At 38.2% G+C, this 144,179-nt stretch overlaps 2 protein-coding genes across 5 annotated transcripts; one reads left to right on the plus strand and one right to left on the minus strand.

The window, feature by feature from the left end:
• The first annotated feature begins 20,072 nt into the window (after positions 1-20,072).
• On the plus strand, positions 20,073-99,479 carry ABCI13 (non-intrinsic ABC protein 11). 3 transcript variants are annotated; one of them, XM_089999510.1, is made up of 10 exons: positions 20,073-20,437; positions 20,775-20,909; positions 68,336-68,431; positions 69,518-69,595; positions 69,935-69,996; positions 70,105-70,180; positions 83,625-83,732; positions 98,399-98,574; positions 98,754-98,838; positions 98,936-99,479. In XM_089999510.1, exons 1-10 carry the CDS (start codon positions 20,207-20,209, stop codon positions 98,972-98,974), a joined length of 1,086 nt encoding a protein of 361 aa, XP_089855636.1. In that variant the 5' UTR covers positions 20,073-20,206; the 3' UTR covers positions 98,975-99,479. The 3 variants fall into 3 exon arrangements, with proteins under 3 accessions (XP_089855636.1, XP_089855637.1, XP_089855638.1); XM_089999511.1 differs by having other exon boundaries at positions 20,074-20,437; positions 20,778-20,909; XM_089999512.1 differs by having other exon boundaries at positions 20,075-20,437; positions 98,740-98,838.
• A 4,187-nt stretch (positions 99,480-103,666) lies between these two features.
• On the minus strand, positions 103,667-110,508 carry CLV2 (Leucine-rich repeat (LRR) family protein). Of its 2 annotated transcripts, none has more exons than XM_089999514.1 (3): positions 109,134-110,508; positions 107,618-107,693; positions 103,667-104,119 (listed from the first exon to the last, which is right to left on the minus strand). In XM_089999514.1, the coding sequence occupies exons 1-2, from the start codon at positions 110,470-110,472 to the stop codon at positions 107,626-107,628; spliced, it is 1,407 nt and encodes a 468-aa protein (XP_089855640.1). In that variant the 5' UTR covers positions 110,473-110,508; the 3' UTR covers positions 103,667-104,119; positions 107,618-107,625. The 2 variants fall into 2 exon arrangements, with proteins under 2 accessions (XP_089855640.1, XP_089855639.1); XM_089999513.1 differs by having other exon boundaries at positions 108,396-110,508.
• Between the last annotated feature and the right edge of the window lie 33,671 nt (positions 110,509-144,179).

Consider the following 144,179-nt stretch of genomic DNA (forward strand, 5'->3'; position numbering starts at 1 on the left):
AAGGTCTATGGTTTGGGAATGGCTTTAAGTGGCAGATCGGGTGTCCAAGTCCCTACACTTGCACACTCTATCCAACCCTATCACGTAACCCTCACGAGTTACATGACGACATCCAGGGTTGACTCACCCCATAGACGTTATTCTCTTTCCTTCTTTTTTTTTTTACCACAAGGTCTCGATCCACACCAGACGTGCAGCGTAGGACGTTGTTTGTCGAACAGGGTAACAACCCCCTTATACCAGGGTGATTCTAGTCGATTGTATGTGCTCGCATACAATCGAATGGTGTTGCAACATCTTGTGCTACAAGGCACCGAACCCAACACATAAATAAATATACTCCTTACCTTTTTTGGAGTTTTGAGACGGCAACGGCTGCACCTTCTTTCCTTCGTTGGAGCAGCACACCACTTCGAAAATGGAGGTCCACATGGTCCAGCAATGGAGGTCGACCACCACGGTGGGAGAGAGAGAGAGTTTGACGTCCAAAGTGGGCTGTAGCTTCCCACTTAAATCCCTATTTTAACTCCCCTTACTTAGAGGAGTTTCCAATTTTCAAAACTCACATGTCCACCCTATTCCCACAACTTTTTGGTGGGTGGTTATGTTTCCAAAAATGCCCTCTTTCTCTCTTTGCAAAAATCTCTCTAACCTCTTTTTTTTTAATGGTACCCTCAATCCCATTTTGGTGGGATTCCCCTATCTTTTTGGAAAACGGGAAACCAAAGTAGCCAACTCCCACACGTTTTTCGTGGGAGATGAGCTAAAATTTAGAGATTTACAAGCTCCACGATTTTACCCCTTTCACCAAGGTAAAAAAAATCGTTGTCTTTTTGTGCAAAAAGATGTTTCGTGCATATGGGGTTTTGAACCATGGTCTTCCACCAAAGGGGCAACAAACCCCACCACTTATGCTATCTTTGTTTTTCATTGCAAAGTGTATGGATTTTATTGTATTTAACCCTTTTGGTTCCATTCTGGATTTTATGTAAAAAAAAAGGAAACATTTTTTCTTTCTTCGTAGGCGCATCGTGGGTTTTGAAATAGGGTTGTAATTCCACACAACTGTGTGTCCTACCATAACACCACTTCACCACTTGTTGTTTACTTTTGTAAAGAGATTCCCTTTATGTCTTCTTGGAACGTTTCCCTAGTAGGTGGATTTTTTCATTTCCACGTGGGATTTCTCGATTCTTCATGTCTTCGCATTAGCTTTCATTTAATATATACTTTGGATCTCACACCAGAGTCTTGAAGTATTCAAATTTCTCAAGATAACTTCATGAATTGGGTCGGATCTTTGGATCTCGCTGAAGTCCGGATCTAAGTTTCATTTCTAGTATTCATCATCGGGTTCACTCTAATAACCCGCAAGCATCCAACTCGCACTGAATATTACAAAAATCATATTATTTCACACAAATGCACATTTTTATTTCATTGATAATTCCTTAAAATTAATGGGTTTTACATCCTTCCCCCCTAAAAATAGAATTTCGTCTGTGAAATTCGTGATACATATCACTCAAATAACTAAGGGTACTTGTCCTTCATTGTTGCCTCTGGTTCCCACGTGTATTCGTCTAAGCCATGATGTCTCCATCTCACTTTGATTAATGGGACGATCTTGTTTCGCATTGTTTGTTCCTGACAATCTACGATCTCGATTGGTCTCTCTTCTACTGTCAGATCCTCTTGCACACTTATATCCTCAAACTAAATCACAAGCGATGGATCCTGAATGTATTTCCTCAACATCGATACATGAAATACATTATGTATCCTGGCAAGCTGAGATGGTAGCTCTACTCGGTATGTTGTCTTGCCGATCCGCTCCAATATCGGAAAAGGTTCGACATATCTTGGACTCAACTTCTCCTTTTTGTCGAACCTGAAGACGCTCTTGGTCGGTGATACCTTAACAAGCACTGCATCCCCCACTTTGAAATTAAGCTCTCTGCATCGCTGATCCGCATAGCTTTTCTGTCGGCTCTGTGCAGCTCAAAGCCGATCTCAAATTCTCTATATCTGCTCCGTGTAATGTTGAAGTACTATTGGCGGCTCAACCCCTCTTTCACCAACTTCATCCCAGTGTACTGGTGATTTTCAAGGTCGCCCATATAATGCTTCAAAAGGCGCCATGCTGATGCTTGCGTGGTAACTATTATTATAGGTGAATTCTACTAGTATCACATGAGCATCTCATTCTCATTTCTAATCTAGCATACAGGCACGTAGCATGCCCTTTAGTGTTTGTATGGTTCTCTCTGACTGTCCGTCGGTCTGAGGATGAAAGGCAGTGCTAAACTTCATCTTAGTGCCTAATGTCGTCTGTAACTGCCCCCACAATCGTGAGGTGAACCGAGGGTCTCTGTCGGAAATGATTGAGACTGGTACTCCGTGCAGTCATACTCTCTTTTGGATGTACAATTTGGTCAAGCTCTCTAATGATTGACCCTTCCTCATCGATAGAAAGTGTGCAGACTTAGTGAGTCGTTCGACCACAACCCAAATAGTGTCGTGATTCTTGTGGGTTTGCGGTAACCCCATCACGAAATCCATCGTGATATGTTCCCATTTCCATTGAGGAATTTCCATCAATTGTATTGTTCATCCTGGTCTCTGATGCTCAATCTTGATTTGTTGACACGTCAAGCACTTTGCGACGTATCTAGAATTATATCAAGATTAGCATAATGCTAATTGTGATTGATAGAAAAGCAACCTAATTAAAACACAAAAAAAAAATTACTCGCGATTTGTTTACCTTGCAACATCGTGCTTTATTCCATTCCACCAGTACCCGTGTTGTAGATCTTTGAACATCTTGGTACTACCCGGGTGAATGGTGTACTTTCTCTTATGTGCCTCTGTCAATAATTCCTCTTTGAGTTTTGGATCGCTCAACACCCATAGTCGATCCTTAAACCATATGCTACCATCCCCCTTGCGCTAGAATGTTGTGTCCTCCTGCAGTGCTAATGCCTCCATCCTTCCATACTACGAGTCTTCTTTTTGCTTAACCATGATCTGCTCTCGCAGTTTCGATCGTACCGTCACGCTAGACATCCTGAGTATGCCTTGATCGTTGGAGAAAGGCCTCCATTCTATGAACTCAGAAATCATCTTCCAACCTATGTTTACCAAACTAGCCAAATTTTTCCCAGCCTTGTGACTAAAGGCATCTGCAACCATGTTTGCTTTCCTGGGATGGTAAGAGATCATAAATTCACAGTCTTTTATGAATTTAAGCCACTTTCTTTGTCGCATGTTGAGCTACTTCTGAGAGAACATGTACTTTAAACTTTTATGATTAGTAAAAACTTCAAACTGTTTCCCATACAGATAATGTCTTGTAAACACCCCAAATTTTCACTCACCTCCCGACATTTCCACCAACCATTGTGAACCATCCCTTAAGATCACTGGAGGGCAAAATGGTCATTTTCTGAGCTTGGATCCTACAGGACTCTAGATTTCACCCCCGATTCTCAAAAAAATTCTATTTTTGCTCAGAATTCACCTCCAGTCGTGAACTTCCAAAGTCTTATCCATATCCGGAGATTGAAATCTCTAATGCTCCATTCAACATAGAATTCCCTGAGACATGTCATTGCACGTCATCACATGAGCATTTCATATCACTTCATGGCACAGCATGTCATTTCGAGGTCCAGAACTCTTGATTTTCAAAACTGTCAATCCATATTCGAATTTTAACTCTTTCAAAATTGATTTCAAATCCCTGGGTTTTCATAATTGCCAATTTCTCTCATTTTAACCCCCAAGGCCCCAGATTGCAAAAGGTTTTCTCAGGAAAACAATCTGGATAGTTTTTAACATTGATTTTAAAATTTTGTCAGCTAGATCAGCTTTGCCTAAAGGAGGAGACGAAGCTTTAGATTTTACAAAACCTCTTTACTTTATCAGTGATTTCAATATCATTTTACAAAATTGCCTTGAAATCCACCTTTCTTTCAAAATTTTTGTAACTAGGCTGAGTTTTATTTCTTATTTGCCAATTAGTTTAGGCTTTTATAAAAATAAAAAAAAGAAAAAGTGTTATTTAATAAGAAATGATGTGAGACCCACCCTGAGGTGGCGTCACACCTGAATTCCCTTTTGTTTTCCCATATTTAATTTTAATTTCATGCAGGGTCCACCCTGAAATGGTGCCACATCCGAGCCCACAGAGAAGGAATTACTAGCCGTAGTTTTTGCTCCTGAGAAATTTCAATCATATTTGTTGGGCTCCAAGGTCATCATTTACTCAGATCATGCAGCATTGAGATATTTGACGATAACATGTCTCTAAACCTTTAAGGCGAAGACTACGACCGCCAGTTCTAGATCATGAGTGAGATAGTTTCTCTCATGAGTCTTTAATTGTCATAATGCGTAGGCAATGACTTTTTCATGTTGCATCAGCACACAACCCAACCCAGTACCGGAAGCATTAGTATATACTACAAATCTGCCACTTCCTGATGGCAAAGACTCGGTTGGCCATTTGGCACTCAACTTCATTAATGTTTTACATCCAAATATCCTTTCAAGTGATGTTCTTCGCCCCCACAACCACATCAGTATTCGCTTTTTGTTCTAATGTACCTTCATAAAGGCACCCATTTACCTATATTCCCTTTATGATTAGGCTTACAGATATGCATTTATTTAAAAAATATATGAGATATCAATAATAATACTTATGTTTACCCTAATCAGCATGTGAAGTGATGCAACACAGTAGGCACGTGACATGCGAGGACACACCAATTTTCTATCATGACCCTCTTTGTTGCATGACTGACTCCATATTGTGGCACATAAAAATTTATGAGCAACATCACGCATCTAGGGCCTTTCAATGGATATGTGCTCCTATATCCAAACCTGCATAAAAATGATTAACATGAATCAATATACAGTACATATCAAAATAAAGTACGTAAATATAGGAATAACTATAAATCAAAAGTTTAGGTATAATGAAAGAATAAATACCTTCAATAATACCAACATCCTAGCCAGGTTTTTTCTTCTGCTCTTTGTGTTACTCAAACTTACATATAGGTGTACAAGTGTAGTTGCTCCTCATGCGTATTAATTGACACGATTCAGGTCTTTCAATAGTTCGATATACGATGTATGGATTGACTTTCCACCAATATCGATGAATAAATATGAGCCAAAGAAGTATAGCAAGAATGCTCTTACTGTCTTGTCCACCCTACTACCGCTTTTCCCTTAAACACACAGTAGTTTTGCCTTCATCCACCTCGCCTTACTGAGGTCATAAGTGCTCCTAAGCTATGAAAACTTGATCTTATCTATTTTGAATGCATCATCATCTGCTTGCAAATAAATATCACACACAACTGCTTTAAATTTCTCCACCGTTGTCCACTAACTGGCTCCCTATGGCACTTCAGTCCGGTTATTCATGTCACGTCCTCCAACGTGATGGTCATCTCAAGATTTCTGAACTAAAATGTATTGGTTGCCGAATTCTAAAATGACACAATGACCTCTAAGAGGGGGTGATTGATGTTCCATGGTGTGATCTCGAAGAATTTACGAAAATACATTCAATCCAATAACTCATTCACTTTCTCTGTTAGTTTTAAAAACTACTAGTGTGCTTGGTTCCAGTAGAACTAGTGCAAGCAGGATGGCTATTCTGAATCAATTGACTGAGAATCCTGCAATCCAAATTAATTTTTGCACACATACATGACAAACTAATCAATTACATTTATGTATAGTAGCAATATATATTAATTTAATCAATAAAATTGGTCAATTACAATTGGTCAATTATAATGATTTTTTATATTTTGCACATGTACATGGTAAACTAATCAATTACATTTATGTATAGTAGCAATATATATATATATATATATATATATATATATATATATCAATTTAATCAATAAAATGTGTCAATTACAATGAATTTTTATATTTTGCACACTTACATGATAAACTAATCAATTGCATTCATCTACAATAGCAATATATATATATATATATATATATATATATATATATATATATATATATATATATATTAATTTAATCAATAAAATCAATCAATTATAATCAATTTCTACATTTTTGCACACATACATGACAAACTAATCAATTGCATTCATGTATAGTAGCATTATGTGTATCTCAATTTAGTCAATAAAATCAGTCAATTACAATAAATTTCTACATTTTGCACATATATATGACAAACTAATCAATTGCATTAATGTATAATAGCAATATATATATATATATATATATATATATATATATATATTAATTTAATCAATAAATATAGTTTATTTCAATAAATTTTTACATGTCTGCGAGCACCATACCTTCTTTCCTTTTGTGACATCTTCATCGGAGCATGCACTTTCTCTTGTTCATAGAGAGCAGCATCAGACTTCTTTGCGGTGTTCGCATCTGACCCAACCACATTGTGATATCCAAAACTTTTGTAGAATATTATAATGAAATCTGAAGAATTTTACCCACTTAAATTCTGGTCCACACTAGTGAATTTTGAATATTTAAGGCGATTGATTATTAATTAACAAGTTTAATTAAGAACTCTCGAGGTTCAATATGGGGTATTTGGATATGGACCTTAGTAGAGATCCAAGATGATCAACCTATAAAAAATGTGAGTTCGAACTGCGTGAATAAGCACATTCGATCTACTGAATATTAAGTTATCCAAATATGGATCTTTGAAAGATTTGGGTCAAACCAAATGAATGTGGGTAGGGTTTAGACCCATATTGAGGTTTAAACTAGATATGGAGGAGTTCTGAATCTACTTGAGACCCAAATAGGTCTCGCTAAAGAGTCGGATCCAGTTGAGATCCAAAGAGATCTCACTAATGTTGCATAGGGATTTGGATTCATTTGAGACCCAAATGGATCTCAATAAGGTAAAAATAATTTGGGTCCATTTAGGACCCAATTAGATCATATGAAATATAATATCATATACATATTATATTAAATCTCTCTCTCTCTCTATATATATATATATATATATGTATATATATATATATATTGTGATAATGGGTTGGATTTGATGTGACCCAAATAAGGTCTCACCAAATCCAAAACCAAACCCAAGGCCTAAACCCCTTCCCTCTCAAATTTCAAGAAATTCAAACCTTTGAATTTTCCAAAACATTTTTCCTCTTTTTACTTTTCACTTCTCCCCCCCCCCCACCCCCACCCCCAAAAGACACCCTCTCAACCCTATAAATACCCCACTCCCTCTCTCTTTTTGCCATTCATAACTCTCTCTCTCTCTCTCTCTGGCCAACCTCACCCTGCTCTGTTCGGTGAGCAGACATCACCCTTCCCATTTCCCTTCTCTTTCTTTGATGACCAGGGCCACCATAGGCAACAACACTCACCACAGCCACCGCCGACGATAGCTCAGGGTAGCCACCCTCACTAGTTTTTTCAGTGAGCAGAAGTCATCCTCTACCTGTTGTCCTTCCTGCACTAACTGCAGCCACCGACCTCTCCCCTTTGTGATTTCATGTGAGCAGACCCACCTCCTTCTCCCTATGCACCCAACACACCTCCCTCTTTTTGCTTCTTCTTCTTTTGTTGGATGGCCGCCCCTCTCTGTTGCAACCTATGGGTGGTGCAGAACCGCACCACCCTCCTTTTCATTCTCTATTAGGCAATGCTGGCAACAACCACCACTTGTTCTGATGTCTTCTCCTTCCTTTGTTTTTATTATTTTGATGATCGGCTGCAACCATTATGGTCGCTGCCACCTGCTCGGCTTCCTCCCTGCCGCTGCAAGACCTGGCATCACCATCTACATTGGCGTTGCCTGAGCTGGCAACAACCACACCTCCATCCCAACTCCCGGGCAACTGGACGTCACCATCTTGTGAACACCCCAAATTTTTCAAAAAAAATACAAAAAAAATCTCTTTTTGCCCCTGCCCCCCATTTCTGAATAATTGAGACAGTTTTAATCAAAATTCCAGTTTATTTCTCAGATTTTACTGGAATCAAATCCATTTTCTATATCTGACTCAATTTCGGATCCGATATCAAAATCCAATTCTGAGCCTCGTTATCCAATTTTCAAATCAAAATTATAAAATAAAAAAATAATCTTTGAATGGCTCAAACAGTCCATCCGGTATCCATTTGGATCCACCACTCTGTATTCCTCGATCCGAGATCCAAAACTTGAATATTTTCTCAAAAGTTCCGGATCCAGACCCATTTTCTGAAGAAATTCCCAAAGTTTAACCTTGAATTCTCAGAAAGCCCCTCTTTTGTAAATATTTTCAAATTTTACAAAAATAGTTTAAAATTTTTTTCATAGTTTTAGAGTTTTTTTATTTCAAAAACACAAAAAAATATAGAAAATATAAAGAAAAGAACAAAAAAATAAAAATGAAAAAAGAAAATACAAAAAAATGGTTAAAAAACCTCTTTTTGAAGGCATTTTTTTAGTTGAAACCACCGTTTTGAAAAACTTATTTTTCAAAAAAACCCTTTTGAAATTCCTTGAAAGAAGAAGGATTGGATTTAAAAAAGGGCCTAACGGCCACTTCTTATAAAATCGACCCTCAGTGGGGGTCGATTCTTGATCCGCCATTCACCCCTCCACATTCGATCATCGGTTTCTTCCTTTCCTCTTTCTTCCCCCTTGCTTCTCTAATTGCACTTCTCTTCTTCCCCTGGTGCTCCACTCTAAGCAATCGAAGAAGATCCCTTGCAGCTACAGGTAAGCATTCATCTCCTTCCTCCTTCGATTCTCTGTTTTACCATATTGCTTAATTTTAATGGAGTTCTGTTTCATTTCTTTTATTTTCTTTTCCTTTCTTTATCGAAATGCATTAGAGATAGGGTCGACCTACATATAGCAGGATCGACCCACTCATTGCAAATATTAACAGAATAATCAGATTCCTACACTTTTTTTTATGTTCTTTGAAATTTCTTTAGGCTTGTGTACTTTGAATATCAGTTCGTATAATACTCTCCTGCATTTGTATCTTGTTCATTTTTTATTTCCCTGGCTTACATCTGATTGCTTGTTTGCTTTGGATCTTCAGTCCTGATAACGTTGATTGCGTTTTGTTCATCTCAGTCGGTATATTCCCCTTGCTAATCGCATTTTTTGGTATTTTATGAATCACGGTATCCTATCTCATGCACAGAAGATATCTCTGTGTGATGTGGACTTTACCCCTGTTCATCAGCACATCACTGTCACCCATCGTTCAACATTCCATTTCTTATATTTGATTACAAATTTGACTGTTTATATTTAGCACTAGGATTGCTGCATCTTGTAAATATAATTTCCATCGCCCCTCTCTTATATGTCTCCTTAAAAGGATAGGACCTGCAATGCGTTGAGTCTTCCATTAGATACCCTCGATCTGTGAATATCAGGGGCTGCCTCTGTGATTCTGAATGATCTCATTGCTATTAGAACCTATAATCATCCTTCGTATATGTTCATAAATCCTGGATATGATATCATTAGATCAGATTTTGGGTATGGGTTCTTGATTGATTCAATCTCGGAATAAATCACATTCACCACAAGGTGATTTTTGTAAGGTGCTAGGTACAATCCGAGATACAGATATTATGTATTATTGCCTCATTTGATGATTTTTAATCAAGCTTATCACATATCAGAAACATGATTTTGCATCTTTCGATATTTCTGGGTTCACGTTTTGAATATTAGGTTGGTAATCTGGTTAGACACGTTTTACTGGTGCATGTAAATGCAAATAAAACACCGGTTCAGCTTTGGTTTTATGCTGAAGGTCACTCCCAGCAGTAATCCAGTCAGGGTCCCACTATCTTGGAACTGATTTCAAACCACTTTTGTGTTATATGTGAGCTTTGAAAGCCTCTTGCTCTTCCCTATCCTGGTAGCTTTAATGATTGAGGTCAAGGACCAGAATGATATCTAAGATAATTTCCACCACGGTAGATGGATGGCAAGAAAATCACAAGTTGGCGGGCTGTGGATCGTTTCTCCTTGCTCAATTTGTTCACTTGTTGTATTTTGTACATGAATGGAATGACAGATGGGATAAGAAAGATAAGCAATTCTGATGTGTAGCACTGTTTTGTTACGTAGTAATATTCTCTGGTGCGGGGCTCCTCCTCCATTGGTTCACACCATCTGGACATGATTATAGTCCCAACACCTTCTTTATTGTTATGATTTTGATCCTCAAATTTTTTTTTTGCTATTGCTGTAAAGGCCACTGGTAGCTTTCTTTTTATTTCACTGTATTGCATATATCCACCATCCAGCACTACTCGACATCTCCTCCACAACTTTGACCTGTTATATAATCACATTACATGATCCACCATTTCATTATTGTTGTAACATCACCTGTAGCATCACTGGCTGCCGCATCATCATATCCACCATGCTTATCATTTTCCTATGAAATTCCACTAAAAGGGGGGTGAATATTGAAATTCGTTGTAGATCGATAATATAAAAAATAAGACAATTAGGCACAACACAATAAACACAAGATTTATACTGGTTCGGCCAAGTTACTGACCTACATTCAGTCCCCAAGTAAAACACTTGAGCCTTTCACTATAAAATCCGTGTTACAGGATAAATAGTACAACACTCTCTTTCTCAGAGGTCTACTTCTCTCAACAGAGAAGGGAAACACCCTCTTCCTCAGAGGTCTACTTCTCTCAACAGAGAAGGGAAATAGCAGAAAACAAAAAGTTACAACACTTTCCTATAGAACCTTCAGAATGATATGCAGAGTATGAATGCACGTATGAAGATTCTCTCAGAATGTTCTCTCTTTTGAAAATAGGCAGAATAATCTTTCAGGAGAACAAAATGTTCTTTTTCTCTTTTTCTTCATACACACACTTGATGCTTTTGTCAGAGAGCTTTTCTTGTCTTTTTCTCTTTCTTTTTCTTTTTCTTTTTCTAAGCTCTTTTTCAGTGTGTCGAGTAAGAATATTTCTCTTTGAAAGCTCACATGTATATGTTGCTTTGAAATATTATTTTGTTTGTATATATAGATCTTCAAAAATAGTCGTTGCTTTTTGAAATGCATTGAAATAATTGTCCTTTTGAGATGTGAGATGTCAGGTCATCTCAAAAACAACTTTTTATGATAAAAAGGTGTGTGTATTATATATTGCTTTTTAAAAAATCAACATTCCATAAATTAAATAATTGTTAAGTAATAAATGTTTGGTGTATTTAAATAATGATGGTTTCTTCAAGTCGTCATTTCTAAATTAAATATTTTGAGGTACAATATACGTTGGTGTATTTAAAAATGAGATTTAATTTGTAATGTGTCTTTTCTCAAATAAATATTTTGTAGTACATTAAACATTGAAGTATTTAGAAATGTAATTTATATTGTAATTTATCATTACTCAAATAAATGATTTGTAGTACATTAATTGTTTGAGTTTATTTCTATTACAAATTGTCACTTCTTTGTTTAAATATATGGAAGTACAATAAATGATTGTGTTTAGTACTTTATTTTACAAATGGTTATTTCTTGAGTAAATGCTTTTGAAGTACCATTTAATGCTTACTAATAGAATGATGACTTCAAATATAAGTCGTCACTTTTTGAGTGAGTGTTTTTGAAATTATATTTAATGCTTAAAGAAATAAATGGTCATTTCTTAAGCTAATTGTTTTGTTCAACAATAAATGTTTGTGTATAAAAATAATATTTATTTTCTCAAATTGTCATTTTTAAAATGAATAATTTGAAGTACAATAAATGCTTGAGTAATACTTATATTACAAATAGTCATTTCTCAAATAAATGCTTGTGTATTATGAACCAATACATCTTTTCACAATTTGTCTTTTCTTATATAAATGTTTATGTATTATGAACCAAAATTTCTTACGTAAATGTTTGTGTATTATGAACCAATGCATTTCGTCTTTTCTTACATAAATGCTTTTGAAATCATGAGCTTTTATATCTTGTCAAATTATGTTTTTCATAAATGCTTGTACGAAGTACAATTAATGCTTTTGAAATCATGAGCCTTTTATATCTTGTCAATTTATCTTTTTCATAAATGCTTGTAGGAAGTACAATGATTTGTTTCAAAAAGGTGTTTTTGAAATACTAAAATATACATAACGTATATTTTTATGAAAGCTTGTCTTTTTGTAAATGAATGTCTTGTATGATTTTAAAGCATATAGTTTAATATGAAATATGCATGCTTCTGAAGGTTCTGTTACATATGACTAAAGAAAAAAACTTCATCTTAAAGTAGTTGATCTTCTTGGATAGTCTTTAATGCATCTCTTTGGCTCATCAAGCTTTTTCTTCAGAACAGTATGATTGCATCAAATTGTTGCACTTGATCAAGTTGTCTTCACTCTTCTTAAGTGAAATAACTTTGCATCAAATACACGTTAAATTCATAGCACATCATATCCAGTCATAAAATAACATATCCAGTTTCAAATATGAAAGCATATCATATATTTATCATGTATCATATATATGCATCATGAAAGCATATCATATTTATCATGTATCATCAAAACATAGTTTCTCAACATTCTCCCCCTTTTTGATGATGACAATATATGCTCCCCCTGTCAATAAGCCATATATATTATGATGATTTAAATATGATATCAAATACAAAAGATGTATTTTATGAAAAAAATAGCAGTCATAAATAAATGAAAACACAATAATAAACAATATATTTTTCTCCTACATTAGAGAGGTGGTAGGTTTGTTTTCTCTCCCCCTTTGTCATTGACAAAAAGGAGGGATCAGAGTAGGTAAGTTTAATATTACAGACCAAAAAAAATAAATCACTCTGAATTGGACGAGGAATGCAGTTGTTGAAGGAGAGCATCTTGGCCAATATTTAGATATTGAAATGCTGACATAAGTGAGGCTTGATTCTGCATTAGAAGATCCTATGTAGCTTGGACATCTACCAGAATAGAGAACAGGTCGGTCTGAGATGTGCTATCAACATCTTCATTAAATTCTTGATCGTCCGCTGGTTGTTGGGAATTGTAAACAAGAGAAATGGTGGAGGCATTGATGACTTGAGTGGAGAAGGCCACGTGCTCATTTTGTAGAGGAACGTTGAAATATGTAAAAATACGTGATATGTAATAGCCAAAAGGAAGAATGCGGAAGACTCTAAAATTTATTAAATTTTCAAAAATAATTGATGACCAATTTATAGGAAGAGTATAAAAGATGACATACAAGAGGAGAGATCTCATTTGCCACGAAGCCCCTTGAGTTTTGTTTGGGAAAAACGTTGTGGGAGAGGATCTTTGCGAGAAGTCTCGCATGTGTTTTGAGATTGTTTGAGTGTCATGAAAATTTGGTCGTACGAGTGGAGTTCAGAGTTCAAAATTTTTGAAAGAATTGTTCGGTCTATAGGTACTATATTGGAAAGTTCTAGGTCATAAGAGGGTAGATTAAGAATAAGCCCTAGAGTGTGATAGTCGAACGAGATGTGATGGCCACAGATCATGGTAGAGATGTTCTGACGATTGTCATCTATTGAAAGATTAATATAGAATAGTCGGATAAGATTTGGATGGTTGGATGCTTGGTTTGATGATCCTAGAATATGGGTGAAGTCAGAAAGAGAGGTCTCGAGGTCGAACAGGGTGAAGTCCTCGAAGTACACTAACCGACCTGGTTGGATGGGAAGTGAACTTACGTAGTTGTAGTTGTGAATTAGATCTGAATATCGCAGATCTGAAAAAGCAATCATGTCGGAGTCATCAGAGTAGGATTTAGAAGAGGAGGCCATTTGAGAGTTGAAGAAGTGGATAACGAAGAACAAACGTGATACCAAGAGAGAGGGAATGCAAGAAATAAAAACTTGCGAATGTATGATGGATTTTTCAAGTGATAGAGCTACAAATGCAAGAGTTCATTAAATAGAGAAGGTTGGGTTATTTCTTTAATGAAAAGAAATAAAGCTAGTGAATATATGGTCAGATCAAGTTTTGGAAGGTAGTTTAATGTGATATTGAGTATATGTGGGGTGATCCACAAGATAGAGGCAAACAAGAAGATACAAGAGTGGTTTGAATTCTCGTGTGAGAATATAATGTAAAAAAAACATAGTTTCAAATATAAAGGAAATTCGATATGGGAGAGTCCATTGTTTTAGAGATAAAATAGAGAGAGAGACATGGTTTTGAGATAAAGTGACAACAACAATACCTTTTACGTGTGAGAATAAGGACATAAGGTCCAATTTAGGACAAGCTCTTTATGAATGATTGATAAGCATAGACAAGACATAAAGGAAGGATGAATAGCGAAAAATGAACAACGGGTTTTTAAAGAATCCGATCATAGGAGTGATGAGACATAATAATTTTTGAGAAGAGGAAGGGCCAAAAAAAATGGCGTGAAAAGGTGTTATGAAATAAAGTATTATTTGAATGTATGAATGATATAGAGTGAGTGACATGGGTGATGTGATAGTGTGAATAAAAGATGATATTCAATAATGGCCTAATAAAACAAGTTGGAATTTTAAAATACAAGACATGGGTGATATATTTGATTTGAGGCAACATAAAGGAGATAGGCTCAATTCACGTAAGGGAGGTTTTGAGAAAAAGACAAAAGTAATTAAAGAGAGTTATGAGATGAATGACATGAAGGAATGTCATGATAGCTTATTTAATTTAAATAGTTTTTATGGATAGGCGTGAAAGGAGATAGGACATAGGGTAATCATGTGATGTGTACTTGAAAGAGATGACATATTTGAAAGATATGAATGACATAAAGAATTTGCCATGATTAATGTGTTTTAATATTTATATCTTTTATACTCATACGTGAATATGAGAAAGACATATTTTGACTTTGAATAGTGTTAAGAGAGAGATAAAAAATGGCGTGTAAAGATGATGAGACATAAAAGAGAAAAACGTATTTGAGATATTATAATAAAAATAGTAAGAAAAGATAAAGTAAACTTTGGTAAATATCTTTGAAAATTTGTAATATGCATGAGTGATAAACTATATTATAGTACAAACTAGTGATGTGTAAAAAATGTCATATGATATTACAAAGTTTTATCTGTAAAAATACAATTAAGTGTGATAAGTTGATTATATGTCACTTAGTTTACAGATTCCTAATTCTCTTCTAATTCGTATAAAGTCTTCATGTTTTAAAGGTTTAGTGAAAATGACTATTAATTGTTGATTAGTGGGTATAAATTCAAGTTTAATTATGTTTTTTAAAACTTGTTCTCTTAAAAAGTGGTGTCAAATTTGTATGTGCTTTGTACGTGAGTGAAGAATAGGATTTTTAGATAAATTAATTGCACTTGTATTATCACATAAAATAGTTGTATTTTCAAATTTTAAACCAAAATCTTTTAGAGTTTATTTCATCCAGATTACTTGAGTACATGCCAGGCTTGCAACAATATATTCAGCTTCAGTAGTTGATAAAGATACACAATTTTGCTTCTTACTGGACCATGAAACTAGTGAGTGCCCTAGCATATGACATGTTTCACTTGTGCTTTTTCTATCAGATTTACTACCAGCAAAATCAGCATCACTGTATGAGATTAAATAAAATATAGATGATTTTGAATAAAATAACCCAAAATCAACAGTTCTTTTTAGATATCTCATTATTCTTTTTACAACTTTAAGATGTGATTCTTTTGGATTTGATTGAAATCTATTACACAAGTAAACACTAAACATGATATCTGGACGGCTAGCAGTTAAATATAGCAGTGATCCTATCATACCTCTGAATAATTTTGTATCAACAGTCTTATCATCTTCATCTTTGTCCAATGTAGTGGTTGTGCTCAAAGGTGTATTCTTTGAAGCAGTTGAGTTCATGTTGAACCTCTTTAGAAGTTCATGAGCATATTTTGACCGATTGATAAAGACTTTATCCTTGGTTTGCTTAATATGCAGTCCAAGAAAGTAGGTGAGTTCTCCCATCATACTCATTTCAAATTCTTTCTGCATAGACTTAGAAAAATCTTGACAAAGACTGTTATTAGTAGATCCAAAGATGATATCGTCCACATATATTTGAACGATTAAGGTATGAGCATCCACTATTTTTACAAAGTGTTGAGTCTGCTTTGCCTACAGAAAATCCAATTTTTAACAAAAAAGTTTTAAGTCTATCGTACCAAGCACGAGGTGCTTGTTTTAATCTATATAAAACATGTTTTAGTTTGAAAACATGATCAGGAAATTGTTCATTTTCAAAACCTGAAGGTTGTTTTACATATACTTCTTCATTTATAAAACCATTTAGAAAAGCACTTTTAACATCCATTTGATATAGTTTAAAATCCATATAGCTTGCATATGCCAAAAATATTCTTATGAATTCAAGTCTAGCAAAATGAGCAAATGTTTCATCAAAGTCAATACCTTCCTCCTGATTGTATCATTGTGTCACTAGCCTTGCCTTGTTTCTTACAACATTACCTGATTCATCCAGCTTGTTTTTGAAGATCCATCTTGTCCCAATGATTTGATGATCTTTTGGTTTTGGTATAAGATCCCACACATCATTTCTTTGGAACTGGTTAAGTTCTTCAGTCATTGCCAGCATCCAGAACTCGTCTATGATGGCTTCATCAATCTTTTTAGGTTCAAGTTGAGAAATAAAAGCTATATTTGCAATACGTTCCTCAACCTAAGAAGATGTATAACTTCTATAGTTGATCTTCCAGGCATAAAACCAAATTGATTCTCTGATATCATGGCAACCTTCCTCAACCTATACTCAATCACCCTCTCCTAAAGTTTCATAGTATGACTTATGAGTTTTATATCATGATAGTTTGTGCAATCTTGTATATCACCCTTATTCTTATAGAGATGCACCAAAGTACTTGTCCTCCACTCATTAGGCATCTTATTTGTCCGCCAAATCTTGTTAAAAAGATTTGCCAACCATACTAAATCTTTCTCACCCAAGCATTTCCAAGCCTCGATAGGTATATCATTCGGGCCAACTGCCTTTTTGGATTGCATTTTCTTCAAGGCCTCTGCAATTTCTTTCTTTTGAATCTTACGCATGAAGTCACGATTCATCTAATGAAAAGGAATGAAGAAGTCTCCAAGATCCTAGGCATGCCTTTCATTAAATAGCTTATCAAAATAATCTTTTCATCTCTCCTTAATCTCCTCATCTTTAACTAAAACCCTTTGCGTTTCATCTTTGATACATCTAACCATACCCAGATCCCTCAATTTCATATCTCTCATCTTTGCAAGCCTATAAATATCCTTTTCGCCCTCCTTGGTATCCAACTTATCATATACCTCCTTATATACCTTATCCCTCGCGTTTCGAACTACTTTTTTAGCTTCCTTCTTTGCTACCATATACTTCTCTAAATTCTCATTATCACGACTTTTATTTAGATTTCTATAACACTCTCTTTCAACCTTAATAGCTAATTTGACATCTTCGTTCCACCATGATGTATCCTTACCTAGCGGTGCACCGCCTTTAGACTCACCCAAAACCTCCTTCGCCACCTTTCACATGCAACCCGCTATCTTATTCAACATTGATTCTGCATCCTCCTCGAGACACCAATTAGCTTCCTTAACTACCTGTTCTACAAACATTTCTTGTTTAGCTCCTTTCAGTGCCCACCACTTAATTCTCGGATCTATCCTATGTCTATCCCTTTTGTGTCATTTTCTAATTTTAAGATATAAAATTAAGACTCTATGTTGTGTAGCTACACTTTCTCCAAGTATAACCTTACAATCGATGCAACAACCCCTATCTCTCTTTCTAAGTAGGAAAAGATCTATCTGACTCTTATTAACCCCACTTTTAAATGTTACTAGGTGAGACACCCTCTTCCTAAACTACGTGTTGGCTAAGATCAAATCATAGGACAAACAAAAATCTAAAATCCTTTCTCCACTTTCGTTTTTTTCTCCTATACCATAGCCTTCATGGATACTCTCAAATCCATCCCTACTAATGCCTACATGCCCATTAAGGTCACCGCCGATGAAAAGCCTTTCTCCATAAGATATCCCTTGTACTACTCCATCTAAATCTTCCCAAAATTGATGCTTAATGGAATCATCTAAACCTACTTGAGGTGCATAAACACTAATAATATTAATAATCTTCGAACCTAATACTAATTTAATAAGAGAGAGAGAGAGTAGTTGAGGGTTTCAGATTGCGTCCCTACTCTTGTTCATGCAACCTCAAAAAGAGAGAGAGAGAGAGTATCCGGTAGTCGAGGGTTTCAGATTGCGCCCTGCTCTGGTTCAGGCGACCCCTTGATTTACACCAAAAAATTGAATGAGAATCCCTGAACCTTTCAGAAATCCACTAAATCCACTATGCCTACGAATGCCCCGATTCACAAAAATCTCAACCCCTCCTGAGACGAGGATGGAGCCGAATGGACCTGAAACGAGTTCGGATACGAATGCAGACGGGCTGCAGGAGGTTTGGCGCTCCACTGGTGCAGGGCGCTCAGGAAGGGATGGGGGCAATGACAGCAGCGGTGGTTGTGCCTCGATGATGAGGAAAGCTGCAAAGATGGAGAGGTGTGGGAGGCTGCAACAGGGGATCAATGAGACAGAGAGAAATCCCTCACGATGGGGGCAATGACCGGGGTGCAGCGTAACGGCGCAGCAGAAGACCAGACCTCAAGTAAAAACCCTAATGGTGGATTCGTGCAGATCTTCCCCAGTCTCCTTGGTTTTCAAACGTAAGGAAGGGGATGAAGAAGGCGAGGGAGGGGGCAGAAATAACCTCCCGATAATGGTGGATTCGTGCAGATTTTCGTTCGTTCTCTTGGGTGGGGAGTGGTGTAGATGATGGTGGATGGTATTCACGGTAGAGTGGGGAGGGAGTTCACGGTTGAGAGAAGGTCTGATTAAAAGGAAGGTCCAAAATCTACCACCGTTTAAGGTGTTAATGTGACACCAAAATCACCCATTTGTGGGAAAATAGCTCTGGGAGATGGACCTCATTGCCAAAAGACTCATCTAGGAAAGCAAGCGTCACCTGGCTCAAGGCTAGCAAGGTGAATGGAATCACAAAATGTGTCCCTCGTCACACTGGTCGAGGAAGACATACCATTTTTTTAATTGCTCAAAAACCTTAGAACCCCTTTACCAACTATAATTAGTCATCAGATTTGATTTGAGTCCGGATCGAGTGCAATATAATTGCACAAAAATTTGTGCATGAAGCACCCATCACCCTCCATCCGGTCTTGAGTCCCACAGCTGACAGGCTCTGTGCCTCAAATAAAGGGTGATCAGGTGCTTAATCCACAAATATTTGTGCAATGATATTGCACCTGATCTTTTCAAGATTTCAGGTCAGCCCCTACAACCTTATACTTTTCCGTAATTTTGGTGCAGCCAGGGGACACCCCTTGAAACCCTATACTTTTTCATAATTTCGGTGCAGCCACGGGATTTCAGTCTATCTTTTGTGAAAAGATTAGGTGCAGCATGATTGCACAAATATTTATGCATTAAGCACCTGATCACCCTTCATCTTGACGACAGACCTGTCACTTGCTGGGCCCAAGGCCTGATAATGCACAAATATTTGTGCAATCATATCGCGAGGCCAATGACTCATTTCTTATCCCCGACCTGCCACGGTCCTTGGGCCTTGTTACATGGTCCCAAAATACGAGACTTATTCCACAGGAAGGTTCTCGTCGTCTTGTTCAATTTACGGATCTTTAACTTTAAATTGTGCATTATAAAAGAGAACCGGGCACGAGCTGTCTTGTGGGCCTGATCCGACCCGAGATCTGGTCAGGTCGGTTCGAGCTTACGTACAAAAAAAAGACTAGGCCTAAGCCTAAGCCCGACCAATTCGGCCACGGGCCAACCGATCCGATGTCCAGCCAGAGAGAGACAGCCCGCCCCAAATCCGAGGGATGCGACGCGAAGCTAACCCCATTACCGACCATCTGCTTCTTTTCCCCTCCTTTTCAACGTGGGGGGCGGGGGTCTCTCTTTGCTTTCCCATCACCGCTTTCCCATCACCCCACCTTGCCTTCATCCGTCAATTGGGTGTCGCCTTTATATTCTCTGACTCTCTCTCCGATCCCCAACCAGCCAAATACCCAGAGAAAAATGTCGAGAAACTGGACTCCGACGATGCCCCTTCTTGCCGCTTCTCGGTTCTCCTCCTCTCGTCCCTCCCCCGATCCTTTGGCGTCCTGGTGGTGGCGGGGGACCGAGAATTGCGTGGGTACGAGGAGGATTAGGACGCTGAGCTCCAATGTTGGTCGTAAGCAGATCGTATGTGCCTGCTCCGCTCCCCCCAGAAGTTGGGGTGACGGCCCTCCCCTTCTCAAGACCAATGTGAGTTAAGTCCTGTACTGTCAATTTGATTTTTCCGTTGGAGTTTCGTGGTTTCGTTTCAGATTCATGGTTTCATGGATCAATCATATTCATCTCCTCCCTGTTGGTTTTGTGGGTATGCGTTTATCCTGGCATTGAACAGATGTGGGATCTTTCTTTTTTTGTTGTAGTGATTCTGTTTCGGTTTCTGTGTGTATTTATGAAGTTGGTAATTGAAATGGACCAATTGCTTCTTTATTGGACTCTGAATGGTGGATGAAGCTTTGTGGTTTTTTGGGCGTCAGTCGTTTCTGAATTGTAGAAGGTAATCCTTAATGGTCATCTTTATTTTTGCTAGCAGGATTCGTGGAATGTGGTGGAGGGTGCTTCTGTGAGTGGGGAGTCTGACGACGAGTCGGATGTTTTGATCGAATGTAGAGACATTCACAAGTCTTTTGGCGATAAACACGTCTTGAGAGGACTGAGCTTCAAGGTCCTTTTGCTCTTTTGAATTGTCAATTCTCTTTTACATTGATCATTAAATTTTTGAACAATTAGGCGCTTGTTTTTGTCCTTGACATTTATTACCAGTTTTGTGGTATCGTAACAGCAGTACAGGCAAGGTTCTCGGAAATATTTGTGTGTATTTGGAGAGTTTTTATATTTAGATTTGCAGTGTCTGAAGATATTATAATGATTTTATACATCAAATAGGAGTGTCTTTGGCTGTGTTTGAACTTCATTGTGATGTATCTTAAGCTTTGAGAGATTTATAATGGTTAACATTTTACAGAATGCACTTTGCTCTCAATGTGTCTGGAGAAACAACTGACCAACAAGCACTAGCTGTTTGTTTGTGTTGTGCAAGCGATTGCAACAAATAAGAACTGGTACCCCGAGTATATGAAACATAAGCCACCTTCCATAGCTCTGAGGCTGTCATATAGTCTGAGTAGGAAAAAGTTTTCTTGGGAGAGTGTTCTTACATTCTAAGATAATGAAATTTGGTACTGCACTATCAACTGGTGAATGCAGGATTTCAGGCCATCGTGGTACTGCTATCTTCTCTTTTGCTCTTAAAAAAAAAGAAAGCCTGATCCATCTATTAAACATGAAATAGCCATTTGATGTGTCTAAATGAGGAAATCAAAGGATGAAGTTTCTGTAAAGTTTAGAAAATCAGAATTCAACATGAATAGGTTTAGAAACTAAAGAGTACAAATATAAAATCTTTCAAGGTTTAGATTTTAGGTGATCAAAAAGCTATACATTTATTTGATTGGGTCTTGATCATTGATGCATTGATAAAAATGTTCCCACTTTGATAAAACAATATAATATAGGTAGCAGTTAATTGGAAAAACATTCTGTCTTGTATATACTTTTTCCAATATATAAAGTATAAAATTGGCAGATATGTATGATAATTTACGGAGGTGCCCTTACATCTGCCAAGTTGATACATGGGCCAGTTTTTATTTGCAGCTACAGGAGTACTCATGGCATTCATTTTGGCCACGGGAATGAAGGTTTCATTGTAATTGGTTCCTTCTACTTGAGTGTAGCCTTTGGCGATGAGTCTGGCTTTATATTTCTCTATCGATCTATCACTCTTGTATTGATATGAATGCTTTGAACCTCACCGAGGACATGGCATTGGATAGAAATGATTGGAGGAGGAGGATTCATGTGGAAGACCCAGAATGATTTTCTTTGTTGGTTCATATCGCCGACCCCAATTGTTTGGGGATGAAGGCGTAGTTGTTGTTGTTTGTTGTTGTTGGGTAATTTGAAAATTTCCCAAGTTTGTTTTTTTCTTAATGCGCCCAGTTCCTTTTTCATGGCATTTTTCAAACATTTTGAGAATTGGCCTCTTGAAAGCTAGTCGGCTCTTTGTTGATGTAAACATTGTAAAGGAAACATGCATAGGCTTGTGAAAAGACATCGAAAAAGACGTGATTCTCTATGGGGTGCGATGTGGAATCGAAAGTAAAGAAGGTGTAAAAGTCTCTCATCTTTCTTGGGGGGCGACTGATTCTGGTCTATCTCTGCAGTTGTGTGCCATCACCTGTTCCAGTTGATGAGTTGTTGAGCCTGATTTAGAGTTTTTTTCCCTTGCAGGAAGGGGGGTCTAGGGGCTCCCCCCCCGGCGCGGGTCCCAGTTTCTTATGGATCAGACCCGACTTGTTTAGGTTTAGGGTTGTCGCCCTTGCCTTGTATAAATTTTTTCTTTTCTTTCTCTCTTGTATCTGTCGAAAAAGAGCAATAAAGTTTTTCCTTTGGGTGGCCGTGGTTTTTTATTCTCTCTCGGATTCGAGGCAAGGTTTTTCCACGTAAATCTGTGTCCTTGTTGTGTTTGGTTTGATCGTTCTTGTTTATTGTTTCCTTTGGTTGTTTCTTGCTTACGGTTTTCCTAACACCAGTATTAGGTTCCTGATGAGTGCTCATTTGCTTTGGTTGATCATGATTCTCCCCGGTAATTTGATCAAAATTTTCTTCATTGGGAGTAATACTCATTGCCTATGTTGGAATGAATGTCATCACTAGCATCGAGGGCTGGAAGGACAAGGACTTGCAGTATTCCTCCCTATTTTTCATCAAAGAGCAATGAGTCTTTTTCATGAAAGTAAGGTTGTTTTTCAAAAAAATTGTCACGGGAATACAAATTTTTTTATTTTCGGGATCATAATGTTTGTATCCCTTTTTCACAATGGAGTATCCCAAAAATATACATTTCATGGCTTTTTTTTCAAGTTTGTATCTTTGTTGCTCCGGTATGTGCACAAAACATTTGTACTTGAACACCCTTAAGTGAGATGTGGATGATTGTCTCCCCATGAGCAGCTTAGTAGGAATGTTGTAATCAAGTGATTTTCTTGGGAGCCGATTAATGATGTAGCAAGTTGTGGTGACAACATCATATCAATAACTTTTGGGGACATTCATGTGGAACATGAAGGCCCGAGCAACATTTAGAAGATGCATGTTTTTGTATTCTACGACCTCATTCTGTTGTGGGGTTTCGATGCATGTGGTTTGATGTTTAATACCTTGATCAGTAAGCTACTTAGCAAAGACATTGACAAATTCACCAACATTGTCGGCACAATTTTTTTTTATCTTAGCATTAAATTGTGTTCATCATGTTTTGAAAAGTTTTAAAAACTTCAATAACCTCACTTTTGTGTTTAAGCAAATACACCCATGTGGTGTGTGAAAAATCATCGATGAATGTGATGAAATTCTTGAATCCAGAATAGGGTTTGACAAGTGTGAGTCCCCAGACATTGCAATGAACAAGTTGAAATTTTTCATCACTAATAGTGTTAGAAACTTTAAAAGGAATCCTGCTTTGCTTAAATTACTGACATGCATCACACAAATCATGACAAGGTCTTATGAAAGGAAAAAGAATCTTTAGGACACGGTCAAAGGATGTCCTAGCCTTTAGTGCCACAGTTTGTCAGAGTCCACATTTTTGTTGCTAAAGTATGTTTGGCTTTCTTCATCCAACAAGTAAAGTCCGTTATGCTCAAATCTTTTACCAATCACCTTCTTTATGTTATGCTCCTGAAATATCACATGCTCAGGGAAAAAATGGCAATGCTAAGTTAGAATTGTGGAGACAGACATTAGAAGCAAGAGGTTTTAAGTTGAGTAAGAGTAAGACAGAATATATGGAATGCCGGTTTAGTAAGCAACAAAGTAGTGATGGGAGTGTAGTGAAGCTTGGTGAGCAAGAAATATCGGTGGATGATTGTTTCAAATATTTGGGATCTATCATTCAAAAGTATGGAGAAATTGATGGAGATGTAAATCATAGGATAAAGGTTGGGTGGATGAAATGGAAAAGTGCAATTGGAGTGTTGTGCGATCGTAGAATGCCATTGCGGTTGAAGGGAAAGTTTTATAGGACGACTATTAGGCCCACTTTACTATATGACACAGAATGTTGGGCTGCCAAGAGATATCATATTAAAAAAATGAGTGTAGCTGAGATGCGTATGCTTAGATGGATGTGTGAAAATACAATAAAAGATAAGATTCAAAACGAGGAGATACGTAAGAAGGTAGGCGTTGCACCCATTGAAAATAAGATGAGAGTGAATCGTTTACGGTGGTTTGGACATATTCGGCGAAGGCCTAATGATGCTCCAGTTAGAAGGATGGAGAAATGGGAAAATATATTAGTTAAAAGAGGTCGGGGTAGGCCTAGGAAGACTTGGATGGAGATGATAGGAAAGGATATGAATGCTTTGAAGCTCACCATGGACATGGCATTGGATAGAAATGATTGAAGGAGAAGGATTCATGTGGAAGACCCAGAATGATTTTCTTTTTTGGTTCATATCGCCGACCCCAATTGTTTTGGGATGAAAGCGTAGTTGTTGTTGTTGTTGTTGTTACTGACCGGCAACAAGCTCGCAGGGAAAGTAGGTATATAGAGGATCTCAGACGACTTAACATTATTTAAGAAATATGAGGTGCTTATGCCTTGAACAGGAACCAACGAACAATTAGCAATATACACTGGGCTTCTACTGTCTGACCTGACGTTTGACAGGTTATAATTGTGACGCATCATGTGGTCAGTGGCTCTAGTGTCAATAATCCATCTGTTACCAATGGTGCGAGAGGTGAAGGCGAGATGGTTACCTGGTGATTTTGAATCTAAGGCTTCTTGGTGATAGCTAGGTTCGACTTGCTGACCTGTTAGAGAAGCTTTGCAAGTTCATCCATAGTGATGCTCCCCTTGGTCTCTCTCCTGTTGTTTGTCCTCTCTCTTGTCCCAGACGGCCATGTATTTCTCAGCATTTTTCCTTTAGGTATCCCAGCTTCTTGCAGTTACTACAACATAGCTTTCCTTGACCTTCATCATGTCCAGCACCGGTAACGTCCTTGGAGTCAGTAGACGTAGCAGCATGAGTGGCCTCTTTTTTTGTGTCACCTGTGTAGGTAACCTTTTCGTGTGTTTTGGTTGTGGGCTTGGGCTCGACATTCATCACCATTTTTCTGGTTTCTTCACATCGTATGGTAGCACATACGAATGATGACATGTCTTGGGAGTTGGGACACAAGAATTTGGCCTTGTAGTCTTCTCCAAGGCCTGTCAACATTTTAAATATTTTGTCTTCCTCTATTCTATTCTTGATGATGACAGGATCTGTGGCAATTGGGTAGTAGACGCTGAGTTCATCCTACATGCCCAAACCTCTTCTTTGTCCATGGTAAGAAACCAATCCCCCTTAGGGAGCTCAGATAAGTATGGAACAACTTGTCCTTTTTGAGTTGATTGTTCTCATGTTGCAGTTGGTATGTCCCAGCCAAGTTGTTTTGTTCTCCATAGACTTCCTATAGCGAGTCTCAGATTTCTTGGGTTGTCTCAAGGAAAAGGAACTCCTCAGCAACGTTCGATTCCCTTGAGTTTAACAGTCTTGACATAACCAGATGTTTCTTGGATTCCCATTCTTCATATTTGGTGTCATCTATCTTTGGAGCTTTGATCCAACTATCGACATAGCTAAGCTTAGACTTCCCACTTAAAAATAAAGTGTCAGCCTTCGACGATGAGATGTAGTTGGCTATATTGAGAGGAACCGTTATTTTGCGAGTTGGGTTTTGTTCCTAAACGACCATCTTATTGGTGGTAGATGAGTTGGGGTAGCTGTTCTCAGTGTCACGAACTGCAATATATGCTTTGGTGTGCTGCTTGTGGGCAAGAGAACACTTAGAATATGACCACTTATGGGTCAACACATGAAAACACAAGAATAAGGGCTGAGAATCACACATAAAAATAATAAATATTATTAGGGAATAATCCCATGAAGAAGCTATATAAATGAGAGGGGCTGACCCCATTATATACAAGAGAGATCTCTTAAAGAGCCACTGGGACCTACCCAATGGCTAGAAATCTAGCCGTTAGGTAGGGTCCAACGACTCTTTATTAATTCCCAAAAAACCCATGAAGGCTGGGAATTATTACATAAAAAATAAAATAAAAACAGAAAAATAAAAATATAAAATACTTATTTTTGTTGTACATGAGAAAAGACCAAAATACCCTTGAACTACGAATGTACATAATGTATATATATATACATATATGTTTACATTTAACACCCAGAACCATTCTCGTCATCAGCCATGAGAACAAAGAGAAGCAAAGAGAAGACGGATTGTGGAAGGATGGTGGTTGGGACCAAGGTTATCAGAAGCGCTACGTGACATGGGGAAGTGTGCTTCCCTGAAACGCGATTCAGAAGCACTCCTTTGAAAAAATGGAAATGGATTTCTTTGGATTCCTCTAATTGGGAAACGTGCTTCCCCAAAAAGGGAATCTCTCTCTCTCTCTTGCTCTATTTTCTTTCACGCTCTCTCAAGTCTCTCCTCTTCCTCTCTCGCTTTTTGTCTCACACTCTATCTCCCATTTGTCTCTCACTCTCTCTCTCTCACGCTCTCTATCTTTCTTCCTCTCTCTCTTTGTCTTCTTCCTCTTTCGCTCTCTATCTCTCATGCTCTTTCACTCTTTTTATGTCTCCCATTTGTCTCTCGCTCTCTTTTTCTCTCACACTCTCTATCTTTCACACTCTTGCACTTTGTCCTCTTCCTCTCTCACTCTGTCTCTCATGCTCTCTCACTCTCTGTATATTGTTCTTAAATATTATCTTTTAGTTTTTGGAATATAAATTATGGATATTTTTGATGTATTATTTATTAAATGCTTGCAACATGATGCATTTGTTAAATGGTTGCAACATGAATATGAATTCTAAATTTTACTTGATATATTATTTATTAAATGCTTGCAACAAATGTATTTGTTAAATGGTTGCACTTTGCATATATGATTCAATTTTTAGATACTCATGTTTTATTTTTTCAATGATCACATAAATCTTATTTTTTGGTAAATTAAAAAATATATAAATACATTTTCGCTTCCTTTTCGATTCATATTCGCTTCTTAGTCGAATCCTAGGTCGCTTCCTTCTTTGTTTCTCCTTCGAATCTTGATTCGCTTTCGTTTCGATTCCGAGGTCGCTTTTAGTGCACTTCTATTATCACTTCTGAGACGATTTCTGGTTCGCTTCTAGGTCGTCTCATGCTTTCTGCTTCCTAAAATTTTGGAAGTGCCTCGCTTCCTACTTCCGCTTCCTCAACTGGAAACTATGGTTGGGACACAAAGTAGGATGGCCATGTCTCAAAGGGAGTGCTGCAACAATCATCGTTGAAGGATGTAATGGTCAACTGTAAAGGGCACGATGAGTAGGAGTCTTATTGCGATTGCTAGCATCAGTATTTGGTGAGTCCTGCTTTGATACCATATTAATGTTTCAGACGAGGATCACCTATGTTGTGAGAGAGCATCACACAAAGCAAAAAAAGTTTGTAAAATAATGGAGAGAAAAAATTTACATGGTTCGGCCTTGTGTCCTACGTCCACGGGAAAGGGGGAAGAGATCTTCTATTATTTAAATGATATTGAGAAGATAATACATGTATATATAACAAGAGAGATAAGGAGTAGGTGGGTAAGGAGTCAAGGTAGGTGGTTAAGGAGTTCAAGATAGGTGGAAACCATGATACATCATGAATCATGTGAAGGTAGTGTTAAATTGTAATCCATTATCATTGTAATGCCCATATATATATATATATTAGTCGTAGGGGTATTTTAGTCTTTTCTTCTTTTTACACATTCATATTTTGAATATGTTTGTACATTTTTTACTTTTTATTTCTTTTCTTTTTTCTTTTTAATTTTTGTACTTTGTGTACCTTGGGGGGGCCACATGTAGTCGTTGGGCCCCTCCAACAGTCACATTTGTGACCGTTGGAGGGCTCCAACGACTACATGTGGAGCCTCTCCAAGGCCCACTAAGTGCTCTATAAATTGAGCCCCTCTCCCTTGTATTTTCTTATGGCTTTGGGTCAAAGCCCAAGTGTTCAATAAAGTTTTTATTCTTTAGTGCATTTGTGAGCTTGCCATGCTTGAGCCCAAATAGAGCCGAGAGACTATTGAGCTTAGGCATAAACAATTAGTGGAAGATCGTTTCTTTAATTTCTTGAATGGGATTAGGCCCAAATTCGAACAAATTCAGTCTCTCTACTATCCGCTTTCACTTTCCCCCTCTATTGAAGATGTAATTACTAAACTAAGTGGAGAAGAGACTCGTATGAGTATACAACAACAACTACGCCTTTATCCCAAAACAATTGGGGTCGGCGATATGAACCAACAAAGAAAATCATTCTGGGTCTTCCACATGAATCCTTCTCCTCCAATCATTTCTGTCCAATGCCATGTTCTCTGCGAGGTTCAAATCATTCATATCCTTTCCTATCATCTCCATCCAAGTCTTCCTAGGCCTACCCCGACCTCTTTTAACTAATATATTTTCCCATTTCTCCATCTTTCTAACTGGAGCATCATTAGGCCTTCGCCGAATATGTCCAAACCACCGTAAACGATTCTCTCTCATCTTATTTTCAATGGGTGCAATGCCTACCTCCTTACGGATCTCCTCGTTCCGAATCTTATCTTTTATTGTATTTCCACACATCCATCTTGTTCAAGAATAGCAGAGATGCACCGAACCCTAGGAGGAGAGAGAAAGTGAAAGGGAGAGAGAGAGAGAGAGAGAGAGAGAGAGAGAGAGAGAGAGAGAGAGAGAGAGAGAGAGAGAGAGAGAGAGAGAGAGAGAGACGGCTGCCAGAAAAAGAACTCGTTAACTTTTCTTAGGGCTTCTCTCTATTGTTAAATAGAGAGAGGTAAAAAGGTAAAATTACATCTAAGCCCAATATAAAAATAGAATTTCAAAAAATCTCTAACATAAAAGGACTTAACTTAAAAACCACCTATATTCAGCACTCCCCCTCAAGCTGGAGCATAGATATCAATCATGCTCAGCTTGTCACAACATTTTGAGAAATTTGGTCTAGCAAGAGGTTTTGTAAACATATCTGCAACTTGGTCTTCCGACTTTAGATATTTGGTAGTGATATGACCAGCTTGAACCATATCTCTTACATAATGGCAATCAACCTCAATGTGCTTTGTTCTCTCATAAAATACAGGATTGTTCGCTATATATGTTGCAGCTTTGTTATCGCACATCATGGTCATAGGAGAGGAAACCTTCACTTGAAGATCATGAAGAACAGTACGAACCCACATCAATTCAGCAGCTGTTTGGGCCATAGCCCGATATTCTGATTCTGCACTCGACCTAAAAATCACATTTTGTTTCTTACTTCTCCAAGAAATCAAGTTGTCTCCCAGAAACACACAGAATCCTGTGGTAGATTTTCTATCCACTACAGATCCTGCATAGTCAGCATCAGAATAGGCCACTATCTCCAGAGTTTCACCTTTCCTGAACAATAACCCCTTTCCAAGAGAAGATTTTAGATATTTGAGAATCATAATAGCTCAGTGTACCTCAGTTGGTTTGTCCATAAACTGGCTAACTTTGCTTACTGCTAAAGCAATATCCGGCCTGGTCACAGTTACATACAGTAGCTTCCCTACTAGAGAGTGATAGCTTTTGCTATCAACCGGTTTTGACCCTTCTTCAAACAACTGAACTTTATGGTCCATGGGAATATTTGCTGGTTTAGCTCCCAACATTCTCGTTTCCTTTAATAAGTCAAGAACATACTTCCGTTGAGACAAAACCATCCCTTCACGGCTCCTGGCAACTTCTATACCCAGAAAATACCTGAGTGAACCCAGGTCTTTTGTAACAAAGTGTGTTTGAAGATGAGCCTTTGTGGCTTCAATAGCTTTCACATCATCTCCTGTAAGAATGATGTCATCCACATATACCACCATAACAACTATGCCAGAGCTAGTTTTCTTTATAAATAGTGTATGATCTGCTGCTGACCTATTAAAGCCAAAGCGTGACATCACTTCAAACAACTTTTGAAACCATGCACGAGGACTTTGTTTCAAGCCATAAATCGCCTTTCTCAATCTACACACCTTCTGACACTCCCCCTCAACCTCGAATCCTGGATGTTGTTGCATGTAAACGGTCTCAGATAGATCCCCATATAGAAATGCATTTTTCACATCTAATTGATACAAGCTCCAACCATGTTGAACAACTACTGAGAGAACAAGACGAATGGTACCCATCCGTGCAACAGGAGAAAAGGTTTCAAAGAAATCAATACCATATGTCTGAGTATACCCTTTTACTATTAATCTGGCCTTGTACCTTTCAATAGAGTCATCAGATTTGTACTTGATTGTATATACCCATTTACATCCAACAATGTCAGCATCTGCTGGGGGATCAACTAGATCCCATGTATGCTGAGATACTAAAGCATCCATTTCTTCTTGCATAGCCAGCTTCCAGCGATGATCAAGCTCAGCCTGTTGATAGTTCAGAGGAATAGTTTTAGCAGATAAGGCTGAAATAAAAGACTTCATCTAATTTCCAATTCTGGCATCAGAGACAATGAGATATGGGATATAAGGTACATTGTTGTGTCCCCTTTCGTAGAGTAATAGGCCTGTTATCATCATCATGAAGATCACTATTGTCAGTAGAACTTACCTCAGGGGAAGAAGAAGATGAAGGCACTTGAGGAGGTGGAGCTCTACGCACATATACCAATGGAGGATTATGAAATTTGGAAGAGGATGAAGTTTGGTTCGGTAATGAGGGCACAGATTCCAAAGGAAAATGGGGTATAGGTAATGGAAAAGACTCAGTTGGATCATCCTGCAGCGGGAAACTGGTACTAGAGTAATATGGAGTGGATTCCAAGAAAGATACATCCGCACTGACATACTCTCGGCGAGAAATAGGATCATAACATCGATATCCTTTTTGGTTTTTTGGATAACCTATAAATATGCATTTTGTAGCTTGTGCAACTAATTTATCACGGTCAGGGCCAAATTTGTGTACAAAACAAACACATCCAAATATTTTGGGCGAGAAGGAGAAGAGTGGGGTATTGGGTTTTAGGATATGTAATGGGATTAGATCACCCACAGAAGACGAAGGCATGCGGTTGATCAGATAACATGCAATGGTAATCGCATCACCCTAGTATAACGCAGGAACATTGGATTGAATCATAATGGTCCTGGCAACATCAAGCAGGTGCCGATGTTTTCGCTCAGCCACCCCATTTTGTTGAGATGAATAGGCACAGGAAGTTTAGGGTTGGATGCCATGATCTTGGTAAAATTGTAACGGACTTTTTGATTTAAACTCGAGAGCATTATCAGTGCGAACAATCTTGACAATAGATTCAAACTGAGTTTTTATTTCAAGAATTAAGGATTTGATAATACTTGGAACTTCAGATCGTTCCTTTATTAAAAACACCCATGACAACTTAGAGAAATCATCAACAATAACAAGATAGTAACGACACTGAGTCCTAGTAGGAATCTTACTAGGACCCCATACATCTGCATGAAGAAGTTCAAAAACTTTATTACTAGACTGACTCTGACTTGAAGGGAACGAACTTCGATGATGCTTTCCCAACTGACATGCTTCACACTGAAATGATGTGGTAGAAGTAATTTGAGGAAAGACCGAACAAAGCTTTGACAATGATGGATGACCAAGATGACGATGCCATTGAACCAGACTGAATGAGTGTTCCACAGCAGCATGAACATTACCCATTGGATGATGTAGGTAGTAAACTCCATTTTCTTCATAGCATCCACCAATCTTCTTCCCCGTCAGCAAATCCTGAAAATGACAACCCATCGGATCAAATATTACTCTACAGTTTTGTTCTCTTATAAGGCAACTAACAGAGAGTAAACTTTGAGGAAAGTTTGGAGCATGAAGAACATTTTTCAATTGTAATGAGGAGGATATAGAAATATTTCCCTGACCAACAACCGGGGAGGAACTCCCATCGGCTAATGAGACTCCTCGATGAGCATTAATATCCTTTATATCTGAAAAAACACTTGAATTCCCACATAAATGTCTGGATGCACCAGAGTCAATAATCCACTTACTGTCAGTCGGATGAAGATGATTTTCGGTTGAATAGGCAACACCAGCTACCGGAGGGGTGGAACTCAAAGGACGAAGAGCTATCAGTTCATCATATTCAGCACGACTGAGAGTGATACTACTGTCACTTGCGGAGATATTTTCCTGTACCTTGGTTGCCTCGTGAGTAGTAACATTTGCTTTAGGAGCATATGACTTTGATGAAGAGGAGGTTGGCCGGCCATGCTTATCCCAACAACGATCTTCTAAATGTCCAGATTTTCCACAGAATGTACATTGAAGCTTTCCTCTGCCTCCAATACCTCGTTCACGACCTCGTCCTCTGATATTCTGAAGATTTCCACGCCCATAACCAGATGAGACAACTAGAGCAGATGACTGAGTCACAGGCTGAGATTGTGGAAGAGAAACCGCAAGTCTACTCAGATGATTGTATGCATCAGCAAGAGTAGGAACATCTGATCCAGTCAGCATTTGGACTTTTGCAACAGAGAATTCTGAAGATAAGCCTGTAAGAAACCGAGCCACCATAGTTTGTTCTTGATGATCCTTCTGCTTCGAACAACAGAGAGGCCTGTGAGCATTGAGTCTTTCAAACGCAGCTTTTACTGATGCATAGTACTGGGCCAAGGTCTGATCCCCCTGCTGTAAATTATATATCTCTTGTTCGACTTGCAGGATACGACTCACATTAGTCTCTTGTGAATACGTATCACGAAGATTGTCCCACATCTGTTTGGTTGTATTATAGTAAATTAAACCATCTGCAATATGGGGTTCGACACTATTCATGATCCATGACATAATAATGTCATTATCTTCATCCCAAGTAATGTATTTTCCCACCTTTTCATTAGGTTCATCTTCCAACAAAATATGTTTTGTATGATGTTCAGACACCGACATCATAAACGTTCTGGACCACCTTGCATAGTTAGTTTCATTCAACCTTACAGAAGAGCCGTACGAGAAGGGATTGGCAAAAGCCTTATACTCGCCAATATGCTCAATTTTGGAATCACATTTCGAAGTTTCACCCATACTGAATATTTAATTCTATTTCAGCCAAAACAAATCAAATTTACCCACTTAAATAGCAGGTTTTATAAACACAGCAGCCACAACAGATATACAATCTTGACAAGCTTCAAGCAGCACATACGATAGCGTATGTGACGATCACGCTTCAACCAGAACCGACAACCAACATCTATGCTCAACACAGAATCCCTCGACAATAATAAAAAATTTCACATAAGCATGATATTTTCCAACACAACAGATATTTTCCAACACAGCAAAGAAACAATCTTGCTGTTTCCATGACAGAACTTCTGAGAAAAAAAATTTCAAGACAGCATGTTTGATACCAAAACTAATATGTGTCTTTCACAACAAAGAAAAACATCATGATAGCAAACAAACATCACGACAGCATGAAAAAATACCCAGCAGGAATCACGGTATCACGAGATGCTGAAATCACGACCGCAGTTGCTGAACCCATATTGGCTTATGCTGGAAATCACGACAGCTCAAAACAGGATGCTTAGAGAAAAATCACGACAGGGACACGATAAACAAATCACAGCAGCAACACATCTCTATCCCAAATAGCGTAAACAAATCCCAGTCGCAGCACATCTCGATCACAAATAGCCACACGGAACGACATCTGTTATCAGCTGCCACACCCAGAAATCACGACAGATGGAACTCAAGAGAAAGGGGGTACGGCTGCCGAACACACACTCCCACGATGCTCCTTAGATCTGATAACAGATCTGTCATCAGATCTCACGCAAAAAAAAACAGTTAATACACACCTGGTTCCAATAAAATTTTGTTGGTGTAGATCGATTGCAGAGGAGATCACGATCTATCACGTTTCTGAGATCGTTGGCTCTGATACCATGTTCAAGAATAGCAGAGATGCACCAAACCCTAGGAGGAGAGAGAAAGAGAAAGGGAGAGAGAGAGAGGAGAGAAAGGGAGAGAGAGAGAGGGACGGCTGCCAGAAAAAGAACTCGTTAACTTTTCTTAGGGCTTCTCTCTATTGTTAAATAGAGAGAGGTAAAAAGGTAAAATTACATCTAAGCCCAATATAAAAATAGAATTTCAAAAAATCTCTAACATAAAAGGACTTAACTTAAAAACCACCTATATTCAACACATCTAAGCATACGCATCTCAGCTACACTCATTTTTTGAATATGATGTTTCTTGGCAGCCCAACATTCCGTACCATATAGTAAAGCATGCCTAATAGTCGTCCTACAAAACTTTCCCTTCAACCGCAATGGCATTCTACGATCGCACAACACTCCAGTTGCACTTTTCCATTTCATCCACCCAACCTTTTGTAAAAGTATCTTCAACAAGATACTACAATCGATAGAACAATATTCTTGAGAATAAATGTGTGAACATACGCACACCAAGAACACTTGGAACACTTGTGCACAAAAGCACGAAATCACAAATGTGCAAATGCACTCATAAGTTTCATAAACAATAAAAGGTTGGGGCAATAATCCCGAAAACCTTGAGAGGATACAAGAGGGAGTGCCCATATTTATAGGGCATAAGGAGACCTTGGAAGGTGCTCCACATAGTTGTTGGAGCCCCTCTAACGGTCACAAATGTGACCGTTGGAGGGGTCCAACGACTAGTGTGTTGGGCCCCTCCCAAGGTGAGTACAAGTTGCTTTATTAAAAGAAAAAGAAAAAAAAGGAAAATACAAAACATATTCACGAAAAAGAATATGTGTAAAATGCCTAAACTACCCCTAAGACTAAAGATAGAAATATATATATTTTATATATATAATAGGTAGATACATATACATATATATGTATTACCTTATATATAAAATATATATACGAAATTACAAGTTTGATTTACATAATTTAACACCCCCCCTCAAACTTAGGGCAAGATGATCGATAGTTTGCCAAGAAGGAAGTTGAACTGCGAAGCGCACAAGGCTTTAGTAATGAAATCTGCCAACTGATATTCGGACGTGACATAAGGAAGGTCAATGACTCCTCGGAGATATGCTTCACGAACATAGTGACAGTCCATTTCGATGTGCTTAGTCCGCTCATGAAAGGTGTGATTTTTCGCAATGTAGATTGCGCTCTTGTTGTCGCAACACAGCTTGGTGGGCCCTTCAATTGTGATCCTCATGTCTTCTAGCAGTTGATGAATCCAAACAATCTCCATGGTAGTAGTTTACATAGCACGATATTCAGCTTCAGTTGAGGAGAGCGACACCTTTTGTTGCTTCTTGTATCTCCATGAAATTAGTGAGTCTCCTAAGAATACACAAAAACCAGTGGTGGAGTGACGGTTATTTGGGTCTCCTCCCCAATCAGAGTCAGTATAAGCAATTAATTTTAAATCAAAAGAAGAGGACAGAAAAACTTCCTTATTTAGAGTACCCTTTATGTATCTTACGACTCGCAAGATGGCACTCATGTGAACTGATGTAGGCGCATGCTGAAACTGACTTGCAGTATGGACTGCATGGGATATATCTGGTCTGGTAATACTCAGATACATTAATGATCCTACAAGCTGCCTGTAGGGTGCAGGATCCGAAAGAGGAACCCCATCATCAATTTTCATTTTTGCCCCTACTACTGTAGGAGTTTCACAAAGCTTCTCATCTGTAATACCTGACCTATCAATGATCTCAGAAGCAAGCTTAGTTTGAGATAAAAAATATCCTCTAAGAGAGTATGCTACTTCGATCCCAAAAAAATAAGTTAGAAAACCCAAATCAGACATTTCAAATTTATCTTTCAAGATAGATTTTATACTCTTAACCCCGTTAGAATCACTCCCAGTGATGAGCGTGTCATCAACATATAATAATAAAATCACAATCCCTGCATTGGATTTTCTAACAAATAGAGCAGTGTCAGTAAAGCAAGAGGAAAAACCATTTTCAATCATTACAGAGTTAAACCTATCATACCAAGCCTTGGGGGCTTGTTTTAGACTATAAAGTGCTTTTTGAAGGCGAAACACTTTTCCCTTGGGAGTCTCCATTCTAGGTGGAGCATCCATATAAACTTCTTCGTTTAAATCGCCATTTAAAAAAGCATTTTTAACATCCATTTGATAGATGTTCCACTTGTTGATAGAAGCAACGATTATAAGACATCAGACAGTGACCATACGAGCTACAAGAGCAAAAGTTTCTTTATAGTCAATGCCATATTCTTGACTATATCCTTTTGCGACCAATCGATCTTTATATCTTTCAAGGGATCCATCACTTTTAGTCTTTACTTTGAAAACCCATCTGCACCCTATTGTTTTCTTACCTTTAGGAAGATTTTGAAACTCCCAAGTTTTGGCTTTTCTCAGAGCTTCAAGTTCATTGTCCATTGCACTAATCCATTCAGGGCACTTTTGTGCTTCTTCGAAATTTCTAGGCTCTATATAAGAGTGAATGGCACTGAGACAGACTCTATATTTAAGTGAAAACGAGTCATAGGAAATGAACCTAGAAGGAGTCTTTCTACTTCTTTCGGTTCTACGAGGGATTACTTCGCTCTGAGGAGCACTTGGACTCGCATCATCATATCTTTCAAGAGCACTTCTAAAGTTGTTTCGATCTCTATGAGTATAGGTGATAGGGTCTCTAGGTAATCCTTCATGTTGATGTGACGAAGGGAGCAAGAGAATGTTTTCCCCAGTTTCAAATTCATTTGAGTTACTTTGATCTGACTCATCATCACTAGTATCATCGTCTTTATTCAGTAAATCAAATAGAAAAGAATAATCCACATTCTCATTATGATGAGATTCACAATGTTCGAATCCACTAAGATTTTCAAAAAAACTCACATTTCTGGAAACATACAGTTTATCACTTTTGACATCATAACAACGAAAACCCTTATAGGTTTCAGAATAGCCAAGAAAGGCACAAAGAATGGCCTTAGGAGAAAGTTTTTCATTCTTGTCAGTAAGAACAAAACATTTACACCCAAAGACCCTTAACCTGCTATAATCAGGTTCCTTTTCGTATAAATTTTCAAAGGGAGAAATTTTGCTTAAATTTTTTGATGAAAGTGTGTTTATGAGATAGACAGAGGTAAGGGCTGCCTCAGCCCAGAGATTCTTTGGAATGTTTTGTGAAATGAGTAAAGTCCTAGTTGTTTCAATGATGTGCCTATGCTTTTGTTCGGCTAACCCATTTTGTTGGGGGGGTTTCGGACATGATTTTTGGTGAAGAATACCAAAATTTTCAAGATAACTTTTGAATTCATTTGAGAGGTATTCTCCTTCAGAGTCGTACCTAAGGATTTTTAGACATCCATTGAATTGATTTAAAATCATCATATGAAAACTTTTAAAGGTTGAAAAAACTTCATGTTTATGTTTAAGAAAATAGATCCAACAAAACCTAGTGTAGTCATCCACAAAAATCACATAGTATGAAAATCCTCCTTTTGACATTACAAGAGCCGGACCCCATACATCGGAATAGACAATTTCAAATGGTTTTGTTGTAAACATGGATCTTTGAGGAAAAAGCAAACTTTTCATTTTACCAAGAATACATTCATTACATAGAAAATCACTTTTACAAAGATGTTTAATAAAAGGCAAATAGGAGATTTTAACAATATTGGGATGACCCAATCTCTTATGCCATACATGAATATCTTTGTTTTGAACAACATTACAAAATTGACTCTTAGGAACTTGAAGAAAATCAATGTAGTAGAGGTCTCCTCTTCTAGAGCCTTCCCCAATCAATCTCCCGGACTGGCGATCCTGTATCCAACATTTATTAGAAGAGAATTTTATATCACAACCATGGTCCGAGAGTTGGGAGACAGAAAGAAGATTTAGATTAAGTTTTGGGATAAGACGAGTTTTTGGAACAAAGAAGTTTTGTTTTTCAAAATTGCCTATTCCTTTAATCTCAAGAGGTGTACCATCCGCGGTTGAGACAAAGGATGGAAGAGAATTTTTAGAAAAATTTGAAAGAGAGCAAGTACTTGGGGTCATGTGAAAGGATGCCCTGGAATCTAAAAGCCAAGATGTCTTACCGGGGGAAGAAGATGACATAGCAGCTCCAGAAATGCTTCCCTTGAGAAGAGGTTGCAATGCCTTTACGATTTGTTGAAGGGAGAGAGACTCATTTGATGATGAAGGTCGTTCTTCTGCTTGGGATGCCATAGCCGTTGCAATTAATTTCTTCCATTTAGGACACATAGGTTTGATATGTCATGGTTCTTTACAAAAGTGACAAGTCAGTTTGCTATAGTCTCTTTTGCCATACCGATCATTTCCTCTTTGACCTTGGTTCTTGAAATGAGGTCTATAGGTCTTCACGTTATTCCCCGGTCTTGACACGACATTAACCATTTCACTATCTTCTTGAGTAGAAGAGGTAACAAGAATGCTAAGATTATTCTTGCTATTCCCCATACGGGTGTCTTTACCACTTAGCTTGGTGATTACATCTTCAAGTGAGGGAGATATGAAAGCGGAGAGAAGAGAGGACCAAACTTGTTCAAATTCGGGTCTAAGCCCATTTAGAAAATTGAAGAACCGGTCTTCCTCAAGTTGTTTGTGCCTTAATTTGATTGCTTCTCCACTCCATTTTGGTTCAAGGACGGCAAGCTCGTCCCAAATAGAGGATAATTCGGCAAAGTACTCCCGAATGGTCATTTCATTTTGTTGGAGGGTCAAAGCCCTCTTTTGGAGAAAGTACTTGTGAGATAGGTCTCTTGAAGTGTACATTCTCTCAAGATACAACCAAGCTTCAGAAGCTTTTTTAAATTTGATGATATTGGCGTTTATCTTGGTCTCAACGGATGAAAAAATCCAAGATAAGATCTTGAAGTTCTTCATTTTTCAATCATCATGCTTTTTAGAATATTCTTCAAGAGCCTTTTGTCTTTCACCCCCTTCAAGGATCTTAATATCCCCTCCTTCAATGATGGTGATTTTGGGTTCCGGTTCCGGTATTGATCCATGAATGTAACCCCAAAGCCCCTTTCTTTTAATATGGGCTTCCATATTACCGGCCCAAACATGATAGTTTGAGCCATTAAGCTTAAACCCGAGAGAGAAATGAGTCTTTTTCGCCCATTAGAGAGGAAAGAAGACAAGAAATAATACGTACCTTAAGTATTTTTCACGTCTTTCTTGATAAAAGAGGCTTCTAAAATATTGCCCGAAGAAGATGATCCACTTCAATCTCAAAAAGCTTGAAGGCACGCTTTTCGAGGTATTCAAACGGAGGAGAATCACAATTCTTCTTCTTCAACGAGGCTCTGATACCATGTAAAAGTATCTTCAACAAGATACTACAATCGATAGAACAATATTCTTGAGAATAAATGTGTGAACATACGCACACCAAGAGCAATTGGAACACTTGTGCACAAAAGCACGAAATCACAAATGTGCAAATGCACTCATAAGTTTCATAAACAATAAAAGGTTGGGCAATAATCCCGAAAACCTTGAGAGGATACAAGAGGGAGTGCTCATATTTATAGGGCATAAGGAGACCTTGGAAGGGGCTCCACATAGTCGTTGGAGCCCCTCCAACGGTCACAAATGTGACCGTTGGAGGGGTCCAACGACTAGTGTGTTGGGCCCCTCCCAAGGTGAGTACAAGTTGCTTTATTAAAAGAAAAAGAAATAAAAAGAAAAAAAGGAAAATACAAAACATATTCACGAAAAAGAATATGTGTAAAATGCCTAAACTACCCCTAAGACTAAAGATAGAAATATATATATTTTATATATATAATAGGTAGATACATATACATATATATAATATATGTATATGTATTACCTTATATATATAAAATATATATACGAAATTACAAGTTTGATTTATATAATTTAACACCTTTATCCTATGATTTACATCTCCATCAATTTCTCCATACATTTGAATGATAGATCCCAAATATTTGAAACAATCATCCACCGGTATTTCTTGCTCACCAAGCTTCACTACACTCCCATCACTACTTCGTTGCTTACTAAACCGACATTCCATATATTCTGTCTTACTCTTACTCAACTTAAAACCTCTTGCTTCCAATGTTTGTCTCCATAATTCTAACTTAGCATTAACCCCAACTCTAAACTCATTAATCAAAACAATATCATCAGCAAACAACATACACCACGACACATTTTCTTAAATTGATCTCGTAAGCTCATCCATCACTATAGCGAATAGGAAAGGACTTAAAGTAGGTCCTTAATGTAACCCAACCGTTATAGGAAAATTGGTTGTCACCTCTCCACAAGTGCGGACATTGGTTACTACTCCTTCATACATATCCTTAATTATACTAATGTACTTGAGAGAAATACCTTTCTTCATCATTGTCCATCAGAGAACGTCCCTAGGTACTTGTGATCATCGCAAAAAAAAATCTCTCTTGTGGTTTCTCTCTCCTCTTTTTCCTTTCTAGCCTCTATTTCCTCATTTTTGAAGGGAAAAATAGAAGACAGAAAAGAAAGAGAGAAGAGAAAAGAAAGAAGAGAAGAGAGAGAGGAACTCTTTTGCGGGGTCTCACTTGACCTTAATTTGAAAATATTTAGAAAATTATTCGCCTCCGTTTTTGAAATATTGCGGGAAAATGGAGAGACGAGATTCGCTCGTCGGTACGAGGTTCGACCATTCCTGACGCCTTTACCAGGGGTAATCGAATCAAGGATCGAATCTATGCCTTTTTCTTTGCCTAAATATTATCTAAGAATTTATCCTATATCTAAATGCACAAAGAATCATGCTTGTGCAATGCAAAGATGTATGCTCTTTTGAAAAAAAAAATTCCAAGTATTCTGAGATGAACTTGATAATGAAGTGAAGAAATGTTTTCTTAATGATAAAATCTAACTTAGAACTTGAGATAGATCAGAGAAATTCTAAGTCTTTAAAGTAATTTAGAGTTGGGAAAATAAATCTTTGAATTTGAAAAAAGAATGATTAGGAGATGAGTGATGAAGTTTTGAAATCAGAGATGGATTTTGAATTTGAATTTAGATATGGATTTAAGAGAAAAGAGATGAAATTTGAAGTGATATTGAATTCTAGATTTTAAAATTTGAAATTAGGATGGATTTGAGAAAATCGAATGGTATTTAAAAATAGAAATGGATTTAGGAAGTTCAGAAAAAATGGAATTGGATTTGAAATCTAGAATTGGGAATGGAATTGGACTCTGGATCTTAAGATCTGGAATCCAAGATGCAATTGGATTCTGAATCCTAAAATGGGTTCTGGATCTTAAAATGGATTTAGGATCTGAAATCTGAGATCCAAGGTAGAGCTGGACTCTGGACCCTAAGATGGATTTTGGATCTGAAGTCTGAGATCCAAAAAGTAGAATTGGATTCTGGATCCTAGAATGGAATTGGATCTGAAATCTGAGACCCAAAGTGAAAGTTGAATTCTGGATCCTAAATGGATTGTGGATCTGAAGCTTGAGATCCAAAAGTGAAGATTATACTTGGAAATCCGGATCCAAGTTGGGATTAAGATCTAACTTTGGATTTGGATTCTGAAAGTCCAAATGGGACTTTTTAAGATGGATCTGGGTTTTTGAAAAAACCCAGATTAAATTTAAAACTTAGGAAAGGTTTAAGCTTTGAGATGCAAAATTAATCTCAAACTTTGATTTTGAAGGAGATAAACTTGATTTTGAATTTTGAAATCAGAAGATGGATCAGAAACTTCAAAGTTAAATTGAACTTTGAAGTTTGATTTTGATTTAGAATTTGAATTTTGGGATATACAAATGAATTTCAAAGTCAAATTGGACTTCGAATTTAAAGTTAGAATCTGAAAATGATATTTGAATTTACAAGAGTTGAAAATTGATTTTGAGAAGTGAAGAAGATATCTGAAGGAAATCACTTGGATTTCTGATTTTTTTTTTTGAAAATATGATGCAATTCTATCCTAAATGATGAAATGAATTTAAAGAATTTGAATTTTGAAAAGTTATTCCATTCTTTAAATGAATTAAAATAAGATTGAAAATATAATACATCATTGACTATGGTCATTGAATGTATTATAAAATAATCTATATTTAAATTTAGGTGAAGAATGAAACATATTTTGGTGCTTTTATAGAGTTTAGAATGAAATTAGTTCTCAATATATCCTGACTATGACCATCGATATATGTTTTGAGTTAATTTTAAGTTAAACTCTAATAAAAGAAGAAAATATTTGAAAATATGATGATTTTTGAAGAGGATCCAGTGTGGATCAGTGTTTTTCCATAAAAGATGAGAATCCTAAGTCTTGTTCACATCCTGACTATGGCCATTGATGCAAATCATCAACTTAGGGTTAATCACCTCCTATTAGAATGGTGCACGTGCCATTCGTGTTTCACCATTTGTGAAATTTTGAAATAAAAAATGAGATGAAAACATAGGATTTATGAGATTAAATGCTCATTCATTCTATCTAATGCAGAAAATATAAATTCTCATTAAGGCCTAACTTATTACAACACTCAAAATTGAAAATACAACTCTCAAGTAATTACCTTTTCCCACATATTTCCTGCAAAACACCTGGTTAGTATAAAAAGATTGCACATATCATATAGATGTCAATGGTAAAAGATGCTCACATACCAAGGTATTTAAGATCTAAGGTGCGGAGAGATGAAAATGATATATGTCTATGTACGCATACATATATATATATATATCTATATACATATAGGTATATATATATGTATATGTATATACATATAGGTATATATATATGAATATATATATATATATATATATATATATATATATATATATATAGAGAGAGAGAGAGAGAGAGAGAGAGAGAGAGAGAGAGAGAGATGGAATGGTGAATATGAAGGGATTGTGGTGTTACTGGAGGGTGTGAAGAATGGATGGATGTTGGGGTGGAGAGTGATGGTGAAGATGTGGAGTATTATGGTGGTACAAGGAAAAATTGCATCTGATGCAATTGTGACGAATGGGTGAACTGTGAAATGGAAATATGAGCTTGTTGTAGCTCCAAGGAAAGCACATAGAACCTGATTCCATCTTTTAACACTCAACTACCTTAAATATTGCAGCAAACTGATCTCTGTAAATAAAACAAAATCACTCATTGGTATACAGTTTTTAGGGGTTGAAGTAACATCGTCAAAAGACATAACACATACCTGGTAGTGTCAAGCTGCTGTCGATGGACTGGAATGCTCCAGTTGGCCTGTGTGTGGTTAGTGGGCAATATGCAGCAAATGACTGGTGGTGTAAATGATATTATAGGTGACGTACAACAGGGAATGTAATGGTTGTGCAAATGCTGGATGGGTGCTGCTGTAGCAGGTAAAACAGGGCTAACAGGGGATAATACAATACTCGACCTAAATCATTGGAGGTGGAGGCAGACAGTGTAGACCTTGACAAGGTTTTGGCCACCAATATCTAATGATGAAAAAAAAAAAGTTTTCATAGTTTGCCTCATCTGATAATGTTCTAACCAATGAACTTTCAGAAGCATTTGCACTGACAGCAGAATCCAGGTTTGAAACGACAACAGTAGCCAAGTTGATTGGCATTGAGGCAGTTTTTGCTGCTTGACTTGAAGGCTGACAAGATTGTGTGTTACCATTATCTCCTTGATTTGCCATGTAGCCAAAACCAAACGTTTTCTCTAAATAATGAATCACATCAGCAGCTTTTGATGTATCATGAGAAGCTAAGGCATTGTCTAGTACAAGAAGGCAAATATGGAGAGCTGTTGTTTCTTCTATAGGTTCTATATTTTGATATAATGGATGCTGGACTGATCTGACTGGAGGATTTTTTCAATGAAAATCGGGCTGGGGAGGTGACAGCGATGAAGGTGATAGCCAAGGTGATGGCACACAATAAACATAGGTGGATAGGGAGACTGGAAATCTAAGACAACAACTGGACTGACACAAAACCCTGGTTCTGGCTCCATGACCAGAGGCATACATTCCATAGTTAGTTGTTAAGCAACCCATTGACCATTAGATGAGATAGCAAGATGATTCTGAGCATGAACCGGTAAAAAAAAAAAAGATAGATTCAACATGCTGTTATGAACTTCTGAAAGAAGAAAGGAAAAAAAATAAATCAGATGTCAAAAACACGAGCAAATTCTGATGTCTGATCAAACCTATCCAGTTGATTCATTATCTCAAACTTCAGCCTTACCCTGTATACGACATACTGAATGCATCAAAACCTGTTGCTCCAGGACCACTAGAGAACCACTTGTTCAATATTTTGCAGAAAAGGCTGTCTGTGTGCATATGCACAATTCAATGCTAAAAGTCATCAAGCAGAGTATGGCAGCCCTCAGCTGATTTTTAGACATGAGAAAAATCATGGCAAATCTATGTAAGACTAGACATACATACAAAGAGAAAAAGTAATAATCTCTATTGAAAGAAATACTTGATTTCATTCCGATATTGGCCTATTCCATCCATGCCCGCACCAGGCTTCTGCTCTACACCACTGGGAAGTGCAGATTTATAAACAGCCTTGCTGCCCATAGAATCATTAGCATAGAACTAGGTTGATGCCAAGAGGTGTTTCATAGGAGGATCCAGGATGGGCTTCATTGTTCATCAAGAGCAAAATACAATGGAACTATACCTTACAGTAAGTGTCAAGAGAGAAATTGGAAGGAAAATGAAACAATTATCATCATACCATAATTTGTCACTATTAGACATACCATCTGCTAACTTACCTCAGGACAAAAGGAGATCCAAATGCACCATCTCAATCGAGGGAAACTGTATCCCTGATTGGTTCTCCAAGACAGTAGTGGCTATGTTCATGTTTCAACCAACCTTGAATTCTGTTAAACTTGAAAAAGAAAGAAAATTAAATGAAAGATAAGGAGGGGAAAATGATAGTTTCTGCAGCACGCCTTATGACAAGGGTTACAAACAGTGGACATTTCATAACAGCAAAGTTAGACTATTAAGGTTACAAAATAAAACTAGAATTAATTGAACGAAATACAGGGGTTACAGAGATTTGGACACAGGGGTGAGTGGGATACAATGTTGAATGGTGATTCAGGGTCTCATTGGTTCAGTAAACCAACCTCCGCTCCAAGCATGGAGGGTTTGGACCAAGAACTCCAGGGGGAAATTCCAGATTTAACGCAGAGGAAGACACGACCCTATATGCCATGATGCTGATGGGGTAAAAGGAAAAGTGAGATGGAGGCCATTTACAGAATATGTCTAATAAGACTATGATGATGAATGAAATGCCGAAATACCACAATCCAGTTACAACTAATATGAAGTGGAAATTCATAACGAAATAAAAAAAAAGAAAGAAAGATGATATGATAAATGCAAACAAATGATGCTGAAGGTCATCAGAAAAGCAGAAAATCAAAATGTAATGATCGATGAAAGCAGGAACTCGAGTATCAAGGAAGATACTCATGGTGCAAACAGTAAGTTACAATTGAGGTATGAACAGAAAAAAAAAATGAGAAACCAAAATCGACATGAGAAATCGACAATACCAGCAGACAGTTGAGATCAAAAGGATGACGATAAAAATAAAAGAAAAGGCTGAATCAACTAACATTCACATTTACCTTAACGTAGAGGAAAAGAAAAATAAGGAAAACCCAAATGTTGGAGTTGGATTTGCTCCATTGATATAGCAATGGGTGGGTCAATCCTGCTATATGCAGGACGATCCCACCCTTGATGCCTTACAGTAAAAGGAACGACCATTAAATGAAGGAATTTCAAAAGGGGGAGGAGAATACTCACCGTAGTCTTGCTGCAATCAACCTCCTTCAGCTGGCGTGGCTAGACTTTGATTGGGAAAGAAGAAGGTGATGGAGATAAGGGAAAAGGACGGGAAAGGAGAGACAAACAAACAAAGAATAGAGGAAGAAGGGGAGTCGGGGGCGGAGGATGGAGTTCTCGATCGTGGTCATGGATGATGGATGTGAAAAGAAGTCGTCATTATCATTATTTTGTATATGTCTGACCCGATCCATTTATGTAATGGATCGGGTCCAGACCCAGTCCATGTATGATGTAAATTGATCTTGTATTAAGGGGTATTTTAGTACCCTAGTGTTTTTACACTCTTGTTATTAATAGAATGAGAGGGCAGTCACGATTGACTGAACCCCCTTACGTCTCTCTCTTCTTTCTTTCCCTTGATCTCTCTCTCTCTCTCTCAGTAAACGATAGGGTTACTTTCTAACATGGTATCAGAGCCTTACGCAACATCTGGGAGTGAAGGGCTGCCAGCGTGACCCTGCATGGATTTCAGCGTGAGCCTATCAGCGTGAACCTTGTTGGGTGAGCCTATCTGCGTGGATCTGTCAGCCGTGAACTGGATTGAATCTGGGAGTGAGGCTACCAGCGTGAATCTGGAAGTGAGGCTGCCAGCGTGTTTTGGCGTGGAGTTATCAGCCGTGAATCAACATAAATCTGCTCTGCCAGCGTGAATGTGGAAGTGAGGCTGCCAGCGTGTTTTGGCGTGGAGTTATCAGCCCTAAATCAGCATAAATCTGCTCTATCAGCCGTGAATCTGCGTGAATCTGGAAACGATAAGTACAGGTTCCCTTTTCTATGTGAAAAATTCGATCTTCTTCCTATCCGTGATTTTCTTCCTTCCTGGTATTCTGTGAGAAACTGCGTAGATTTCCTTTCAGATCAAGAAAGTTATTTTTTTGTTAATCAGAGATTAAACTGCTGTCTCTTGCTGTTTTTCGTTGGTTTCAAAAAAAAAAAAAGGGAACTGCCTGCTGAGCATCACCTGCTAATCTCTGTTTTCCCTTATCTGAAAATATTTCTGTGATTTTCTTTAAAATCTCTGCCGAGTATCCCTTGCTAATCACTGTTGACGCTGTCAGCCGAGTACTCTGTCAGCCCTCTGTTTCAAACATATTCATCAAATGGACTTTACTCACGGGCAATCATGTTTGTCCTCAAGTTTTCTCGGTCAATTTGTCTCTGAAAAACTGAATAACTGCAACTTCTTAACCTGGAAAAGACAGATCATCCCGTTTATAAAGAGTCAGGACCTTTCTGGTCATCTGGATGGATCGGTCCCACCGCGTCCAGAATTCCTTTCGCAAGAAAAGGCGGACGATAAAGGAGAACAATCTGTTGTTCTCTATAAGAATCCAGAATATGTTGCTTGGATGAAGAGGGATCAATCGCTAGTGGCATACATCACTTCAACCCTCTCACAGGAGGTCCTTATTGCTCTTCCTGATGAATGTTCGACAAAGGAATTGTGGGATATGTTAGTTCAAACATATTCACAAATCTCTGAGGCAAGAATAATGTTTCTTAAGCGAGAGTTTCAAATGCTGAAGAAAGATTCCATGTCTATTATGGAATACCTGAATAAAATGAAAGGCATCACAGATCAGCTGGCCGTTGTTGGGTGTCTTGTCAGTGAAAAGGATAAAGTACAGCAAACCTTGAGTGGATTGGGGCCAGACTATCATGTTATGACGACAACCTTACTATGTTTACCAGAACTTCCAAAGTTTGAAGATCTTCGTGCGAAATTATTGCAATATGAGATGAATCTGAAAAGGTCTTCTGAAGACTCTCATGGGTATGCCGGAACACAAGATGTGCTGGCTATGAGAATGAGTTATGGTCGAGGACGAGGAAGTTCTTTTCGAGGAAAAGGAGGCCAAGGGAGAAATAACTATAGAGGTCGTGGCATTCTTCCAACACCCAATATTCAGGGACAAAGATCAATTCTCACCTGTTTCCTATGCAACAAGAAAGGGCACATTAAAGCAAATTGTTGGTTTAATCCTCAAAACAAAGGAAAAGTTCCACAAGCAGAGGCTAGGAAGGATGGAGAAGTAAAAGAGTTGCTGTTGGCAGCTTTGGCAGGATTGAACATGAAGCAAAATGACAAAGGAATTTGGTATGTCGACTCCGGAGCAGCTACTCATGTTACGGGTGATATAGGTAAACTCTTGACTCTTACACCTTATGTTGGAAAGAGTAGCATAGTCACAGGAGATGGATCCCATCATGAGATCTCACATACTGGAAATGCCATTATACACATGTCAAAGTCCTCTCTTAAACTTCCAAGTGTCATCCATGCTCCTAATATTCAAAAGAATATTGTTTCTGTATCAAAACTTGTTGATGATACTAATGCTTCAGTTGAATTTACTCCCTCTTCTGTTTATGTCAAGGATCTTCGCACGAGGAGGACATTCGCTGAAGGAAAACGATGGGGCAACATGTACATCTTTCAAGAAGATCCTTCCTCCATTCATTCCAACTATTCATCCTTGAAGCCTCACCAACGTCAAGTTTTTTATTCTGATTTTATATTTACTGTCTCTGAAAGTAATAAGCCAAGACTTTGGCATAGTCGTCTTGGCCATTGTGGTCGCCATTTTATTGAAAAACTTGTCCTGAATAATCTTATTCCTAAGTCCAGTCTGAGTTCAGAAGTCATTGATACAAAATGTTCTAGTTGTCATTTATGCAAGAGTCATGTTTTACCTTTTGCTTCCATTAATAAAAGAGCTTCAAGGCCATTTGAGGTCATTTGTTCAGATGTCTGGGGTCCTGCCCCAATTACTTCTTTTTCTGACAGTAAATACTATCTTATTTTCATTGATAGTTACTCACGTTATACTTGGATCTTTTTTATGAAGCACAAATCAGAAGTTTTTGGATTGTTCCAGAAATTTCACTCTTTTGTTCAAAATCGTTTCTCTACCAATATTCCTAATTTTCAGTGTGATGGAGGAGGTGAATTCTCCTCGAGTGATTTTGTTAGTTTTCTTCAACATAATGGGATAAAGAGAAGAGTGTCTTACCCTCATACACCTCAACAAAATGGGATTGCTGAGAGGAAGCATCGACATATTGTTGAGACTGCAATGAGCATGATGCATGGGAGCAATCTTCCTATATCATTATAGACTGAGGCCTTCCACTCCACAGTCCATGTGATAAATCGATTGCCTATGAGTATCTTAGAAAATAAGTCACCATACTTCTCTCTTTTTGGCATACAACCTGATTATCATGAATTACGTGTGTTTGGGTCTCTTTGTTATGTTCACATTGACAGCTCACTCAGGCACAAGTTCCAAGATAAGGCTTTAAAATGCAGGTTTATAGGATATGCAGAAGATTACAAAGGGTACAAGTGTTATGATCCCCTGAGTAAGCGTGTCAAAATATCAAGGAATGTTATTTTCGATGAAATGAACTTTGCTGATCAGGATAATAATTCAACTATGGTGGATACTGACAACTCAAGCTCCAACATTGAGGTATACTACCCCTGGTTAAATTCAGAACTCTTCTCCAATGGTAAAGTAGATTGTCCAGAAAATTGCAGTCAGAAGGAGCCACATAAGGATTCAACCAATGAGACTCAAACGGAGGAAACTGTTACATATGACTTGGAGCCAACAAGGTATAAGGGTATTGTGTACACCCGGCGAGAGAAAGAGCCCTCATTCATTCCTTGTAGGAATACAGATCCATCTGGATCATCCGCTTCGCAGCAAATGGATATCAAAAAATCCTCACGGATTCGACATCCGTTTGACAGGTGGGTAAGTTATAAAAAAATTTCATTAGATTTTCAGTTATTCTTGACATCCATAAGTAAAGAGGATGAGCCTCTCATGTTTTATCAAGCTGCGAGCTCTAGAAGATGGGTAGAAGCAATGAATGAAGAAATGGAAGCCTTACATGAATGTGGGACATGGGAGATTGTACCTAGACCACTGAACAGAAATGTCGTTGGGTCAAAATGGGTGTACAAGATAAAGTATAAACCAGATGGGAGCATCGAAAGGTACAAGGCTCGACTTGTAGCCAAGGGATTCACACAAGAGGAAGGCCAAGACTTTGATGAAACTTTTAGTCCTGTAGTTAAAATGGGGACCATTCGCATTGTGTTGAGCCTAGCCATTAAACATGGATGGACATTGAGCCAGTTGGATGTAAAAAATGTATTTCTGCACGGGGATTTAAAAGAAGAGGTCTACATGGAACAACCCACTGGATATGCAGAACGAGACGCCAAAAAATATGTATGCAAATTAAAGAGAGCACTCTATGGTTTGAAACAAGCTTCTTGTTCCTGGTTCGACAGCTTTTCTCTAGAAATACAACGGCATGGCTTCTCTCGATCTCTTTTGGATCACTCATTATTCATTCACAATGAACAAGGAGTCACTACTCTTTTGTTGATATATGTAGATGACATCATCATCACCGACAATTGTAAAAGTCACATTGAGCAGGTGAAGAAGTTATTAAATAAGAGATTTAAGATGAAAGATTTGGGAGAGCTGCGATATTTTCTTGGGGTAGAAGTTGATAACAGAAATGATACACTTACCCTTACTCAACACAAATATACGTTGGACATTCTCGCCAGAGCAGGCATGACAGATTGTAAGCCGTTAACAACTCCAAGTGTCATTCATCAGAAATTGAGTTTACAAGAAGGGGATATATATGAAGATCCTACTAAGTATCGCAGTTTAGTTGGCATGTTGCAATACCTGACTTTTACTAGACCTGACATAGTATATTCGGTTAATCAGGTATCCCAGTTCATGCATGAACCTCGTATGTCACATATGGAGGCAGTCAAACGTATACTCCGCTACCTAAAGGGTACAGTTGGTGATGGGCTGGTATACAACAAAGAGGAAGAATTAGATCCAGGTGGGGGCCATGAGATTGTCACTTATGCTGATGCTGATTGGGCGGGTGATCCAGACGAACGACGATCAATATCCGGTTATTGCAGCTTCATTGGGCCACACTTGGTATCCTGGAGCAGTAGAAAACAAAAGGCGGTTGCTAGATCCAACACTGAGGCTGAATACAGATCGATGGCCACTGCCACGGCCGAGAGTACATGGATAAGACATCTCCTGACAGAAATGGGAGAACCGATTGCTCGGTCACTGTTGTTGTGTGACAACCAAAGTGCCATCAACATGTCATTCAATCACATTCACCATAGTCGAGCAAAGCACATTGAAATAGATCAACATTTTATTAGGAAAAAGGTTGAAGACAAAGAGATTGAGCCTATGTATGTGCCAACTAAGGAACAAGTTGCTGACATCCTCACTAAAGGGTTGACAAAGGATAGATTTTGGTTTCTGAAGAACAAGTTGTTCATGGTCCAACACCATGCACAACTTGAGGGAGGGTGAAAAGAAGTCGTCATTATCATTATTTTGTATATGTCTGACCCGATCCATTTATGTAATGGATCGGGTCCAGACCCAGTCCATGTATGATGTAAATTAATCTTGTATTAAGGGGTATTTTAGTACCCTAGTGTTTTTACACTCTTGTTATTAATAGAATGAGAGGGCAGTCACGATTGACTGAACTCCCTTGCGTCTCTCTCTTCTTTCTTTCCCTTGATCTCTCTCTCTCTCTCTCCTCTCTCAGTAAACGATAGGGTTACTTTCTAACAGGATGTTCATGGCCCCCTGATTCATCTTTGTGCTCTCCTTTTAAAGAAGAAGAGGAGACTTCGAGAGAGAAGTTCGGTTGGAGATCCAGGGTGGAGAGAGACCCCAGAGAGATTTGTTGAAGATCAATGGCGGAAAACGAGAGGGGAAAATGCGCGGGAGCAAGCCGTTCGCCCTTTCCCTCTTTTCCAAAAGGAGGGTTCCTTTTTTAAAGATTTTTTGTAAAATGGTTCAAGATGAGGTTTTCGGCAAAATCTTCAAAACCCACTTATTTTTCTCGTAGTTTTTCTGATTTTTTTGGTTTTTTGCGTTATTTTTTCATTTTTTGTATTTTTGGAACAAAAATCTAAGATTTTAAAGGAAAACAAAGATTAAACACTAAATTTTTGTATTTTTCTGAGAAATATTTACAAAAGTGTTTTTCCGAGAATTTCAGGCCATTTTGGGGAAATTTCTTCAGAAGAATAGGTTTGGACCCCAGTTTTGAGAAAATGTTTGAGTTTTTGAAACTCGAATCGAGAAATACAACGTGATGGATCCAAACGGATGCCAGATGGACTGTTCGAGCTATTTAAAAATTATTTTTGGTACTTTCTGTAATTTTAATTTAAAAGTTGGACAACGAGACTCAGATTTGGATCTGGACAATGGATCCGGATCCGAAATCAAGTCAGAAATATAAAATGAATTTAATTTCAGTAAAACTTGAGAAATGAACTGGAATTTAGATTTAAAAGTGACTCAATTGCTCAGAAAATGATATCAGGCGCAAAAAGGAAATATTTAAAAGATTTTGAAAATTTTGGGGTGTTTACAGTACTCTATCGTATGCCTTCTTCAAATCAATAAAAACCATATGCAAATCTTTGTTCCTCTCTCTATTTCTCTCAATGAGTTGTCTAAGAAGATGTATAGCTTCCATAGTTGATCTTCCAGGCATAAAACCAAATTGATTCTCTGATATTATGACAACCTTCCTCAACCTAGACTCAATCACCCTCTCCCAAAGTTTCATAGTATGACTCATGAGTTTTATACCACGATAGTTTGTACAATCATGTATATCACCCTTATTCTTATATAGAGGCACCAAAGTACTCTTCCTTCGCTCATTAGGCATCTTATTTGTTCGCCAAATCTTGTTAAAAAGATTGTCAACCATTCTAAACCTTTCTCTCTCAAGCATTTCCAAGCCTCAATAGGTATTCCATCTAGGCCAACTGCCCTTCTTGATTTAATTTTCTTCAAAGCCTCTGCAATTTCTTTCTTTTGAATCTTGCGCATGAAGTCACGATTCATCTCATGAAAATGAATGGACAAGTCTCCAAGATCCTAGGCATGACTTTCATTAAATAGCTTATCAAAATAATCTTTCCATCTCTCCTTAATCTCCTCATCTTTGACTAAAACCCTTTGTGTTTCATCTTTGATACATCTAATCATACCCAGATCCCTCGATTTCCTATCTCTCATCTTTGCAAGCCTATAAATATCCTTCTCACCTTCTTTGGTATCCAACTTGTCATAAACCTTCTTATACACCTTATCTCTCGCGTTTCGAACTACTTTTTTAGCTTTCTTCTTTGCTATCATATACTTCTCCAAATTCTCATTATCACGACTCATACTTAGATTTCTATAACACTCTTTTTTAACCTTAATAGTTAATTTGACATCCTCATTCCACCATGATGTATCTTTACCTAGCGGTGCACCGCCTTTAGACTCACCCAATACGTCCTTAGCCACCTTTCTCATGCCACCCGCTATCTTATTCCACATTGATTTTGAATCCTCCTCGAGACACCAATCAGCTTCCTTAACTACCTACTCTACAAACATTCTTTGTTTAGCTCCTTTAAGTGCCCACCACTTAATTCTAGGATCTATCCTATGTCTATCCCTTTTGCGGCATTGTCTAATTCTATGATCTAAAATTAAGACTCTATGTTGTGTAACTACACTTTCTCCCGATATAACCTTACAATCGATGCAACAACCCCTATCTCTCTTTCTAAGTAGGAAAAAATCTATCTGACTCGTATTAACCCCACTTTTAAATGTTACTAGGTGAGACTCCCTCTTCCTAAACCAAGTGTTTGCTAAGATCATATCATAGGACAAACCAAAATCTAAAATCCTTTCTCCACTTTCATTTCTTTCTCCTATACCATAGCCTCCATGGATACTCTCAAATCCATCTCTACTAATGCCTACATGTCCATTAAGGTCACCCCCGATGAAAATCTTTTCACCATAAGATATCTCTTGTACTAATCCATCTAAATTTTTCCAAAATTGACGCTTAATGGAATCATCTAAACCTACTTGAGGTGCATAAACACTAATAATATTAGTAATATCTGTACCTAATACTAATTTAATAAGTAAAATCTTATCACCCTTCCTACGGACCGCAACTACATTATCTATAAACTCACGACTCATAACAATCCCTACTCTGTTCCTATTTCTATTTATTCCTGTATACCAAATCTTATATCCCCGAGGTTCTATCACTTTTGTCTTCTCACCTACCCATTTGGTCTCTTGTAGACATAAAATATCAATCTTTCTCCTACACATAACATCTACTAACTCTACCAACTTACCAGTTAAAGACCCTATATTCAAAGTGGCTAACCTAATTTTATGGTCTTGGACTAACTTCTTTACCCCCACCCGTCTAACAAAGTGAGGGAACCCTTGCCTATTTGACACCACACCCGAGCGCCGGTGTGACGCGTCGCTTCCGGGCGACGACCTAGCAACCCCTGCCCATTTATCACAGTCTCCGGGCCTATAGAGTACAGTGTGTCGCTCAGTAGGGAACACCCCAACAAAATTCTCATATTGGTTCATATTCATAGGGTATGACTAAGTTTTTTTTACGTTGGCTGTCACTGGCCTACCGCAACCCTCCTCCTTTATCCGAGCTCGGGACCGACAATGTATAACTAAACAATTATACACAGGCGGACTCGTATGAGTATAAATAAGAATAACCCAAGTGTTCTAGCAATACCTTCCAATAATGAAGAAAATGAAGGTGTTAATGTCGTCTCAAGACCGGGGTGCAACTTAAGGACCTACGAGCCTCCCCACTTCAAGAATCAAAATCAAAGTTCAAGTGGTCAAGGTGGATAGAGGGATTATAGCAAGCTTGTGTGCCACTTTTGTAAGGAACCTGGGCACATCAAGCTGATTTGCCCAAAGTGGAAGAAGTTGCTAGCTATGGCTACCACATCCCAACCTCAAAAGGAAGAGTGCTCATCATCTTCAAATGAAGCTCTCTCACTACAACAAATTGTGGATGCACTTCAACCTCTTCTCAAGGAAGCTATTTTCAGAGCCGCTATGTCAACCTCTTCTCTGTTAAAATATGATGTATATTTATATATATATATATATACATAGATTACGACACATACACATATATATGATATATATATGTCTATGTGTCTATCTATATATATAAATATATATATATATATATTTATTTTGTAAAACCCGATAGGGGTATTTCTGTAATTTCACCCTATACACGCATATCTTTGATATGCTTTTCTCCTTTTCTTTTTCCTTTATTCTTTTTCCTTTTTTTTTGCTTTTTTCTTTTTTGTTTTTATTCACTTGAGAGGGGTCCACATAGAGTCGTTGGATCCCTCCAACGGTCATAAATATGACCGTTGGAGGGGCTCCAACGACTCTATGGGAGCCCCTCCTTGGGTCCCTTGCTGTGTATAAATAAGGGGCTCAGCCCCATGTATTTGCTAAGCTTCTCTTGAAGCATTCTATGAAGTGAGATATATTTTTTATCTTCTTTTTGTGCTTGACCACTTTTGTGGTTTATTTTGCCCTTTAGTGGCATCTTGTGTATGTGCGTGCTTTCGCTTGGAGACGTTGCTCTTTTCATTTGGCACTTCATTACATGGTATCAGAGCCTTGGCTAAGAAGACTTCATTGGATCCTCCATTGACAAGTAATACCTCTCCACTCTCTTGTCTTATAATTTTTTCTTCTAATGGCCAACAAAGATGCAAAAATCGATCTCTCATTCAAATTGGATGGGACCAATTATCGCATGTGGGCGGCCGCTATGGAGAATAATCTCAAAGGTAAAAGGCTTTGGGGTTATGTATGTGGAACCATTCCGGAACCACAACTAAAGTTAACTAAATTTGAAGGAGGTGAAGAAAAAGCCTTGAATGAAGAAGAAAAAGAAAAGGCTATTCTTGATTACTCTTCTAAAATGGAAGATTGGGAAAGTGAACATGCTAAAATCTTGGCATGGTTCATGAATAACGTCGAATTGAAGATTTGTGCAAATCTTGCAAAATTCAAGAAGGCTAATGAAGCATGGTTTTTCATGAAAGGTATGTACACTCAAAGAGACCTTGCTAGGCACTTTTTTCTTCAAGAAAAGGTAAGAGCTACCAAGCAAGGTGATATGAGCATTAGGGACTATTATAGTGCCCTATCCTCTTTATGGGATGAACTTGTCCTTCTCGAACCGCAATGGGAAGGAAGTGCTATTGCTATGAGACAAGAGCAAATGGAAAAAGAGAGGTTCTTTCAATTTATTCATGGGCTTCGTCCCGAATTTGAACAACTTAGAGGATCTCTACTTCATAGAGCCTCTACTCCTCTAAGCGATATTTTGGCCGATTTATGTCAAGAAGAAACCCGTTTGGCCTTGAAAAAGGATGTTGATGAAGTACATGCCGTGTCTAGACCCGGCAACAATGTAAGATCATATAAACCACCACATTTTTGGAAGAATAATGGTGGAGGAAGGAAAATCATTTGTCATAATTGTAATGAACCGGTCCATATTCGTCCCGATTGCCCTAAATTCAAGAAGAAGGTAGCTTCCGTGGGAGAAACTCCTTCAATCATCAATGAAGATTCAAAGAAGGATGGTGACATAAAGGATTCCATCGCTCATCTAACCGAAACTCTTCAACAATTTATGAAGATGAACGCCTCTACATCATCATCCTCACCTTCCACTTCCGGTGCCGCCATTTCTTCATTCCCAGGTATGTCTTCTTGGATTCTTGATTCGGGTGCCTCTTTCCATATGACTCCAAATGCATCACTTTTGTCAAAACCAAGTCTCAATAAATTTAAATCATATGTATCCACCGCCGATGAAACTTCTTTAAATGTTGAGGGTATTGGAAACCTTGAGAAAATTTATGACCAAAACAAAGAATTTTTTGTTCCCAAAATCCGAATCATCCCAAAACTTAATCTAAATCTTTTCTCCGTCTCTCAAATTACCGATTTTGAATGTAATGTCTCTTTTTCACCAACCCATTGCTATGTGCAGGATCTCCGGTCCGGGAAGCGGATTGGGCAAGGCCATAGAAGAGGGGACCTTTACTATATGGTTTTTTTGTCTTTGCCATCCAAATCATTTTGTAATCATGTTCAATCCAAAGATATTGAGACTTGGCATAGGAGACTTGGGCACCCTAGTATTTCTAAATTGTACCTTTTTCCATTTTTGGAAAATTTTTGTAATACAAATACTTTTACATGCAATGATTGTATTCTTGGGAAAATTCACTCTCTTCCATATTCTCATAGCAATTTTGTGTCAAAAAGGCCTTTTGAACTTGTGCATTCCGATGTATGGGGACCGGCACCCGTTATGTCCAAAGGAGGCTTCTCTTACTATGTTTCTTTTATTGATGATTTTACTAGATACACATGGGTTTATATTACAACAACAACAACAACAACTACGCCTTCATCCCAAAACACATGGGTTTATATTATCAAGAATAAATCCGATGTCTTCACCAATTTTAAAGAGTTTCACGCTCTTGTTCAAAACCAATTCCAACACAATATAGCCATTTTTAGATCCGACTCCGGAGGAGAATACATGTCTAATGACTTCCAAAATTATTTTAAAACAAATGGAATTTTGCACCAACGATCTTGTCCTAAAACTCCGCAACAAAATGGTCTTGCGGAAAGGAAACATAGGCATTTAATTGAAACCACAAGAACTCTTCTTGTGTCTAAATGTGTTCCTAAAAACTTTTGGGCCGAAGCTCTTCTTACCGCAACATATCTTGTGAATCGTATGCCCTCTTCCTCTTTGAAAAATGTTTCGCCCTTTGAAAAATTATTTAAAATTACTCCCGATTTTAATAGACTAAGAATCTTTGGATGCAAATGTTTTGTACTTAGTCTAGGACAAGATAAGTTGTCACCTAAAGCTATTGAATGTGTGTTCATTGGCTATGGTGAGAATAAAAAAGGCTATAGATGTTATGATATTCGAAACAATAAATTATGTGTCGAGAAATGTAAACTTTATTGAAGAACAAAATGATTTCGATATCCACACATCTAAGGAAGACATCGATTATTCTTTTCTATTTGACTTAGCTCCTAGAATTGAGTCTCCTGAGGCTATTTCTTGTGATACTAGTTGTGATGGGATTTCACATTATAATGATATACAACAACATGATGAAAACCTTAATGATATAAATGTCTATACCCGGCGGATAGGAAATGAACATCAACCTGCTATTGACAGATACTCTCAAGACTTTTCTTTAGAAGAATCTACTGACAACCATCTACCTAGGAGATCTTCTCGTACCAGTAGGCCACCACAAAAGTTTGTGTCCTATGAATCTTTTTCTCCGAATTATAGGACTTGTCTTATGTTAATACATTTGTATCACAAACCTTCCTCTTTTAAGGAAGCTAAAGATCACCCACATTGGATTGAAGCCATGAAAATCGAATTAGAGGCTCTTACCAAGGCCCAAATTTGGAGCATTATTCCTCAACCTTTAGGGAAGAAGGCAATTGGGTGTAGATGGGTATATAAGGTCAAAACTAAATGTGATGGGTCTCTTGAAAGATACAAAGCTCGTTTGGTAGCAAAAGGCTATGCCCAAAAATATGGGATTGATTATGAAGAAACCTTTGCTCCCGTGGCCAGAATGACTAGTGTACGAACCTTAATTGCCTTAGCATCCATCAAACAATGGCCTATATACCAACTTGATGTTAAAAATGCTTTCTTAAATGGAACTTTATGTGAAGAAGTTCTTATGGATCCTCCGCCGGGTCTTGAAATTGGGAAAGGCAATATTCTAAAATTAAACAAAGCTCTTTATGGGTTAAAACAAGCGCCAAAAGCTTGGTATGATCTTTTTAGCAAAGTAGTTCTTGATAATGGTTTCTCCTCATGTTACACTGATACTGTTTTGTTTGTTAAATCCTCTAATGAATACATAATCATTTTGTTATTATATGTTGATGATATGATTATCACAGGTAATGATAAGAAAGGTATTGATCTTATTAAAAATATTCTTAAGAAAAATTTTGATATGTCTGATCTGGGTTTTTTGAGGTATTTCTTAGGAATTGAAGTTGCATACTCCCCCAAGGGGTATGTCCTATCTCAGATGAAGCTTGCCTCTGATATTATTGCTAGGTCTGGGCTAACAGATGACAAAAGGGTGGAGACTCCAAAAGTGATCAATGCCAAGATGAGAGCCAATGATGGCACTCCTTTAGCAGATCCCACGCCTTATCGTCAATTGATTGGATCCTTAACATATTTATCTATTACCAGGCCTGACATTTCCCATGCTGTTCATAGTGCAAGCCAATTTCAGACTGCTCCTACCACCACTCACATGGCAGCAGTAATGAGGATTATCAGATATCTAAAAGATTCCATAACTAAGGGAGTATTCTTATCCTCTTCTTCACCTCTTACTTTACTTGCGTATACTGACTCTGATTGGGGGGGTAACCCCGATGATCGTATTTCGACCACAGGTTATTGTGTGTTTCTTGGGGAGTCACTTATCTCCTGGAGGTGTCAAAAGCAGCGTAAAGTTTCTCTCTCATCTACTGAAGCCGAATATCGGGCGATGGCCACTACCACAACTGAGATTATATGGTTAAGAAGCTTACTTAAAGATATGGGTGTCTCCTTCTCAACTCCCTCAAAGCTATGCTGTGACAACAAGAGCTCCATTTATATCGCTAGCAATCACACTTTTCACGAACGAACGAAGCATATTGAGATGGACTGTCATTATGTTCGAGACGAGTTTTTACGAGGCACCATTCAACTTCCATATGTTCCTACCGAATATCAGTTGGCGGACTTCTTCACCAAAGCTTTGCCTTCGCCTCGCTTCTACTTCCTCCTTAGCAAACTCTCGGTGATCTCACCATGTGTTTGAGGGGGGGTGTTAAAATATGATGTATATTTATATATATATATATATATACATAGATTACGACACATACACATATATATGATATATATATGTCTATGTGTCTATCTATATATATAAAAATATATATATATATATATATATATATATATATATATTTATTTTGTAAAACCCGATAGGGGTATTTCTGTAATTTCACCCTGTACACGCATATCTTTGATATACTTTTCTCCTTTTCTTTTTCCTTTATTCTTTTTCCTTTTTTTTTGCTTTTTTCTTTTTTGTTTTTATTCACTTGAGAGGGGTCCACATAGAGTCGTTGGACCCCTCCAACGGTCATAAATATGACCGTTGGAGGGGCTCCAACGACTCTATGGGAGCCCCTCCTTGGGTCCCTTGCTGTGTATAAATAAGGGGCTCAACCCCATGTATTTGCTAAGCTTCTCTTGAAGCATTCTATGAAGTGAGATATATTTTTTATCTTCTTTTTGTGCTTGACCACTTTTGTGGTTTATTTTGCCCTTAAGTGGCATCTTGTGTATGTGCGTGCTTCCGTGCTTTCGCTTGGAGACGTTGCTCTTTTCATTTGGCACTTCATTACATTCTCCTCCCAGTAAGACCTCGTGGCTTTTAGATTCGGGTGCTTCATTTCACGTCTCCAAGTATTAGTTCTTTTTTCGAATACTCAAACAGTCTTTTTCCATCCTTTGTTTCAACCGCGGATGGAACATCTCTTGAAGTAAAAGGAATTAGAAATTTTGAAAAACAAAGGTTTTTTATTCCAAAAATTAGATTTATCCCCAAATTAAACTTAAATTTGCTTTCCGTTTCTCAACTCTTGGATCATGGGTATGATATAAAATTTTCTTCTAACAAATGTTGGATACATGATCGCCGATCCGGGAGGTTGATTGGGGAAGGCTCTAGGAAAGAGGATCTATACTATGTCAATTCCCTTCAAATTCTAAAGAACATATTTTGTAATATTGTCCAACAAAAGGATATTAATGTATGGCACAAGAGACTTGTGTATCCAAATGTTGTAAAAATTTCTCATTTACCTTTTGTTAAAAATCTATGTAAAAGTGATTTCACTTGTAACGTGTGTATTTTTGGGAAAATGAAAAAATTACACTTTTGTCAAAGATCTATGTTTACAACAAGACCTTTTGAAATTGTCCATTCAGATGTATGGGGATCGGCACCGGTTTTATCAAAAGGAGGTTTTGCATATTATGTCATTTTTGTCGACGACTACACGAGATATTGTTGGATATTTTTTCTTAAACACAAATATGAAGTTTTTTTGACCTTTAAAACCTATCATATGATGATTAAAACCCAATTTAATGGAAACCTAAATATTTTTAGAACTGACTCTGGTGGAGAATACCTTTCAAGTGAATTAAAAAATTATCTTGAAAGTCATGGTATTCTCCACTTCCACCAAAGATCTTGTTCGAAGACCCCTCAACAAAATGGATTAGCCGAAAGAAAGCATAAACACGTAATAGAGATAACTCGAACTCTACTTATTTCTCGAAACATCTCAAAAGGTTTTTGGGCTGAAGTTGCCTTAGCGTCTGTCTATCTGATAAATCAGCTACCTTCTAAAAATTTGAACAATATCTCGCCTTTTGAAATGTTATATACCAAAGAACCTGACTATAGTCTGTTGAGAATTTTCGGTTGCAAATGTTTTGTTCTTACTGACAAGAACGACAAGCTTTCACCAAAAGCTATTGAATGTGCCTTTCTTGGATATTCTGAAGCACAAAAAGGGTTTCAGTGTTATGATATCAAGAATGATAAGTTATATGTTTCCAGAAATGCGAGTTTTCTGGAAAATGTTAATGGTTTTGAGAGGAGTGAACCTTATAAAGAAAACATGGATTATTCATTTTTATTTGAGTTGTTAGCACAAAATGGTGATAGTGATGATGAACTCACTTATAATGATTCTAATGATAAAGAAGATGAAAATATTTCCTCCCATCCACCTATTTTCCAACATAGTGATGAAGGGGTATCGAGAAATCCTATAATATATATTCATAGCGACATGAACTGTTTTAGAAGTGCAATTGAAAAATACACTGAACCTAGTGGCCCCACTTCAATAAATGAAGAAAACCTATGAAGAACTGAGAGAAATAGAAAGGTGCCTTCTAGGTTCGTCTCATATGATTCCTTTACACCTAGACATAGAGTTTGTCTTAGCATCATTCACTCCTATATAGAGCCCAAAAACTTTGAATAAGCAAAAAAGAATGATGAATGGTTAAAAGCAATGGAATGTGAGCTTACAACTCTCAGTAGGGCAAAAACTTGAGAATTCCAAGATCTTCTTAAGGGTAAGAAAATAATAGGGTGTAGATGGGTATTTAAGGTAAAAACTAAGAGCGACGGATCTCTTAAAAGATATAAAGCTCGGCTAGTTGCGAAGGGATATAGTCAAGAATATGAGATTGACTATGAAAAAACATTTGCTCATGTGGCCTGAATGGTCACTGTCAGATACCTCATTATTGTTGCCTCAATTAACAAATGAAACATTTATCAAATGGATGTCAAAAACGCATTTTTAAATGGTGGTCTGAATGATGAAATATATATGGATGCCAAGTCCCCAAGGCTTGGTATGATAGATTTAATTCTGTAATGTTAGAAAATGGTTTCTTATCCTGTTTCACTGACACTGCTCTGTTTGTTAGAAAAACCAATGCAGGGATAGTTATTCTGGTTTTGTATGTGGATGATATGTTAATAACTGGAATTGATACTAAATGAGTTAAAAGTATAAAATCAATCTTAAAGGATAGATTCGAAATGTCTGATTTGAGATTTCTAACTTATTTTTTGGGTATTGAAGTAACATACTCTCATAGAGGGTATTTTTTTATCTCAAACTAAGCTTGCCTCTGAGATTCTTGACAGGTCAGTTATTATTGATGATAAAGTTTGTGAAACTCTTGCTATAGTAGGAGCCAAAATGAAAATTGATAATGGCATTCCTCTCTCTGATCTCACTCTCTATAGGCAGCTTGTGGGATCACTGATGTATCTGAGTATTACTAGACCAAATATTTCTCATGCAGTTCATACTGCAAGCCAATTTCAACATGCACCAACATCGGTTCACATGAGTGTCATTTTGCGGATCATCAGATACATAAAGGGTACACTAAATAAGAGAGTATTCTTATCATCTTCTTCTGAATTGAAATTAATTGTTTATACTGACTCTGACTGGGGAGGTGACCCAAATAACCGTCACTCCACTACTGGTTTTTGTGTGTTTTTAGGAGACTCGTTGATCTCATGGAGATGCAAGAAGCAACAAAAAGTGTCTTTATTCTCTACTAAAGCTGAATATCGAGCCATGACAACTACTACCATGTAAATTGTATGGATTCATCAGTTATTTGAAGATATGAGGATCAATGTTGAAGGGTCCACCAAGCTATGTTGTGATAACAAGAGTGCAATTTATATTGCCAAAAATCATACTTTTCATGAGCGGACTAAACACATTGAGATGAACTGTCACTATGTTCGTGAAACATATCTCAAAGGAGTCAGATCTTCCGTATGTAACTTCAGAATATCAGTTGACAGATTTCTTCACTAAAGCTCTGTGTTCTCCGCTGTTTAACTTCATTCTTGGCAAACTTTCGATCATCATACCATAAGTTTGAAGGGGTGGTGGTGGTGTTAAATTGTAATCCATTATCATTGCAATGCCCATATATATTTTATATATATAAAGAAAGATACATATACATGTATATTTCATATATATGTACATCTATCTATCTAATTATATATATATATATATATAAGTTATAGGGGTATTTTAGTCTTTTTCTCTTTTTACACATATTCATATTTTGAATATGTTTGCACATTTTTTACTTTTTATTTCTTTTCTTTTTAATTTTTGTACTTTGTGTACCTTGGGGGGCCCACATATAGTCGTTGGGCCTCTCCAACAGTCACATTTGTGACCGTTGGAGGGCTCCAACGACTACATGTGGAGCCCCTCCAAGGCCCACTAAGTGTTCTATAAATTGAGCCCCTCTCCCTTGTATTTTCTTATGGCTTTGGGTCAAAGCCCAAGTGTTCAATAAAGTTTTTATTCTTTAGTGCATTTGTGAGATTGATTGGGTTGTGCTTTTGTGCACAAGTGTTCTTATTGTGCATATGTGCACTTATCTTTCATCAAGAATATTGGGTCTTAATCATAGTATCTTGTTGAAGATATTTTTAAAGGTAAGTGGCTAAGGCATAGGTACATGGAGACTTGGAGGAGGAAGTCTACATGAAATTTCCTTAGGAACATCCCAATAAAAGGGACAAAAGCATGGTCTGGAAGCTAAAAAATGCCTTATATGGCCTCAAACAATCCTCTCTGGCCTAGTTTGCGAAACTTAATGATACTCTCATCAACTTCGACTTTAAAAGAAGCTCGGCTGAACACTATGTTCACAAAAATTGATGACATAGGGACTGTAATTGTCTTGGTATGCGTAGATCACATAATAGTTGCTGAAAATGATTTTGATCTAATTAAAAGATTAAAGTCCTACCTTCATCATAAATTTGAAATTAAAGGCCTGGGGAAACTCAGATATTTCCTAGGTATAGAGGTAGCACAATCTGACAAAGGAGTCTTCATATGTCAAAGGAAATATGCCTTGGATTTGCTCAAGCAAACTAACATGTTGGGGGCTAAACAATTTGACACTCCCATTGAGCTGAATTGCAAGATCGTCAAAGATTCTGATAAACCCATTAAGGATACAAACAACTTTTAAAGGCTTGTTGGATGTCTCATATACCTTTCAGTCACTAGACTTGACATCACTTATGTTGTCATTCTCATAAGCCATCATGCACAGTCCAAAGATGCCATACCTCGAAGTTGCTCATAGGATTTTAAGATAAAATCCTCACTGGGAAAGGGAAATCTTATGAATAGAAATGGACACACTAGAATCATAGACTAAACAAACGTCGACTGGATAGGAGATCCAAATGACAGGAGATCTACAACGGGCTATTTCACCCTTGTTGGAGACAACCTTTGTGACATGGAAAAGCAAAAAATAGATTGTCATTGCCAAATCCAGTGTAGAGGTCGAATACAAGGCCATGACCACCACTACATGTGAATTGATATGGATAAAGGCTTTCCTAAATGATATGAGATTGTGGATCCATGGAGATAAGGTGTGACAACCAAAGCGCCATTCACATAGGGATGAATCCAGTCTTTTACAAGAGGACCCAAATTATTGAGGTTGATTGCGTTTTATCAGATAAAAGATTTAATCCATATTCATATCAACCCCTCATGTTAGGACTGAGGACCAATTGACAGATATATTCACCAAGGTTACATTAAAGGACAGGTTTCAAGGTATCATTGGCAAGTTGGGGCTGATTGATATCAACATGCCAGCTTGAAAGGGTGTGTCAAGTTACCTACCTCTTAGCTAACTACCTTCATTTGATTCATGATGTAATACATTTTCCTCATTAGCCACTACTACTTATCGATCTTGTTATATATACATGTGTATTGTCTCCTCAATATCATTGAAATAAGAGAAGATTTCTTCCCCCTTTCCTGTGGACATAGGCCATAAGGCTGAATCACGAAAAATTTTCCTCTTTATTGTTTTACTTTTGTTTTGTGCAATGCCCTTTCATAACATGAGTGATCCTCAACTGATACATTAACATCTACAAACATCATCCAATCATTATGGAATAAAAAATACAGATATATAAAAGTTGCATAATGAGCCACAGATGTCATCCCTAACAGTGTAATTGCTGTTGTTGGTGGTTATGCTGAGGTGGTCACAACCATGGTGGTGCTTGTGATAATGATGTTCCTGGTGGTTGGAAAGTGCTAGAAGTTGTGGTGGTGGTGGGGGTTGATGGCATTCTTGATGGTTGGTGGATAAGAAGAATGGGAGTGCGATGAAGTGCAAACATCAAAAGAAAACAGAAAGGAAGATGAGACACAAGCTGGATGGACTGGTTAGGCCTGATCAGCAAAGGGGGTGTGATGTCTTTGAGTCCACTCCAGTTCACTTGTAAGAATTTTTTGTTTTGGAAAAAATTTAAGAGATTGAATGGCAGGTAAGGATCAATGTAGCCCTACCATCCCAAGATTGTCACTATTAGCAGGTTTTCCATTATCCACAAAAGGAGAATGGTATTTAATGGAGTGAATGTGTTGGTTCTCCTAGAATTCCATGAACATTGGATAATATAGAATTCCATGAACATTGGACAAAAAAATTTCTTTTCTTGTCAATCATGCAAACATTTTATTGGAGAAACATCATTGAACCTTGTTTCACCAACCAAATGATCCATTCTTTGCCTTTGTGCACCCAAGTGAATTGTCAAAAATAAAAACGAAAGAGAAAAAGAGGGGCTGAGATGATAGGCAAATTTGTTTGCTTCTTCTTGCTCATGATGAACTTTTGTTGCTGAAGACTTAATAGCAGCATGTCTTTCAGAAAGAAAGGACCTACTATTGGTATGAGGTGGAAGCTATGTCACATGGGTGCGGGTGCGGGGGTGGTTCACTTTCAAAAAACATGGGTGCGGAGGTGCGGCAAAAATATAAAAAATTATATATATATATATATATATATATATATATAAAGTCCAAAAGTTGGACATAAATGACCCTGGGTTCGTTGACTGCACCCAGGGTCAGGTTGACCGCATCGGGTGCGGGTGCGACGCCGGTGCGGCACCTAGTTGAAGAGTCCCTGTGACATAGGGTGGAAGTGATCAAAATATAAGCCCCATAGTTGGAATGTCTAAGTTACTTCTGTCTAACATTGAAACAAACCAGGCTCTGTCAGTGAACTACAGCAAGTTGTCCTATCTTCAGTAAAATACAAGACAAACATGATCTGCTGTCCCTCATAAAATTAGAGCATTATTGGATCTCAGTGTTTCTGAATCACTGTCCCTTGAGTCTATTCTTTCACTCTCAATTTTATTTGCAGCACCTAATAACATTTTTTGCCATTCATAGGTAAGCAAGAGCCTACATATGAGCTCTATCATATCAGCAGCAAAAAGCTCTTCTTCAAAAGGGCGGTGTCTTTGGTTTGCCTGCCATTCATTTTATATTGGCTTGTCAGAGGAGAGAGGTATAGAAGGCCTTGTATTGCTGAAGAAAAGGCTCATGTCAACCAAAATAACAAAAGATATTTTAATTTCGTGTAATAACATTTTCCAGTAATCACAGTGGGACATGGTATGTGAAAAGATTAATGAAGACAGCTGCAGGATGGCAACAGTTTGAGGAGGCTGCAGTTGTCTAGTCTAATGTTTTGTAACTTTTCTTAGTCCTGTATAGTAATTGACAAAGGTGCAGATGTGCACTAGCCGAATTACAATGGTGTAGTGGTCGGCAGCTAGATGGCACAAAATTAGTATAACAGCCAACATTCAGTTGTAAGGATCAGTCACCAATTATTTTGGATCCAAGTGGATGTGCTCAACTTTATATTGCAAGCAGTGACATGTTATCACTGACACTTCAAAAATCTCATTGGCATCTTTAGTTTATATTTTTTTATTTGAATTTTAAACTTTTTATTTCTTTTTTATTAAGGCTTTGCTAAAAGAAGGCAATTTTAGCTCCGATTGTTTCCTATACTTCTTGTATCTGATATTTGCCTGTACAACTAACCACGATGCAGCCTGGTGCAGGATGTAGCTAACAATGGTCTCTAACTGGACCCGTATTAAGCATTGCTAACCCTTTTTTCTCCTTTCTCTATTTTTTTTCACTTGTTGAAGCATTTCGAGGTTCTATTTCAGAATTGACAAGTTGATTGCTGTATTTTTCTTTGAATTTTAAATTACTAGCACTTCAAACTCTTTTCTTCTCACTAGCAATGGTCTGAAATGTGTGTGTGTGTGTGTGTGTGTGTGTGTGTGTGTGTGTGTGTGTGTGTTTTGTCATGGATGTTATTAGAGTTCAAGATTTAAACTTGGGTCATGCTATATCTGAGAAGATTATGTTTTTTGGGCCTGGTGGTTTATGCCTGCACTAGCAATTTGTATGTTCTTGGTCTAACTACATGTTATTGTACAGATCAAACGTGGGGAAGCTGTTGGAATAATTGGACCATCTGGCACTGGAAAGTCAACAATCCTTAAGATTATGGCAGGGCTTCTTGCTCCAGATAAGGCAAATAATTTGATGCAATATTAGTATTTATATATGATGCAATCATTTATAACTATGTCACCGGGACACGGCATAAGAGGCCACGTACCCGTGCCGACACGGCCTGACAAATGTACGGGTATCGGGCACGGCATGGGTACATGGGCTTGTGGGTTGGCTCGGCAGCAGGAGAGAGAGAGAGAGAGAGAGAGAGAGAGAGAGAGAGAGAGACCTTCTTATTCTTCTCTTACTCGCAGAGAGAGAGAGGGAGAGGCGGTGTGGGTGGGGGTTACGAAGAGTCAGAGAAGAGAGGGAGAGAGGCGGTGGGATGAGGGTTATGAAGAGAGAGAGGGGCAGTGGGTGAGAGAGAGAGACACATGGGGTGGGGGTTAGGGAGAGAGGCGGTGGGGAGGGGTTACCGAGAGAGAGAGAGAGAGAGAGAGAGAGAGAGAGAGAGAGAGAGAGAGAGAGAGAGAGAGAGAGAGAGAGAGAGAGAGAGAGACGTGGGGTGGGGGTTATGAAGAGAGGGAGAGGGAGAGAGGCGGTGGGGTGAGGTTAATAACAGAGTAAAAAGGGGAGTTTGGGTCTGGATCTAGATCCACACTTGATCTAGACCCAAACTTTCTCTCTCTTTATATATATAGGAAAATGAAAACCTACCCACTAAAAAACATGCCAAACCTATCCAATGGAAAAATTTTGGTGTTTTTTTCAAATTTCTGACCTTACATATGTGTTCAACATGATTGATTTACTAGAAATTGACACTTGGATCATGAATTTTGGATAGAAAAAATGGTATTTGGAGCCTCAAAAATTTATGAAAATTGTACACCGTTTAGTCTCTCTCTCTCTCTCTCTCTCTCTCTCTCTATATATATATATATATATATATATATATATATATATATATATATATATAGCCATGTCCCCATACTCTTATTTTTTGAAATTGCTGTGTTGTACCCTCTGCACCCGTACCCAGGTGACAGATTTATACTAAATGTATCTCAACTCTGGAATTTTCCTCATCATAATACTGTAAGATAAACTTTTTCTTAAGACTGAATCTTATTTACTTTTTGTTTGTTGCCTTGTCCTACATAGGGAGAAGTTCTTATCTGTGGAAAGAAGAGACATGGTTTGATCAGTGACCAAGTAATATCAGGCCTACGAATTGGATTGGTAATCTTTATAAACAATTGTGATTTTTAATGGACAGTAATGTTGGATAAGCTTTTTTTTACTTGGTATAATGTTGGATAAACCTTTGACGATCATATGAATCATAACCATATGATTTTCAACAATTATGAGATTTTTGTCATGGCCATGGTTCCATGAATCCATGTTTTGAGGATAGGCATCTTAATGGAAAGCGTCCATCTAGAATCTTCTGAAAATCTGTTTGGTCTATGGAGCTTGTGATAATGATTTTTGCTTTTTATATAATGTTTGATTTATATCTTTTCAATATCCTGCAGAGTGAGTTCTTAGCCTCTTCATTTATTTTCTGGGTAACAGGTCTTTCAGAGTGCAGCACTTTTCGATTCTCTTACTGTTCGTGAAAATGTTGGCTTTCTCTTGTAAGTCCAATTTAAATTTGTTTAATTCATAATACGCTTTTTCCTTAAGACTGAAACAAATTGGGTGGATCATCTGATATGTGGTTTTCTGCTTCCTCCAATCACAAGGTATGAAAATTCACACATGTCTGACGAACAGATAGCTGAGCTTGTAACAGAAAACTTAGCAGCTGTCGGCTTGAAGGTATGACAGAAAATAAAGGCCACACTTTTCTAATTGACTTCATTACTTTACAGCAAATGTAGGTCACAATTCATGTTATTTCTTGTTCTTGTGAAACTACTCATAGAAGCATTTATCTAGTCACGGGTAATTTCCATTTTGGAAATCTGTCACACACAGAAACTGTATGCTGATATGTCAACCACACACTTTTCCCGAGACACACATTCAAAAGGGAAGCAATGTTTGTACAGAGAGAGGGTCTCAAACTAGTAACATATTGTAGGAGATCAAATCTCATAAAAACTAGTGCTTTATTCCATACTTTTTTTTTGATGTTTCAGATAACACTAGTGATATGGTTTTCAAACTGGCATGATCAAGATGCTTGAAAGTTTTACCAAATTAGTAAAAACTAACCATACAAAATATGTTTAGATCCTGAAAAAGAAGCATGAAACCAAAAACAAAGATGACTTGAACATTCATGAACTAAAAATTGGAGTCTCCAAATATGTGACAATGTCCCAAGTATCAGTTATAGAGATGGTTAGCTAGTATAAGTGTCTCGGTAAGCATAGACCTCTCTCTCTCTCTCTCTCTCTCTATATATATATATATATATATATATATCATAGTCACTTGTATCGTTAAAGGTAATTTCTCACCGAGGGTATTTCTCGGAGAGATTTGCAAAAGTTTATAAATCTCAGGAGTTTAAAAAGTTGAAAGAAATATAAATAACAATAAAAAAGCTAAGACAATAATAAGTTTTGCATTATTTTCTTCCAAAAATATAAAGAAACATGTTTTAAAGGTTTTAAAATATAAAAGAAACAAAAAAATAGGAAATACAAACTTAAAATAAATTAAAAAAGAGTTTTTCCCCAAGAATATCATGATATTTTGTCTTTTGACAATATTTTGAGAATATTGCGAGATATTACCTTTAATATCGGCTACCTTAAAATATTGGTATTTCTCGCAATATTTTCAAAATATCGCCGATATCGGTAACAGTGATATATATATATATATATATATATATGTGTGTGTGTGTGTGTGTCCTACATGAATGAAGTTTTGATACCATCACCATTTTGGCAATCTTACTTTCAATGTCAAATAGCTAGGCTTGTTTAGGATGGTGAGAGCACTAGATTGCTCTGGAGTTTGGAACTCATCTTTGAAAGAAGCCTAAAAGGTAAATAGACATGTTGCACATAATAGATAATTTGATGCATAATTTGTTGTTAAAGGAAAATGGAAGTAAATTGAGGAAACTGCAGATGACAAATAGATAGAGAACATAGTAAAGGATATGCATGTACATGTAGCAACGAAGGAGATGAAGATGAGGAGAAAGATGGTTTGTTGCAAAGAAGGGACACAAAAATTGAATCTTTCTGGGTGTTGTCAGAAAAGGGCCTTCACACAGTCTTCTGCAAAAGAGAGAAAAGAAGAGACAGGAGAAGAGTCTGGAGAAAGAAAAGACGTCAATATGTTTGCGTCTCTCATTCAATAATATATATATATTTAGTGTACAATTCTAGGGTACGAAAATACCCTTTAATAAGCCTTTTAAAATACATTATACAAAGTTTGGATCTTGACCCGATCCGATACATGAATCGGGTCGGGTTTGGGTCCAAGACCCAACGATGGCTTCTTTTCAGCCTCCCTCAAGTTGTGCATGGTCCTGGACCATGAACAACTTGTCTTTCAGAAACCAAAATTTGTCCTTTGTCAACCCTTTGGTGAAAATATTAGCAACTTGTTCTTCAGTTCGCACAAACATGGGCTCAATCTCCTTTTCTTCAACCTTTTTCCTAATAAAGTGTTGATCTATCTCAATATGCTTTGCTCGACTATGATGGATAGGATTGAAAGACATATTGATGACACTTTGATTGTCACACAGTAACAATGATCGAGCAATCGGTTCTCCCATTTCTGTTAGAAGATGTCTTATCCATGTAGCCTCAACAGTGGCAGCAACCATCGATCTGTATTCAGCCTCAGTGCTTGACCTAGCAATCGCCTTTTGTTTTCTACTGCTCCAAGATATCAGGTTCGGTCCAATGAAGCTACAATAACCAGATACTGATCGTCGTTCATCTGGATCACCCGCCCAATCTGCATCAGCATAAATGATGATATCATGCCCCCCGCCTGGATCTAATTCTCTTTTCTTATATACCAGGCCATCACCAACTGTACCTTTCAGATAACGAAGTATCCTTTTGACTGCCTCCATATGCGACGTATGAGGTTCATGCATAAACTGAGACACCTGATTAACCGAATACACTATGTCAGGTCTAGTAAAAGTCAGATATTGCAGCATGCCAACTATGCTACGATACTTAGTGGGATCTCCATATATATTCCCTTCTCTAGAACTCAGTTTCTGATGAATGACACTTGGAGTTGCTAATGGCTTACAATTTGTCATGCCTGCCCTGCTGAGAATGTCCAACGTGTATTTTTGTTGAGTAAGCGTAAGTGTATCACATCTTTTATCAACTTCCACCCCAAGGAAATACCGCAGCTCTCCCAAATCTTTCATTTTGAATCTCTGATTTAGTAACTTCTTCACCTTCTCAATGTGATCTTTGCAGTTTCCTGTGATGATAATGTCATCTACATATATTAATAAAAGAGTAGTGACGCTTTGTTCACTGTGAATGAATAACGAGTGATCGAGAAAAGATCGAGAGAAGCCATGCTTTTGTATCTCTAGGGAAAAACTGTCGAACCAGGAACGAGAAGCTTGTTTTAATCCATATAGTGCCCTCTTCAACTTGCATACATACTGCTTGGCGTCTCGTTCTGCATACCCAGTGGGTTGTTCCATGTAGACTTTCTCTTTTAAGTCCTCGTGTAAAAAGGCATTTTTAACATCCAACTGGCTCAATGTCCATCCATGTTCATTGGCTAGACTCAACACAATGCGAATAGTTCCCATCTTAACTACAGGACTGAAGGTTTCATCAAAGTCTTGTCCTTGTTCTTGTGTGAATCCCTTGGCTACTAATCTGGCTTTGTATCTTTCGATGCTTCCATCTGGTTTATATTTTATCTTGTATACCCATTTTGATCCAACGACATTTCTGTTTGGTGGTCTAGGCACAATCTCTCATGTCCCACATTCATGTAAGTTTTTCATTTCTTCATTCATTGCTTCAACCCATCTTTTAGAACTTGCAGCTTGATAGAACATGAGAGGCTCATCCTCTTTACTTATGGATGTCAAAAATAACTGAAAATCCAATGAAATTTTTTTATAACTTACCCACCTGTCGAGCGAATGTCGCATTCGTGAGGATCTTCTGATATCCATCATCTGAGAAGCAGGATCAGGGGGATCCGAACCTGTACGAGGGATGGATGAGAGCTCTTTCTCTCGCCAGGTATATACAACGCACTTATACCTCGTTGGCTCCAAGTCTTGAGTAACAATCTCTTCCGTTTGAACTTCACTTGCTGATTCTTCATGTATCTCCTTCCGACTGCAGTTTACTGGGCAGTCTTCTTTATCACTGAAGAAGAGTTCTGAATTTAACCATGGATGATATACCTCAATGTTAGGACTGGAATGAGCAACGTGGAGGTTTGAATTAGGCGGCTGATCATCAAAATTCATTTCATCAAAAACTACATTTCTCGATATTTTGACGCGCTTAGTCAATGGATCATAGCACCTATATCCTTTGTAGTCTTCAGCATATCCCACAAACCTGCACTTTAAGGCTTTATCTTGAAACTTATGTCTCAGTGAGCTGTCAATGTGAACATAGCAAATAGATCCAAATACACGTAATTCATGATAATCAGGTTGTATGCCAAATAGAGAGAGACATGGTGACTTATTTTCTAAAATGGTCATTGGTAGTCGATTTATCACATGAACTGTGGAATGAAAAGTTTCAGTCCATAATGCTACAGGAAGATTGCTCCCGTGCATCATGCTCATTGCACTTTCAACAATATGTCGATGCTTTCTCTCAGCAATCCCATTTTGTTGAGGTGTATGTGGGCAAGACACTCTTCTCTTTATCCCATTATGTTGAAGAAAATTAACAAAGTCACTCAAAGAGAATTCACCTCCTCCATCACACTGGAAATTGAGAATGTTGGTAGAGAAATGATTTTGAACAAAGGAATGAAATTTACTAAACAATCCAAAAACTTCTGATTTGTGTTTCATGAAAAATATCCAAGTATAGCGAGAATAACTATCAATGAAAATAAGATAATATTTATTGCCAGAAAGCGAAATAATTGGGGCAGGACCCCAGACATCAGAACAGATGACCTCAAAGGGCCTTGAAGCTCTCTTATTAATAGAATTGAATGACAAAACATGACTCTTACATAAATGGCTACTAGAACACTTTATATCAATGACTTCCAAACTCAAACTGGACTTAGGAATGAGATTATTCGAGACAAGTTTTTCAATAAAATGACGACCACAATGGCCGAGACGACTATGCCAAAGTCTTGGCTTATTACATTCAGAAATGGCAAACACAGACTCAGAAGAAACAAGAAGTTGATGTTGGTGAGGCTTCAAGGATGAATAGTCAAACCGAACAGAGGAAGGATCTTCTTGAAAAATGTACATGTTGCCCCATCTTTTTCCTTCAGCGAATGTCCTCCTCGTGCGAAGATCCTTAACATAGACAAAAGAGGGAGTAAATTCAACTGAAGTATTAACATCATCAACAAGTTTTGAGACAAAAACAATGTTCTTCTGAATATTAGGAGCATGAATAACATTTGGAAGATTAAGAGGAGATTTTGACATGGATATAATGGCATTTCAAATATGTGATATAGAATGATGAGAGTCATCTCCCATGATTATGCTATTCTTACCAACATAAGGAGTAAGAGTCAAGAGTTTACCCGCATCACCCGTGACATGGGTAGCTGCTCCGGAGTCGACGTACCAAATGCCTTTATCATTTTGCTTCATATTCAAGCCTGCCAATGCTGCCAACAGCAACTCTTTTACTTCTCCATCCTTTCTAGCTTCTGCTTGTGGACCTTTTCCTTTGTTTTGAGGGTTGAACCAGCAGTTTGCCTTAATATGCCCTTTCTTATTGCATAGAAAACAGGTGGGAATAGGCCTTTGTCCTTGTATATTGGGCGTTGGAAGTATACCACGTCCTCCAAAAGTATTTTTCGCTTGGCCTCCCTTTCCTCGAAAGGAAATTCCTCGACCTCTACCATAAGTCATTCCCGTGGCGAGCACATCTTGGGTTCCTGCATGTCCATGAAGATCTTCAGAAGATCCTTTCAGAGTCATTTCATATTGCAGCAATTTCGCGCGAAGATCTTCAAACTTCGGAAGTTCTGGTAAACATAATAAAGTCGTCGTCATGACATGATATTCTGGTCCCAACCCACTCAAGGTTTGTTGCACCTTATCCTTTTCACTGGCGAGACACCCCACAATAGCCAGTTGATCCGTGATACTTTTCATTTTGTTCAGATATTCCATAATAGACATGGAGTCTTTCTTCAGCATTTGAAATTCTCGCTTGAGAAACATGATTCTCGCCTCAAATATCTGCGAATATGTTTGAACTAGCTTATCCCACAGCTCTTTGGCCGAACAGTCATCAGGAATGGCTACAAGAACCTCCTGTGAGACAGTTGAAGTGATATATGCCACTAACGATTGATCCCTTTTCATCCAAGTGACATATTCGGGATTCTTCAGAAAAACAATAGATTGCGCCCCTTTATCATCCGTTCTTTCCTGCGAAGTGAATTCTGGAGGAGGTGTGACGGATCCATCCAGATGACCAGAGAGATCCTGACTCTTTATAAATGGTATAATTTGTCGCTTCCACATTAAAAAATTGGTATTATTCAGTTTTTCAGAGACTAATTGGCCAAGGAAATTGGAAGAAAGTCCGGACTGTGGATGATGTGAATCCATTTGAATGCTTGGGAGTGGATTTGGGCAGAAATAGGAATGAAATCAAGAGATTAAAGTTATGACTTCAGGACTGTGTATAGGAGAGGGAAAGGAAGAATATATATATATATATATATATATATATATATATATATATATATATATATATATATATATATATATATATATATAACAGAACTCGGTTCAGCTTTAGCGTGAAAACAATATAAACTAACAGCAGTAATTTAATCAGAAACAAAACAAGAAATTAAAGATGACAAGACTAAGTTTCAGATTCATGTTAGAGTGTCTTGATATAAATAAGAGACTGTGTCGACAAATGGCTAAGATGGGAGGAATTAGGGTAACTTGTAAGAGTCAAAAGGAGTAGAGGGACCTGTTAGAGTAGAGGGACCTGTCGCCGAAGATGAGTCCTGCAAACTTCACGCTGTCGACGAGGAGAGGAGTTCACGTCCACACTGTCACAATGGCTGAGCACTTCACACAGATGAAGCAGCCTGTCGACGAGGGCTGGAAACGAGGAATAGAAGAGGGGTTCGAGCACTTCACGTTGCAGACTTCACGCTGTCCAGAGAAGAGGAGAGGGGTTCGAGTTCACGGTGTCGACGAGGAGAGGAGTTCACGTCCACGCTGTCACGATGGTTGAGCACTTCACGCAGATGAAGCAGCCTGTCGACGAGGGCTGGAAAATGGAAACGAGGAATAGAAGAGGGGTTCTGGAGCAGCCTGTCGACGTGGGCTGGAAACGAGGAATAGAATACGAGATTTCACACCCAGAAATTTACTGCTCTGATACCATGTCAGAAAAGGGCCTTCACGCAGTCTTCTGCAAAAGAGAGAAAAGAAGAGAGGAGTCTGGAGAAAGAAAAGACGTCAATATGTCTGTGTCTCTCATTCAATAATATATATATTTAGTGTACAATTCTAGGGTACGAAAATACCCTTTAATAAGCCTTTTAAAATACATTATACAAAGTTTGGATCTTGACCCGATCCGATACATGAATCGGGTCGGGTTTGGGTCCAAGACCCAACGATGGCTTCTTTTCAGGTGTCCCCATATATTTTATATATCTAACTGCTTGGGTGGGTTAGATTATGTAACATTACATTAACATAATACAAAATCCAATGTTTAATAGAATATTGATCTGCCCCTGAACTAACACATAGTAACCAGAACACCCTTGCTTTGTAAAATAGTGAAAATGCATTTTCACGTCTTTTTCTACAGCCTGTGTTAAATTGGGCATGATCTATGACCATAAACCATTTGTCTTTTATCATACAATGGCATGAGAAAAGGGTTTATCTTAATGTCGGCTACTTGGAATTGTGTGCTAATGCACCATGGCTCCAATTTTTGATCTTCGAAAGTGCTTGTCAATCTCAACATGTCTTATTCTGTTGCACAGATTTAGAGATATAGAAACCTCACTTTGATTGTTACAATATTAGCAAAAATCTCCTAATGTTTTGCTGCAAAGAGATAATGAGACTCTTAATCCAAGTAATCTCCAGTCACAAAACCCATGGATTGGTATTTGACTTTTATGCTACATCTTGCCACAGTTCTTTGCTTCTTGCTACTCCAAAACACCGAATGTCATGTGAGTATGCTATGCCATAAGAGTTCTCATAAGTTTTCCGTCAATCATGCCTATGCATTTTAGCAAGTCAGGAGCATATGTATACCGTATGAGAGCCAATCAATCATCTCTTCTCGACCTCAATCCAAAGAAAACAACGCAGTGGTTTTAAGTCCATCTAAAACCCATCCTGTAGCAGCTCTGTAACATGTGAATTATGTGTCTTATCACTCCTAGTGATCACAATATCATCCACATCTAGCAATAGAAATGTGATCCCTTGCATTCCATGGAAAATGGGAAGTTAATGAACATTATTGTGAGTGAATTCATGGGAACTTACCATATGAGTTGATGCAGTGGGGGTGTCGGCTTCCTCGTTCCTTGACGATCCTTGCTGGTGGCGATGAAGGCACGACTCTTTGATGCAGCCTTCACGAGTTTTGATGGCTGCTGTGAAAGGCACGACCCACACTGCACAGAACAAATGAAATAGCAATGCCCACAAAGCTTGATTTTATTTCAATCAAATGTTAACCAAACAATATGCTGAATATTAAAGAAGACTAAAGACAAAACTCTGAACAGTGTTAAGCAAATGAAAGAACGACGGGAAAAAAAAGGGAACAAATGTTGAAAGAAAAGCCAAAAAGAAAGACTGCCGTATTCTCCAAAAAATTGTCCTCCTCCACGCAACCCTAGATGAGGCTTTTAAAAGCCTCATCTGGATCCGGGTCCATCCTGCCCTGCATCATTCTCCCCTGGTGGGAAAGAAAGTCGGCTCTGACGACTTGTTGTCTCCACAGTAAGCATATAGATCAGACACATTAAATGTAGGAGAAATGTGCCAAGTTTCGGGCAGCCCAAGGAGGGAAGATCGGTCAGATAGGCCCGCTAGCTGGGGCAACCCGGTCTCCTTGGTGGGAAGGAGAACTATCCTATGACCCTTAAAGACAAATGTGTACGTATTCCTACGGCCATCATGGGTGGTCTTACGGTCAAATTGCCAGGGACGTCCCAATAGGATGTGACACGCACTCATAGGTGTCACATCACACCACACTTCATCGTGGTAATGCTCCCTCATGGAGAACCGAACTAGACAACGCAGGGTGATGAGCACCTCGTTGGCTTTCTTGAACCATGCCATTTTATAAGGTTGGGACATTTTTTTTGTTTTTAGGTTCAAGGTGGACACGACACTCTCGGACACCATATTCTTGCACGCCCTGGTATCAATGATAACATCACACGCACGCCCCTCACAGTTGCATCGGGTTCTAAAAATATTATTTCGCAACCATTTTGTCGGGGATGACTCTCGGGACGTGGTCAACACATGACGGATGGTTAACAAATTTTCGATGCTGCCATCGAACTCTACGACTTTCACCTCGTCATTCCCTTCAACAAGCGACTCACCCTCGCTCTCACTATCGGACGCAGACTCAACAATGCCCTCTGCTAGATGGGTGTTCTTATTCATGGTGGGACACTTGGACGCAATATGACCTAACTCTTGACACCTAAAACAATAAACAATGGACTCACTGGGTTTACCCTTGGATCTGGTGTGGTACACGGGTCCAGACTGATCGGGTTTGCTAGGGTCGACTCCTGGGGTGAACTTTGAGTCTTTTTTTCCTAGGGGAGCTCGCTCCCCTGGTTGGGAAACTCGACTTTGGGTGACTGAAATGATCACTACGGGATGTCCTATGTTCCTGTTTTCTTTTCAGTTTCTCCTCCACATTCATGGCATAACTACTTGCTTGATCCAATGACTCGACTGTGATACAACTGAAGTCGTCAGAAATAGCAGGACGGAGACTAGAAACATACCTCGTGACTTGTTGGCGGGCGGTCTCCTCGATCTGCACTCATAGGGAAAGACGATGGAACTCAGCAGTGTAATCCACCACAGTATTAGTGCCTTGACACAGGGTCAAGTACTCTTTGTAGGCTCTCTCGGCGTGATCTGACGACACGAACTTAGACTGCATCAACTGCTATATCTCTTCCCAAGTTTGTACTTGCACTAATCCCTGTCGCTCCCTCGACCTCTACAGCTCAACCCACCATGTCTGTGCTAGGCCTCTCAACAGGGTAGAGGCTAGGGAGACACGACGGTACTCGGCGACCTCGTGGTAGTCGAAGAAGAACTGGACGGCATATGACCAATCGAAGAACTGTTCTGCATCGTATCGACCTGTGAACTCTAGAAGCTCCAACTTCACCCCGTACGTGGAGGGGCGCTCTGGTGCTCTCTGCTGATAGGCCTCCACCATGCCTGCAGGGTACTCGTTCCAAAAAGTATCATCGTCCCACACTGCTCTATCATCGCGGTTCTGCTCGCCTGGCTGCTGGTGCTGTGGTACTCCGACGACGTGTGGACGACGCTCAGGTCACGCCGGTCCCTGCTAAATCTGCCTCGGTCTGGCTGGCCCGTGGGTGGGGGTCATCTGTGGCTGATGCTGTTGCATCAGGATGTAAGGAGGTCCTACTAAAGGCGAACGGGTTTGTTGGTTCTCGGGCTCTAAGTGGGTTGGAATGGGGTAAAACGGGTTTGGGTTATGACAAGGGTGTTGGACCTAGTTTTGGATCGGTAAGGGGTTAATGGGTTGGTTTGAGTTCAGGTATCTGGTTGGGTTGGGATAGGACTGAGATGATTCGCCTGACTGGATATGGATCAGGCCTAATCCTAAACTATTCGTCGAACGCAAATTTGGATAGGTTGGATCGGGGATCGAGTTGTGGGGGTAAAAGGCTTGGTTTGAACTCGATCCACGATCCATACGATTATGGGTCTGGTCTTGACCCGACTCAAAATCAAACTGGAGCTCCGTCTGGGTCTGATACAAGTTTGGGTCGGTATAGGATCCGTTTTGGGGTTCAAAATTAACAAGTTGGGGCAGATTCGTATGAAACTGCGAACCGAACCCAACTGGGTAGGCTGGGTAGGAGGGTGTTAGACCCGGACCCGCTCCCGAGAACCCAAAGGGTGGTCCTCGGTAACCGGGTCCGGACCCAATTAACATAGGGTCTTGACCAGACCTTGAGAGGTCAGATCCAGCCCACAAAGGGTCAGTCCCCTTAACCCGTGGGTGGGTTGCGACAGTACCCCCACGCGCAGGTGCTGGGAAGGTCGACAGACCCTCCCCAGCCCGAGCTAAGGCTGGTGCGCCGGCTACCTGACCCGGCGGCACGGTCGGGCCACGCGGGCCGTGCTCGACCTGCAGCCCCTGCTGCGTGGGTCGGTGCCAAGCAGGCGCACCCAAACTGCGGTTGGGGAGCCCCGCTTCGGTCTGGTCCGGCATCATGTTCGGGCCACGTATGTCGTGCCTGACCTGCAGCCCCTGCTGTGTGGGTCGGTGCCAGGCAGGCGCACCCAAGCTGCCACTGGGACCCCCCTCTTCCCCCAGCCGAGTGGTCGTCTCGCCACAGGCCATCATCGGTACCTTGGAGTGGGGCGATATGAGGCTGGTGTTCCTGCGCAATTCCCTCCCTGCGTTTTCTGATGGCGCGGCAGCCTGAAGAGTTGGTTGGGCTGGACCGTCAGCCACCGCTTCAACGAGGATGACAGTGCTGCCGCCTTTAATCGGATCCATTTGTTGTGTAGAAGGCGTAGGTGTTGCCGCCGACGACTCGATCCTCGCAACCCGATTTTCGACCCCATCAAGTCGTCGGGATATGTCGGCCACGTCCTGGCTGATACGCAACACGTTCTCTTGCATCTTCGTCATCATTTCCATCATCCGCAACATTGGATCTGCGTTGCCGACATCCTCCTGCTCGATTTTCGTCGCCGGATCACCCCTCACCTCCGAACCCATCTTGCTGACGAGGGGAAAGGCGCTGGCTCTGATACCACTTTGATGCAGTGGGGGTGTCGGCTTCCTCGTTCCTTGATGATCCTTGCTGGTGGCGATGAAGGCACGACTCTTCGATGCAGCCTTCACGAGTTTTGATGGCTGCTGTGAAAGGCACGACCCACACAGTCGTGCACAGAACAAATGGAATAGCAATGCCCACGAAGCTTGATTTTATTCCAATCAAATGTTAACCAAACAATATGCTGAATATTAAAGAAGACTAAAGACAAAACTCTGAACAGTATTAAGCAAATGAAAGAACGACTGAGAAAAAAAATGGGAACAAATGCTGAAAGAAAAGCCAAAAAGAAAGACTGCCGTATTCTCCAAAAATCTGTCCTCCTCCACGCAACCCTAGATGAGGCTTTTAAAAGCCCCATCTGGATCCGGGTCACGGGTCATGCGGTATGGGTCTGGGTCCATCCTGCCCTGCATCATGAGTGCTCTTGAGGCTTGCTTGAAGTCATATATGGCTTTCTCTAGTCGCAGCACTATATTCGCAAGATCCCCTTGAGCAACTGCAGCAGCTCCAATTAGAGTTCTTCTTTAGACTTCCCATTGTTCAGATTTGGGTTGGATATCCAACAGAATCTATATCAGTCTAGTCAGATTTTGTAAAAGGAAGTGTATTTAATTAACTATTGGATTTGGATTTTTACATCTGAATCCAAATCTGAGTTTAAATTGAACCTGAATCTGATTATATGTAAGCATGTATCCTATTAGGTAATTTATGCTAGTTGGATATGGATTTGATACTATCCCTTTCCATCTCAACCCGAATTAGATTGTGTCAGTTTCAGTGAACCCTACATCCAAACTGAATCTGACCCAGAGTTACTGGACGCTTCTTAGATAAGTGGGAAGCCCGCTTCCCGAAAACGCGCTTCAGAAGCGCGATACTCCTTGCTTTCGAAACTTGATGAGAATCTTGATTCTCCCACGCTTCTCCTATGCTTTTCACACGCTTCATTTATTCTTCTTATATGTTTTCTCACTCTACTTTTCATGTTTTTTATGTGTTTCCTCTCATACTTCTCACTCACTTCCATGTGCTTTCTCTAAATTGTCATTATCAGTTTTAGGTTTTGTTAAAAATTTAATTCTTACACTAAAAAATCATGAAATTTAAGAATAATCACTTCTATTTTAGTTTTTATTTGCATTCCATGTTGATTCTCATTCAATTCTTATATTGTTTTTTTATTCCTCGCTTCCCGCTTCCTATACATTTTAAAATGCATCGCTTTTTGCTTTTGCTTCCCGTATCGTTTTCTGCTTCCTCTTCCTAGTCTGGCAACCTTGATCTGACCCCATTACGTGCCTACAAGGGAAGTTAATTGTGGCTCTCTCCTTGAAAGAGAGTTGTCCTGAACTGGTAGATATAGAGGGCATGCCCCACCATCACCATCATACTATATTCATAATATGAGTAGTTTTTTGGAACTGTCAATGTCAATATAATGTTGGGAATAAAATTTTTTGTTTTTTCATGATTTCATACTCATATTGTGGTAGAATGTCATTGTTTGTTTAGAAACCACTCATTATATATTATTATGTAATAATCTAATCAAAATAATAGAGTATAGGATCTAGTGGATGTCTTGCCTGATAGAAGTATGTGTATGCATGTGTGTGTGTGTACAAAATGCCATAGTGACTTTCATATCATCAAGGGAATTTTATTGAATTTATAGTACACACTAAAAGATTTGGTACATTCCAATAGTACAGCCAATGAATGTTCTTCCAAAAAATTGCTTAGAGAGCCTTGATGGTAATAATCAATCTTTGGAACTATCATGGTTTGCCAACATTTATCAGGGTCAAAAAGATGCGGCGGCACATAGAATTACATACATATGTATGTATGTGTGTGTATGTATGTATGCAAAATGCCTTTCTTTTATCCTCTATATACTGATGAAATTCTTTGTAAGCATCCCTATGATATTTCTGTTATTTCATATAAGTCCAAGTTTGTTGGAATGTATGAGCACTGCATTTATGTGCAATATTTTTAAATAATTTGGTTGTGATTATTGTAGGGTGTTGAGGACCGATTGCCTTCAGAATTATCTGGTGGTATGAAGAAAAGAGTTGCATTAGCTCGCTCTATAATATTCGACAATACCAAAGATGAAATAGAACCTGAGGTATTTGGAAACTTGTTCCCTGTCATCTAATGTTTTATCGTTTGTGGAGTTGTTTCATGCTCTTGTTCCTTCGGCAATTAAGTTGGAATCTATAAACAAATTTTGCGCATTTATATTCCATTTGCTTGTACCTAAAGTCTATACATATGGGTTTGCTTTAGTTGGTAAGTCAGGTGGACTCACAAACCACCTAATGAGTAAGAAATGCAAAGTTGAGCCCTAATTTATGTGATAAAGATTTTTTCATCTGCTAATAGACAGTGTCATATCTTTCATTTTATAAGGAAGTTGTTTTAGCAATTACCAATGGTTCTTCATGTCAAAGAAACACAAATAAGGGAAATTTTTTTGTTTATGCCTTTTCCATTTGGACCATGCACATCTTTAGCTAGCAATATTGAAATTACGTCATAATGAATGGAAGTTCTACCATGGCCCAGAGCACGCAGGTTGACGGTTCGAAAAGGGGGTTACCTAGAGACTAGAGATTCCAACAAATTGAATATTCAAATAGGTATGTTAAGAGTGGGGTTAGGTGCCTACTGTGAGCGAACGTTGGTTTTCGTGGTGTTTTCCTGCAAATCCGACCCTTAGATGCATTCGGCACAGTCAATTTGCTAGAAAAAGACACTGGGATAATTTTTTTCGATGAAAAAAATGATATTTATGAAAATTTTAGATTTTCGATTTTCAAACCTTATAATAACCTACTGACGTGTCAGAATCATAGGATCCAAAAGTCCATTCATATAAATCAAGCATGTAGAACACATCTATACGATCAGATTTGAGAAAAAAACATGAGAAAAAAATTCAGAAGCCCAGTATCAATGTTGTAATTAGTATATCGGAACCCCTATCACATGAGCTTAAGATATGGGTGTATGTAGTATACAAGAAAAAAGCATTTAAATTGTGCAAAAGAAATTAAACATGACAAAAAATCAGGAAAAAATCTAAAAATTTTAGAAAAAAATGTAAAACGTAGGACACAAGAAAAAATAAATAAACAAAAATAAGTACAAGAATTAAAAACAAGTAATTATATAAAAAGAAACATAGTAGACTCTTGACATGAAATAGAGTTCAGTAATAATTAGATAAAGACAATAACATTGATGATAGTGTTAATAAAACATTTTTTAGTTTGCTACATTACAAAAGTCAAAATGCTCAAAAGTTCACTACATAAACTCATAACGTCAATAACATAGAAGTTGACTACAACTACATAGTTGGCTACAACCGGGTTTTTAGCACGTCCAACCATCAAACAAGATTTAAAAAGTGAAAAGACTCAAAAGTTTACTACAACTGTATAATTCACTATAATAAGACTCATCAATCATCTACTTTGTCAAATATTCCTCGTTCATAATAAAAAATGACATCTTGTTATGGGATAGTTGGCACTTATAGAGCAGCTGGCACTTGCACTTATGTGGCTTGTGCCTCCTATTGCTCTTTATCTGAATTAGATTCTTCATTGTGTTGTGTCAAATGCATGAAAGCCCTATGCACATGCCAATTCTTGTAATCTTGCTTCTTGTGTTCTATATATCTCACCAAGATTGTCAGATCACGTGCATCATCTAGAGCTCGCATGCATGGTCACACTGAAGCACCAAGCTCTCGACCAATGTGTTGACCTCCTTTAATAAATGCATGACAGAATATGTATCACAATACATTACGCTGCTCAAAATCATCAACAATCTCACAAAACTGTCACAACAGGTCATCACGTCCAATGTTAAATCTAATTATCACAAATGCAAATAATTAAAACTTAAAATAAAATCATTGCATACTAAAGTCAAAAGGTTTACAACTTTACATAAAACAATGATAGGACCAAGAAAGGGCATACAAGGTTACAAACTAAAGATCCAATGAATATATATATATATATATATATATATATATATATATATATATATATATATATATATATATGAGTAATGTGTTCCTTAGGCCCCCTTTTTCGTTAGGTCTCGTTAGGCCTCTTCAAAAATCATAGTTTTAAGTATTTTTTCTTACGTCTAACACCGTAGATGTGATCTATAGGTTTTGTTTAGTGGGAACCGGCTTTTGGATCGACGAAATCTGTCTTGTATATAGTTTTTTCTGGTGATCCAACATCGATGGTTATGAAGGTACCAATTTTTTTTTACTAAAAAAAACATGTTTTTTTGTGGAAAAAACATGATCCAAGAGTCGTTTCCCACTAAATCGAGCATGCTAAACACATCTAACAGTTTAGATCTATCATAAAATACTTAAAACCTATGGGACAGAATGAGAAATGAGGCCTAATATGTTCAGTTATCTCTCTCTCTCTCTCGATATATATATATATATAAGCTCAATAATTTTCTCTGCTTACTGTAGTTTGTTGCAATGTAAACGTTCACTAGCTTGAGATGTTGATGGTTCATCTTCATATTCTAAATCAAGAATTTCTGACAATTTTTCTCCAACGAATGTTGCATGTATTCGTGTTTTTTTCTATCTTCTATGAGACTTGTAAGAAACTCAACATGTAGTCATACAATAGAGTTGATGCCCTATGACGTGGCATTTAGACTATACAATCCACCATGCATTACGAAACTACAAAAGTTGCACTTTACTATCTCTTTTAAAGGTGTCCCTAAATCCACCGGTTTGCAATATTTTCATGTTGGATCATTTGAGCCACAACCTCTACTGTCCATCCACCTTTAGGGCACAATTTTGATATTTAAGAATACAAAAGTAAGTGATTTAAGATGAAAAAAGAAAAGAAACTAAGATCAACAACACATTTAGGACGAAAAAATGGCTAAATGCAAAAAAATTAAAATAAATTAAAACATCAAAAGAAGTGAATTTATCCTTGTTTTGATGTTCGAAACCCTCTTTCAACTTTAATCTCACACAAATCAAACACCTGGGGCTCGATTTTGAGGGTTAGAAGTTAAAAAAGAATGTGTGTATAGGATGAAAATGGGTGGATTTAGGGTAAAATCACACTCTTATGACTCGGTTTTGAGGGTTATAAGCCAAAAAATGAGGGGTTGTAGGGTTTGTTTTGAGAGTTAGAAGCCAAAAAATAGTTGGGTAGGATCAATGTTGTGAAAAGCGTTGAGGCGTTGCGAGGCGCTCCACCAAAATTTGAGATGAGGCGTAAAGCGTAAGTCTTAATTTTTTTTTGAAAACTTAAAAAAAACTATAAAAAATATCTAAAATTATAAATAAATAAATAAATAAATAAATGCTTTATTGATGAAGCAACAACCAACAAGAAATAAAAATCTCAAATAATTACTGAAAAAATATGAGATTAACATGTAAAAGTAACATTAATGCAACAACTTAATCTACTTAAGTATCTAAGAAATAAAATATGAACATTCATTCAATAAAAAATTAACATTAACAACATCATCTCATAATTAGAAAATGCATGTTAGCATTAATAATCAAATGTTAATATATTTGTCCAAAACTCTTCAAAATGAGAGTGTTAACATTCACAAGTGCAAATGAAAGACCCCAAAAAACATATAAATGCCCATAGCTTTATGATATGGATTAGGGTTTAGGCTCTTTTTGTGTCTCGTCATCGTCAATATCTAAGTCTTCAATGTCATTATCTATGGAATCCATATAAATAGGTTCTCTTTCATTCTCATTCTCTGACTTTTCATCATTTGCACTTTCTTCCTCCACATCTTCAGTCACTTCTTTTGCTTTTCTTTTTTCTTCAATAAAAAATCATGTATTAAATACTTATTTTATCTAATTAAAAAATACATTTATATTCATAGCAAGGTAAAAAGAATATAGCTGTACTTGGATCTCTTGAAGACATGTCTTGCCTAGAACCACTTTGTGAATCATGAGGTGAAATGACTTTTTCAATAGGCACATACTTAATGTCATTTATGTCGAAGTTCAGATCCAATCATGAATCCTCCAACCAATTGAAATCACTAGGCAACACTATATCTTCCTTCTCCACAATCCACTCATCGAGCCCTTGTTATATTTCTCTCTCTTAATTTCATATTGTATATTACAAAAACCAATGCATTCATCTTCGCTTGTTCAAGTCTATTTCTTCGTTTTGTATGCACCTATAATTCCAAATCATTGATACTCAATTATAAAATAATCAAACATATACAAATGTATTTCAAAAATAAAATACAAAGTCACAAACCAATGAGAAAGTACTCAAATTCCTCTCACAGTCTGATGCACTGAATGTTAAGCTTAGAATTCTTATTTGCAAAATTCATCAATTTAGGATTTTCGTGCCCAAATGAACTCCATCAATCAGTTGCATTCAAATAAAACAGTAAAAAATTGATAAAAACATTAAGAATGTCACAATTAACAAAAACATAATAAAACATAAAGAAAATATTAACAAATAACAACATAATTGCAAACTTTAATTTTCTTGTTGTAACGACTGCCTCTCTACCAAACAACCCATTTGCCTTTTTAAATGCATCGATTTGTGTTGTAATTTTCAACCGAACATTTGCATCAAAAACCAATTTTTCAACACAATCATAAAAGTCACTCCTAACTTCTCCATCCAGGTTAAAGTTGTCAGCATAATGAAAATGATGATTTAAATAATAGGCAGCTGCATGCAAAGGCTTATGAAGTTGCAAGTCTCTTCATCTATCAATGATGTCCCAAATAGGTTTATATTTTTTTTCAACATTGTCAAGGTTAGAAACAATTTTCTCCTTTGCTCTATACATTGCCTCGTACAAAAATCCTATAGCAGGCTCATCTGTATTTACTAATTGCAACACTTTCACGAGAGACAGTGTAGCTTTAATTGCATATGATATGACAACCCAAAACTTATAATCATTAAGAACAATATAAAAAATGTTCTTAGCATCCTATTTCTTATAGTAATTAGATGATCTAAAATTTAAAGACGAGAACATCGACTTCAACTCTTTCTTGTAACATCCAATACTATGAAGCGTGAGCTATGTCACAGGGACTCTTCAACTAGGTGTCACATCCGTGTCGCACCTGCACCTGATGCGGTCAACCTGACTCTGGGTGTAGTCAACGCAGCCAAAGTCATTTATGTCCAAATTTTGGACTTTATATATATATATATATATATATATATATATAATTTTTATATTTTTGTTGTACCCCCGCATCCAAGTTTTTTTAAAGTGCCGCACCCCTGCACCCGCACCCATGTGACAGAGCGTGAGATATGTTGTAGCAAAATGAGTGACGACTGGACGTAGAAGTTCTTTCTTCTTTGTAAACTTTCTTATCAAATTTAATACTCATGTATGACTATAGATATATCTTGTAATTTTTTTTGCCTTTTCTACTATATCTGTAAAAATTGATATATTTCCAATATCTTTTAACATCAAATTCAAGCAATGCACTACATATGGTATTCAAACACATGTTTTTTCCACTGTTAACATATTCCCAGTTGCCAAATAATTTGGTGCATTATCTGTAATAAATTGCACCACATTTCTTTCACCAATTTCTTTAACAACTTTTTCAAATAACTTATACAAATTTGCAGCAGTTTTTTTCATGTTGCTGATGTTAAAAGACTTCAAAAATATTGTCTCAGATGAGTTGTTCACAAGAAAATTAATTAAGTTTTTTTCTTTTTCATTTATCCAACCCAGAGTTACCGGAAGCGCCTAGGGTAATGGGGAAGTGTGCTTCCCCGAAACGCGTGGGGAAGCGCGGTTCCCTTTTATGGGAAGCACGCTTCGCCCTTGCTTCCCCATTTTTTTTTTCGCTTCCCTCTCGCTTCTGGTTCGCTTCCTAGGTCGCTTCCGAGACAGTTCATAATTTTCTTCTAAGTGGTCCCACGCTTCCCCGCTTCCTACATTTTTTAAAGTGCCTCGCTTCCAGCTCCCGCTTCCCGTATCGCTTCCCGCTCCCGCTTCTTCAACTAGCAACTCTAGTCCAACCATCTGCCATAATGTTGCAACCAACTTCTGACCATTCTTTTTTAAACTCTTTATAATCTTTCTCGTCCTTCAAAATCCATGTTCTGATCTCGTGGTAAGAAGGCAGTTTGAACCCTTGCCTATAATTTGCAATAGCTTCTACCATTGCACTAAAATATGGACTGATGCAAAGGTTAAATGATAGGGCATTAGAATTAAAAAATCTACCAATGACACGACATACGATTTTTCTCTCATCCTTTTTTATAGTCGTGTTTATTGTGGTTTGTCGTCCTTCTTTGTTCACAAAGATGTTCATGGGACCACCTGTTCTTGTTTTTGCAACACTACATGATCCACTAGCTTCTTTGTTCGCATTATCGTCTGTTCACGTCAGGAGGAACTATTTTGCACAAGATTACACTATGTTTCGTGCCAGCTAAGTGATGTTTCAGCCTATAGATACTTCTTGTAGTCTCTTTATGACAGTAATTGCAAATTACATGTCCTACGAGTTTGGGATCTTTAGTGGAATTTAAAACTTTAGCTTCATGATCCCATCTTACGTCTTTTCCCATTGTTTAACTACAAAAATACATATAAGAAAATATATATTAACACAAAAATTTATAAAAACTCAAAGAGTTAAAAAAAACTAAGACAATGCTTTATAATTCAGATTCAGATTCATATTCAATAAGAATCAATATATATACAACTACGCCTTCATTCCAAAGCAATTGGGGTCGGCGATATGAACCAACAAAAAAAATCATTCTTTGTCTTCCACATGAATCCTTCTCCTCCAATCATTTATGTCCAATGCCATGTCCTCTGCGAGGTTCAAATCATTCATATCATTTCCTATCATCTCCATCCAAGTCTTCCTAGGCCTACCCCGACCTCTTTTAACTAATATATTTTCTCATTTCTCCATCTTTCTAACTGGAGTATCATTAGGCCTTCGCCGAATATGTCCAAACCACCGTAAACGATTCTCTCTCATCTTGTTTTCAATGGGTGCAATGCCTACCTTCTTACGTATCTCCTCGTTCCGAATCTTATCTTTTATTGTATTTCCATACATCCATCTAAGCATACGCATCTCAGCTACACTCATTTTTTGAATATGATGTCTCTTGGCAGCCCAACATTCCGTACCATATAGTAAAGCAGGCCTAATAGTCGTCCTATAAAACTTTTCCTTCGACCGCAATGGCATTCTACGATCGCACAACACTCCAGTTGCACTATTCCATTTCATTCACCCAACCTTTATCCTATGATTTACATCTCCATCAATTTCTCCATACATTTGAATGATAGATCCCAAATATTTGAAACAATCATCCACCGGTATTTCTTGCTCACCAAGCTTCACTACACTCCCATCACTACTTCGTTGCTTACTAAACCGACATTCCATATATTATGTCTTACTCTTACTCAACTTAAAACCTCTTGCTTCTAATGTCTGTCTCCATAATTCTAACTTAGCATTAACCCCAGCTCTAAACTCATCAATCAAAACAATATCATCAGCAAACAACATACACCACGACACATTTTCTTAAATTGATCTCGTAAGCTCATCCATCACTATAGCAAATAGGAAAGGACTTAAAGCAGGTCCTTGATGTAACCCAATCGTTATAGGAAAATTGGTTGTCACCCCTCCACAAGTGCGGACATTGGTTACTACTCCTTCGTACATATCTTTAATTATACTAATGTACTTGAAAGAAACACCTTTCTTCATCATTGTCCATCAGAGAACATCCCTAGGTACTCTATCGTATGCCTTCTTCAAATCAATAAAAACCATATGCAAATCCTTGTTCCTCTCTCTATATCTCTTAATAAGTTGTCTAAGAAGATGTATAGCTTCCATAGTTGATCTTCCAGGCATAAAACCAAATTGATTCTCCGATATCATGACAACCTTCCTCAACCTATACTCAATCACCCTCTCCTAAAGTTTCATAGTATGACTCATGAGTTTTATACCACGATAGTTTGTGCAATCTTGTATATCACCCTTATTCTTATATAGAGGCACCAAAGTACTCTTCCTCCACTCATTAGGCATCTTATTTGTTCGCCAAACCTTTCTCTCCCAAGCATTTCCAAGCCTCGATAGGTATACCATCTGGGCCAACTGCCCTTCTTGATTTCATTTTCTTCAAAGCTTATGCACTTTCTTTCTTTTGAATCTTGCGCATGAAGTCACAATTCATCTCATGAAAAGGAATGGACAAGTCTCCAAGATCCTGAGCATGACTTTCATTAAATAGCTTATCAAAATAATATTTCCATCTCTCTTTAATCTCCTCATCTTTGACTAAAACCCTTTGCATTTCATCTTTGATACATCTAACCATACCCAGATCCCTCGATTTCCTATGTCTCATCTTAGCAAGCCTATAAATATCCTTCTCGTCCTCTTTGGTATCCAATTTGCCATAAACCTCCTTATATACCTTATCCCTCGCATTTTGAACTACTTTTTTAGCTTCCTTCTTTGCTATCATATACTTCTTCAAATTCTCATTATCATGACTCTTAGATTTCTATAACACTCTCTTTTAACCTTAATAGCTAATTTGACATTCTCGTTCCACCATGATGTATCCTTACCTAGCGGTGCACCGCCTTTAGACTCACTCAATACCTCCTTAGCCACCTTTCTCATGCCACTCGCTATCTTATTCCACATTGATTCTGAATCTTCCTCGAGACACCAATCAACTTCCTTAACTACCTGCTCTACAAACATTCCTTGTTTAGCTCCTTTAAGTGCCCATCACTTAATTCTAGGATTTATCTTATGTCTATCCCTTTTGCGGCATTGTCTAATTCTAAGATATAAAATTAAGACTCTATGTTGTGTAACTACACTTTCTCCCGGTATAACCATACAATCGATGTAACAACCTCTATCTCTCTTTCTAAGTAGGAAAAAATCTATCTGACTCGTATTAACCTCACTTTTAAATGTTATTAGGTGAGACTCCCTCTTCCTAAACCAAGTGTTTGATAAGATCATATCATAGGACAAACCAAAATCTAAAATCCTTTCTCCACTTTCGTTTCTTTCTTCTATACCATAGCCTCCATGTATACTCTCAAATTCATCCCTACTAATGCCTACATGTCCATTAAGGTCATCGCCGATGAAAAGCTTTTCTCCATAAGATATCCCTTGTACTACTCCATCTAAATCTTCTTAAAATTGATGCTTAATGGAATCATCTAAACCTACTTGAGGTGCATAAACACTAATAATATTAATAATATACGTACTTAATACTAATTTAATAAGTAAAATCCTATCACCCTTCCTACGGACCTCAACTACATTATCTATAAACTCACGACTCATAACAATCCCTACTCCATTCCTATTTCTATTTATTCCTGTATACCAAATCTTATATCCCAGGTTCTATCACTTTTGCCTTCTCACCTACCCATTTAGTCTCTTGTAGACATAAAATATCAATCTTTCTCCTACACAGAACATCTACTAACTCTACCAACTTACCAGTTAAAGACCCTATGTTCCAAGTGGCTAACCTAATTTTATGGTCTTGGACTAACTTCTTTACCCCCACCCGTCCAACAAAGTGAGGGAACCCTTGCCTATTTGACACCACACCCGGGCGTCGGTGTGACACGTCGCTTCCGGGCGACGACCTAGCAATCTTTGCCCATTTATCACTGCCTCCGGGCCTATAGAATACAACGCGTCGTTCAGTAGGGAATGCCCCAACGAAATTCTCATATCGGTTCATATTCATAGGGTATGACTAAGTTTTTATGCTAGCTGTCACCGGCCTAACGCAACCCTCCTCCTTTATCCGGGCTTGGGACCGGCAGTGTATAACTAAACAGTTATACACAGGCGGAGTTAAGAATCAATATATATATAACTTGAAAAATAATTAAATAACTTGGAAACTAATTATATAACTTGGAAACAAATCATATAACTGTGAAAAAAAACTGATAATACATATTTTTTATATAAGGGCTACATAAATTCTATATAAGCCATCTACATGAACCTGTACAAGAATTAACAGAGTTGAACAACAATTATTCTTGCTCAGTTCGAAAGGCCTTTGGTGTTATGTCAAATCATGTTTTGGTGGTCTTTTGGTGTCGCCTCCATCGTCCATTACACAATGGGGATCCACATTAACTTGCTCATGATGTCATCAATATTGCTGCTTGATCGCACCATAAATGGAGATTGTGGCAAAATATGAACAAAATGTGATTTGACATATAATTTCTTCATCTTTTCTTTACATAAATAAACCGCGTCTGAGAAAGGAGACCCGGCCACACTGATCTTAGCCTGCCATACCTACGGTTGCTGTCCTAATGATATAATGCTCTGTGGGCACCCCTTAACCCCTAGGAGCCTCCTACTTCATCTTGCAGTCCCTGACTATGTGACACAGGCCAATCACATAACATTCTGAGTGGGGTTTACATTCTGTTGCTGTGAGGCACATAGAATGCTGTCATGTGATTGGCCTGTGTCACATAGGAAGGCACTTAAGGGACCCCTAGATCTCTCTCTCCTCTGACTAGTCATAACTGTCATTTTTCTTTGTATTAAAAAAAAACATGAATGTGTACAGACTTACTTTTTGGAGCCAAGCAGATGGTTCTAAAATTCATGCAGAATCTTAGAAACCCATTTCAATGCATATATCAGTTGATTTGTTCTCAAGAAACACGCTTAAGGCACATGGATACAAATGGTACAACGGAAACTAAAATTTTCAAGAGCATTTGATTTCTGAACAACTTTCGCATAGTGTTCGGTGATTACTTATTAATAAATATGGCATTGATTAGTCCAAGGAAAAGTATTTACCTGAATTATGTGTTCCTTAAGCAAAGGATGATCAAAATCTGGTTGACTATAAATATTCACACAGTCAATCACATCCCCATCTTCATTCTGCAAAACAAACATTTATTTTTTTCAAATCAAAATCATGGTTGACATACATGACCATTGACCATGATGATGATGGTGATGACAGTGATGACCATGGTAAAAAGATGGACCTGAATAGTCTTGACTGGTGCCTTTTTTGTCACTGCAGGCCTCTCCAATTCATTGGCCTTCCTGGATGTTGTTTTCCCATGCACCCCATGGCATGGAACAAGTGAAATGAAAAAGAAAATAGACATCTATTAAAAATTTATACCTTTCTTCTTATTCTTATTTCGAAAGGCAAACTGGGGTTAGGTTGACAGACGAGAGAGGTGGGAGAGGTTGACATGAGAGAGAGCTGAGAGACCAGGTTGAGATGAGAGAGAGCAGAGAGGTGGGAAATGAGCAAGTGAGTGAGAGACGAGAGGTGGGAAACGAGCAGAAAAAGGGGAGACGAGCGAGTGAGAGACGAGAGGTGGGAGACGAGCAGGGAGGTGGGAGACGAGCAGAGAAGGGGGAGACGAGCAGGGAGGTGGGAGAGAGTAGAGAGACGAGCGAGTGAGTGAGAAACGAGAGAGAGCAGAGAGGTGGGAGACGAGCAGCAAGGTGGGAGACGAGCAGCAAGGTGGGAGAGGTGTGAGAGAGCAGAGAGACGAGCGAGAGAATGAGGGCCCCTGATCGACCCTAATTAGGGTAACCTTATTTTTTTTATCAAATGGGGGCTTTGATCCCCATTTGACCAAAATAAATGAGGCGCGCCTCGGCCTGAGGCGTACACCTCAAGGCGTACGCCTCAAGCTTTTAACACTTTTTGCCTACGCCTCAAGGGCGCTTTTTGCGCCTTGAGGAACGTTTTTAATAACACTGTGTAGGATGGAAATGAGTGAGATTTAAGGCAAACCACACTTCTAGGGCTTCAGGTGGTGGATAAATTGAAGCCTTATCCTTAAAAGTGGATTTGATCTCAAAATAGTGGTGCTGGAAAAGTAAAAGAAAAATACTCAACTCGTACAATACGGGGTGTATCGTACGTTATGGTACAATACACTCATGTATCGTACAAGCTATGTCACAAGGATTCGGCCAATCGGGTGCTGCACTTGCGTCGACGCGACGCGGGTGCGCGTGTAGGTGCGGCACCCGGTGTAGTCAAACCGACCTTGGGTGCATCGTAAATGTTCAATTTTTGGACTTTAAAAAAAAAAGAAAAAAGCGCCCGATGAAATGGGTTGGGAGGGGGATTAGGGCAAAAACTTTTTGCCCTCTCCTCTCGACCCCAACCCTGCAATGCTCTTCTCCGTCTCCCGACCCCGACGTTGCGCCTCTTCGTCTCCAACCCAGATTCCGACATGAGGATTTCGGCAGGTATGTCTCTCTCTCAATCTCTCTCCCCTCTTCTCTCTCTCTCTCTCAATCTCTCTCCCCTCGTCTCTCTCTCTCAATTTCTCCTTCAATCTCAATCTCTCTCATTCTGGCAGCTCGTAGATGGGTCGCACTTTTTTTTCAGGGCCGTTGATGCCTTAGATGCACGACCTCTATGGCTTCCAAAATGAACCTCTGTAACACTGAGTCTTTTAGAGTTTTCGATATTCTGGTTTTGAAACACTGTTTCTATATACGTGTTTGTCATCGTCATATTCTTATTCAATCCTTTCCAGTTTCCCCCCATTTGTGACGGGCGTTTGTTTGCCCAACCCCATAGTTGCCTGAATTATGTGGAAAACGTAGGGAAGCGGTTTTGGGAAGTGCAAAAGTCAATTTTTTTTTTTTATAATTTAAGAGAAAAACTACTCCATCCTCGATTGCATATTGACTGGTTTTTGGTTGCTAAAAACCGTTGAGGTCCCCTGACCACCGAGGAGGACACCCAGCAGCTTCGCCCTTTAGGCAAGAGATGCCACCCCTGGGTTTCGAACTTGTGATGCTTTTTTGTTGAAACTTATGGTCCATGTCGCGATGACATGCAGTTTAGAGAGCACACAAACCCGACATGCAATGACACACTGACATGATCCTGTACACATAAAACCCAAATTATTATTATTTAATATCATTTAATACTTTTTAATAACATTTTGACGGAAAGTGTATTTTTATATATTAAAGTGTCAATAAGCAATTTTTTCATTAAAAATAACAAAAAAAAACATTTTTAAAGCAGAACAAATTACCTTTTTCCTTTTGGCTCTCAGTTTACCTAGTTGTATTATTCCTGTGAACACAAATGAATGATCCTTTTTTTAGTTTTTGTTTATCATATTTTTAGTATTATTCCTGTGAACAAATTATATAAATTTTTAGTATATATATATATATATATAATTATACAACTAGGTATACGGTAAAGCTTACTGTTAACTGTTAAAAATTATATATATATATATATATACATACTTCCGCACACCGGCACCCAAGTTTTTTTAAAGTGACACATCGCCGCACCCGCACCTATGTGACATAGCGTACAAGTCATATCGTATCAGTACAATTATGGTACAAAATACAATATGGGTTTCAAATCGTATCGGTTCCCCTTTCGATACTACGATATATTGTATCATATCGATATGATACAATATTGATAACACTTCCCGATATGTTGGCGGTAGGCACGGATAAAAGTAGGCGGCTACCCCCTACTCGTATGTTAATATTCAGAAAGAATTGAATACTTTAAGACAATCATAACCCTAATTGTTTTCAGTTCTGAGACCTAGAATTGCTAGCCCTCGACATCTCATAGGGCTAGGCTGCATTAAGGTTGGCTATTGGGCCAGCCCATCCTAAACCTAGACATCTCATTAGTTATATAACCCCCATCTTTGGCTATTTGGTCTACTTCTCATTGGTGGCCTGTATTCAAGGCTTGCCTAGAGAAGGCCCCTTAGGATCCATTGTGCATGAACAAGTCTTCTGGCCTCATCACACCCTTGCCCAATAAGTTTGTTTGTTTGTTACAATTTGATCAGGAAACCGAAGTGCTTATTGTTAGACTTTGCTCTGCTTCACCTTTCTTAACTTTTCATTTCAAAGACTTGGGCAACATATAAAGGCTTCACTCTCGTCAGTGGCATATTTTTTTGCTCAAAACTTTGACCAATAAGAATCTTATGCACTTTACAAAGGAAAAAGCGTTGTGCTGATGTTCTGGCTCCTCAATAATAGTTTGATGAAAAGTGAAGAATGGATTCACTCAAATGTAGATCCCAAGGGTTCTTAACAGCATTGGTTTATATAAATCTTATGATCACCTTGTAAAACCAAGAAGTGTTGATGGATTAGATAATACCAACAGAATCCACAAATGTTTTATCAGATGATATAATAAGAAAAGAGAGGGAAAAAAGGGGGGGGGGACTTTCATGTGAAATATTAAAAATAGCCTTAAAGCAGAATCAGTGATAATACCTAATCTTGGTAGTCAACTAAACCTAGGAGTCACACAATGCAACTGCCACCTGCTATTCCTTACATTAGGTGAAAAACTTGTTCAATGATATATGGCCATGAGTGAAGGCACAGTGCAGCACAATAGACAAAATAAATCAATCCCTAAACAGGATGATTATGACAGTATTGCAAGCTTTTTCAGTAATCCATTAGTTGTGAAAATGATCTGAGCAATTTACAAATATGGTGTAACTTGAAAGGCATCTTTGGGTATGTTTGCATATAATTTTGAGTATGTTTGCACAGAAAGAACTATTGTGTTTATGATAATCAGCATAAGCTTTTTGATGTTTGATGTTCAGGTTCTTTTGTATGATGAACCCACAGCTGGCTTAGATCCAATCGCCTCAACTGTTGTTGAGGATCTTATACGCTCTGTGCACGTGAAAGGCAAGGATGCTACAGGAAATCCTGGCAGGATAGCCTCCTACGTGGTTGTCACACACCAGCATAGTACCATAAGAAGAGCGGTGGACAGGTTGAAGCCTTATCCTTAAAAGTGGTTACTGAGAATTAGGCTTGTTGCAATGGCTGAATTGGCTTCAACTGGTTAAAATTTTGGGAGAATCAATTTTTCTCCCGTTGCAGTCATGCTTTGTTTTTGTTTAATTCTGTTTGTCATGAGCCTCTTATACCTGAATAGTAATCTGTATACAGGTTGCTCTTCCTACATGAAGGACAGGTTGTTTGGCAAGGGATGACCCATGAGTTTGCGACATCAACAAACCCCATTGTCAGACAGGTGAGAATTGTATAGTCGTGTGGCACTTATCCCTGATTCAAGTTCTCTGTCAAGTTGTGCAGAATTTTAGGTGGTAACCATGGAACTTTGTGTGCAGTTTGCATCAGGAAGCTTGGATGGCCCAATCAGATATTGAGCGGTGCAATGTGAAATCAATCTCAAAGTTGGAAGGATTCTTGAAAAAACAAGAACCCTGAATTCGGTTTTTCCTGGTCGGTTGATGGATTTTCTTCAGCATTAAAGAATTGGGCAGCAACCACTGGCTGTACAATAGTAAGATGTTCATGTAACAAATTCCAACGAATATCTTGCTGCTTGTTTGCCAGATTTTGGTGGTAGCCTTCATTGATCAAAGATCAAAGATCAAAGATCAGTTGTATCTGTATGTCTAGATGGAGTTGGTCAACAAGAAAAAAGGTGTAAAAAGCTAATGCAAGTATGCAACTGTCACAGATCATTGCTATTGAAAATCCATTATCCAATTCATACAAAATCTTCATATCGTTTCTCAGTGAGTTTTTGTTTTTTTTAGGGAAGACTAAAATCACCATGTTCAGCAGCAAATTGGTTGTAATATGCCATGTACACAAGAAAGCCATTCTTAAAATTCTCTTTCTGTTAATCAAATTATGATTCTGCTGTTATGTTCTAGTAATAACTATGGCTGCAAGCTAGGTGCCCTTTCATTTATATTTTCGGACAGATATGGTGGTTCACTAGCTCTTTCTTCCAGGCATTGAGCTACATCTTTTTCATTGCTGTGCCTCTCTATCCAAATTAAGACCATATTATTTCAATTATATGCTTCATCTGCAAGATTTTCTAAGCAGTCTTCTGGTATTGTCCCTCGTCTCAAAAGATGGTACCATGGACTATTATGTGGGGGGTTTCTCTGCTGCTTTTATCCTCCGGTCTTCTGAGTCTTGCCTTGTTGAATCTCTGATAATGTTAACAAAACAGATTTAGTTATACTAGTATGTGAATTGTAAGGCCCAGTTGCAGGTGCATCTATAATGGGCTGTGGTTAGAGAGTAACCTCCCTCTCTCATCTCTCTCTCAAGTTTCCGCCCACTCTATTCTCTCCCTGAGCTTGAATCCCAAGCTAGCAGATCCCCTACTTCCTCCATCTCTTCCCTTCCCCAAGCTTCCCTACCTTCTACTTGGTTGGAACATGTATACTTCAGACCATTTATGAATTCCTAATTCAGACATTGCAATTGACCCATCTCATGCAGATGAGGGTGTTCCCCCTGCTCATGGAGACTTGGGGCCACCTAGTGCTCCCATTTATCGATTAGATGAGTTGTGGGGCTAGCTTTAATATTTCTCCCTCTAGCCTTCACCATCGTGACATTGGCTTTCCAAGGATCTTGTTGACCTTGCTGAGGTAGACATGAGCTGCAGAGGTAAGATTGGCACAGGCCCAGAGAAAGCAGAATACTACTGTAAAGTTTATTATTAATTTTGAAAGGTCGATTAAATATCTTTTTAGGATAAGACATGGAAGAGTCTTCCACATTTAGATATTAACCCTCGTTTTTTTTCCAAAAATGTGAAGAAATAGTCAAAACTTTTTGGACTAGCAAAACTTTTTTTTGTTTAGATTATTTTTTATGCAAAATACAAGACAAAATGTTTGAAAACTCTAGAGTCATGGAAGGAGACTCAGAAAAATGCTTGAATGCTTGTGACTTTTGATATAAGAGAGTGACACTGGATATGAATGAATGATCTTTCAAAAACTTTTATGCCCCAAGATTTTTGAAAATTTCATGAAAATTCTCGTTCTCATGTGTTCCCAAGTATGCCCTAGTTATCTTGCTTTAATGTATTGAGTTGGGAAAAACTGGCTTGGCATTGACCAATCACCCTCCCTGTTGGATTCTAATAAGGGCAAAAAGACAACTAGTCATTGGGACTCAAAGTTATATATCTACTGGGCTGGACTGTCATAATGGGTCTTTCAAAGGTTAAAACTCTAAATGTTGTCAAGCAGGAAAAGCACATTGGGGGTCTTTTCATGCCCTTGGGAAATGAGAATATCAAAGATAAGTCCATGTTCACCCTAGGTCAATTCACATTGTAATTAATTTTCCATTCCCTCACTTTTTTTAATTTTCTTAGGTCTTGTTAATCCCACAATTTTTAAAGAAAAAAAAAAGATTTTCACAAGAAAAACAAAATTAGAAAATGAGTCAAAAAATCTGGATCCAAATTTGAGAGTTGTTGAGGTCAGTTCTGCAAGTTTCCGTATCTGTTCTACTTCGTTGAGGAGAGATCAGCTGCACCGGGAGCTTGAAATCCTTGTTTTTTGAGAGTGTACGTGGATCCTAAAAAAAACAAGCTCTGTGGTGTGAGCCAGCAAGACTCAGGAAGAAGACGAAACGAGCAAAATATATCAACATTAACATTAGGAAATTCAACTTATAAAAATAAGAAAAAATGAACGTCTCATTCTCATACAAAATTTAAGATGATAATTCCGTGATCATGAAAAGGATTTTGCAGCTTTTATTCACAAAGCACACCGGGCACATCAGAAGCGATCTTTGGTTCCTCAGTCATTCAACATCATGATATGTAGTTCAAATCCCAATGAAATTGTGACGAATTCAATATATCACCTTTTCAATGCATTGTCAATGAAGTCTTTAATTGTGTTTTTACCTAGAAAGATCTTAGATACCGAGATTCCATTACTACAACAAAGCTTCCATACAGTGGATTTAATTTGGTCATCTCATAAAACAATGAGCCTACGTAGCCTTGGATCAAACAAGAGATGTTATATTCATTGGCACATCACTTGAAACCAAATCGAACTTAGGTTGTCTCAACAACACAAAACAAAGACTTCACTCGTAGCCATGCATCTCATAACACGAGCTGATGACAGTCATCACATGTATGAAATACAACATGTTAAGGACCGGAACGCTTGTTCATATGTCAAGGGCTGGTAAGATTTTGCACATTATATGGAATTAAAACCACATGTCCAACAGCTTGTACAGGCTCCTGTTCGATTCCTTTGAGTTTTAGTCTTGCGACCATGCTCCCCAGGCGAAGTGTTTGGGTTCCTGATCCACATAGACCAAGGGTGCACACATTGTTACAGTAGTGTCTAATCCTATTCGTTCCCGATTATTTTGATGTTTTCATTTTTGACATGTTTTGTACGGTACTCTTTTTAAGTACATCGAGGTTTCTCGAAACAAAATTCTGTGAATTTATCACAAGATTGTTTTCCCTGCCTATATGTGACTGTTTTCAACTGAGATCTCAATTCATGGAATCATAGGCACATGCCTCGTAAGCAAGCATACTCTAATATCTATATTGTCTCATCCAAACAACGTTTGTTGACAAATCGATTGCATATAGAAAGTGCATAATAAAAAACATTGTAGGCCAGTGATTTTTTAAGTCTACTAAAAACATGCACATGTTTTCCTTTTCTTTATGATGAGGAACCCTTGCCGAAACGAAGGAAACCCTGGGTGGGGCCCCACGCCCACTGTGCCTTACGTGGCCCCGCCTCTGAAAGCTACAGACACACCCATGCACCAGTGCGGTTTAATCCAGTGCCTTCATCTCAACACCTTCACAAACCACCACGCGGATTCAAGAGCCAATTCCCACTAAACATAATATATAGATCACATCTGTAAGGCTAGATTCATGAAAAACATGCAAAAGAAAAAGGAAAAAAAAAAAGATAAAAACACTAGGAACTTATACCTCATGCTGCCATGACCAAATGTTTGCCTTTTTTACGCAGTGCAGCTATATGCAGCAGCATTCGAACCTTTTTGCAAAGAGTATCAAAGTCTGCTTCATTTTACGGCTTTACCATGTCCATTCATCTTGAGATTGATGTTCATTTGCAGCTGTTGAGCTTGATCAAAATGCTAAAATAGATTGCCTTTTGAAAAAAAAAGGCTAAAATTGTCACGTTCTTATGGGTCAAATTTCACCCTAGTGCTGTTGCATAAAGGGCTGGTAAACAAGCCGAGCCCAGCTTGTTCAGGCTTGGCTTTGTTTACCATTTAACTTGGCTCGTGCTCGTAACAAGATGAGCTGAGCCACGAGCTCGCTCGTGTGAAAAAATATCACGTGAAATTTGAAGTTGTCAATAATGGAATGTGAACCTCAAACCTCTCTATCACATGTCATATACTCTAACCAGTTGTACAAAACAGATTTTTATGATAAATATTGCACTAAAATTCTGTCAATTATTCTTGCGATCTTACACAAGCCCAACCAAGCCAAACACCCTTTGTTCATGCTCGACTCGTATTTGGTTAATGAGCTACTCATGGCTTGGCTCACCAGCTACAAGAACAAGTTCATGGTAAGCTAAACAGCCTAGCCACAAGCTGCTTGGTTCGTTTCCCAGCCCTAGTTGCATACAACAGTTCTGTAATAAACTCCAAAGGGCCAGCTTAAATATAGTGTAAATTTGTACAAGGACTGACAAATTTAGTCAAGATGAGGAGCAATCAACTGGTAAGAACAGGGGATGAACCTTTCACTGTCCTACATGCTACCCTAATCCATACAAGGAGGGAGGAAAATCAAGCCAAGGTCTCAACGTCCGTTCCTCTTACAACAAGAATGTAAGTGCATTTCTAGTACGCAAGCATGCAGCCCTACAGATATCCTTTGAGGAAACTCCAGTTTTTCTTGACATGATCGGTCATGAACAAATCAAGCATGGAAATTTGGCATTCATCCCGTCTTGGGGAGGAGTTTTCACGCACATAACACGAAAAGAAAGGGAAGAAAGCTTATTGTACTAATTAACTCAATCCAAGTTCTGGGGTGATGAGAGAATTTAACACTGATGCATCTCGTGTTTTTCTTTTTCATCAGCATCATGAATTGAAGTTAAAGAAGCTACATGGTTCTTCCAAAGAAAAGAACATGAAACAAAAGTTTATGGTGACAGATTCTTTTTATATCAACATGACACAGAGAGACACATAGGTAGCTGCAAGAAGCAGCCTTTCTGATTAATTCGGTAACTTCAAGCAAATAGATAAACTCCACAATATCTAGATGCCTATCAATGACGCACAATGGTTGAAGAGAACATACATGGATTTCTGTAGATCACATGGAAGGAGTGTTTACAGAATTCTAGAACTTATGCTGTACAGGAAGGGTTAGCCGTCAGCATTCATTCAACCGCTTCAATCGCATATACTATAATCTTCACATTTGCTTACAGCTTCCTCATTGCGATCAAATTTACCCCACTGAAGACGGGCTTTCCCTGAAAAAGAAAAAGAAGACAATAAGCTAGCGTAAGGACTCTCTCTCTCTCTCTGCCCCATCATTGTACTCTTAAACATAATAGCAGGAACTCCATACGCAATGCCCAAACTTCAGACCGACTAAGAAGATGATGAAATAGGATTGAGATTGAGGGACTCCCAAGAGGAACTAGAGGGGTTTGCAGGAGACTCATTGAGAAGAAATGGAAGGAAAGCTGCGCACTCCTTTCCTTCCTTCTAAGAGCATCCTCTCTGTAGCATTCCATCGTGAAGATGTTTGGCTGTCATTTTGAACCAAAAAAGGTTCAAAAAGATTTGGAAAGGTGTATTCTATAAATCCCAAGACGAATGAACGGATCAGTCATCACTGTTTTATTATTTCAAGGCAAATGGACGACAAAAATGGGGTTCTGTTTGCATTGCTTCTGGTGATTTTCCAGCCTTGGGTTACTAGAAATAGATACGACCAGCATCTTAAGACTTCCAGACAAGTTTTTAGTTTTTACCTTACCCATAATCAGCTAGTTGCTAGAATGTAAGACGGAGGGTTTTTAGGCTTGGGCAAGGAACATGCTGATGATGTTGGTGGGGATGGCTATGAGGGTAAAATGATAATTATGACACATTTAACAGCAATACCGATGGAAATTAACTTTGGTTGTTTTAATTAACCATGAGCATGTTTAGGTGTGTTATTAACAATTTTCCAAAACTTAGTTGTGTTTTTTATTAAAACAAAATTACAAAAACCTGCCTAACCTTTTAGATTTTACAAGTAGGTAACTGAGTTAATCAAATAATTCACAAACACCAGCTTGGCTCAACCTCAGAGCATTAGCCCTGGTCAGACCTTGGGTAGCTCAAGTCAATAGTCGATTCTGCCCTTTGTTGATTGTTAGAAGCCATTTTTGCCCTTTCTATTGTTTCCTTTCATGGTTTCTGTCACATTCTTCAACGGAATCAGGTTGCCAGGATCCTCAGTTTCATCCTCATCTGCCATGGTGGCTATCGTTACACCATAATCTTAACCACCCCCGATGACCATCAAAACTGAATCCGTGAGCATCCTAACCTTCCTGAACCCTAATGGTCAGACCACAAAACTGCTACTACCACCACTGGTCCATCACAATGGATGAAACCGCCCCCCTCTGCCCATGGCCACACCCTGGTACCACCTCCAAGTCATGTTCCATGAGTGAGATGGCCATCAGCAGAGTGCTCCCTAATCTGTGGAGCATCTATCTCCGTCACTGACCTGTAGAGTCGAATGGTCAGGATGGGGTCAAGCACCCTCCACCACCCCTTTTCTCAACTCATAATAGAACTGCAAGACATTGATGCCTCAGGAACTCTCTCAACAACATTGTGATTATTCTCACTGTTATAAATGGTTGCCAAGACCCTTCTCACAGGATCAAGGGAACAACCCTAAATGTTGTGTAGGATCTCCGGCAAGTCGTTTGAATGTAGTTGGAATCAGTGGCTCGCGGTGGTGGTTCATGCTGGCAGTCTTGGACCATAGCTGGATGAAGTGCTCAAACATGTGGTTAGGGTAACTCATTGTGGAGAAGGTGCACGTTGGCAGGGCTCATGTTCTTGTTGTTGTCGAGCCACCACCAGTCATTGGTGAACCTTTTGCTGGCAACCAAATGCTTAAATAAGCTCCATGTTGTGATGGTGGAGCAGATGGTTCCAGCAGTCATGGTAGAGAAAGATGGAAAAGTGGATCAAGCAACCTGATTCCATTGGCATGAGGTAGAAGCATGGAAGAGAGGAGGGTAGAATCGTCTTCTGCCCTAAACCTAACCAAGGTCTGACCAAAGTCAATGCTTTGGGGTTGAGCCAAGCGAGTCTTTGTGAATTATTTACTTAACTCAAGCGCCTATTCGTAAAATCTGAAAGGTTAGGTGGGTATTTGTAAATAGGTCAAAACTTAGGCGGGTTTTTGTAAATTTTTAGTTTTATTATTGACAAAAGTTTAGGTGTCTTTCAAAAAATTCTCTTTTAAAAGTACATGGTTATCTTCTGAGACAAAGTGAGTCCAGTTTTGGTGGGAAACAAAAAGCCAAACAAAGTTCTCAAAAGTAAAAACATATGATTTACAAATTTAAATTTGAAAAGTAAAAAGTGACTTTTACCCCAAAAAGCAAGCATATATTTACAAAAAGTAAGATTGCTTTTAGGGCAGTTTTGGTCATTTCAATCATCTGAATGCAGCCAATGTCCATATAATAATATAACTAGTTTAATGTATATATGTATAATATTTACCTTAATTTACTTTGCAAAAAGCTCTCCATTTACAATGTTAAAGATTAGCTCTTCACTTATAACACAAATCATGGGAGTATGATAATGGAATGAAATCATAATTAACATATCTTGCATAATAAAATAAAGCAAGTGTGATTTAGCTTGTCTTTACAATTTGTATAGGATGATACCCATTATGTTTTAGTTATGCATCACATACAAATGTATTTTATCTTTCATCAATGCATTGTTGTATAAATAAATCATATGCATGCACATCACCATTGTCCCCATGTTCTAAATTTCTAAACATAGTTGGCAAACCCGGAGAGTCGACTCTCGGGAATCACCCAAGTCAACCCAGATCGGACCTCAACTGGGTAACCGATTCAGGGCCATTAATTCACATGCCTCCTATGTGTTTTTCGTTATGCATTTTGTGGTTTTTATTGTCTAATACTCATAAAAGGATACTTGTTAATAAAGAATCATATATTTTTAAATCATAAATATTAACAATTATGTATAATTGAATACTTATAGCCTAATCATTGATGTCATGTGCTAAATTTAGCAATCACACTGTTTGGAGTTTGATTTTTTCTATATCTTAACACTAGAAAATGCATAGTCCTAACTCTCATCGACCCGTTGAGTCACAAGTCAAATGTCAGGCGATACTAATATGAGTCATGAGTTTGCCAACTATGTTTCTAAACATGTAATCATAATACTTGTAACCTATGTCACATGGGTGCGGGTACGGGTTCGGGTGCGACATGGGTGCGGAGCAATTTCAAAAATTTTGGACACGGGGACACGGCTATATATATATATATATATATAAGATCATTTTTTTTTTAGTTTTTATAAGTCTTTTGCCTTAAAAATGGACAAAAATAGACTTGGTCAAAGTTGACCGAGTCCAAAATGTAGACGGACCCAGTCTTGGTGCATTGACCGAGTCCGACACTTGGTTGACCGTGTCCGCCCCGTGTCCGAAGCCACACCCGTGTCGGGGTGTGTCGATGCGGGTGCGTCGACCTTGTAGCCGAGTCCGTGTGACTTAGCTTATAACATGCCCCTGCATCCATCTCCTAGTAATATATGAAGAGCATAAAACAAAATTGAAGATTTCAATATATTTAAAATGTCAATTATTCTTCTGTAACGATTTACTCAAATAAATCATCTTTTCTTTAAAGAATGCAAAAAATAGAGGAAATGAAAAGATGACATACCTCAGGTTTCAACTTTTGAGACCTCCCCCTTTCCTCAACATTGGCACTCCCAGAAACAAACAAGCGGCCCCTGTTTCTGCTAATTGAACACAGAGAAGATATTACAAATCTTTTACTTTTGGAAGCCAAAAATGTAAATCAATATACAAGTACATATAGATCATTATCTGTTCGTACATCAGCCTTTTCGTGGAATTAATAGCCAATTCCATGGAATTGAAGCACAGCATGTCAACATTCCAGGGAGTTAGAAAACAGGCTTCTTATCGAAAGCAATGTCCAAATCCCTCATTAGACATCATTCCTGACTTATTGAATACAGTTCTCCATTTAATGGAATTCATGAAACAAAATTTTTTATTCTGCAAAATTGTCTTTTGAAGTCCACAAACCAAACATCTACATAATGTATTAAGAAATCCCAACTTACACCATTCAAGCCTACATGGATCACTATTTCTTTCTAGTTCAGAGGCACAAAGCAGTTGTTTGTACTTTGGCCAGTTCATGAAGTTGAAAGCAGACTCCGTGGAATCTAAACACAAAGATTCCATGTTCCGCGGAAAATGAGAGAAATTCTTAATAAATACCGAGAACTCCCACTCTTTACTCCTTTGAGGATTGTGGATTGCATAGTTTATGTAAATCATGAAAACAAAACATTTCGTTTCCATGGAATGGTCTTATAATTCCATGAACCAAACATCTAAAAAGCACCAAAAAGTAATGACACCAAGTACCAAACCTGAAAATCTCAAAATTCATGGTACCAACTTACCTTTCCCGAATCCAAACATGAACAAATCCCGATTCCACGATTCCAGAAGACAAACTGTCACCTTCATTCGCTAAAACCATGCCGGAAAGCCACCTCAGGATTCTCGCTTCAATGGCCGCAGGATGTAATTCCTTGCTGGAGGCCACAGGAAGAGAGCACCGATCGAGAGATAGAAGCTCACTACCGCACTAACAGAAAATGCTGTCATCGATATGAAGCCTTCCCCCTCGCCCACCACTGTCACAGGAAGATTATCTGCTGGGCAACCCTCTCCGCAGAGCCCCGGGTTACCTACGAATGCCCCCTGAAAGCTCCATATCCGCTTCTTATCCGGCACGGAGCCAGTGAGGCAATTGTAGGACAGGTTCAGGTAGGTCAGGTTCTCAAGATCTGAGATGTCGGACGGAATCTGGCCAGAGAACGAGTTGTGGGAGAGGTCCAGGCTGCGCAACGCACTCATATTCGCCAAACCCACAGGAATCTCACCGGAAAATGAATTGAACGAGAGGTTAAGGTACTCCACAGCCTTTAGGCTCAACAAGGCCGCTGGGATCTCCCCGGACAGCGAGTTTTCAGAGAGGTCAATCGACACCGGCGACCGGAGCTCGTAACTAAACCCTAGTTGCCGGTTCCCCGTGGCAATCTCAATCGAGACCATGACCACCGGGTGGAATTCCTGGGAGAAACCGGGAGGATCTCCACCTTGGGCGAGAGCAGAGTTGGTGTTGAGGATGCTACCTGGGATGGCGCCGGAGAAGTTGTTGCCGGAGAGGTTGAGCACTTGGAGGCTATCGAAGGAGAAGATCCAACCAGGAAGCTCGCCACGGAAGCTGTTTCCGGCAAGCGATAGCATCCGGAGGCCTGTCCACTTGAGGAAGGCGTCTGCAAATTCACCAGTGAGCGCGTTCTGGCCAAGGTCGACGATCTCGAGCGACTTGCAGCCAGCGAGCGGCAGCGGGATCTCGCCGTAGATCCGGTTGTCGCTCAGATCAAGGATCCTGAGGCTCGAGAGCGAGTCAAGCTCGGGATGGAGCGATCCAGAGAGGTTGTTGGCCTTCAGCTTCAACTCGATCAATTGGAAGCATCCGACGAGGCTCAGAGGGATCGATCCGCTCAGCGAATTGAAGGAGAGGTCCAGAACCTGCAAATTTGTCAGGTTCCCGATCGATGCCGGAATCTCGCCGGAAAGTGAATTGTGCGAGAGGATGACGGCCTGCAGCAGTCGTACCTCAAATATCGCAGCTGGAATCCCACCGGAAAATCGGTTGAAGGAGAGATCCAGAAACACTAACCCCGACGAGCTGCCTGAATCCGACAATTTCAATGGGATCCGGCCGGAGAGATCGTTCGAGTGGAGGTCGAGGACCGCGAGCTCACGCGAGAAGCTCAGGAAAGGCGGCAATTCGGAGCGAAAGGCATTGGCGGAGAGGTTGAGCACATTGAGCGAGCGGAGATCGGCGATGCAGGAGGGGATCCCGCCGGATATCGAGTTCGCCGAGAGGTCGAGCACGGAGAGCGTGGCCGCGGCCGCACGGAAGCAAGGGACTGTGCCGGAGAGGCCGTTCTCGGCGAGGTCGACGCGGCGGAGACAAGGGAGGCCGGAGAGGGAGAGAGGGACGGCGCCGGAGAGGTGGTTACCGCGGAGGTCGAGGGTCTTGAGGGAGCGGAGGTCGCCGAGGCAAGCGGGGATCTCTCCGGAGAGGCGGTTTCCGGGGAGGGATAGGGATCGAAGATCGGGGAGGGCGCAGACGGACTGGTGGATGAGGCCAGAGAGGTTGTGGCAGGGGAGGTCGAGGGCGAGGACGCGGCCGGTTCGGTTGGAGCAGAGGAGGCCGGGCCAGAGGTCGCAGGGAGAACCGGTTCGCCAGGGGGAGAGGGCCCCGGACGGGTCGGAGAGACCGGACTTGAATTGCAGGAGCGTGTCGGAGTCGGCGGATTGGATCTCGTCGCCGGCCGAGACGGCGAGGAGGAGAAAGAAGAAGAAGGGGGTTGAAAACGTGGCGTTTTTACCGCGGGGTTTTAACCGAGGCTGGGAGCGGTAAAAAAAAGCGGGGCGCCATGAGAAGGAAGCTTCCATGGTTCTCACTAAAGCTTGAAAAATCCGGCGTTGCAGAGAGAGAGAGAGAGAGAGAAGAAGCGGAGGGCGAAAACCCTAAGGTAGAGAGCGTTTGCCATGCGAAATGGCGAAAATGCCTCTATTCGCTTTTTGAAAAGTTTTAATGGACGATATTGCCCTTGATTCCTTAGGGATAGTAATAACTGGTAACTGCTGCTGGTTAATGATCGGATTATCATCCTACGGAATCCGAAGGCATTTAAATCGGATTCCGAGGACGGGGTAAGACCCCGTTTGGAAGGTGGTAAGAATATTTCGTAGAAAACTGAATCTTTCTATCGCACGGAAAGCAGGGAATGTACGGGTAAGAGAAATTTCACCACCATTTTGCCGGAGAGAGTGTTTGGAAATTTGGAATTGGCACAACTTGGAATTTCTATCTGGTTTGTTTCACGCCCCATTTCATGTGAAAGCGGCACTCTGTCGTATGCCTGGATTAAAACAAAATATATTTTGCCTTACAATGAAGAAGAACATGGATTAATAATAATCCAGAGTAAAATGCAAGGATACCTTAGTTCTCGATCACGTTCTCAAGTATGGGTCAGAATACTGGGTATAAGGATGTAAACTGTTCGGATTTGGGTCAATTGTACTCATCATTATCAGATGACTAAATGCATTTAAAATTCAAATTGGGAGTTAGATGGTGAAAGCTCGTACTGAATTGGCATCTTACATGTAATCAGATATCAATATCCATCAAATCAGATATCTGTTGGATTCGGTAGCAAAAAATCAAAACTATATCAAAATCCAATCATAATCGGGCATGGTTTCCACTTACTAAATCTGTCTAAACAAAGTCAAATTGGGCAGAAAATGAGATCAAAACTGAGCCATAGGCAAAATCAGGACCATTTGTTCAAAGACTCGGACAGACTCGTATGGGTTCCACGACCCATACCCAGTCGAATCGGAGTGAGCAGTGCGATCTGGATTTATATGGGAAATATTTCTTTCTTTCAGGTCTAAAATGGTAATGCGTATTCTAGCGTAGATTTTAGGCGGGCAAAGAAATTCGGAATACGACGGAAAGGTGACCCACGGCCTATGGGATTCCGGGTCTGGGTGAGGCTGTTAACGGGTCGGACCTGTACCTTACCCGAGTCCGACTTCGTGGTGCTGCTACCAGTTGTGGATCTTGGACCGAATGCATCACAAACGCCCTCCATCTATGGGTACCGCCTGTCAGCTGTGGTGCCCAACAGAAGATGGAAGGCATATCATGTGCAGCGGCACACTAAAGTGTGCAATGTGAGTGCACCTGATTTGCCATCATCGCCACCCCTGAGCACGTGTCTCATAGGATGTGCTGCGTTTAGTTCCCGATGTGCAAACCCAGCATAGCAAACACCGGACAATGCTCGAGCAGGGACTGGTTTGATTCTGCTCAAGCGTGTCCCGCTAATCAAACATTCCTTAAGGGCTTGTTTGATGTTGTTTAGGAGTGGATGAAATGAACAAAAAAAAACATAATAAACAAGTATGTAACAATTATACCAAGTTCAACATTTGTTTCAACTGTATACCAGGATGCTTCTTGTGTCCAACATTTGTTTTATGTTGTGCGCAAACATCATGAACACATACGGATAATGGGTTAGATAACTTCATTTTGAATCGTACAACTTGATTTGTCTGACCATAGGAGTGTTTTGATATGCTTATTATGGATTTTAGCTTCAGATATGGATCTTGAATTTGATCTAAAAACTAAAAAATATTTATAATTTGAGTCATTTTAGAAAAAATAAGAAAGGATATTTTTTATATATAAATGATTTAATCAATGTCATATTACATCTAATTATCAAAGTTTATCATAAAAATATCAAACTGTTAAATCATAAATGCTTATTGATGTGGACTCGGTAAGCACTGAAAGTGCTGTAGGATCGAGACAACGAGCACTAGAGGGGGGTGAATATTACCTTTAAATAACGTTTTTGGAATTTTGTAGGATTTTGAAATTTACACAACAATCATACAAAGAACACAAGACTTTATCCTGGTTCGGTCTTCCTGACCTACATTCAGTCCCCAAGCAAAACCCGCTTGAGATTTTTACTATCAACCTTGTGTAACCACAAGAACATACAGACCAAATCCGGTCTCACTTTTAGTAACAACCCTACTGAAAGCAAACTTACAATCAACCTACGAGCCTTTCTTATAAATGCAGATGAAATGCAATTGGCTTCTGAGGTTGTTGAAATACTCAACTCACGAATTCACTTTCTCTCAAAATAATTTCAGTGAAAAACTAGAGTGAAAATATCGAGTGAGTGAGAAAATGAATACTTGAATGAATAGGAGTGAAAAGCAAAGAATTCGATCTTTGTAATTCAATGTAATTCGATATTTTTGAGTGCAAAATTCACTCTTATTTATAGTTGAAAGATTCCATACGTTGAGGGTATGAAAGGGTGTCAAAACAGTCACTTTTGAAGGGTCAATTCGTTTGAAAAATGAAAAGACACACCTTTTAAAAGTTACAAAAAATGACTATATTAGTCGACTGAAATAGTAGTTAGTCGACTGAAATCAAATATTAGCAGACTGACAGTTATCGTCAGTCGACTACTATGTTTAACAAAACCGTTTTAAAATCTGGAGTTTGAAACTTAGTCGACTAAAGAAAAGTTAGTCGACTGATGAAATCATCAGTAGACTGAAAAACCTTTCAGTCGACTCCTGCTAAATTTTTCTGAAAACAAATATTCTGTCTGGTCGACTAAGAAAACCATCAGTCGACTCCTGCTAAATTTTCTAGAAATCAAACATTCTGTCCGGTCGACTAAGAAAACCTTCAGTCGACTCCTGCTAAATTTTTCAGAAATCAAACATTTTGTCTGGTCGACTAAGAGTCGATTAGTCGACTAATTAGAAAGTTGACATTTTTGCTTTGAAAAATTGACGCAAAAAAGTTGGTCGACTGGTGAGTCTGTTGGTCGACTAATAAACATGAAAAATTAAGTAAAGAGTTTTCTAAAATGATTTTCATGAAGGGCTCTTTCGGAAAAGTTTTTCTAAAGACTTTTTTGGATAAAATGCAATTGAAATATGCACTCTAAGTAAGGTTCTTACAAGAATCTAAGACATTTAATGAAATTTATATTTGCACATTTGTCTTCAAAGATTTTTCATTGAATTCTTCAATTCTTGTCATTTTTCTTCATTGCCTTAGCTGAAATGCAATTGATTCACTTGTTCATCATCAAAATCTAGTTCTGAAAATATCATATACGGCTTCGTTGTCGTAACAATCTCTTCTTTTTTATGATGACAAACTAGTCAAATATGGAGCATTTAGATGCATAGATGAAGATTTTACTCATTTTACTCTCCCTATCAATATGCTGTCAAAACATAAGAAGTTAGCACAATCAAAGCTTATATATACCATATAGTGGTTGTTTTGCATTTTCATCATTACTTCATGCATTTCTATTTCTTTTTCATGAAATTGGTATCAAGTTCTTATGCAATTTTCAATGCTTTCTCATGTAATTTCCATATTTGTCTTTTTCTCCCCCTTTGTCATAATCAAAAGGAGTAAGTGCAGTCATAGTATAAGCAAAATGCACATTCAAGTTTAAAATATTACAACCCAGAAACTATCAATATTCAAAAAAATATTGTTTTATCAAAGCAATAACAATAAACAAAGTTCAAGAGAAGTGTTGCTTAATCATCTCTTTGAGTTCAAAAATATCATTCTGAAGTGACGAAAGTTGTTGAGTCACATCCTCATGAAAAGTGTGTTGATGTAGCTCCAAAGCTTCTATTCATTGCAAAACTTCATCATGATCTTGATCAATAGGGACTTTCTTTCGTTTGCCTTGAGATGGAGGTGACATAGGAGATGGTGATGGTTCAGAAGATGTAGGGGAATCAAAACGTGAAGGAGGTAGATAGGTGAGTTTCATGCGTTTAAAAACAGTTTCATTAAAGATTTTCTTTTGCAAAACGGATTTTTCATTAGTCAGAGGCATTTTGAAATATTTGAAAATGCGGGTAAGAAGACATCCATACGGAAGAAAGGGTTTTTGTTTCCATAACGTAGTAAAATATACGTTTGCCCAAATTGCAGAAATATTTTCAAATAAGACATAAAGAGCAGTAGAAAGATCTGTTCAAAAGTAATCAAAGGATCTGATTTTAGGGAGGACATTATGGGAAAGAATTCATCCAGCAATGCGAGCGCAAGGTTGAAGATTGGTATTTTTGAAGGGAATATAATAAGGTGTACCGAAAAGAAGAATTTGTTCAAAAATATTTTCATCATTAAGTTCAATAGAATTGAATGAAGTTCCTGAAGATGGAACATCGAGGATTTGTCCAAGGAGTTTGGAATCAAACTCAATTTCAATGTCCCTAACAAGACACAAAATAAAACTGGTATCGTGATTGATTCACAAATTTGTGTAAAACAAATGAATTAAGAATGGATAATAATCACGATCGGAAGATGCATCAAAAGATGTGAAATCCCTATAAATAATGCCTTAAGATCATATGATGAATAAACGTGAAAAATAACACTTCTATCGGGTAAGATGGGAAGGGCAGAAATAGATCCAAATATATCATATAGAAGGGGATTTCTATGTAGGCTATGAGAAAATCCATGACGTCCTTTGCCTGTAGGTGTAGATGAAGAAGGGGGACCTTGTGCGGAGGCGGCTTTCTGACAAGGCATGGTCGGAAGAAAAGATGAACCTGTCGAAGAGAAGCAGTGCCGCAGAGAGGAACAGGCAGAGACGCTGTGGATGTCGACTCTCCAACGCTTCAAGAATGATGTTCGGTGAGAGGATAATGTCGTTCAGCGTCGTGGAAAGACAATTTGTGCACAGGGGTTTTTGAATCAGGGTCTTCCACCAAAGGGGGTAACGAGCCCCACCAATTGTGCTACATTGCTTTTCATTGCAAAGTGTGTGAATTTTATTGTATTTAACCCTTTTGGTTCAATTCCGGATTTTATGAAAAAAAACAACGTTTTTCCTTCCTACGTAGGCGCACCATGAGTTTTGAACTTGGGTTGTGGCTCCAAACAACCGTGTGCCCTACCACTATACCACACCATTGCTTGTTGTTTACTTTTGCAAAGAAATTTCCTTTATGTCTTATTGAGATGTTTACCCCCATTGGTGGATCTCTCCCGTTACTTCATGGATTTTTCTCCTGTTTGTTTCAACCTTGCACTGTCTCACCTTAAATGTGCTTCAGATCTCACGCTATTATCTTGGAACCATCGGATTTCCCCACTTGGCCTCGTGAACTGGGTCGGATCATCGGATCTCGCTAAAGTCCGGATCCAAGTACCCTTTCTAGTATTCGTTACCGGGTTCGTTCTACTGGCCCGCAAGCCTCAAAATTACATTGAATATTTCATAAACCATATTATTTCACATAAACACGCGTTTTTATTTCATTGAAAATTCCTTAAAATTCATGGGTTTTACATTCTAACCTCCTTAAAAAGGATTTCGTCTATGAAATCACAAACATCAATCGACACAAAATTTATGGTATTTTTTAGTTAATGGCACGTCTTTTCTTTCAATAGAGTCAAATCAGCTTAAACTAAATTTTCAGTAGACTTCTTCGGGCAAAACTTAGCAATATGTCCTGCTTGCTCACATTTGAGGCGATTGGACTAGAGTTCATCCAGTCAAGAGATTGAGTCTCCTAGGATTTGTGGAAGAGGGAAAGGAATGGCAGAGAGAAAGGAGTGTGTTCGACTTTTGAAGAGGGGAAAACACACGAGCGTGATTTAAAAAAAATAACGACTGGCCTTTTAAACAAAGACCAAGGGGTATCGGGTCCCTTCCGTTTAAAAATTTAAAAACAACCATCAGTCGACTAATCGATTTTCATCAATCGACTAAAAAGTTTGATTTTAAATATTTTTAAAAAATAAAACGTTCTAAAACAAATTTATAAATCTAATAATGAGCAAATGCCTAGCTCTCTCCTAATTCTCATAAAATCTTCATTTTTAAGTGGTTTAGTGAAGATATTGGCATGTTGTGCATTTGTGGGTATAAAATTTAAAGAAATATCTCCTTTTAACACAAAATCTCGTAAGAAATGATGTCTCACTTCAATATGCTTAGTTCTTGAGTGCTGAACAAGATTTTTTGAAAGATTTATAGCACTACTGTTATCACAATAAATTGTTGTTGTGGAGTAATTCAAACCAAAATCTCTTAAGGTTTGCTTCATCCATAGCACTTGTGAACATGCTAAACTAGCTGCTATATATTTTGCTTCAGTTGTTGAGAGTGATACTAAATTTTGCTTTTTACTAAACCAAGAAACTAAAGAATGTCCTAAGAAGTGACAAGTTCCACTTGTACTCTTGTGATCAGATTTGCTTTCAACAAAATCTGCATCACTATATGAAACTAAATCGAAGGAAGATGATTTCGGGTAAAACAAACCAAAGTCTGAAGTATCTTTCAAGTATCGAAGAATTTGTTATATTGCAATTAAGTGAGCCTTCAGATTAACTTAAAATCTAGCACACATACAAACACTAAATATTATATCAGATCGACTAGCAGTTAAGTATAATAGAGATTCAATCATACCTCTGTAGAGTTTAGTATCTACAGTTTTACCATTTTCATTTTTGTCAAGAGAGGTAGTTGTGCTCATAGGATTTCTTCTTGATTTTGATGAGTCCATACCAAATCTTTTAAGAAGTTCTTTTGTATACTTGGCCTGATTGATGAAGATTCCTTCTTTAGTTTGCTTTATTTGAAGTCCAAGGAAGTAGTTCAATTCGCCCATCAAGCTCATTTCAAACTCTTCCTGTATAGCTTTAGCAAATTCTTTATAAAGAGAATCATTAGTAGAACCAAATATTATGTCATCAACATAAATTTGCACAACAAGAATATCTGAATTAAGATTTTTAATAAATAAAGTTGAGTCTACCCGACCATTGGAAAAACCAGATTATTCTAGAAAATTTCATAGTCTTTCATACCACGCTCTTGGTATAAAAGACTACGAATTTTTCATAAAATCTTCATTTTTAAGTGGTTTAGTAAAGATATTGGCATGTTGTGCATTTGTGGGTATAAAATTCAAAGAAATATCTCCTTTTAACACATGATCTCGTAAGAAATGATGTCTCACTTCAATATGCTTAGTTCTTGAGTGCTGAACAAGATTTTTCGAAAGATTTATAGCACTAGTGTTATCATAATAAATTATTGTTATTGAGTAATTCAAACCAAATTCTCTTAAGGTTTGTTTCATCCATAACACTTGTGAATATGCTAAACTAGCCACTATATATTCCGCTTCAGTTGTTGAGAGTGATATTGAATTTTGCTTTTTACTAAACCAAGAAACTAAGGAATGTCTTAATAAGTGAAAAGTTCCACTAGTACTCTTGTGATCAGATTTGCTTTCAACAAAATCTGCATCACTATATGAAACTAAATCGAAGGAAGATGATTTCGGGTAAAACAAGCCAAAGTCTGAAGTATTTTTCAAGCATTGAAGAATTTGTTTTACTACAATTAAGTGAGATTCTTTCGGATTAGCTTGAAATCTAGCACACATACAAACACTAAACATTATATCAGGTCGACTAGCAGTTAAGTATAATAGAGATCCAATCATACCTCTGTAGAGCTTAGTATCTACACTTTTACCATTTTTATCTTTGTCAAGAGAGGTAGTTATGTTCATAGGATTTCTTCTTGATTTTGATGAGTCCATGCCAAATCTTTTAAGAAGTTCTTTTGTATACTTGGCCTGGTTGATGAAGATTTCTTCTTCAGTTTGCTTTATTTGAAGTCCAAGGAAGTAGTTCAATTCACCCATCAAGCTCATTTCAAACTCTTTCTGCATAGCTTTAGCAAATTCTTTATAAAGAGAATCATTAGTAGAACCAAATATTATGTCATCAACATAAATTTGCACAACAAGAATATATGAATTAAGATTTTTAATAAATAAAGTTGAGTCTACCCGACCAATGGAAAAACCAGATTGTTCTAGAAAATTTCGTAGTCTTTCATACCACGCTCTTGGTGCTTGTTTGAGTCCGTACAAAGCTCTTTTTAATTTGTAGACTTTTTCTGGATATATCTCATTTTCAAAGCCTGAAGGTTGCTCTACATAAACTTCTTTATTGATGTATTTATTTAAGAATGCACTCTTAACATCAATTTGATATAACTTAAAATTTATGTAGCTAGCAAAAGCAAGCATCATTCGAATTGACTCTAATCGAGCCACTGGTGCATAGGTTTTATCAAAATTTATGCCTTCTTCTTGATTATAGCTTTGTGCTACTAGCCTTGCCTTGTTTTGAATGTCTTTGCCATTTTCGTCCAGCTTATTTCAGAAGACCCATCTTGTTCCAATTACCGAATGATCCTTTGGTCTATCAACTAGATGTCATACATCATTCCTAGTAAATTGGTTAAGTTCTTCAGACATGGCCAAAAGCCAAAATTCATCATCACAAGCCTCATTGATATTCTTTGGTTCTATTTTTGATATGAAAGCAATATTTGCAATATATTTTTTCAATTGCCTTCTAGTTTGGACACCACTCTTTATTTCTCCAATAATATGCTCATGTGAATGATTGAGAATTTCTTTTCAAACCGGTGAAAGAAGAATATTTTCTTGAGAAGTGCTCTCTATCAAAGGTTCTCCTTGAAGTATGACATCTTCTCCTTCGCTTAGATATATAATCTTCTCACTATTCTCATCAAATGCAATATGTAAAGATTCTTCAATGCAAGATGTTCTTTTATTAAAAACACGATAAGCTTTACTTCTAGAAGAATATCCAAGAAATATTGTTTCATCTGATTTTAAATCAAACTTATCAAGATTATCTTTGGTATTTAACAAGAAGCATTTACTACCAAAAATTTTGAAATATGATATCTTTGGTATACAATCATAATACAATTCAAAACATGTTTTATGTAAGAATGGTTGAATAAGAACATGGTTTAAAATATAATATGTTGTATTTATTGCTTCAGCCCAAAAGTATTTTGGTAAATTTTTGTCTTGAAGCATGGTTCTAGCACATTCTTGCAAAGTTCTATTCTTTCTTTCAACAACTTCATTTTGTGGAGCCGCTCTAGGAAAAGCAAAGTTGTGAGATATACCATGTAAATCACAAAACTTTAGAAAAGATTTGTTTTCAAGATCACCACCATGATCACTATGAATGGTAATAATAGATGTAGATTTTTTATTTGTAATTCTTCTACAAAGTTTAGAAAATTCAGAAAAAGCATCATTTTTGCTTTTTAGAAAAACTACCCAAGTAAAACGAGAATAATCATCTACTATAACAAAAGCATATTTACTATCATTCAAACTTTGAATTCTAGATGGTCCAAATAGATCTAAATGTAAAAGTTCAAGAGGACGCTTTGTTGAAATTTCATCTTTTGCTTTAAAAGAACTGTTGATTTGTTTACCCATTTGGCAAGCATCATTTAAGTGATCCTTCTTATATGGTATTCTAGGTAGGCCTCTAACAAGATCATTCTTGGATAACTTAGAAATTAATTTAAAGTTAACATGTCCAAGTCTCTTATGCCATAACCATTGAATTTCATTTGAAGCGATAAGATATTTTTCATTAAAAGTGGGCAACTCATCTAGATAAAGTTCATATACATTATTTCTTCTTTTACCTTTAAAAATGATCTTTTTAGAATGAAAATCAGAAATTAAGCATAAATCATGTTCAAAAGAAATGAGAAAACCTTTATCACATAATTGACTAATGGATAATAAATTATGCATTAAACCATCTACTAAAAGAACATTTTATATCAAGGAAAATTTTAGATTACCAATGTTACCAATACCAATTACTTTTCCCTTGTTATTGTCAGCAAAGGTGACGGTTCCTCCATCCTTACTTTGGAGGGTGGAAAATAACTCTGACCTTCCAGTCATATGTTTGGAACAACCGCTGTCCAAGATCCATTTGCTCCTTATTTTGTGTACCTACAACAAATTTGGAAGACAAAGCATTTGACCCCTTTTTATTTTCGGGTCTATGAGCGTTAGTCATAGGAACTCATATACATTTGGATTTTGGTTTCCTTTGAGACTAAATATTCTTTCTATAAAAAGATTTAGCATTTCTAGAATAATCATGTCTAGGCTTATAAGCTTTATAAGTACCATGATTAGATGCATTTCTATTATGACTAGAAAATTGAGTTCTTTGAACCAATGATTGAGAATTTTGACTTTGATTCTTTACCACATAATTTGGTTTATTTTGAGTATCAAAGAAACTATATACCAATCAAGTTTTATTAACCGAGCATCTTTGAGAACCAATAAGTCTTTCTAGATTTTCTTGGCCATTAGTGAACTTAGTCACTATAGAAAGAAGATCATTTGATTTTTCTTTCAGACTTGATATTTCTTCTTATAAGATATTAGTTCTAATTCTGATTTCTTTTATCTCAGATGCTTGACAAGAGTTTTCCTTCTTGAGATCTTTTATCTCTTGAAGTAACACTTTGTTTTGAGAGTCAAGAGTTGAATTTTCAGTTTCTAACTCTTTGTTTTTAGAACTTAGACTCTTAAATTTAGCATATAAATCATTAAATGCTTCTAATAAATCATCATACTCAAATTTACTTACCAAGTCTTCTCGTGATACAAAGCACATGTTGGCGACTTCTTCATTTGATTCTTCATTATCAGAGGAATCACTTTCATCCCAACTTGCATGAAACACCTTTTTCTTCTTGAATAGGTCTTTAGTCTTGATTTTGAGAAGAGGACAATCTTTCTTGATGTGTCCTACCTTTTTGCAGTTAAAGCACTTGACTTCGTTAGGATTGGAAGAATCAGTTTTCTTTACCTTCCTTTGAAATCTTCTCTTTTTGATGAATATTTTGAATTGCCTAGTGATGAGGACAATATCTTCATCTTCTTCTGAATCTTCAGAGTCAAAAGTGGCCTTGAAACCAAGAGATTTCTTCTTGGGTTCTTCTTCTTGTCTATCATGAAGTTGGACTTCATATGCCATTAAGTTGCCAACCAAATCTTCAAGAGAAAGGGTATTTAAATCATTTGCTTCCTCTACTGCTGTAGTTTTTTTTCCCATTCAGGAGTTAAACACCTTAGGATTTTTCTAACTAAATGCACTTGCGAATATTCTTTTCCAATGGATTTTAGAGTGTTAGTAATATCGGCCATTTTTGTTACCGTGTATGATACAGACTCATTTTGCTTCATTTTAAACAATTCAAATTTATGAACTAAAGAAACAATCTTAGATTTCTTTACCTTTGACATAGCTTCATGAGTAACGAGAAGAATATGTCAAATTTCATTTGTTGTAGAACATTAAGAGATGTGATTGAACTCTACCTTGTCAACGGCATAATATAGTGCATTCATAGCTTTGGCGTTGAGTGACGCAGTCTTCTTTGCTTCATCGGTCTATAGGCTGAAATCAGTTGATGGTGCTTGGTACTTTTCTTAAACAACTCTCCAAATCTCGAGATCCATAGATTGTAAGAATATTGTTATTCTTACTTTTCAATAGCCATAATTTGTTTCGTCAGAGAGAGGAGGACGAACTGAGAAGCATCCTTCTTTGTGCTGAGAAGACAATGTTGTTGCCATGCTAGATGATGGTAAAATCACGATATAGCAAAACCTTGCTCTGATACCAAATGAAAGTGCTGTAGGATCGAGGCAACGAGCACTAGAGGGGGGGGGTGAATAGTGCTTTTAAATAACGTCTTTAAAATTTTGTAGAATTTTGAAATTCACACATCAATCACACAAAAAACATAAGATTTTATCCTGGTTCGGTCTTCCTGACCTACATCCAGTCCTCAAACAAAACCCGCTTGAGATTTCCACTATCAACATTGTGTAACCACAAGAACATACAGATCAAATTTGATCTCACTTTCAGTAACAACCCTACTGAAAGCAAACAACTCCTTTAAACCAAGGAGTCCTTTCCTTTTATAGAAAAATATAAGCAAGCAAACTTACAATAAACCTACAAGCCTTTCTTATAAATGCAGATGAAATGCAATTGGCTTCTGAGGTTGTTGAAATACTCAACTCACGAATTCACTATCTCTCAAAAGAATTTAAGTGAAAAACTGGAGTGAAAATATCAAGTGAGTGAGAAAACGAATACTTGAATGAATAGGAGTGAAAAGCAAAGAATTTGATCTTTGTAATTTAATGTAATTTGATGTAATTCAATATTTTTGAGTGTAGAATTCACTCTTATTTATAATTGAAAGATTTCATATGTTGAGGGTATGAAAGGGTGTCAAAATAGTCACTTTTGAATGGTCAATTCGTTTGAAAAATGAAAAGACACACCTTTTAAAAGTTACAGAAAAATGACTATATTAGTCGACTTGAATAGTAGTTAGTCGACTGAAATCAAATATTAGCAGACTGACAGTTATCATCAGTCGACTACTGTGTTTAATAGAACCGTTTTAAAAATTGGAGTTTGAAACTTAGTCGACTAAAGAAAAGTTAGCCGACTAATGAAATCATCAGTAGACTGAAAAACCTTTCAGTCTACTCCTGCTAAATTTTTCTGAAAACAAACATTTTGTTTGGTCGACTAAGAAAACCTTCAGTCAACTCCTGCTAAATTTTTCAGAAATCAAACATTATGTCCGGTCGACTAAGAAAACCTCTAGTCGACTTCTGCTAATTTTTTTCAGAAATCAAACATTCGGTCTGGTCGACTAAGAGTCGATTAGTCGACTAATCAAAAAGTTAACATTTTTGCTTTGAAAAATTGGCGCAAAAAGTTGGTCGACTTGTGAGTCTGTTGGTCAACTAATAAATATGAAAAATTAAGTAAAGAGTTTTCTAAAATAATTTTCATGAAGAGTTCTTTTAGAAAAGTTTTTCTAAAGACTTTTTAGATAAAATGCAATTGAAATATGCACTCTAAGTAAGACTCTTACAAGAATCTAAGACATTTAATGTGTAACGCCCCAACTTTTTATAGTAAAAATTTTGGAGTAATTTTTTTTTTAAATAGCGAAAGTGTGAAAACAAGAGTTGGGTGCATTACAGAATAAAACAGAGAAGTACTAAAAACATACTATTCATTAATTGAAGCACTAATGTCATTAATTACATCTCATAACAAGAATGTAAATCTACTAATCAGAGTTCCAACAGAAAACACTGAAAAACTGAGATCTCTTGACTACTCCATACGCGACTCCCACGATGCTCCGATTTAGTTGCTTCCTGAAAAATATTTAAAGCAGAAGGGTCAGACTCCCCTGTCTGCGTAAGAAGCATTATATTCATATGTGGTGCTCAGTGTCCTGTGTACAAATATGTGCAACATCTGTAAATATAACTAGCATGGAAATTTATATCATTCTAAGGAAAAGATTATGCTTTCTAATTCATGATACTGTGCAAAGGATAACTGAATTAAAGATACAATTATTCACATTAGCAAAATCTGAAGATTCTACAAGTTTTACGAAAGTCATATCAACAGTACACCATTCATCAAGGATGAGTATTTCATTTAACTTAATATATTTAATGTTTATTTTACTCTTACCCTGTGGGTACGCACAGGCAAAGACCTCGTAGCGGACCGAGACCATACGGGTGTCTTTTATTTAATAACCCGTATGACTAGCCGTACGGATATCCAAAAGGGACGGTCTGTGACCGAGAGAGAACTCCACAGTGGCTAGAACAAGTATTAGGATGCACCCTGTACTTCTGCAGAAGACTTGGATCTACCACCTAGGATACATTGGTAGTCCTGGCCCCCTAACTTCGTGGACTGGGAACCTGGTAAGACGCCTAGCTCTCACGAAAACAAGAATGTCCACGAAGCTTGTACCACCTACCCTCTCTAAGGTAGACCATGGGTCCAGTAACATACACCATCTTTCAGGTGTACCCAGAGCCTGGAGAATCCGGTAACATATACCGTCTTTCAGGTATACCCAGAGTCTCAAAGGTTTTATATTTCATTTTACATTTTCTTTATAACCAAGTGAGAGCTATCGCACTATGAGGGGTCCGGTAACATATACCTTCTTTCAGGTATACCCAGAGCCTCATAAATCTCATATTTGATTTCTCAATTATTTTTCTGTGCGATTCATCGCACCACAGAGGATTCCCAAAACCCCGAACCCGACATCGGGTTCGCACACAAGGTATGCATGTGAGTTAGGGTGCCCTAAGCACCATCAAGGTAGCAATTTTTTTTTTCTTCACAGCTCGATTCAAAGCCCATATTTAAGCATTTGTTTTCTGAACTATGGCATACGCATTCGTACCCATTAACCATGGCATCCATGTGGTATGGTTTGCTTGCTTTGTAATATATATATATATATATATATATATATATATATATATATATATATATATATATATATATATATATATATATATATATATATCTTTAAAAGTGCCCTTACTAAGATCATAAAGGCTCGTCGCAACCCATCTTATCTACCCTTTATATCCACATCTCTTTCTTTATGTATACTTGGATTGAAGTCACCTGGACTTCATACACCCCACATCGGGCTGCCCTAAGCATACCGTGTCGTGGCCATGTGGTCGTCGCCTCAAAGTGATGCCAAGAACAACAATACCAACCATGGTTTCAAGCTACAACCATACCATAACAATAGGGCCCGTAGTTCAATGTTGGACCAGTGGGATCCTGCCGCATCAGCAAGACAGTGGTCCGACCCTCATACCGTGAGACGTACTGAGTGTCGGCCCAATGTGCTCAAACTGCACGCTGGTGATGCGGACCCTGCGACCCATTAATGGTCTGCTGCCAAGAGTGGCAAAACAACCCTATTAAGGGTCGGTGATAGCCCACTGCACCCACGTGGTTCAGCCCAGTTGGACAGGGACATACATGATAAAATGGGTCGGTTCTGCCCAGAAATTTACGTTATTCCTAACATCATCCAGTTGCATGTTTGCAAGTAGTAATTAATATCCTTTACCCTATGTAATATCAGTATGGGTGACGTCAAATACATCTCAAACTATTCAAAGAATATTTGTATAAACACCCAAACAAGTAAACATGGTGTCTAACTTAATAAAAAAAATATGTCTCATATTTGGTTCATATGAACCTCTTCAATACACCTCACTGTGATTCCTTATAACCATGAATAGTGTGCCTCCTGTACCGCCTTTAAATTGACTATATGATAAAGTTACCTTTTATAACAAGGTTAAACATACTAATATATACAGTAGAAACACACATTTAGATTACTTTCAAAAGTATGCATCAAAGACAAGGTCATATCTATATCTTGTGAACTTATTGAGGAACTAAATGTATATAACAAACTGACCTGTATAACATAACAGCATTTCTAGCATGATATATGTATATTAATCAGCAGGGTCATAGATTGAAACACATACTCTTATAACTGTAACTTTATGAGTTTTATTAATGTGAACCTAAGGAATATAAGTAACAGCATACACAATACAACACGTTAACAACAAAGACACCTTTAGAAAAACAAAAAAATCTGTAGGTATAACTATATGATAAAAAAAAAAGAAAATCCAAGATGGCACAATAAAACCTGTTAATAGCTAAAGACTTCTTTGGTATAAATCCTTATGAAATATTTTGATTCTTATTCTATCCAAGATACAGGATTGTGACCCCAATTGCTTCATGGTTTATTACCATACACTGGTATAAACCCACGTTCACAACCTGTTTCAGCAGCCCCCAAAAGTCAGACACTAATGTTATGGGGTTGATATTGCAGGCAATCAACATTGGATGGCTGCAACTCTTGAAAGAGCCCAACTCCAGCTTCGGCTGTCAAGAACCCATCTTGATGGCTCCCAAATAACACGCACTCCTGAGCTTTGTCCTAATGCCAACGATGGCCATATTCAAAGATTTACTTAAAAGGGTTAAGGTGTTAACCCTTTTCCAAAAAGGTGGGTAGTTCAAAATGCCAACGATGGCCATGACCACTGCTTGTAACCATGTCTCTTTCCACTTGTGTTCGGAAGGAGAATACACATATTCGTACAATAGGGCATCTAAACACCCACATATAAAAATAATAACCCCTTACCTCTTGTTGGAATCTCACAACGGCACTGCTGCACCACTTTCTTCCTTCGTTGGAGCCGCACACCACTTCCGCGATGGAGTCCACACGATCAGCAGGGGAGGTCGACACGTCCAGCTACAATGGCCGACCACCACGGTGGAAGAGAAGATGGGTGGAGAGAGAGAGAGAGAAAACAGTTCAGCCGTTTTCTCCTTTCAGCCCCATTTAACTTACTTCCCTACTTAGGGAAATTTTTAATTTTTTTCAAAAACCTAATCTCCAGCCCACCTTTTTAGTGGGTGCTTGGAGTTTCCAATACTACCCCTCCCTCTTATTAGCAAAGTTATTCAAACTTCATTTTTTTTTCTTTTAGTGGTACCCTCCCAAATTTGGTGGGATTTTTTTCTTGTTTCTTGAAAAAAAAGAGGAGCCAAAACCACTCCAGCACGTTTTTGGTGGGAGGTGGTTATGAGGTAGAGTTTATTTATTATTATTATTTTTTTTTCATCCTCTTTTAGTGCAAAAATGAAAAATCCATGCACAGGGGGTTTTGAACAGGGGTCATCAACCTACGGGGTAACGAGCCCCACCACTTGTGCTACACTATTTTTCGTTGCAAAGTGTGTGAATTAAAGTGTATTTAACTCTTTAGTCTTGTTCCGGATTTTATGAAAAAAACAAAGTTTTTCATTTCTACGTGGGCACTCCGGGGTTTTGAACTTGGGTTGTGGCTCCCCACAACCGTGCATCCTACCACTACACCACACCATCACTTGGTGTTTACTTTTGCAAGAAAATTTTATTTATGTCATATTTGGATTTTTTTTTTTGTCGATGGATTTCTTCCATTTTCAGGTGGATTTTTCACCCGTTGGTTCTAAACTTGCCCTCCTTTACCTTAAATGTGTTTCGGATCTCACACTATTATCCCGAAACCATTTAATTTATCATTGGTTCCTGTGAACCGAGTCGGATTATCGGATCTTGCCAAGATCCGGATCCAAATACCACTTTTGAGAGTTTGTTACAGGTTTCGTTCTAGAAACCACAAGTCATAAAAAAAAATTTGTACTGCCTAACTTAAAATCTTACTATTTCACATAAGTGTTCCCTTTTATTCATTTAGAATTTCATAAATTTCACGGATTTTACATCCTTCCCCTCTAAAAAGAAATTTCGTCCGCGAAATTTGTAATACATATCAATCAAACAATTGTGGGTATTTGTCCTTCATTGCTGCTTCCGGTTCCCACGTGCATTCTTCTAAGCCATGATGTCTCCATCTCACTTTGACTAATGGGATGACCTTATTTTGTATCACCCGCTCACTGCGATCTACGATTTCAATCGGTCTCTCTTCTACGGTCAGATCTTCTTGCACACTGATGTCCTCAAACTGAATCACGTGTGATGGATCTTGAATGTATTTTCTCAACATCGATACGTGAAATACATTATGAATCTTGGCAAGTTGAGATGGTAGCTCAACTCGATAAGCCGTTTCACCGATCCGTTCTAATATCGGGAAAGGTCTGACGTACCTAGGACTCAACTTTCCCTTCTTTTCGAATCTGAAAACGCTCTTGGTCGGCGATACCTTGACAAACACTGCATCTCCCACTTCGAAACTAAGCTCTCTACGTCTCTGATCCGCATAACTTTTCTGTCGACTCTGTGCTGCTCTAAGTCGATCTCGTATCTTCTGTATTTATTCAGTGTAATGTTGAAGTACCATTGGCGACTCAACTATTCTTTCGCCAACTTCATCCCAATATACTGGTGACCTACAAGGCCGCCCATACAGTGCTTCGAAGGGCGCCATGCCAATACTCGCATGGTAGCTATTATTGTAAGCGAATTCTGCTAGTACCACGTGAGTGTCCCATTCGCCTTTCCAATCCAACATACAGGCACGAAGCATGTCCTCTAGTGTCTGTATGGTCCTTTCTGACTGTCCGTCGGTTTGTGGATGAAAGGCAGTGTTGAACTTCAACTTAGTCCCCAATGCCTTTTGTAACTGCCCCCACAGTCGTGAGGTAAACCGAGGGTCTCTATCAGAAATAATCGAGACTGGCACCCCATGTAGTCGCACTATCTCCTGGATATACAGATCAGTCAGGCTCTCCAGTGACTGACCCTTTCTCATCGGTAGGAAGTGTGCTGACTTAGTAAGTCAGTCAACCACTACCCAAATAGAGTCATGGTTCTTTCGGGTTCGTGGTAACCCCATCACGAAATCCATCGTGATATGTTCCCATTTCCATTGAGGAATTTCCATCAGCTGCATCGTTCCTCCTGGTCTTTGATGCTCGATTTTGATTTGTTGACATGTCAAGCACTTTGCGACGTATCTTGCAACATCGCGCTTCATACCATTCCACCAATACCTGTATTGAAGATCTTTGAACATCTTGGTACTGCCTGGGTGAATGGTATACTTGCTCTTATGCGCCTCTGTCAATAACTCTTCTTTGGTCTCTGGATCACTCGGTACCCATAGTCGATCCTTAAACCATATACTTCCATCCTCCTTGCGCTGGAAAGCAGTGTCTTCTTGTAACGCCAATGCCTCCATCTTCCCGTACTGCGAGTCTTCTTTTTGCTTAATCATGATCCGCTCTCGTAGTTCCGATCGTATCGTCAGGCTAGACAACCTAAGTACGCCTTGATCATCGGAGAAAGGTCTTCATTCTATGAACTCAGAAATCATCTTCCATCCAAGATTTACCAAGCTAGAAAGATTTCCCCCAGCCTTACGACTAAGGGCATCGGCAACAACATTTGCTTTCCCTGGATGGTACGAGATTGTAAATTCGTAGTCCTTGATGAACTCGAGCCACCTTCTTTGTCGCATATTAAGTTCCTTTTGAGAAAACAAATACTTCAAGCTCTTGTGATCAGTGAAGACTTCGAACTGCTCCCCATATAAATAATGTCTCCAAACCTTCAAAGCAAAAACCACGGCCGCCAACTCCAGGTCGTGAGTGGGGTAATTCCTCTCATGAATCTTCAGTTGTCGTGATGCATAGGCAATGACTTTGCCATGCTGCATCAGTACACACCCCAGTCCAGTACCAGAAGCGTCAGTGTACACCACGAATCCTCCGCTTCCAGACGGTAAGGCTAACACTGGAGCTGTGGTAAGTTTAGCTTTAAGAGTTTGAAAGCTTTCTTCACTTTTCTCATTCCATTCAAACTTTACCCCTTTTCGTAGAAGTTTGGTCATTGGCATAGCGATTCGGGAGAAGTCTTGGATAAATCGCCTATAGTAGCCAGCTAATCCTAGAAAGCTTCGGATTTTGCTGACATTCTTTGGTTGTGACCAATTCATCACAGCTTCAACTTTGGCAGGATCTACTGAAACTCCATCTTTCGAGATCACATGTCCAAGGAACATGACTTCTTCAAGCCAGAATTCGCATTTCAAGAACTTGGCATATAACCGATGTGTCCGGAGGGTTTCTAAGACAATTTTCAAATGTTCTTTGTGTTCCTCCGCATTTTCTGAATATATCAACTGAGGTAGTCTGGAGTGTTCTGGATGGGACATGAGCTGACATGTTATGTCCAACTGAGGGAGTCGGGTTTGATAGGGATTTTTTAAGACCCTGCTGGCTGAATCAGACCGCGACTTCAACAGCAATGTGGAAGGTCTTTGTCTTGGCTTTTCAAAAAGCCTAAGAACATTGAAATCAGACCTGTATCTAAGCAAATACAGTCGATTCTTTAGAGTCATCTCTGACAACTCTAGAATCGAGATTTCGATTTTTGACAGAAAAATAAAATGGATAAACCACAATGCTCAGAATCAAGATATGACTTAAAATCATATTCAATAACATAAAATGTTTATAAACACTCAGTACATTGACAACAATCAATTAGTTTGCAGTTATATTCAACAAACATCAAGATCAAAGCACAAAAATAACAAGAGATCAAGGGATGCAAATATAGTTTCGTAAAGAAGATGGTGCGGTTGTGCAGCAGCCAACACCATCACCAGTTCGTGGAAGGTGAGAGATGTTGAGCCCTCCAGTCATGGATGTGACTCCTGCAGCAACTCAGCCAACGTGACTTTCTTCAATCAAACCTTCAAGCACACACCAAGCTCCAACTCATATTTTCTTTTCACCTTCTTCCTTGATGCCGTTAGCAGGTAACTTGTTTAGGACTTTAGAGGCTTAACCGAGCCGAATCAAGCTAAATGGTAAACAAAAAACTCGTAGAGCAGGATTTTATCTTTTCAACAAGATAAAGATCATATAATTTAAACATGTATCTAGGGAGATACGATCAAAATACTGGAACTGTGTTCATCCTTCAAACAACCTCTTCCCCTCTCTCATCACCAATTTGAATTTCTTTTCTTTTTTTTCTCAAAACAACAACCACTAGCCCTCATGGTCGACCATCATGAGGGTTTTAAGCTCTCAAATGGTGAAATGATGATGCCACCCCCACCTCCAATCACTCACAAAGGGGGGTGGACTTCTCCAAGTTGCCGCCCACTTGCCCAATCCATGAGCTCCTTTTGCAAAAAAAGGCATCGTTGCCTCCAACAGCCACATGCTCTTTTTCCAAGTCAAACTTGGAGTTTGATTGGAGCCTTTGTCTATCCACATGAAGTGGCACCAACTAGTACTGGACCTCAAGTGGTTTGGATCTTATATAAGATCCAAACACTCGATATTTCAGATCCAACTCCAAAAAATGCATTAAAAAATAAAATGCAGGAAAAAAGAAAATCTACTAGACTTCTCAATACACCCTCTAGTGCTGCAAATCAATCCTACAGGACACTAGAACTATCTGGATCCGTAGAATTCGATACCTAAAAAATAAAAATAAAAACAAATTTAATGTGATTCCATAACATGACAAAATGAAATTGAAACATAAAATTATAATCTCTGAGAAAGATACAAAATATCTCAAATATTATAGCACGATATTAAAAAATGGATCTGGGTATGTAGAGATTTAATTGAACCCAGATGGTCCTACTCGATTGGATCTGCCATGGATCGCATCCTGGATCGGATCTTGGGAATTATAATTAGATTTGAATCCAATTCGTCTTTAAAACTCGAATCTTCAGGATGCTCTGCATCATTTATAAATCATAAATAAACCAAAAAACCCTAAACTATAAGAAAAAAATCATAAAATTAAATAAAAAATACTAAATCAAACTCTAACCAAAGAAAAAACCCCTAATCAAATATAAGAAAAGCCCTAATCAAATTAACTAATCTTATAATGCAATAAAAAAAAAACCCTAAACTATAAGAAAAAACCATAAAATTAAATAAAAAACCCTAATTAAAACCCTAACCAAAGAAAATAAAAAAAATCTTTAATCAAATTATAAAACCTTAAAATACAATAAAATAAATCATAAATAAACCAAACACCCTAAACTATAAGAAAAAACTATAAAATTAAATTAAAAAGCCCTAATTTAAGTCTTAACCAAAGAAAATAAAAAAAATCCCTAATCAAATTAAAAAACCTTAAAATATAATAAAATATAATAAAATAAATAAAAAAACCCTAAACTATAAGAAACAATATAAAATTAAATAAATTTTATTCACTGCCAAGAATTGACGTGGTCGCCACATGAAGAAGAAGGCAGAAGGGGCATGAATACGAGAGATTGGGCATGTGGGTGCTAGAGATTTCAACCACTTTTAGAACAGAGCAGGTTATATGTTACCCCCCCCCCCCCGAACACGGCCGGTAGCTACATCTCATGTTCGGGGGTCCTAATGAGCGCCACGTATAAGATCCAGCCCGGCTAGTATCCCCATGTTTGTCCGCATCACATAGCATCGTAATTTGGTGTTGTCGCAAAGACTTAAGTACCTTTTACCGCCATTCTCTTCCTCTTCCTGGAACAGACATAAATGCCCTTCATCTAGAAAACGAAAATGGCAGTTCATGAAAAGGACAAAACTGCCCTCCATCGTGATCGCGCCAAAATTTTCAGCAAAGTTTGCGTATGTAGCAAGCTTTATGTTGTAGGATTTAAATAGTTCAAAACAATCCATTTTCGCCCGAAGCAGAAAAGTCTACTGGAGCATATTTTGCCTTCATCTGTTGTCGTCGGATCATTCGTTGCCTTCTTTTGTTGCTGTCGGAGCATCCTTTCCTTTGCTCTACTACCGCCAGAGCATCCGTTTTCGTCTTATGCGCAGTCGCAGCATCGTTGTCACCATCTGTTGCGTATATGTTCTAAGTGTTTCTTACTCTACAGTTTGACTACCCAAACTCCTATCGTATCGGTGAGTTTCGTGTAAGGTTTCGTTATGCACACTGAAGGTTGCGATTTATACAACGATTTGTAAGTTTGAATCTACTGTGATTTATACATTCAAAGCAATAGCGATGTGTGTTTATGAAGATACCTCGATTTGTACATAAGTTTGTTAAATCTTACAACGTTGTGTACTTATGAAGCCAAATATTGCGACGATTTGTAATCATGATGATCGTTTAACAAATAGGATAATTTGTATTATTAATGTGTTGTGCAGGTTAGCGATGTCTGCGACTCATTAGAGAAGAAATATCCCGTCGTTCTATGGGTTGTGTATTAGAGAAGTGATCCGCCAGTCCCATCTATCTCAGTTTTTTGAAAGGTACCAAAATATACTTAAGATTGAAAATGATAAAGACAGGGAAAAAGTGTTAGAATTGTATTATGCGGAGGATTATCCATTAGATATTGAGGTTGCGGACCAAAGGAAGAATGCTGAAGAACTGAAGATGCAGAAGAAGGATGACCAAGAGAAGGCAAAGCAAAAAAATAAGGAGGAGAATGAAAAGAAAAGGCAAAGGAAGAAGGCAGAGGAGAGGGAAAGGCAAAAAAAAGAATGAGGAGACGGAAAGGCAATTGAACAATCTAAAGGAGGATGCTAAGACGGAAGCGCGAAAGCTGTTGTTGGAGCATATAGCTATGCGAAAGAGGGTAAAGCTATTGAAGGAGGTGGAGGAGAGGCGAAGGCAATTGAATAAGGAGGAGGAAGAGAAGGAACAAAATAAGCTTCAGAATGAAGAAGAAAAGGAAAGGCGAAGGAGGAAGGAGTTTGAGGAAGAGAAGGAAAGGCAAAGGAAGGAGAAGGAGGATGAGGAAAAGAAAGAAAGAGAAAGGAAGGAGAAGGAGGATGAGGAAAAGAAAGAAAGAGAAAGGAAGGAGAAGGAGGTTGAGGAAAAGAAAGAAAGAGAAAGGAAGGAGAAGGAGGAAGAGAAAGAAAGAGAAACGAAGAAGCAGGAGAAGGAAGTGGAGGAAAGAAGGAAACAACATAAGAAAGAGAAAGAAAGGCGGCGGAAGGAGAAGGAGGATGAGGAAAAGAAGGAAAGGGAAAGGAAGGAGAAGGTGGAGGAGGAAGAGAAGGAAAGGAAAAGGAAGGAACAAATTGAAAATCAGATGATATCGGTAATGGAGCTAGGGACAATAGAAGTGGAAAAGCAGTGGGAGGCAGTGGACCAACCAAAAAGGCCTAGGTTGGAGGGATTGGTTGAACAGGAGAAAAGCGCGACCAAGGTAAATAAATTTGTCCTGTCTGTGAAGATTGAATACTATGTTCAACGATTTTGTATAGCGATTACTGTGTTAGGTATTAATATGTATAGCGATTATTGTGATAGTGTGTGCGCAACCAATATTATTTATAGCGATTAGTAGAATATAATTTACAATTGGTACGAATAATATGTTATTGTGTGTTACAGGAAGGTCAGAAGAGAAGTAGAGCACCATGTGAAAAGCTCAAAGGTCGGTGCCAGTGGCCTGTAGTTCTATCGTGGTATGGTCAGCTGAGTGCATATCAGAAGAACCGATTACGAAATATGCACTTCGGTGGCCTTTTGAACCAGCAATATTTTGAAATTTGCTGGAAGACCATGACCCACCTGGTAAATAAGTGGAATGATAAGACGAACACATTCCAGTTTGATTCTTTTGAGATCACCATGACCCTAGAAGATGTGACGCAGATAACTGGCCTTAGGTGCGATGACAGTGCTGTCCTATTACGGGATTGAAACTATAACACAAGGAAAAAATGCACGGCCCTTCTAGGAATGTCGATAGACGAATGGAGTCAATATATTTCTGGTGGAATCAATTCCACATCAATGAAAGTCTCATCTTTTCGTAATAAATGGGAAGGCCGCTCCGCTACTTGTGCATCTGAAATAGCTGACCAAGAGTTGCGCGGCTTTCTTCTTTATTTTTTTGGTCTTACTTTATTTTCCGATTGTTCTGGTTCGAGAATAAGTTACATGTGGCTGCAGTACCTGGAAGACTTAGACGCAATCAACAACTATGCATGGGGTGCCGCTATGCTCGCACACTTGTACAGTCAACTTTACCGTGCGAGTAAGGGTACGAAAACAGTCAGGGGATTTTGGCCATTTGTTCAGGTATTTGTTTATTACGCACTTAGTACTTGTAGACTAAGCTCATTGAAGGTTGTAGTGTTACTAATATATTGTTTTTGTTAGGCTTGGGCGTGAAAACATATTATCTCATTGTGTCCACATTGTGGCCCTGCGATTTGTGGTTTTCCAAAGTTCGGTCGCTGGGCTAGAATAAACGTCACAGTTCATAATGCTAAGTCCATTTTAGATGGACCATAACTAAATGAGGTAAACGTTCTAAAATTGTTTACAATCGGTTCAGCATTTATCATTCAGTATTATAAATCGATGAAATGTTTAGCATTCTTAAGTAATCATCGTTGCATGATTTTGTCTTCCTTAGTACATATCGTTGTTGCCATATCATTCTTAAGTAAATTATAATATATTTGTCACTCGTTATTAAAAAGAATTACCAATGTACAGGTTTTGTGGAGACCATATGGAGATGGGGAGGACGATGACCAAGACGTTGTTGCCGAGGCTGCTAGATTGTTTGACCACGATTTGTGGCTGTTTTGCAATTATGAAGCCGAGTTGCAGCATGGTAGTCGAGTTCTCCTACAATCTGGCTTGAGGCAGTCTAACCCAAATAAATCTTTGGAAGTGAGAAGGAAGATGAATAGTGGTCGGGCAGGAACGTGAATAGGCACGAACACTACAAAGACGAATTATTAATTTAGAACACAGATGGTGTCTGTGTTGTAGCATATTATTATAAAGGACGACAATTTGATCTCTTCTATTTCCAAAGGTATTATTGGGAACCTATGCGGCAAAATCTGGAGATTGAGAAAATTGGGAACCCATGCCTCCCAACTGCCCCCTTTCATGTTGCATCTCAGCATCTACAACCCGTCTGTCATCCCCCTCCGTCTACAACAACGATTCCCTCAGTAACAAATTGCGATGAAGAGCGAACACATCTTACAAAAGAGAACATTGTCTCCGCCGCAAGGTTCGAACTGATGGAGAGGGAGAATAAGAAATTAAGGACGGATGTAAGCAATATAGGGAGACAATTGAACTCAGTGGTATAGATGATGACCAGTTTTTTTAATCAGATGGACGCAACCAAGAGGCCACCGAGGATAGACAGTCCACCAAGAAAAAGAAAGAGACGAGTTCTCTATCATATTTCATCTGATTCGTCAAGTGCCACGGAATAAACCCTAGCTATTATTTTTTATCATGATAGTTATTTGTTGTAATTATATAATTATTTGTCGTTACGTGACATTCTTTTATTGTTTAATTCTTTTATATTATATCTAACAGACATGTTTCGTCTATGGATCTCATAAATAAATAAACTTTAATCGAAAATAGATGTCTGTTGTTCAGAAATCGTGGCATTGCCTAACCTCCTTGATTGAATGAAAATCGCAATATAACTCGTCGTTTTTTAATGAAAATCGCAATAGATGTCTGATTGGCACGTGTAATATTGTTCATAAATCGCAATATAACTCATCATTTTTTAATGAAAATCGCAGAACACATATGTGATTTATGCGGTCAACAAGGTCCCGTAATCGACGTTAGGAAATGATTAAGGTCAACATCGATATAATAGATCATTTTTGTTCAGCAATCGCTGTATTTCTCTCCGTCTTGGTAGAAAATCACAAAAAAAAATTGCGATGTATGCCGTGAACAATGGTTGAACAAGTTTTGACGTCGTAAATGATAACAGTCAACAGCGATAAGAAAAGTTTGATGCTCAGAAATCGCTATTGATGATCATCAGTAAATTCAAATCGCGCAATAGGTTGGCGGCCAACAACGGCTTGTAATATTTGCCCTTCAAAACTGACGTCATCATTAAGAAAAATTTGACATTCACAATTATCTGTATTTGTCAACCTCTGCATATGAAAATCGCAAAATAGTTTTGCGATGTACACGTTAAACAATGGCTGGCCAATTCTCCAGTCATAATGTGGTCAACAGAGGTTGTATTAGATTTGCGATGTATGTGGTAAATAAAGGTTGTTAATGTTCGACCGTCTTAAATGATAAAGGTCAAAAGCAGTAAGATATGTTTCCTGCTCAGAAATCGCTCATTTGCAGGGACATCTTAAATGCAAACCATGAAATAGGATTGCAATTCATGAGGTCAACAACACCTTATAATATTCGGCTTTCGTAAACGAAATCATCGATAAGAAGATTTTGATGATCGCAAATGGCTGTATTGCTCAACAACGTGCACAAAGCAGTAATCGAGGTCATAAGGCATTCTCATCCAATCGTCGTACTACTGACATGCCTCACATGTTCTAGAGTACACTAAGTGGAAAGGGATATAGGTCATCAGTAGGCTGGCCATGTAGGAAATGGAACGTTTGTTGTTTAGAAATCGCAGTTTTCCTCGTCGCCAATGAATAAAAATCGCAAAACTCATACGCGATTAATGGAGCCAAAAATGGCTGTTATTGCTCAACCTCCTTGAATGCAACGTATATTGTCAACAATCGCTGTACACGCTAATTTTAGTTGTATGCAATTAACAAAGGTTACTAATGTTTGGCCGTGTAATAGGTTAGCGATTCATGTAACCGCCAATGGCTTGTAATAATCGCCCTTTGTAAACGGTGTAAGTCAACATTGATTTGCGATGTATGCAGACAACAAGACAGAACAATTTTGCTGGTGTTAAATGATAATAGTCTAAAGCGATAATGAACGTTTATTGTTAAAAAAGCGATAAGGAACATATGTGTCATGAATATATTGATGCATCCACAGATGATAACCAATACAATAATCATCAAAGATTATACATACCTGGACAACGGCTTTGGTCGGGTCGGGTCAATCTCCCACCCACCTATTGTTATAATATGCAGTCAAAACGACATTTTTTTATTTATTTAAAACGCAATCAATTAATTTGCATACGGTTTTTGAAAAAGGGCGGTATGTGAAACGACGTTTCCTTTATATTTGACTGACACGGCGATTCCATAGCTGCGTCGCAAAGGGGTCATCGATATCTTTGTCCAGGCATGGTGCCGAAGAAGAAGACGACGAGAGCAATACAATCAGGCATGACGCCAAAGAAGAATACGACAGATAGACAGTCAGCGTCGACAAAGAAGAAGACAACCACATCTATAGGACCAGCACTAGCGCTTAAGGCGTATATTTTTTCAACCTCATGACCGGTTTAGGCAACATTTGCCTTTTTATGTCATATATTTGATTTGTGTTCTTTACTGTAGAAAATAATTACAATGTCTAATTCTAAATACTATGCTCATGGTGCACATAGTGCAACATCCACAAACAAGGGTGGGCGACAACGCCCTAAAGAGTTCGAAGAGAACATCAATCAGATGCAAGATGAATTTGCAGACGAAAACACTATCAGTAATTTTGTACATATGTAACCACTATCATTTTCTAGGTCATCGATTTGTATGTTTTCAAGTTCGTAAAATTTGACAACCAGACAATGTGTGATTTCGTCAATTATATTCAAAGCAACGCAACAAGCAATACCGTATGCATCATCACCCCTTATTTCATTGTATGTCTGTTCTGCTATTGTTTTATTTGCTTTTATGACTTACTCAAGTTTCTTGGTGGTTATACCTTACTATTTTGGTCAACAGACATATGTTCGACGAAAGCCATACAACAGTGGATTCCTAGATGCACTACCTTGTTGGAATACCGATGATCACTGCGTAGACTTTTCAAATTTTGAAAAGGTAAGTGAACAAACCTCTTCTCCAAGGTTTAGTCCTAACATCCCCATCACGATATGTCTATGGATTTATAAAATATTGTATTGATTCGCAGATTTTACTTCCTACACTATGGCAAAATCCCAAACATTGGGTCTTATACGAGATGAATTTACGAAAAAAACAACTATGGTGCTACAACTCATTGGATTGTCATAGTGGTGTAAAACGCGACGCTATGCATTTGGTAAGCTTCTGTTCATAGGTGAATCATATCTTTTTGCGGTTGACCGGATTTTACTATATTCTCCATTTAGCACAGACGGGATTCCTAAACGACCTTTTGGGTGTCGACATTACTGAGTGAATGTTGCTCTGTGCTGACGATGCTCCTTTACAAAGTAATGGGGTCGATTGTGGCATATTCGTAATGAAGCATATTGAAGCAATATACAATGGAGAACAACCTTGTTTTGACGCTGTATGAACTTTGTATCCGTTGTTATTGGGAAATCCTTTTATATATTGGTTTCACATTACATATTTTATTGCAAGAAGATATACCAGAATTACGCAATGAACTATGCCGAAATTTGATTGAGTTTAAAAAGACGACAGACATAAATAATCAGCCAACAAGACTACTTACGAAGGAAACGAACGACACGATCCAGAAAAGTTTAAAAGGATGTAAATAGATTTCTAACAGATTTTGGAGACTGTCTACACCAATTTTCGTAGGCAAATTTTGTAAGACTACAAATTTTGTAAATCTGTCTCGGTTGAAATATAATTTGAACTTTACTAAACATGCTTGTAAATCGTTGTACTGCTTCATCTACGAAAATTAAATCGTAACAAAAAATAGTTTTGTGTTGTATGCGGTAAACCAATGCTAGTAATGTTGCTCTTCAGTAATTAAAAATACTGCACAACGACAGATATTTTGTTGATGTTCCGAAATCTTTGTATAACTCACACACCGTGAATGAAAATCGCGGAAATAGATTTCCGCTTTATGTGGTCAACAAAGGCATGTAATATTCGCCCTTAACAAATGACTAAGTAATTATCGATAAGAAAGGTTTGTTCCTCAGAAATCGCTGTATTGCTGAACTTACGAGAACGAAAATCGTAATATATATGCCCCATCGTGAATGAAAATAGTGCATAGCTAGAAGAGATGCTTGATGCTTAGAAATCGTTCTATTGCTTAATCTCATTGAATTAAAATCGCAAATGGCGAACCAGTCTAAACAATGTCTCATTTTCTGTGATGGGTTTAGTTGGGAGAGAGACGCGGGCCGACCCATTGTCGAGGTGTAAATCCATAATATACACCTAAGGTGATTTGTTGGGATGAGGGTGGACAGAATTGTGGATTTATATAAGACCAAAAAAGATTTCTATAATCAAACCCACACGATACGTGCTACCGTGATTTGAACTACTATGTCCAATCGCATTGATTAGTTTTGTGTACTGCTATATGAAATGACATTATTTAATTTCATTAATGCGGAGTGTATTTTATTTGAGATTTGCTCGTTGTCTTTGAAAATTGTCGTATTTATTTAAAAACTGGCGGAGGGTGATAAGACGTTTCATTTATATATGAATGACACATCATACAGGTTAAAGATGTTTTTCACTTTGCTTCGTGAATAAGGAACCAACAAACCGACAATTCCTGCATAAATGACTTGTTCGTGAATCGAGTGTATAACCGGCTTCGTCGCAATTGAGGTATCCGTCTAGACTTATTTCAGATGTCCGCAAACTCATAATTAAAGCAAACGTCATTTCACAGTCCAAAATTTTTCATATTATTACACAAGATTTCATGGTAGTAGCAGTCAAAATAATGTTAGACCACGATTTCTGAACAACAAACCTGTCTTATCGCTGTGTACTATTTCTAATTACGAAAGTGACATTAATGGCTCTTGTTGACCGCATTCATCGTGAATCTCTTTTGCGATTTTCATTCAGAGAGTGTGTGCAATAAAGCGATGTGTAAACATCAAGCATTTCTTATCGATGTTGACTATTGTCATTTCGAACATTACAAGCCTTTGTTGATTGCATACATTGCAATCTAATTTTGCGATTGTCATACATGCGGGTTGAGCGCACATCTTTTATCAATTAAGAGTTTTCATTACTTGCGCATGCTGACCGTATAAATCACATATTTTCCCTGCGATTTGCATTCAATGACGACGACGAATATTGCGATTTCTGAACAACAAACATTCCTTATCGCTGTTGAGTATTATTATTTTAGGGCGAACATATATATGTTTTTTGAGAGCATGCATAAATCATGTTTGTTGTAAGATATGCGCTCATGATAAAGGGCAAAAGTGGTAAGATATGTTTGCTGTTTAAAAATCGCTCTTTTGCTGAGACACTTTAAATGCAAACCGCGAAATAGGATTGTGATTCATGCGATCAACAACGGCTTGTAATATTCGGTCGAAATAGGATTGATTACACACAAGTTGGTTGTACCGTCCCTAAAATCTACTTGCAATAGATGAACATGAAATTATTCTGGCATGGTGGGCATCACTGTTCGTTGCCTTTTAGATCCTCATGGCGGCTGCGTTATTTTCTCCTCCGCAATTAGAAAGGCCATCAATTTTTGGCAGAGTTCTTCGCGGAATCCAGGTATATCAATCTGCAAAAAAAACTGTAATGTGGAACCAATAGACATGCATTTAATCCCCAATAACAGAGGCCAAGAAATGACATACATCGTCCAAACAAGGTTCTCCACCATTGTATATCGCTTCAATGTACTTCATTACAAATACGTCGTAATCAACATCATTATTTTGTAAAGGAGCATGGTCTGTCGTGCGATAGATCCACTCGCTAACGTCGACTCCCAAAATGCCTTTGACGAAACCGATCTGAGAATAATGCGGACGAAAGTAAAATCATGACCCCAGTACATGACACGATACTCCTATAGATGGAATCTTACAAGATGAGAAATGTCAAGCCATAAACCACTGTCAACATCCAACGAATTGTAACACTATAGTTGTTTTTCATGTAAATCCATCACGTATAAGACCCAATGCTTTTCAGATTGCCAGAGTGTAGGAATCAATATCTGCAAATGGATCGTAAAAATGCTGTTAGCACTGTTATGTTGTAACCTTGCACTCTAGGTTTGTTTACTTACTTTTTCACTTGACAAAAGGTCTCTGCAATGATTACCGTTAACCCAGTAAGGTAGGCCATCTTTAAATCCACTAGAGTATGGAAAATGACGTACGATAGTCTGTAAACCGAAACATTGTTAACAACAACGTTAAAATATGAATCAACTGGACTAAATCAATAACAAAAAAAAACATAAAATTGAACCGATATACCATGAAATAAGGGCTGACGATGCTTATAGTTTTGCTTGTTGCGTTACTTTTAATATAACTGACGAAATCGGATATAGTCTGTTTGCAGCAAATATGATGTTGTTAACGTCTGTACACATGGCTTACGTATATAGATAACTCCTACTAGTTTCATACGAACAAAATTACTGATCATGTTGCATTGTGCAAATTCATCGTGCATCTGTTTGATGTCCTCCAGGAGTGATTGACTGAGTTTTTGCCAAACTTCTTCGGTGAATGTTGTACTGAAATGAATAAGGAATTTGCAATGAACGATATTGAAATTACATTATACAGTACACAACACAAATCGCAAAAATGGCATAAAAGAGACAGATTTTGATGAAAATAGAGACGATGTGTAGACAATATACGCCTGATACACCATCGTTGGTCGTATAGCTGTCTTCGTCTGCCTCATCGACCATAATTTGCTATGTAGCCGGTTACATGTTCGAGTGACAAACTCGAGGTTTATAAAGGAACCGTCGGTTTGACTGTTGCTCGTTCATGAAGTAGAAGATAATCACACCATCCAGTACTTGTGCGACTATTTATGAGATAAAAGAGCTATTGCTCAACCACCGTGATCAATAAATAATGTACGATCAATGAAAAATTTGTCAATACATCCTTTGTTGTCTGTATGAATCGCATATGTGTCCTGCGATTTACATTCAATGACGACGAGAAAAATTCTGATTTCTGAACGACAAACGTAACTTATCACTGCTGGCTATTATCATTCAACGTGAAACATTACCATATTTTTTTGACAGCATAAAACGCAAATGTATTTTTCGATTTTCAGTACAAGAGGGAGAGAATTATAGTGATTTCTGAACGCCAATCATTTCTTATCGATCTTTACTTTTATCATTTCTGAATGTCGATTACATGCTTGTGTTGACCGAATAAATCACAAATGTTTTCTGCGATGTTCATTCAGTTTAGGGTATAGGGTTTATGTTATAGGGAATCAGATTGAGGCTTCATGTTCAATTTTTGTCTCGATTTGTACTATATTATGCTGTAAATTACCATGTTCATTTACTTTGTTATAAATTTCTCATAAAATTGATGCACAATATTTGAACTACGAATCGTTGTAAATATGTATTAAGCTTATACGAATGACTGTTATAGATTTCTCATACAAATCGAAGTCGGATGACTGCACAAATCGCTATACAGCGAATACGAAATCGATTCACGCACCACCAAGCACGGACCATAAATCGTCAACGACAAATCAAAATCCAACGAATATGAAAGACATCCTCGGCAAGATCAGTGGCCGTCCTAGGAGTTCTGCTGCGGTCCGAATAAGAAGGAAAACCCAACAATTTCTCAGTAAACGAGCTCTACTGTAAACCCTAAACTCTTAAGTTCTTAACAAATTTGACAATGTGGAAAACGGGTCATGCAAAGATGCATGACAAGTTAATTAATAGCCCAAACGAGATTTCTGTGTCCCAGTTTTCTCTTTCGAATTCATCACAGCCTGTCATGAAACAAAAAATATAAGACACTGCCTTAAGTTTCACAAGAAATGCAAACCTCATCCCAACATTGATTATATACTAAAAGACTTGTAAAACTGAAGCTATCGTTGCCGAAAATCTCGTCGGGAGGAATGAAGGTTAGCACGTTGGGTATTACGTCTTTAGGGTATTGCTGCATGTTGGACATTACACGAGTTAGATATTGACAGGCTTCACGTAATGGGAAGCAATATAATGTCTTACATACCTGTTCATGTCAAGGGCTTTGTTGTTTTTTATTACAGGATGGTTGTTTTTTAGACCTTTTCTTGCCAACCAATTTTAGTGCATCCTTTGTCCTCCAATGACTGCGATCAGAGGCAGGTTTTCTTTTGATACCCTTCGCTTCATGAATATGTCCATCATAATCAACAACATTCACTACTGACTTATTGAAGATGATGTTTAGGCTATGGTGCAACTTCTCAGGAGTGTCAAGCGAAGCATGATTTTCACTTACGT

Source organism: Nuphar pumila, chromosome 3 (assembly GCF_984573655.1).
Source record: "Nuphar pumila chromosome 3, dmNupPumi1.hap1.1, whole genome shotgun sequence".
Taxonomy (NCBI): domain Eukaryota; kingdom Viridiplantae; phylum Streptophyta; class Magnoliopsida; order Nymphaeales; family Nymphaeaceae; genus Nuphar; species Nuphar pumila.

What these genes read in the sequence shown, in the direction of transcription:
- ABCI13 (XM_089999510.1), top strand. Translation starts at nt 20,207, where the DNA reads ATGTCGAGAAACTGGACTCCGACGATGCCCCTTCTTGCCGCTTCTCGG. An exon ending in GAAAATGTTGGCTTTCTCTT is followed by an intron (nt 69,997 to 70,104) that starts GTAAGTCCAATT and finishes TCCAATCACAAG; the next exon opens with GTATGAAAATTCACACATGT. An exon ending in AAGATGAAATAGAACCTGAG is followed by an intron (nt 83,733 to 98,398) that starts GTATTTGGAAAC and finishes TTTGATGTTCAG; the next exon opens with GTTCTTTTGTATGATGAACC.
- CLV2 (XM_089999513.1), bottom strand. Translation starts at nt 110,472, where the DNA reads ATGGAAGCTTCCTTCTCATGGCGCCCCGCTTTTTTTTACCGCTCCCAG.